The sequence below is a fragment of the Callospermophilus lateralis genome, chromosome 15, assembly GCF_048772815.1.
Source record: "Callospermophilus lateralis isolate mCalLat2 chromosome 15, mCalLat2.hap1, whole genome shotgun sequence".
In the NCBI taxonomy this organism is placed as follows: domain Eukaryota; kingdom Metazoa; phylum Chordata; class Mammalia; order Rodentia; family Sciuridae; genus Callospermophilus; species Callospermophilus lateralis.
The window spans coordinates 67,309,535-67,453,713 of record NC_135319.1 but is presented as its reverse complement, the minus strand read 5'-3'; the positions used below and the strand labels follow the sequence as shown (position 1 = coordinate 67,453,713).

At 41.1% G+C, this 144,179-nt stretch overlaps 4 protein-coding genes and 1 pseudogene across 10 annotated transcripts; 3 read left to right on the top strand and 2 right to left on the bottom strand.

The window, feature by feature from the left end:
* Positions 1-24,117: 24,117 nt before the first annotated feature.
* On the bottom strand, positions 24,118-39,817 carry Hif1an (hypoxia inducible factor 1 subunit alpha inhibitor). Of its 2 annotated transcripts, XR_013088813.1 has the most exons (9): positions 39,619-39,817; positions 39,106-39,356; positions 36,407-36,555; positions 34,310-34,455; positions 33,383-33,489; positions 32,918-32,981; positions 32,562-32,672; positions 31,402-31,581; positions 24,118-25,858 (listed from the first exon to the last, which is right to left on the bottom strand). XR_013088813.1 is itself a non-coding variant. In XM_076835014.1 (8 exons), the coding sequence occupies exons 1-8, from the start codon at positions 39,793-39,795 to the stop codon at positions 31,537-31,539; spliced, it is 1,050 nt and encodes a 349-aa protein (XP_076691129.1). In that variant the 5' UTR covers positions 39,796-39,817; the 3' UTR covers positions 24,118-31,536. The 2 variants fall into 2 exon arrangements, 1 of the variants encoding a protein (XP_076691129.1); XM_076835014.1 differs by having other exon boundaries at positions 24,118-31,581.
* A 31-nt stretch (positions 39,818-39,848) lies between these two features.
* Positions 39,849-49,506, top strand: Ndufb8 (NADH:ubiquinone oxidoreductase subunit B8). Its single transcript, XM_076835015.1, has 6 exons — positions 39,849-39,946; positions 44,804-45,028; positions 45,260-45,386; positions 46,587-46,686; positions 47,098-47,253; positions 49,318-49,506. Exons 2-6 carry the CDS (start codon positions 44,944-44,946, stop codon positions 49,408-49,410), a joined length of 561 nt encoding a protein of 186 aa, XP_076691130.1. The 5' UTR covers positions 39,849-39,946; positions 44,804-44,943; the 3' UTR covers positions 49,411-49,506.
* A 3,002-nt stretch (positions 49,507-52,508) lies between these two features.
* On the top strand, positions 52,509-84,980 carry Sec31b (SEC31 homolog B, COPII component). Of its 6 annotated transcripts, none has more exons than XM_076834991.1 (26): positions 52,509-52,593; positions 54,971-55,094; positions 55,407-55,530; positions 62,722-62,917; positions 63,126-63,221; positions 64,203-64,343; positions 64,706-64,848; positions 66,050-66,149; positions 66,278-66,439; positions 67,014-67,148; positions 70,297-70,527; positions 71,495-71,569; positions 71,825-71,923; positions 72,380-72,479; positions 72,975-73,153; positions 73,381-73,507; positions 73,898-74,043; positions 74,842-75,015; positions 75,525-75,686; positions 80,821-80,989; positions 81,609-81,923; positions 82,181-82,239; positions 82,533-82,679; positions 82,950-83,069; positions 83,500-83,571; positions 83,802-84,980. In XM_076834991.1, exons 2-26 carry the CDS (start codon positions 55,016-55,018, stop codon positions 83,979-83,981), a joined length of 3,531 nt encoding a protein of 1,176 aa, XP_076691106.1. In that variant the 5' UTR covers positions 52,509-52,593; positions 54,971-55,015; the 3' UTR covers positions 83,982-84,980. The 6 variants fall into 6 exon arrangements, with proteins under 6 accessions (XP_076691106.1, XP_076691107.1, XP_076691104.1 ...); XM_076834992.1 differs by having other exon boundaries at positions 64,200-64,343; positions 67,059-67,148; XM_076834989.1 differs by having other exon boundaries at positions 64,200-64,343.
* A 2,753-nt stretch (positions 84,981-87,733) lies between these two features.
* Positions 87,734-140,118, bottom strand: Wnt8b (Wnt family member 8B). The gene is made up of 6 exons (XM_076834878.1): positions 140,029-140,118; positions 92,883-92,916; positions 91,840-91,978; positions 90,376-90,501; positions 89,431-89,573; positions 87,734-89,270 (listed from the first exon to the last, which is right to left on the bottom strand). Exons 1-6 carry the CDS (start codon positions 140,097-140,099, stop codon positions 88,725-88,727), a joined length of 1,059 nt encoding a protein of 352 aa, XP_076690993.1. The 5' UTR covers positions 140,100-140,118; the 3' UTR covers positions 87,734-88,724.
* LOC143381497 (cordon-bleu protein-like 1 pseudogene) lies at positions 136,702-137,288 on the top strand (annotated as a pseudogene).
* Positions 140,119-144,179: the final 4,061 nt, after the last annotated feature.

The following is a 144,179-nucleotide window of genomic DNA, read 5'->3' as shown; positions in this document are numbered from 1 at the left end:
CATTTTTGTCAATGGATCACAAAGTATGGTCCCCAGACAAACAGCATAAACATCACCTGGGAATCTTGTTAAAAATACAAATTCTTCGACAATAATCTAGTCTTACTGAGTCAGAATCGAAATTGATACATTTCTATAAAATATATATGGAAATGCTAAAGTCTTGGAATAGCCAAAACAACTTTGGAAAGAAACAAAGTTGAAAGGTTTACAACTATCTGATATCAATACTTATAAAGAAATAGTAATACAGTATAATATTGGCATAAACACAGATAAACAAATCAATGGAACAGAATAGAGTTCAGAAATAGACCTTGCATAGTCAATTGACTCTTGACAAAAGTATCATGACAATTAAATGAGGAAAGGATTATCTTTTTCAACAAATGATGCTGGAACAATTGGATAGCCACATGCCAATAACAATAAAACTCCAAATCCTAACCCTTACCTTACACCATATTGAAAATTAACTTCAAAATCACAGGTCTAGGGCTGGGGTTGTTGCTTAGTGGTAGAGTGCTTGCCTAGCATGTGTGAGGCACTGGTTCAATTCTAAGCACTGCAAATAAATAAATAAATAAATGTCCATTGATAACTAAAATATGTATTTAAAAAAGATCACAGTCTAATATGAGAGCAAAAACCATAAAACTTCTGTAAGAAACCACTGGAGAAAATCTTAGTGACTTGGGTTTAGCAAAGATTTCTTAAATAAAGCAAAAAGAGCACAGACTATTTTTTAAAAATCAGCAAACTGGATTTAATCAAATTAAAAATGTTTGCTCTTCAAGGGATATTGTTTTTAAAAATGAAAAGGCAATCCATATACAAGGAGAAACTTTTTGTAAAACATATGTCCAAAGAAGTTCTAGAATATAAAAAGAATGCAATGGAATAGTTAAGAAGACAGCATCCAATTTTTAAAATATGAAAAAGATTTGACAGGCAATCTAAGATAAATTGATGGCAAATAACAACAGAAAAACCTTCTCAACATGGTCAGACATTTAAAAAATGAGAAGTTCATGGACACTACCATGCAAGTGAAATAAGCCAGTTCCAAAAAACCAAAGGCCAAATGTTCTCTCTGATATGTGAATGCTAACACACAATGTGTGTGTGTGTGGTGGGGGGAGGATCAGGAAAAATGTAAGTACTTGAATTAGACAAAGGGGAATGAAGGGGGAATGGGAATAGGAAAGACAGTAGAATGAATCAGACATAACTTTCCTATGTTTATATATGAATACATAACCACAAGAATGGGAAGTTATACTCCATGTATAATATGTCAAAATACACTCTACTGTCATGTATAACTAAAAAGAACAAATAAAAAATGATAAGTTCAAAATATGTTATATATATACATATGTATATATACACACACACATATATATATATACATATTGCAAAAATAAAATCCATTTGTCTGCATAATTAAAATGCACTAATAAGAAAGGAAAAGAAAACACAAAGTAAAATCACAATGATATACCACTACACTCCCACTGCAATAGCTAAAATTAAAAAGACTGACCATACTAGATGTTGGCAAAAAACATTTAGAATTTCATACATTGATGGTAAGTGTATAAAATGGATCAATTTGGAAAACAGTCTGGCAGTTTTCTATAAAGTTAAATATACACTTACTAGTGGTTTAGCTATTCCACTCCCAAGAGAAAGAAAAACACAGATTTTAACAGCTTTATTTGTGATAGCCCCAAACTGGAAATAATCCAAATGTCCATCGACAAGTGAATGGAGAAGCAAATCGTTGTATATTCATACAACGGACTACTACTCAGTAATAAAAAGGAATGAGCCATTGACCCATGCAACATGTGGATGAATCTCAAAATAATTATGCTGAGTGAAATAAGCCAGAAACAATAAATAGTACATATCATATGATTCCATTCACACAAAATTCTAGAAAATGCAAACTAATCTATTGTGCCAGAAACAAATTCATGGTTGCCTAGGGATGGGGCTGGATGTTGAGGGGAGGGAAAAAGGGATCATAAATAAGGAAAAGGAGACATGGAGGGTGGGAATGGAAATGTTCATTATCTTGATTGTTGTGTTGGTTTCATAGATGTGCTCACATCTCAAAACTTATCAAATTGCTTACTTTAAATATTTGTGGTTTGTTGTATGTCAGTTATATCTTTCTTTCTTTTTTTTTGAGGGGTGTAGTTACCAAGGATTGAACTCAGGGGCACTTGATCATTGAGCCACATCCCAAGCTCTATATTGTATTTTATTTAGAGGAAGGGTCTCACTGAGTTGCTTAGTGCCTTGCTATGTTGCTGAGGCTGGCTTTGAACTTGTGATCCTTCTGTCTCAGCCTCCCAAGCCACCGGGATTATAGGCATGTGCCACCAGGCCCAGTGTCAGTTATACCTTAATAATGTTATAAAAAATTCCTCAGCTCCACCCCAGGGCTACTGGCCTAAATCAGAAATTTGGACTCCAAAATCTGTTTGACAAATGCTCCAGGTGATTCTGATGCACAATAAAGTCTGAAAGCCATGGATTTCAGTGATTAAACTCCCAGAAAGTTGTTGAAACAAGACTCTGGACTAGTATACAGATTTGAGAGTCATCTGTTTGGAGGTCAGAGGTTAAAATTGCAGGAAGTTGAAGTTGTAGGAAGAGGGAATTTAGAGAGCAAAGGACAAAAAGAGGTGGAAGCTTAAAGAAAACCTACTCTCAGGAGATGTGAAGAAACAGGAAGAGGTGCCAGAAATAAGGAAGCAGCAGCCTGAAGTTGGGAAGAAAAATATAACAGATGCCAAAAAAAGGATTTCAAGATACAAAGTGATCAATAATGATGACACCAATGTGGTACCTTCTGTTTGTATAAGTGCTTTCCAGTTTCCAACCAGTTTTCATGTCCATCAGTGCACGACCATGCCAGGGTGGGCAGGCAGACATGAACATTGTTATATACCTGGTAAGCACGCAGTCTACTCAGGACAGAGCCCAGGCTGTGGGTGGAGCTTGCTCCTTCATTTCTTTCCCCTTCCCTCTCTCCCTCCCTCCCTTCCATTTGCTTTGTAGTACTGGGGGTTGAACCCAGGCCTTTTAGGCACTCTACCACTAAGCAACATCCCCAGCCTCTTATTATTATTATTATTTTTTAAATTTTAAGACAGGGTCTCTATAAGTTGCCCATGTTGGCTATGAACTTGTGGTCCTCCTGCCTCAGCCTCCAGAGTTGCTGGGATTACAGATGTGTGTCACCATACCTGCCTGGTCAAGTTTGTTGAACTAAGTCTCCTTTTCCCTATTTTCAAAATGAGGATAAATCCTACCTACTAACAGGGTAGAATCTTTTTTTTTTTGTATTTTTACAAATATTGATTTGTTTATCAGTTGTAGTTGTTAATAACTTTATTTTATTTGTTTATTCTTATTTAGTGCTAAGGATTGAACCCAGGGCCTCCTATGTGCTAGGTGAGCACTCTACCACTGAGCCACGACCCTTGCCCCTAACAAAGTAGAATCTTTATGGTACATAAAATACCTGCACAGATGAGTTGCAAGGTTGTTAGTTTCCTTATGCTTTCCATCTCTACCTTGTGACTCCTCATGTTACAGATAAATACATTGAGACCCCAGCGATAAGTGATGTACAATAATTTCACAGGACTGGTAAATACTCCACATTTGGAAGCACATTCTTGACTCAGAATCTATGGACCACTTGGCAGGTCTGTGGATGCGCCTCAGGGTTTCTGGGAAACTCCTGAAATCATTTGCTGACTAGATAAAAATGTGTTTTTCTTTCCTGGAGCAAGTATCCATTATATACTTTGGCATCTCCAAGGGGTAAGGTATTCTCAGCCATCCCTCTTCCCATCACACATCTTCTAGAACATAGTTTCGCGACTCCTGTTGCTGACTGGCCAGTCTGCACAGCAGGAAATTTTATGGTCTCACCCTGGATCATTAATTCACTCTATCAGCAAATGCTAATCACCTCAGATCCAGTCAGTACCACACTTGGCATGGGGATGAACCCAAATGTGGATGCAGATCCTTTCTTGAAGGAGCTTTCAGTCTGGTAGAGGAGGTAGGGTAGGAACACAGAGATAACATTGGTAGATACAAGGCCAACTGTGGCTGGAAACACAAGAGAAGGAACACAAGCAAAGACCATTTGGAAAGACTGCATTTGGACTGGTCCCAGCATTGCCCCTGTGAATCTCTTGGTCTACATTATGCACTCAGAAACGGGCAACCTTCAGCTTCATCTACTTTCTCCAAACCATCACAACCTGCCTTCCACTAACCGCTTTGATAAAGGTGCTCTCCTCAAGCTCAACCCCCAGGAACCTTTTGCCCTCTTCAGCAGACTCTGCTACCTTTCTCTTTCTTGCTGTCTGTGGTCCTGAGCTATGCTGGCTGGTACCTTACTGGGTCTCCTTTTTCTTTTGGCATTCATGACAGCAGCTTCTTTTTGTGTCCTCTTATAGCTCCCTTACATGATCTCCATAACGACAGTGTTTATCAGAGTTCCGCCTGCAGCCCACAACTCTCCCTTCTCCACATGCTGGCCCTGATGATCGCATCCAGGCCCATGGCTCCCCTTCCCACTTTCACACAAATAATCCCTATACTTCGTTTTTCATTCAGACCTCTTTCAGAGCTCAGCAGCTAACAACTGACCAGCATCCCCCACTGGAAGTCCCTCAGGAGTCTCATTTCAGCTCACAATGAACTTATCACCTCACCTGACCCCAAATCTGTCAGTGTATTCCTTGAAGTAGTCAAGGAATCAGAAACCTGGGGTCACTGAATGCCCTCTATTTCATTCCCTCCTTCACCCAAGCAATCACTAAGTCCTGTGAGTTTGCCACTTAAAAGCTTTTAAACTGACTTCTACTGTTTCTGCCCTATCATTCTTCACTACCTGCAGTAGCCAGTCATTTCCTCCTACCCCATCCCAGCCTGTGACAGCTAATCATAATAGCTAATCTTCACAGAGGACTCCCATGTGCCAGCCTGCCCTATATTATCTTACACTAATCTTACGATGCAGGTGCTATTATCATCATCTTCATTTTACCTATAAGGATACTGAGGTATAGAGCAGTTGAGTGACTTATTGGCGACACAGCTAGAAAGAAAGTGGCAGCTTTAGGATTATTCCAAAATGCATCTTTCAATTATGTCCTCCATTGTCCTAAAATCCTTTACAAGGATCCCCATCCCCTTAATTAAAAACTCAACTCATTAGCATGACAGAGCAGAATAGACCTTCAGATCTGGTCCTGTCCCTTTTCAGGGTCATCATTTTGCCCTACTGCTGACTTGTTTGAGTTTCTCTAAACTCAGTCCAGGCATTGTCTCATGCCTGTATTCTTTGCCTTGACCTCCTTGTTTGGAAAGATGCCCATGGTGGACATTATAATGGGCTGCTCCGATCCCCTCTAATGAGGGATGTATCCTAGTTGCTCAGGATCACAGTCCTCAGCTGTCAGCTCCCTAGGAGAATGGCTTCAGCTAAGACAGCTTATCTTATCCAAGGTTACACCCACTTCCTAGGGCTACTGTGTACTGTGACCACCTGTGTGGGGGTATAAAACTAAGCCCTCTGTCCCCAATTCTGGAGACAACTGAGTAGTCTCTCCAGCTCCATTGTGCCTTGGCCTGATTCCTTCTGCTCCCTCCCACAGATTTTTATTCTAAGAGCTCCCTGTACATTAATCTCCATCTCAGAATCTGCTCCCTGGGGAAGCCCCAGAGCTTATGTCACCCCAGCTAGGCTCTGAGCTCCTGAAGACTTAGCAATCCAGAACTGGGACACTATTGAGAAAGGTAGCCATTCCTCATGAGCCCCAGCCCCAGGAGTGCAATGTGGGTGATAAACCACAAAACCCTCGGTCTCCATTGATCCACCTGGTCATGGTTTCTTAACCAGATAATTCATCTCCAGGTGGCCCTGGACTTCCTGGTCCCAGGTGACTCATTAATTTGGTGACTGTTGTTGTCCTCCAGTACTCACCTGACCCCACTCCCAGTCCACACACCCCATCATCAGACTGAGGCCAGAGCACTGATTTGAGAAGGTAGGAGATCGGGATATAAGGAAGTGAGATTTTAACATCTGTCACATGCTTTAATGACTAGGAAAAAAAGTTACTATACTCAAACTGCTTTCAGTCAAAATAATGCAGACACCTAAAGCACTAGCACTCAGTCTTACCTCCTTGAATTACAAACTCTGAATCCCTGTACCCTGATTATCAAATCAGAGAAATAGCACTATGTCTTAGAAAAGGCAAAGTTTGAATCAAAGGAGTCTAAATTAAATCCCTGAATCTTCCACCTATTGGCCATAAGAACTTGAGCAAGTCTAAAACCACCAGAAGCCCTCACTTTATCTTCCATGGAAGAGAAGTGACTAGAGCCCCTTCTCTCAGGTTTGGTTTGGTTTCAATGATACACCACAGATAAGATACTCAGTCTTTTTCCCTCTAAACTTGAGAATCCTGAATGCCAGATCCAGGAGAATAGAATAGTAACTCTTACTTTCATAGTATGAACTATTTCCCAGGGATTATTCTAAGCACACTTCTATACCAACTCAATTTTCTCAACAGTCTTGTGAGATCTTTCACTTATTAACCTCATCTTGCAGAGGAGGAAATGAGACACAGAGAAATTAACTAGTTTTCCTAAGGTCACACAGCTGGGAAGAGGTAGAGGCGAAATTAAAACTCAGGTAGCCTGGTTCCTGAGTCTGTTCTAGGTGTGGGAGGAGCATACCCTGCACACAATAGGTTCTCATGGAAACTGGTTGATGTTGAGGAGGAGGAAGAGGAAAGGCAGGGAAGGAGAGGAAGGAAGGTAATGAGGAAGGTCGAGGGAACAGACCAGGGCCAATGACACACCAGGGTTTCAAATGAGAGCACAGAACCCAGAATATAAGAGTCTGGGGTGAGCCTCCCATAAGCCTGGTGACTTGAAGGCTCAAGACATGGCTTTGGAACTTCTTGCCGCTCAGGGAAGATAGCCAGTCACGAAGGTTTGTCGGGGATGGGAGTGGGGAGTTGGGATGACACAGGGCAGACCTCTGGATGCCTCACTGGGTCATCTTTGTCAGTGGGGTGTGGCTCAGAGTAATGCTTCATGAAGAGTAATCAGGTAGCATGAGATGAGGGGCAAAGGTGAGGCAGGAGGCTCCCACAGCCTGCAGGGATGTTGTGGGGTTCACCTGCCTGCATCTGTGTGAAATCTTCTCATTCTTTCCCCTGGTCTGGGGCAAATTGGTTATCCTGGGCAAAAGGAGAAGGGGAGTGCCAGAGAGTCATCATCCCTGGTGGGACGGTGCTTGGAAAGGGCCTGATTTTGCTGCATGGTGAATGGGAGCTGGAGGCTGCCGGTGCAGGGAGGGGTGGAGTGATAGAAGGCAGAGCTGGACAAAGGAGGGGAGACCACACACATGGCAGACAGTGGACACTGCAAGCATATTCCTTGACTAGTGGACTAAATAAAGAGATACCCAAAGAGAGATCCACTAAAGGGAAGAAGTAAAAGGAGAAACCCCAAGAAGGGGGATTGTCTTACTTGCCATTTGTTTCCTGTAGCACAAGGCAATACCTGGCATACGGAGAGCTCAAAAGTTATTTGCTGAATTGAGAGACTCAAAAGAGATTGGCCAAGTGACCAAGAACTGAGATGGACACAAAATGGAGAGGAGTAGGTTTTTGACGGGGAATTTGGTGGCCTCGTTCCCTGGTGCCATCTATATCTGCTTCCACTTCCATGCCCTGTTAGAACAAAAGCCAGTGTCTGATTTATGCCCTGGAAGGTGAACAGATCTGAGAATGATTTACTTCCAAGTCTAGTCCCATGTTCTTGGAATCTTGACAGGAAGAAAACAAGGAGGGGTGGTCAGGAGAAGAATCCCAGGACGGGATTTAGTTGTTGAATTTTGGGGAAAGATGGCCTGGAGTCACCCAAAGTAGAGGTGGACAGAAGTTCTCTGTCTTTTGGTTCCCAGGCTTCTCTCCATTTCAAATGCAGGCCCTGCTCAGGCAGTCCCTGTCACACAAATAACACACCTTATCATGGAGACACAGTGTGAGTCATGAGTATGGGAACACTTAAGAGACAGAAGCAGGTAAGGAGCACTGAGGAGGAGGCAATGGGGAAAAGGAGAGAGGGAGATAGTTTTTCCAAGACAAGAAGTAACACTAAGAAAATTACATAGTCCATGAAAATAAGATCTAACATGTGATAAACATAAACATCGGAATCTCTTAGTTAGCTTTCCAACTCTCATCTCCCTAGTTCATCTGTTTATCTCTCTGCCCATCAATGTATCCATCCATTCATGTACCCATTTCTCCCTTTTGCTTTTTAAATTGGTCTAACTAGCCATATATGTACAATACTAGGTTTGACTACATGTCTGTCTTTGTCTACCTGCCCATTTATTTTTTGTCCTGTTTTTGATCTAACCATCTGGCTGGCCATCCATTTCTCCTCCATCCATCCATAATTCACTGGCCTGCCCATTAGTAATCTATTCATCCTTATGCATTCTCATTCTCTCCCCCTTCCCCATCCCCTCCTCCTCCCCCTTCTCCCCCCACGCTCTCCCACACATGCACAGAGTTTGTTTATCTGCACACTGATCATTCTGTTTCTCTGTTCGTTTGTCTGAAATAAGCATGCTGCTGCACACATGGACCTGCTATCAATCTGTCTCCCTGTTGGCCTGTCAAACTATTTGCCAAATTATCTGTCCATTTATTTATCTGTATAATGTTTTGTTCACCTTCTTATTATTTGTCCCTCCCGCCTCCCTTCCTTCCTTCTGTCCCTTCCTCCTTCCATCTTCATCCATTCATTCAAAATATAAATTATTATTGAGCATTTTCTGTTGAGTTCAGTTCTGTGCTGGTCTGGGGATATTAAAAGTTGGGAAGATGGAATTTCTGTCTTCAAGGAACTTGTGAACTGGGAATTATCATGAATAAGAGTGACAAGGAAGTCAATTTTCACCACCCCATGGATTAGAGCTGAGATAGTGTTATGTACAGGCAGTCATGAGAACACTGAGAAGGGGAGTCCCCATCAGGCTGACCGTTTCCTGGAGATAGTGTCAGTGCCTGTGTGTCTACCTGTGTCTTCATCTGTCAGTCCTTCCATTTGTGCTTCCATGTTCCAATCCATATTTCTGTTTGTCTAATTCACCTTAGCCAATCTGTCTGCTTATCTACTATCTACCATACTGTCCTATCAGTTAAATAATTGGTTTATTATTGTTATTGTCAATCTATTAGTCTATTATTGGTCATTTTTCTATCTGAATATTTCTATCTGAATATCTATTTGTTTGTCCCTCCATTTGTCCATCTCTCCATTTTTGCATTATTTGTCAGATTGTCAATTGATCTGTATAGGAATAAAATGCTTTTGGCCACAAGCAACAGATGATCCTACCAATAGGGGCTCAGATGATAAAATGTTCTCTAATACAACAAGATATCTGAGGACAGGAAGATTCCCCAATTGATTAATGTGGCCAAGTGGCATCAGCAGCACCTAGATTCTTTTCATATCTCTTCTCTGCTGCCCTTGGCACAGCTTTTGAACACAGGCTGAACCTCAAGATGTCAAAAAGTCTGCAGCTGCTAAATATATTACACCTTAACATAGCAAAGTATAAAATCCAAAAGATGAGGGGTACACATTTTCCATGTGACCCCCCCACTTTTTTGGTACTGGGGATTGAACTCAGGGGCACTTGACCACTGAGTCACATCCCCAGCCCTATTCTGTATTTCATTTAGAGGCAGAGTCTCATTGAGTGGCTTAGTGCCTCACTTTTGCTGAGGCTGACTTTGAACTCACGATCCTCTTGCCTCAGCCTCCAGAGCCACTGGAATTACAGGTGTGTACCACTGCACCCACTCTCCAAATGACCCTTTTTAGATTAAGGTAAATTTTCTCAAAAGACTCCTTCATAGACCACTTCCCACATTTCAACAGTTAGGATTTTATTTCATGTCCATTACTGAATTGATGCCAAGCAAGGAAATTGGCATTAACTATGGTTTTTGGAGAATATTATAACTCACCTCTGGGGTAATGGAGGGGTTCAACCTTTCCTATAGCACTTGGACTCCAAATACCAAACTAAAGTGGGTTCCATTGGCAAGGAGAAGGGTGGAATGTGGGATATGGCTATTGGGTAAGCCACTCACAGAGTCTTTTGTATTCTATATACCAAACTATACATCCATCTTTTCTGTGCAATCAGCTGTCCATCTATCTATCTGTCTATTGATTGGTCTGCCTATCTGTTGGTCTATCTGTCAGTCACTCCTTGGGTTTGTCTACCTGCCTGCCTATTCATGTCAGTCTGTGTCTATCTGTACATCTATTTATCTGCATCTCTATTTGTCTTTTAGTCTGTCTAAAAATAAATCTACTCGTCAGTTTGTGTGTTTAGTCAGTATGTCTATCCATCTTGAGTTTCTGTGCACTATTGCCCTTTTCTCACTTTCCTGTCACAAGTGTAACAAATGGATAGCTCTTGTTTGAAATAACTCATGAAACTCATTATTACCCTAGACAATGTACACACTACAGGGCCCACAACAAAAAGGATGGCAGTGTAGATTGCCAGAGCTGCCACCCTGCCCCATGGTGCGTCTCCCTGCTTCGCAGATCTTGTCCAGAAGCTAGACTGCTCATGGTCTCTGCAGTGGTAGTCAGGCTCTCCCAAGTAGAGCTCCCATAGCTGAGTCCCCAGAATGATTCTGCTCATTTACTCATTCTTGAACAAGTATTTATTGGGTATACACTATGTACCAAGCCCTTTGTTAGGTGATAGGGAATAAGACAGGCCTCTATGGGCCTTATAGTCTATGCATAGACATGTCTACACATGACCACACTCATACAGCCTTTTATACTATGATGTATGTTCCCATGTGTGTGCACACAGATCCTCAAATACACATTTACAGATATACCGTCTTCCAGCCTTTGCAAACATTTGTTGGAACTAATACATAGATGTTGCTTAAGCCAGTGCTGATCTCTCTCTCTCTCTCTCTCTCTCTCTCTCATGCATGCACACACACACGCACACACACACACATGCACGCACACACACAGTTTATTGGCCTGGGGCCCTAATAGCAGGGCACAGGGAAGTGACATAGGATTCTTTATTTCTGTTTTTACCTCTAACCTTGACTTTTTGTATGACCTTGAGTAACCACTTCCTGACTACGTGTAGGGTTTCCTGATACAAAATGGGGCAATACCTGGCCCCAGGAAGATCAGACATCCTCTCATTCTCTTGAACTACTCTATTCATATTCCTTTATGGTATAAAAGTTACTTCCAGTCTGTCTCTTTCTGAGACCATATCTCTTTCCTTCCTCCTACCTCTGGTTGTATGACTTCTTTGTGTTTCCAGAAGATCTCCCCTCACTGGTCCTGTTTTGTTTCACTTGAGTGTAACTGTGTCTCTGGGAATGGGTCTCTGTCACTGAATGGTGTTTTAGTATTGGGAAACAATGTTTGAGGTCAAATCTGAGTATATATTCGAGCTGCTGTGTTTGCATGTCTGTCTGCTGTGGGTCTCTGTGTGTTTTTTATCCAAGTGTGTGTGAGAGCATGCACACACGCGCGCCTGGCTCCCCTAATATGCTGAACGGGCCATTACGCTTCTTGCATGTGGGGCTGGGGGTGGGTGGGTGGGGGGGGGACAGAGGAGGCAGCAGGATTCTGTAAGAACATTAAATCCCAAATAAAGTAGAAAATATTTTTTAAAATTACTGACTTCCCGTTTTCTCCGAAATGGAGTGAAACGAGGCTGGTCCCAAGGCGGGGGCTCCGCAGGGCCAGCCACTGGAAAGGGGCAGCGCTTTATTTTTTATTTTTGTAATAAGAGGAACTGAATTAGAAAAAACGGGGAAGGAAGAGCAGAGTCAGATTGTTAAAGGATTCAATGAGCTGTGGCCAATGTATTCGAAAGGTGCTTAAGGCAGCAGAGCCGCTCACCAAACACACACTCGCACACACGCACACACACTGTCACACACACACAGTCACACGCAGCCACACCAAGGCATTACACCCCGCCATCACACACGACCGAGACAAAGGCACATTCAGTCAGGCTCACATTGGGACATATAGCCAGATATCCACACTGGACACAAAGATACACCAATCCTGTCCCTACACATCCCCACATGGCCAGCATTCATTCCGGGATACACACATCCATCTAGGGCTCCACCGCAACTCATATGTGCCCCAAGAGACACAAAAGAACCTAGTGCAAGCAGACACACACAGTAACAAGGACGTGCACACTCAGTCACAGGCCATCCCTCAGCACCCTCCACCCCACACATGTGTTCATATACCTCAGCATGATGCCCACATGTCCATCTTCCCAGTTCACACCAGACTCATTGCAAAGAGAGCTCATACTTATGAACATCTGGTTCTCTTGGCCAGACACCCACTGTGACTCATTCATAAAGACCCTCAGGCCCCCAGACATCCCTACTCCATCACCCACAGTCACCCAACACAACTCACATGCAATTATTAACAACAAAACTGCATACCTATAGGGTGACTTGCAGTGGGACATTTCCATTTGTTTAAGCCTCATGACCATCCTGTGAAACAGGATACCCTCTTCTCTGCCTTAGAGATGAAGCAACACAGCTGAAGGAGGTTGAATGACCTGCCCAAAGCCAAGGCCAAGTCAGGACCAAAGTCCCTGTTTTAAAATTTAAATTCCCACACAGAGAGCTGAACCCAAACACCCACATGGTCTCACTGACACAGTTCCATGAACTCAGCCTCAAATGCATTTATTTACTCAGGTTCAAATGCAAACCCCCAGATAGTAACCTGCATGCATATGTGTGCATGTGTGCACACCCACACCCCACAGAGCCATCTTTTCCCGCCTCCCTTTCTGATTTCCCAGTGCTTCCCTACCCCGCCTCCTCTAGACAGACTGAGCGAGGGCAATGTGGAGGTGGGGAGGGGACAGGGGCAGGAGCCAGGCTCTTCCTTTCAGTTCCAGGAGGAGCTGCATTCCTCCCACCCAACCCGGGCTGCCCCAGCCCCCTCCTTTGGGGCCTGGGAAAGGTGAGCTCCAGCTTCCCTCGCCCCACTCCTCCCACACATTCTAACCAGGGGACATTAAAAAGTGCTGACAGGGCAGGGGAGAGGCCACCTGCCTGCCCACCACTTTCATCTCAGCCGCCTCCTGCCACAGCCCCGCCTGCCCTGGCCTTCCCTCCCACAGGTCCTTTTTTATTAATCTGGCCCCATCTGGCTGTCCTGGCCCCAACCAATCGCCCCCATTTCCCCTTTCCCCCCAGCATCCATGGAGGAGGCTCCCACTGCCCAACATCCCAGAGCTGCCAGGCAGAGGCTCCACTCTCTGCATTAATCACCCCAGGGGCCCTGGAGAAGGCCTCCAACAGTCCCAGGAAGCTCATTCTCCTCTGGATTTATGACATCCAGGCGACAGGGTCTTCCACACCACCCGCAGACACATGGACACATCACACCAACCAAGGTCAGTGTTTCACCAAGTGGGGGTACAAGTGCACACCGAGGGTCCTGCTTTCACACTGCACAATAACAAACTCAACTACCACCTCAGCCATACCTGATGTTGTCATGTGGAGTTACACAGAATACCCACAATGACAGCCACACATCATGACACCTAGAGGAGACTTATACCAACAAACATACAGCTACCCACAGGGGCAGTCACTTAGAGCATCCTGTCAACACATGTACATGCATAATAACACAAAGCACCAACTCACACAGGACACATATCACTAGTGATATTGGTTGACTATAATGATAATGGAACAGTACCTGTCTTGGTAGCACTTAATAACTTAATATTTATTGAATAAATGATACAGTGGCAATATAAGCGCACACAATGATGCACACAGGCACACCTTGGGTCAAAATATATATATACCACAAAAAGTGGAAACTACTCCAGCTGAGAACACCCTAAGTAGCATGTAACTGAAGTCAGAAAAGCCCACACAAGGTGGAAATGGAATGAAAGGAACCTAACTCAGGCAGGGTTGGGGACAGGACATTTAGCTACCCTTTGCAATAATAGATATTGTTTTGAAACACAAATCTAAATCTACAGTAAAGTCCCAGCAGTCCTTAACAGCCAGCACAGCCCTGTCTAGTAGGTGGCCCTGTCTGCCCATCAAGCCATGGCTCCCCAGGCTCCAGCCACACTGGCCTTTTCTTACTCCCTTACCCTGTCCCATGCCTTCCTGTCACAAGGACTTGGCATATGCTTCTTCTGCCACCAATATCATTCTGCTTTCCTCTATTCTCCTAGTTTACCTTTAGCTCTCAGCTCCAGGTCACTCTCTAACTAGGTTAAATCATCCCCTGACAAGCCATCTTAGTATACCACTGATCTTTCCTTGATAACATGTCTCACATGTAGTTTTACTGCCCACTACGCCTGAACAGAAAGCCCCTATGAAGGCAGGTGTGTCTGCTTTTGCTGCCCATTGACTCCTAGGACTGGCACCCTAGGAATCCCAAGGGCTTACTGTATACCTAGAAGATAGTGTGTGACAAATGTTACATGAATAAATGACAAACACAAAGTCCTAGAATGCTGGAATTGAGAGGAATATGGGAGAATCCTGAGTTTTAACTCAGGATTACTTGCGGTGTGACCTTCAGCAAGTTCCTTCTTCTCTCTGGGCTTCAGTTTTCTTGTCTGTCAATAAAAGACATAGACTTTCAGTGTGTGCTCTGTGAAGCTCTAGGGATTCTCAGGGTTGCTATGTAAGGACGGGGGTGAGGATGAACAAGTACTTATGTTCTTTTCTGTGTATCTGTGTTTATGCACTTGGAATCAAATAAAAGATTCTAAGGTAAAAATATCCTTTGAAACTCCTAGACTAGGTGATCTCTATAGTTTCCTTCTGGAATATTACAATACAATAGAAGCAAGAATAGTTCCCACACCATTCAGTCGGATGCCAGAGCACTTGTTGCTTTTTATCAACAAAGTTATCTAAGTGGACCCCTGTCTGCAGACTACACGGAGTAAAAAAGCAATAAGAACTGAATGAGCCCAGTTGGAGAAGGACTCCTCAGAGAGGAGCTTTCAATATCCCATACTTTGGTAATGGCCTCAAACAGGCCAGGACCTGAGCAGAGAGGGCACCACTTCCCAGAAGGGACAGTGATCAAAGCCATAACCAAAAGTGGACCTTGAACAGGAGCAGCAGAAGCCCCTAGGCGGGGGGGATGGGGAGGTGAGCTATTTGAAAATCCCACACACACTGAGGATGGCAGACAGGAAAACACTCATGTCGACTTAGGAAGCTGAACTTCATCCTGGGAAAGAGAGGGCTGAGGGCTGAGAAGTCAGGGAATTGAGTCTGGAGGCCAGGTAGGAAAGTCAGACAGATGAAAGACACAAGACACAGGCTATTTTTATTGGTGTTCCTTGAGGTGTGTGTGGTGGTGGGGGTGTCAGAGAAGAGAGGTGGGAGAAACCCACAACTTTGTACCTTAGCTTAGGGAAGAATCCCCTCTCCTGCTCCCTGCCCTTCCCTCAGCCTCAGCATCTGCCTCTGTCATAGACAATCCATCTTCGACCTGCCTTTGAGGCACAGCTCCATCCTTGCCTTGAACTCCCAAACTTCTCCAGCCCACAGCCATCTTCCCCCACTGCCCACCTCTCTCCTCGGCCCTGGCTCTTCTTTCCTTCCTCCACCCGCCACTCTCCCAAGTTACTTGCTCTGGAACAGCCAGTTCCTAGGCTCTTTCCCTGCAGAAACTGGTGTTGTCCACCCCTGGAGCTCCTGCCTTCTCCTAGGCCTCCAGCCTCTCTGATGAGCTCCCTGGGCAGCTCTTCTCCATCCTCTACATGCAGACGGGTGAGTGGCAGTCAGAAGGTACCCAGAACTTCCCCTTCCACACTCTCTCCCTTGACGAACTATCTAAAGCAAGACTTCAAATTTAACTAGCAACCCCATAGGAATGACCCTCAAAGGGGCCCTATTTTATGTATTGTGCATGGGGGTATTCAATGAATTTTGGATTGATGACTCCCAAATGAGTTCTTCAGTTCTGGTTTCCAACTGGCAGCGCCAGCTCCTCACTGGGCATCTCCTCCCAGAGTCCTCATCATCACCTTAAATTCACTGTGATCACCTTGAGTGCCAAACCAGCCTGCCTTTCTCTGAAGCACCCCTACCCCAGGTCATGCACCTGCTAGACCCAGCCCAGCCTACTCTATTCATTCACTTGTCCTCACACTGGGCATCTTCCTCAAAATACCCATCATTGTCTCTATTTGCCCATGCACCAAACCCCAGACCAGCCCATGCAACTTTATGGCCAGAGTTTGTTCTGACTGGCCCCTGGTGGGTTCCCAATTCACCCCCTCCCACCCCATCTTTTTCCTGGCTGTGTGAGTGATCTTCCATCACATCCCTTATCCAGAATTCAGGGCTCGCCACTTCTGTGCAGTGGCCCCAAATTGTGTTCACAGCTTTATCTTTCCTCCTCTCCAGGAAGCCTGACCTTCTACAGGGTACAATTCTCTCCAGCCCCTCACAGACCCCCAAATTTCATTTTGATGCCAATACCTGTACAAGCTGCTCCAATCACAAAAAGACTGATTGATACTCTTCCATGGAGTTAATGTCTCAACACCCTTTCCAGCTGTTTTTCCTGCACATTTCAACTGAGGTATGGATGACCACTATTAACACTCTTGTATTCCACCCCAAAAAACTCCTCTAGGTCATTCCGACAATAAAAGTATCCCTGGTTGGGAACCACTGCTGGGTGCTATTCTTTTACCTTTCCCCTCCCCAACAATGCCAACATTCCTTGAATAGTGGTTCCTCCATACTAGATACTGTTTTAAGTCCTCTACATATATTAATCCATTTAATCCTCATAACAACCCTATAATATTAGTATTATCCTTGCTTTTCAAATGAGGAAATTGGGGGAGAAATTAAATAACTTGCTCAAAGTTATCTACCTAGTAAGTTGTTGACTAAAAACACAAAGCAGAAAGCAGATTGGAGAATTGAGGAAAAAAGCTTTCAAATACCAACTCTGATTTTGACTCTGAACCTCAATTTCCTCATTTGTAAAATGGTGATAACAAAGTAGCACCTAGTTCTTCAGGGGGTTTATGAAAATTAGTTAACAAGGAATACTCTGAGCACAAAACAGGTGCTCCGTTTCTATGCTTCCTCATGTTCTTCCCACCTAGAGCCTGCCTCAGATATTTGAAGATAGTAAGATAGTGTTCACGAGTTCACATTTAAACTCAGGCTTTAACTCTAGGGTCCAGGCCATACTGCATGGCCAGCCATAGACTCCTCTTTTCTCCTAGTGAGGCTCCTCACTATAACTCAGGCTGCCACTCAGCTCGTTGTGATCAGGTCAGACCATGTTTGCTTCATGGTGCTCTCAGCTGCAGAGGGTCAGCCTAGCCCCAGGTATATCCCAGCCTGGCTCCACTGCACCCCAACCCTCCTGGACATCAAATAGATGTTTAGATCACTCCTCTGACTCTCAAATTTCCCACAATAGGAATTCCACACCTTCCTCAGTGTCCCTCCATTCCAGTCACACTGGTCACCTGACTAGAAGTAGTTGACCAACTTTGATTCCTTTTAAGAAATCAGAACTTGGACACCATGACTTTGCCTCTTTCTTACGATCTTTGAGGCTTTAGTCTCTTCCAGGGCCTGGCTTTCTATCTCTCCTTCCCTTTCTAGAACTTGGTTCCTCTAAGCAAAGATTGCCTCTCTTCCTCTCGTATGGCTTCTCCTTCTCTCCCTATGGCTGATAAAGATTGGCTGCACATCATTCCCAAAATACCAACCCACCTCCAGCTCTCTATGCACTTTCCAAAGGATAACCTTCAGCTGTTATACTTGCTATCTCCATTTCCCTCCCTAACCCCTTTCATTCTGCTGACTTTACTCACCAACTCCAGTGACCTTCCTGGGTGCTCAGCATATCTCTTGCACCCTAATTCCTCTTCAGAGTTGAACTGGGTGACCAGATCACCTATCTCCTTCCTCCCTCCACCTCAGTGACCTCCACACTTGTAGTTCCACTTCTACTTACTGGAAAATGTTCTCTGGCGTGTTCGCACCTACCCCTGAAGCCCCCTCCTTTTCTCCTTGGGTGCTCTTACCTGCCAAATCCTTTTTGTCCCTACTAAGTTGAGGCCAACTCTAAGTTTCTTTTCTTGGGCCTCAGAACCATAGTTCTTACTGCAGCCAGACCCCTAGGCTCTTCTCTCAATCTGCCCCAACAGTGGTCCCTGCCTTCTAACCAACCTTCACTATCCTCCAAGCCTCAGATAAATTGAGGCTATTGTAGTTTAGTTCCCTTGTAGATCAACATGTCACATTCTTCCGTATCAGTGATGTTTTCTTCATTTTTCATAAAATCATAAGCAGAAAAAAACACTAAAAAATAAGTCTTTCCCATTTTAAGGTGCATGTTTAGCTGCCCTTCTCTAGGAAGCTTCTTTTTTAGGGTCTGATTGACCTCTGGCCTCCTAGATGTTTGCCAGCAGAACTTCATGTCTAACTCTACTTGACTATGGTGTCTCCTCTCTCACACCAGACTTGGGATCCTCAGACCTTAGAAAACTGAGTGTTCACACAGGTTATCTACTTCCCTAGGACAGAGCTGGGGGATATTGGTATCACATGATGTGCAAGTTCTCTTCTAGCTCTAGTTCTCTAATCTAGTTCAAGGATTTAGAATTTGAGGATTCCTTCCAGAATGGTCCTCTGGGAAGATCTTCAGTTGGAGGTGTCTTCATATACTGCAGACAACAATGTGTTCATAAGCTGCTTAGAGGGACACCCCACTTCTGGGGAGTTGAGACCCAGCAGAAACCTATGATATTTGTAGAGTCAAATGATATTTTGTGTGTGGAGGTAGAGTCGAGGGTGGTGTCCTGGAGACTGACTCCCTCTCCTCAAGTTCATCAGGACATCCAGGACCGATTTTTGAAAATCTCCTCACATAAGGTAACCTTCCTGTATATACACACATTAGCTCCACTTATGGTTGAACTATGAAAGTTCCCCTAGAAGCTTTTAAGAAGCATCTCTCTCTCCTCTTAATCTAAAATAGAATAGTCAGTATCCTGGGCTCTGTTTCTCACCACAAATCACAAGGCATGGCTGCCCCCACGGGGCTTCATTGAGCATCGCAGTCTCCATTTCCTGCCCTCTTGTCCCTATCAGGATATAGCAAACCTCCATCTTCAACCCTCCAAAACACTCCAATGTTCTTCCTGTCTCCGACCAGCTGTTTCCCCTTCCCTCTATCCACCTGTTACACTCTAAGCCCATTCCAACAACTCATTATATTCAACACTAATATTCTGACACCTCCCACTATCCGATGACACCTGAACCCCTTTATGACTTTCTGTATGTTCCATTCCCCAGGGCTCAAGCATCCATTGGGAGATTATTGTATCCTCATCTCCAGATGACCCCTCTCCACCACCCTGGCTAGTCATCTGGAGTGCAAACCTGTGTACTCTTGTCAGGCCAGATCCATGATGGTCACACTGTCTAAGCATGGGCTCTGAGGTAGAAAACTAATGTATGCTGGGTAGCCTTCTACTTTCTAGATTAGTTTCTCAAAATATGATCAGAGAGCTGTGGACAACAGAATCATCAGGGGAAACTGGTTAAAAATATCCTGGGTCCCACCCAGAACTACTAAATGAATTTCATGATGGGACTAGAAGTTTGCATTTCCAACTGACTTCTCTGGTGATTCCTACACTTCAGAATCATTGCCCTAAATGTCTGATCTTTCTAACAACTCTGTGAACTTGACAGTGTTCTTTCACTTCAGTTAAGAAACAAAACAGAAAGATCTTAGGTGAATTGGTGACAGCCACACAGTCAGTGGCAGAGACCAGTATTCTGGCTCTTTCATGACCCCACAGCAATGGAGCTCTTGGTGGTGGTGTCCCTTCTGTCACAAAAGTGGTCCATTGCACCAATAGGTCAGCATCAGGGCAGAGAGGACACGTGCAAAGTAGCTCAGAAGGGGATGTGTAGACTCAACAGGAGCCACATCTGGATTCTACGAGTGTTTGGACTGCGGGAGAGCTTCTCCATATCTCTGGTCTTGCTACACTAGTTCCTGGCCTACACTACCTGTGCAGCGTGGGCCCGCGGGCTCCCCGCGGTGGGGACTGTGGGAAATGTAGCTGCTGGCGGCCCGCCCACTCCGTTCCCGTGATTGGCTCAGGATCGCTGCGTGGAGCATGTGCGCCACATTGTGGCCGCTTCAGGAGAGGCATATCCCAGGGGAGCAGGTGGAAAGATGGGCTTGAGATCCAAATATTCAGTTTTACCTCCCACGGTACTGCCCCGTTTTCTTCTCACCCCTATTCTCTAAGCTCCATACTAGACTTTAATTTCTAATCCAACTCAGGACCGCCAGGGACAGGATCTGCAGGCCAGTGCTATGGTCACCCACAGCAAGTGAGGTAATGTAGACCCCCATATTTCACCTAAATCCCAGAAAAGTGCTTCTTATACAATCACTCTTGCCTGGGGTCAGATTATAGACTTACATCTTTCATTCCAGAAATCTCAACAATCTCTGGCAAATGCCTCACAGTGTTCACACCTACTGCCATGCTGACTATCAAACATTCTCTTTTAATTAAAAAACAAAAAACCTCGAATTGGACCCAGTACTCTAAGGTGGCCTGACCATCTCAGAAAGCAGTTAGGGTAAACACCTCCCTTGATCCTGCTGCTCTGTTTTGGTTAATGCAATACATGACTGTATTAGGGTTTTAGCAGTCACATCACACAGTTGACTCATATTGAGCTTGCAGTCAACTAAACCCCCCAGGTCTTTCCTCCATGAACTGCTGTCAAGCTGGGCCCAGCACCCCCACCCGGTACTTATGTCATTGATTTTGTTTTAACCTAAGTGCAGGACTCTACATTTATCCCTGTTAAATTTAATCTTGTTGGTTCCAGCCCAGTGTTCCAGCCTGTTGAAATCATTTTGAATCCTGACTCTTTCATGCAAAGTATTAACTGCCCCTCCTAGCTCTATCACCTGCAAACTTGATGAGCCTGCTGCCTCGGTCAGTTGTCAATAAAAATGTCAGACAGAACACAGGCCCAGACTGAGCCCTAAGGCATACTGCTGGAGACTTCCCTCTAGTCTAGGCTGACATGGATCCATTAATCAGCCCTCACTGGGTCTGGCTCTTCACCAAGCTTCATAGCCATTTGGTTCAGATGTTTCTGCCTTGTCTACAGATAACATGAGAGGCTATGTCAGCTGCTTTGCTGAAAATTTCTCTTGCACCCAGCTGTGGCACAGGGTCACACCTAGCCTTTCTCTGTCCTCAAACATCCAGCATCTTTTTTTTTTTTAACAATAGCTTTAGAAGACTATAGGTTTCCAATAGTATCCCCTCCTGCATGACTAGAGGTAATGTTTCTTAGCCTCCCTGGGTATATCTCTGCTGTTTCAAATTCTATCACACAGTGGCTTCTCTGAGATGTTATTCTCTCTTTAAAATCTCTCTTCTTTAGGCTTCTCTGCCTACAGTTGTATAGTGGCCTTCCTTGCCTAAAAAGCTTCAGTAGCCAAGTTAAACTGTAGTTGGCTTCTGCCTCCATCCTTCTCTTTTAATCCCCAAACTTCCAAACTCACTTCCTACTTTATTTAAACCTTCAGCAATCTGGCTTCCATTCCTCGACTCAATAACCACATTGACCAGGCAATGGATAGTGATGGTGGGGATGGATGCAGAAGATTCACAGCCAAGCCAGAAAGATCAGATGTGGGAGCTTTATAAATTGAGTTTAGAACCCCTTAGAGACCAAAGTCAGGCAGTCATCAAACTAAGCAAGTGATCAAACTCACAAGAACTGATCAGGAAGTTCACAGGGCTTAGGTAAAGTGTCTCGTAAGATAAGAGCAACAAACATTAAGTCCAGCCTGGGAACTTTCATTTTTCCTATAGGGTCAGGAATCAGTCCTCAAGGCAGGTCAGTTGGGAAGGCAGCCCAGCTGGAGTGGAGATGCTAAGAGCATAGAGGAGGGCAGGGTCTGCCCTTTTCTTGGGTACTTATCCTAGGTTACACAGCATCAGCTGTTAGGAACCCCTAAGAACCTTGAAGTGAAGAGGTTACATGCTCAAACATCTTTGTGGGCCAGACAGGCATAAGGTTCAATAATGAGTGGAGACTGTGACTAACTGGAAGGAACATGAACAGAGGGACAGTTGCTACTCAGCTCCAACCAATTATTGTCATATGGGAAATGTGATTCATTATTGCCAGAGAAGTCAGAAATCTCTTCAGATAAAAGTTTTTGACCTTTAGTACTGTTAATTAATTTTAAAAAATCTTCAGAAACATCTACTGGCCAAACAAAAACATGTTTGTGGCTGATTCGGCCAGTGTAGGGAATCCTTTAGCTACTGCTATTGTCTAGTTCTTGAAAAGGCTAAGTGACTTCAGTGGAATCACCCATGAGGATGACATTTATGTTCTATAGAAACAATTACTCATCAATTACTTTGGGTTTAAAAACATACTCAATTTTGCAAAGTTACAAACCCCAAATCCTAGTTCTTAAGTTTTTAAATTTAGCTTCCAAGTCATATTTTTATTTAATATTTGGTCAAAGGTAAACTCTTATAATCACTTAGATGCTATTTTAAGTTTTCATTTATTTGATCAAAACAAACCTTCCCAAATACTTGAATATTTCTATCCCCAATAAATTGTTTATAAATAAGTAAATCTTAAGTTACTTATTTGCATGTGTGTGTGTTCTGCCACTAAGCCAAATCCCAGTCTTCTGAAACATTTTGAGACAGGCTGGCCTCACACTTGCCCCAGCCTTCCAAGTAGTTGGAATTAATAGGCTTGCACTGACTAGCCCCGCCTTAAGTTATTTTAAAACTCTATTAATAAACTTGGCAAAATTTTAACTTAAGATTCAAGTATAAATACTAAACAATTTTTAGTTGGCATTACAAGGCAAACCTGTTAGTTTTTTTTCATTTATTTAAAAAATTTATTTCTTTTTGTTATATAGTAGACTGCGAACTGTAATTCTAACAAATTCTCTTCCATGTGAAGGACTCAGAATAGTAATTGCATAAATTCCTTAAAGCAGAGTAATGATGTGGGTCTGACAAGCATACCTATTCTTTGTTCTAAGACCTCCATCATTAAAAGATGCCACCAAGGAAAGAATCGATGCCACACCATCTATTTTTGGGTTACCTTCTCAGATGGCTTAAGCTGCAAAACAACCAGAAACACTGTTTGGGCCACCGACAAGATCCAAGAATATCTGTTTATAACCCCATAAAGCCCTATGACAGGGCTTCCATTATGTATCAAGGTAGTGGGTCAGCTCATGTTCTGGTTTGATGCTTTTCAGCACCTATCTGTGCTTTCTCACAGACACTTAGAACCTCTTGACTGTCACATACCTTGACTAGGTAGTACATTCCTTTGGCTCTGAAAAATAATTAAAATGTCTTATCATTGTGATGATCTCTGCTTTTTTTTTTTTTTCCTTTCTACGTGGTCCATTATCCTTAGAGGTTTTAAGATGATACCTGGCTGAACACAGCATTTCTCACAGCTTTGAACCGTGGTTACAGTTCCTAAGGTTCTGTTGACAGAACTCTGGTCTCCTCACCCTTACCTTGGTGTCCTGTCCCTGTCTGGCTTTTCCCTCAGGCACTCATAATTCACCTTCTCTCTTAAGACTTCACCTCTCAGAATCATCATCTGCACTCCACTCCCATGTTGACTAGATGACCACTCTATGCCCACTACTGTGGAGTCCACCTGACTCCCCACCTACACACTTCCCTAGGGCCATTTATCTCACCCTAAAAAAGTGGGGAAGCCTGGTATGTTTCACATTAAGACATGGACAACTGAGTCCTCCCTTTTATGCTGGGTAAAGGAATGCTTCCTAAGGAGAAAAGAACAGAAGAAAGGAAAATAACATTTATTGAGCACTTTAATGGGCACTAGGCACTGAGTTAACTGTTTTACTTGAGTTGTCTCATTCATTCCCAACAATCACATGAGGAGACCTGTTAAGAAATCCAAGCTCAGAGACATTAAGTAAATTTGACAGTCTCACTGTTAGGAATAGGCAAAACCAAAATTCAAACCTAGTTCATGTAGCTTCAAAACTCACTCTCTTGCTCACACTACTGCTTTTCCTTCTTAAATCAAAACCTTACTAGTCAAATACCAGCAGAGTGATAGTGTTTTACCAAGACCATGAGAGGCTTTAATCTGGAAACTGGTAGAAGTTTCCTAACCTCTCTGTAAAAGCTCTACCAAACCCCCACTCCCAATAACAATCCAACAACTGACATTTATATAGTGCTTAGTTTACATAGCATTTTCACATATATAGCCCCACAAAGTCTGGGAGGAAGGTAGTATTATTAACTTTTAAAGATGAGGGGACTGAGGCATAGTGAGACCAACACACCTGAAGTCACCCAGCCTGTGCAAAGTACATCTATGTTCCACACTGAGGTTCACTGCACCCAAACCTTATGTTCTTTCCACCCAGCAGTTGTGAACTGCACAGGCACCCTCCCACTCTGTTCCTTTTGTTCTTCTGGGACAAGATGGCATTCCAGAGCCTAGATCTCCCTTCATTCCTGTTCAAGATCCTACACTAGCAGAACTGTTCCCAGCCCTGTCCTTCATGGACTTCCAGTCCCTTCCATGTCTTTTTATCTTTTCTGTTTTGCTTCCCCCACCCCAAGTCACTCTTCTGTGATTCTACTTTTAACATTGTATCCTGAGGGTTAGAAAGGCCCTGCTTCTAGCAGTTTCTACTTTTGCACTAACAAAACCTTTTCAGTCTTCATGATAAACCTGTTTCCCAAATGCCTACCCTGATCCAAGGGTTTAAAAACATTCTCACAAACCCTCATAACAATGTTGCAAACTACATGCAACCACCTATCCCTCACAGGAAAGGTGGTGAGACTCAGTGATGTTAACTTAACCTGAAGTGACAGAATTAGGGAGTGTCAAGTGGGGGGGATTCAAAGCCAGGAGTCATCTCCAAACTTAGTTCTTGTTAGTGAATCACAAATCCTTGTGAGAACAATGGCCATGCCAACTATAACGTGGCTGGGGTTTTGCTCAAATAACATGGTCAGAAGTGAAAATTCAAAACTTTGCAAAGGTAACATTCCCAAACCTTTGGTCCTCTGCTTCTAGACTAGTATGGACACCTATGCCAATCCCATCTCCTGCATCTCACACGGTGCATGCTGTATACATCCCAGGGTCTCCTTCCTGCCCTCTACCTGCCACTGCCACCTCACACAAATGTTCAGTGCCTCTTTAGGGAACTATTTCCTTACTCTCTCTGATGTCTTTTGTTTTCATTAAATGTGTTTCAGATATTTTTAATATTGTTGAAAAGAAGTTTTATTAGATCATTCCCCAAACAGCAGTGGTGACAGTGTCCTTGCAAGTCATCAGTCAACAGAGGGTAGGAACTGGTACCATGTGCAGGCAGGAGTGATGCTCAGGAGCTGATCAGTGTCTCATGGTGTGAAGAGGCATCAGCTTCTCCAGGTGGAAGGGGGGAGTTGCTCAGTTGCCTGCTGCAGCCTGACACTCAGAAGAGCTCAGACCCAACTGCTCCACGCCCAGGGTCCAGGATGCTGTGTACAGCAGTCTGAGTCTGAGTCTGGCTGAGCAGGCTGAAAGGCAACTGACACTTATTTAGGATGGGTTTAGGTACCGAGACTCTCTTGTCTCTAACTCAATGCATGCTTCTCAGGCACATTTCTCCCTATTCTTCCTATGCTTATTTCAAAAGGGAAGGAATCACTGGAAATTTGTTTAAATATCACCAAAACCAAGTCTCACAGTAAGTCACATAATAAATGTAACAACCACCACCACCACCACCACCACCACCACAGCTGTTTATTAAGTGCTTGCCAGGCACTGTGCTAAAGCTTTACAGACATTGTTTCGGTTAATCCAACAACCCTGAGGTAGATATTTTCAGTGGCTCCCTACCCCCACCCCCATATATCATTAAAGTTGAGGAAACTGAGGCTCAGAGAGGTTAAGTAAATCAACTGAGGTCAAATTCAGCTAGTAAGTAGCAAAGCTAGTAATCTGAACACATCTGACTCCAAAACCCATGCTTTTAAACACTATGCTAGATTTTTCCCATTGAAAGGAAAAGGGCACATGCTCCTTCTCAAAATATTAGAGCAGATATTTGGTGGGGAATGGGGAGTGTTTTTAACTCTCTAAATCAGCTCTTGTACTCAATTCTTGGAGGAATGGAGAATAGTCTGGGGATAAGCTAACCACTGGGCCCCTTTCTCCTGTTTCCCACCCTCTAGGGCTGTTCTCATCTGACACCTCCCCATTCTTGACGCCAGACTACTCAATATGCTATTTTCCTTCCAGCAACCACTAAAATACCAAGGTCAGCCAAACTTGGTGACACTGGGCCAAAGACCTGAGAGAATTTAGGAAACATTCACAAAATGTCCCTCATCCCTGAACTGCTAGACCCTAAGGCACACAGATGCATTTAGATGGAAACACAAATTTCCTTTTTTTCCCAGCTTTCCAAGCCCAGCGCTATTCTGGGAATCTCCTGACCAATCTCTCCCACCCTTTAGGTCCATCCCCTAACCCATCCTGGAGGCCTCACTGATCATAAACTGATAAGCTTATGGCTGACAATTTCTGAGAGAAATGTCCCCCAAAGTGCTCTGCAGGGATCCTATGACCTACAAGGATTAGGCTGAGCTGGCCAAAGGACAAGAAGAAAGAACTTCAAGTGTGAGACAAAATAAAGGTAAACCAGGATATACAAAAGGAACATCAAGAGGACAGAGCGACAGAACAAAGAGGGACTAACCATGGGTAAATCAACAGAGCTACCTGAGGTCAGAAACAGAAGACGGACCCAAGAGGAACAGGAATGACCCCAGAGAGAGGGATCCTAGAGACGATCTATTCAAACACAAAACCAGTGGAGTTTCTGAGGGAAGGACAATTGGGAAAAACGCTTTGGTAAAGGGGCCACTGGAGAGCCTGGGCAGAAAGAAGCTGAGTAGAAACTAGGGGAAAGCTCTGGAAAAGGAAGCTGGAACATTCCTTTAGAACATGCAATCTGAGAAGACACAAAAGGTAAGTGAGCAGGGACAGAGGACAAACAGCTGGAGGTCTCAAAGAAGGGGGACATGAATTGAAAGGCAAGAACTTCTCAAACTCCCTCAGTTACAACCAGGCACACCCCACTATCCACCCCATTTATTTACAACTGGTAACTGAGGGTCATTGACAGCAGCCCTTGTTAAATTCTGCACCAGATGTTAAAGAGTAGAAGAGCCACAGGTAAGGAACTTATGGAGGAGATACAGCCTAATTGTTGGCAACTTCACTTTCTGAGACCCACTGCCTTCACTTGAGGGAGCCTCTGATCTAAGGAACTTTCTGAGGAACAAATACCACTTGGTGCCAATTAATAATGTCCTTGAAGTTTGAAGGGACAGAGAAGAGAGGTGAGATGAGGTGACATGAAAGGATCTTGTTAGGATTCTCCATACCCTAAAACTGAGCAGTTAACTTCACCACTAGGTCACAGGTTTGAGCCAAGGACTTCAGTGCTCTTCACACAGCCACAGCTGTGTGTGTGTGTTAGGGGGGATCAATGTTGATGGGAGAGGTCTGGGATGAAGTCCCTACCTGGAGAGTCCAGAGCTTCAAGGAACCTAGAAAGCTGTTCTCTCTACCCATCTTCCTCCTCTCTCCACATTGGTGTACAACACATATGGATGAGAACCTTTGCTTCTCTCATGTGGTTTCCTCTCCAACTAAGCAGAAATTCCTGGAGTTTCATAAAGAGCAGGTTTTATTCACACACCCTGACGTGCTGGAATGTGACAAATACTTATCACAGGTGGGGGATCAAGAGTATTGACTACTATAGAAATATCTCCCACAAACAAAAAACTCATTGTTATTCTTTACCCTAAGGCTTCTATGGGACACCCATCTATCTCTATCTCTGTTGGCTCAAACCCAAAGATGTCTTTTACTGTATCCATCTCAGGCTGAGAAATAGGCCCCTAGTCTGTTAAGAAATACAATCTCTGCCCACTTGTGGTAACACTGAAAGGGTATTTGGCTCAGAAATCTCTGGGGGACAAAGGGAGTGTCTCCCCACACTGGGCTGGCCTACTGGTAAGGATCCTTCCCCTCTCTGTCTTCTAACAGATTCAGATTAATGATCGCACATTCCTAATTGTCAAATTTCTTTTCCTTCATCCTGTGTCTAATCACCAGTGACAGAAACCATTACGCAAATGAGAGCAGACGACTTCCCCCAACTGTTCACGTTGGTAAAAACCTTGTAATTTAGAGCTCTGATTTGTAGGGGAAGCTGGTCTCCCCCAGGCATCCTGGGCATCTGCTCAACTGATGCCCAGAACAGCCTTTCCTCCACCCCCAAACTCCAACCCCCCAACAAATATTTGACTTTGCAAAACAGTATTCCCTCTCTACCTATTGGTGTAAAAATGAGAGCTTGCTGCATGGCTGACCTCTAGAGAGGCCCCAGTCCCCACTTTTCCTTGGTATGTGGCTTCCTGTGCTACTGGCTGGGATGGGGGCAACAATGTAGCAGTAATGTTTCATCTGCTAACAAAACTTGAATCTAAATAGTCCTACTCTACCTGAATAAAAGGAAGAGCCCCCATGTCTTTCCCATGGGTAGGGGAGCAGCAGAATATGAATCAAAACTATGGATCATCTAGAATTAGAGCTTCAATTCTATGATGCAGAAGCACACTGGGAAGGGCTATGGAACCTATTCAAGTGCATACCGTAACACAATAGAAAATAGAGCTCATTCCCCCATAGTTGCTCCTAGCATTCCTAACCTGTAATATGGCTTCCCAAGCAGTTTTCCCATGTCTTTAGCTATAGTCTATATAGGATTTCACCCCAAGCTGGATCTTCACCCCCTTGGACTGCACCTGCAAGCAGCCACTAGAAGGTAAGGCCTAGGGGCAGGGCTGTGGCACAAGGGAATAAAGGAAGGTGGAAGAATCAACAATTTGGTGGAAAGGAAGGAGCAAGGGTTTGCAGCCAAACAGACTAGGTTTCAATCTTGATTGCTACTAATAACTTAATCTCTTTGAGCCCATTTCTTCATCTGTAAAGTGAGAATACCTACCTTGCAGGATAGTGAGGAACAAAGATCAAAGCACTAGGCACATATTAGGTGTCTAAAAATCAGGGTGGCTATTATAGTTTCTCAAGGATCAGGAACAATCCTGCAAAGGTTCTCTCCCTCTTAACCACCTTAGGTCAGACCTGTGTTAGAACAGCACCCTGCGAGGACCAACCAGGTGGTACCTGATGCCCTGCTGCATATCATCCACCTCTTTTAGGGATGAGCCAGGAATGCAGCAAACCTGTTGAGGAGAATGAAAATAATCTGCTCTTTCCAAGTGTGATTATGGCCAAGTTTATCCTCTGCCTTTCTCTTGCTGCACTCCTCTTTCCCCAGAGAGATGGAGGCATGGAGTTCACTGCAATCATATTTCCCAGAATTGGCTGTATTTGAAAGGGCTATACTTGAGAAGGTACCATGTCTGCACAACCATACTGTATCAGAAAACCCCAGAATGGGGTACTAAAATGAACACCCTCCTCAAAATACACACACAGGTGCGCAATGCACACATATATCTTCTCAGTCCATCAGGGCACTGTAAACTGAGTTTCAGGAGTGAGAGCCACAGCTCAGACACTGGAAGTAAAACCTTTGGCCGAAAAAAATAAAAATAAAAATGGTGGGAGGGAATAAAATCAGTCTTCCAATTTCGTCTTCCCTTCCAGAAAGAAAAGGATGTCAAAGATGGAACTGGAAGTAAGTAGACTCTTACTACCACTCTGCCCAATTCCAAGGGCCCCACTCCCACTGAATAGATGTGAATGATGGCCCTTTGACTTGTGTAATATTCTGCTGCCCTGCTGTAAATGCAGCCCTGAGAGGGGTTCCCATGAGTAGCTACCAATAGAAAATGAAATTCTACTTCCATGCTCTACCAATTACCCTACTGAGGGTATCAGGGAACATTACAGTGGGGTCTGGCAGAGGCGCTGGCTTAAACAGGCAAGGCTACATTTTTTGCCCTTGCCCTGAGGTGAATGACAGGTAGTGAGTTAGCTGCCTAAGCTTGACCCCATTTCATCTACTCAGCCAGGAAGCTCAGCAGTAGAGAATATGGCCTGGATAGGGAGGGACATAGGACCCAGAGGCTTTAGCCAGTCAGCCTCAGGTAGGTTGTAGTGAGACCGAACCAACATATGATGGCTAAAATCCAAGTTAAAAAGCTGCAGGCTGTCAGGTAGTACTTCTGGGGGCTCACACTGTATTGTCACACTGGAAAAGGTAAGCTGTAGAGAACCTTAGTAAACAGGGAGGCTGGCCAGTGTGTACACATGCATACCAGTGTGTAAAGAAGTATATGCGTATGTGTGCACACATAGGTGCACACACATACACACAAGCTTGTACCCCTAGAGCCTAGAGAAGCCACAGCTAGAACCCCCGCTGATACCTAGCAGAGGGGCAAGAGCTGGTGCTGAAAGAGAAAAATTGTGTTTATAATTTGGAACGTATACACAATGTTAGGTTCTTATGTTCCAAGGTTCCTTTCTATGTATGGCTTAAGCTTGGTGGTCCCAGCTGGAACCCTATCTAATCCTCTCCCACTGGAAGGCTATTTATATTTAGGCTCTCAAAGGCAAGCCTCCCTTTCAATCTCCCCCTTAGAGTACCAGTAGCCATTCCTACCCAACCTAGAGCCTGACTGCAAAAACTGGCAGGAGACAGATTGGCCTAAGAGTTGGACTCTGTCCCTACAACCCAGATGCAGTGGAGGTCCAAGAGCATCTCCTCTCTCAGGCTGAGGCACTGAGGTTACAGGAGATAGGGCTGAGAGCCAGACCCAGAAGAAGAGAACGAGGAACAGAAACATTATGTGTGTGCATGCACACATACACACACACACATACACCCTGAAGTTGACAGACTAACAAACACAGACGTGATGACAACCAGAAGCTGGGACTCCACACACTGAATGCAGAACTTTAGGGGGTCAGAGAGGAAGAGTGATGGGGCACAAGAGGCAAGGGTGAGAAGTTCCTCCAAATGGGAGTGGAGTGCCAACCACCCTGCCTTGCCCCAAACACCTGCCTCCAGGGCCATGGCAAGAGTCCAGTCCATTAAGTGCAGCGTGCAATACTAGTGCTTGGAGTCTCCTGTCCTCATCAACGAAGCGGTGTGGACGGGATAGCAGTAACCTGGCAGGAGGCCTGGACCCCTGGCAGGCTAATTGTATCGGCCCTTGATCATTGTGTTCAATAAAGGTCCCACCTGTAAAAAGATAGGAGGAGCCAATCAGAATTGTCTGTCCTCTAGTCCTAGAAATTGAATTAGGAATTTCTAGAGATATTAAGTGTTCAGCCAAGGAAAGGGACAAAGTTTTCATTCAATCCTGTGAACCCTCTAAACAACCTTCCTAAAGGTCAACCCAATATTGTAGACATGACCCATCTTGGAGAGCCATCTTGCATTACCTTCCCTATCAAAACATCCTGTATCTGTAAGTAGCACCAATAGATAAGAGAAGGTCAAAAGAACTAATAATCTCCAAACACCCAAGAGCAATTCTGCGTATTTCTCCAATGTGCCTAAAGGATGCTGAATGTAGCCAGGCCTGTGACACACACCTGTAATCCCAGCAACTCAAGAGGCTGAGGCAGGGGGATTACAAGTTCAAGGCCAGCCTTAGCAACTTGGTGAGATCCTGTCTCAAAATAAAAATAAAAAGAACAGGGAATATATTTCAGTAATAAAGTGACCCAGGATTCAATGCCCAGTACAAAGAAAACAGCTAAATGCTTCTGTATCTTCAACAAAAGGCCATGTAATTGGGTCTGGTGCCATCTCCCTACTCCACAGGCATCTGTGGATGCCAAGGTTATTCACAGGAAGGAGGTGAGAGCATTACAAATACAAACCTCCCCCATTTACCCAATAGGTCAGTGGTGTACCTGCGTGGGAAGCAGGTTTCAACACTACCTAGAGCAGCCTTGGCCAGCTGGAAGAGCACACGGAGATGCTTTTCTGCACGCTTTCCGTTCCAGAAGAATCCCCTCAGGGGTCCCCAGCTGGCACACAATCCCCATGGGGAACATTACTACTAGCATGGAACAGATTATAATTGATCCGCCAGTCAAGCCCAGCCCTTACCAGAAAACAGGATTTTTAAACACACCCATAACCTCTATGGAGAGAGAGGACATCAGATACTGAGCGGAGTTATGGAGAATGTCACACCAACTCTGACTTACCTCTTGTGGGTTCCCCAAAGCCTCTCCAAGCATCTTTTCAATGTTTCTCATTATGGCAACTTTCTGATGAGCTTTGAGAGGATATTCAATTCTCTTAGGGGTAGGTGCCCCCTACAAAGAAAGCAGCAGCTCAGGAAATGCCTTTAGCAATAGGTACCAGTGTCACCCACTCCTTACCATTCTCCCTTCCAAGAAAGTAATTCAATCCTATTCCTCTTCATCTTCCCCAAAGACCTGGAGAATCACCTCCAGGAACAGCCAACAACTCCACAGAAGTTCCCAAACCATTTATTACACCTACCTCACCCCAGCCTCAGTTTCATCTGGGGGGAAAAAAAGAAACCAACCATATTCACCTTATACCAGAAGTTCACAGTGATGGTAATTCCTCCATTAAGTAATGACTCTATGTGATGCCACCTGCAAGAAAACAAACAAGCTCCTGTTTACTTTTCAGATGAAGGATAGAAAATTAGATACAAGACCAGTTAAAGGAAACAGCAAAGATGCAATCTTTATGCTCATCCTATAAAACACATGGGCTACAGGCAGTAGTGTTCAGTTTCTAAACACCAAAAAGGCAAGAACAGTTTCTTCAGCCAAAAGACCTGGGATCTCTTTAGATTTGAGGAATGGTCCTCTTTTCCTGGAGATAGGATTGTCATTTTCCCCATGATCAGTATGCTCACATTTGGATATGCCAAAGGTTCTCTAGACCACATAAGAACAATTCTGCCACAACTTAATAGACATAAATAAATAAAGCTTTCTAGGGAATGAGGAAGTTCCCAAGAAGCACCCATCCCTAGCCACCTCCTCACCAGTACATTGGGATGTAAAGAACATCACCAGGGCCAACCACTGTTTCATAACCAACCACATTTTGGAAATTGGGGAACCTCTCGTAGTCAGGATTGTCAAAGTCCACCTAAGAGGTTCAAAACAAAAGAAAAAAGAGCAGTCAGTCAACAGTTTCTACAAGTAATCACTATGTACTAGTTACTTTGGTACTTAAAAAAAAAAGTAAAAGATGCCTTTAAAAATGTTTTTAGAATTTATATCTAGCAAAAGATACAATGCACATTAAACTCTCTTTCAGAGAACAACATAAGGCAGCCCATCCTTGAATATTAAATGATAAAAAATTCTAAGCTTCAGTGCTTCTGAGATCCAAAGACCTGTAAAGAATTAGGACTCATCTATCAACAACCCTTCAGAAACTTTTCCCCAAAGAACAAATTCTAATCAGCAGACTTCATGAAGTAGCAAGGCAATTTCTCCTCAAAAAGGAGAGGATGTCTGTAGCTGGCCACAAAGGCAAACACAAGCCTCACTTAGGTCCAGGAAACATAGTGATATAGCTCAATTCTAGTTATCCTTCTCTGTATCAAAAAGAAATAGCATATGTGACAAAAACAACAATTAAATCCAATGGAGGTATATGCATTTTATTCCATGAACTTGTAAGCCCATCACAGTAACCTGAGCCCACCAGCGTCACTGATGGGGTCTGCCTCTGAGAACTAGCTCCGTGGGCTGTTTTTACTTATAAACATCTGAGGACCAGCATAGAAGCCTGAATTATGTGAGCTGTACTATGAAATTATCCTCAGGGCTTATCGGTAAGAAATGATCAACCTGTAAACCAAACCTGGCACTGGGAAGGAGAAAGACATTCCCACCATTTAATTTCAAAGGCATTCCTAGAATCTAGAGTACTACACCCTTCTCAAACCACACCAGCTCACCTGGCTCTGTCTGTCACATGGGTGATGAACAGGATATGGATAGAGGCACTCAAACTGATCCGGAGGGAATAAGATGCATCGCTTATGGCCTTTTATCTGGGCAAAGAAGTTCTGTTGCTCATCATAGTGAGCAGGTGTCACATTTCCTGCAGGACGAAGGACATTTTCTTACCTAGAGTACTGGTTCTAGTGAACAGGCTAAACAGAAAGCTCAGTGCTGGAGAGAAACTCAGTCTACCCTCCTAGTTAAGGGTCCCAATCAAATTTTAGACAGAATCAGGGAAATTACAATGCCAATCTTAGCAAATTAGATGTTACATTTTTATAGATAGTAAATCTAGAAAACATCACAGGTAAGGGTCCACCATCAGCTAGCAAAGTAGATATTTCTAAATGATGGTTGCTGTCTATACTGTAAGCTAGATCAAAATGTTACAGTCTGGCAGGGTAAGATACTATGTATACTTGTACCTTCTTTTTTTTTTTTTTTTGTACCTTCTTGATTATGTCAAGAATTCAAGGGAAATAAAACAGAAATGACTGGTCAACAATGCATGCATTATCTACTCTGAGGAGTTAACCTGTCATTTTATTTTGTATGAATAGGTTTTTGCTTTGGATAGCTCTTTTGGGGCTTAGAGATTCTAAACCTTTGCTCCCACTTCACCATACATATGGGATGCAACACTTCTCAATGCAACACTGGGGTTTACTGGGGCGGCTGACTCTCACTAGAAAGAAGCTTATCAGATCAGTGAAGAGGCTATTGTATAATTTAAATTAACACATTACTTAAAATGCATAAATTAGTTCTCCCCTAGTGTTCTATGTCCCACCTACTCATGTATAACTGGATCACATTTGTATCCTTTGCACAGTCCCTGAGTGGAACACACACATCTGCACAGAGTTTAGAAAACACTCCCAGCCCAGCCTGGGTATGCCAAACAGCTGCCTTCTTAACTAATGAGAGTTCACATGCATCCTCAAAGGAAAGGTGCTCTCTCATCTCTACCTGAGGAATTCACTTCCCTGCACCCTACCGTAGGTAAGGAAAGCAACAGAAAGGTCAGAATCAAGGAAACCAGAAATGGTTCATTCCTGGCAGACCAATTAAGAGCTGGTTTCACAAACTGTACTGCTGGAAACTTTTTATGCCTACTGTAGCAAAGGATTCAAATCTGAATAAAGGTCAATGAAGGGAGAAGAGACTTCAGAGCTCAGTAGTGACTGATGAGTAATGACTCTGCTTCCTTGTTCAACAAAATTTATTTACCATTTGTTAAGTATGGGCACGACACTGAGCTAGTATGGAAATAATTATGAGACAATGATCCTGCCCTATAAATAGTGTTCTTTCTCCTGAATGGAATCTAAATGTTTCCCTTTTTATTCAAAATTAAACAAAACAAACATACACCAGAAGAATACACTCATGTATTTGCTTGTATGTGTATATAATTTTCTGGCAAGAAACACAAGTGACTAATAACATGCAGTGCCTCCAAGGAGGGAAACTGGGGCAGCTGAGAGACAAAGGTGGAAGACAGACTTATGGCTATATTCCTATTTATGTAGGTATAAATATCTACCTAAATGGTTGAATTTATATTAGAAAAATAAATTTTCCCAACTTTTGACTGGAATAAAAATCTTTTGAATATAGACAGGTCCAAAAGAGAGTAGCAGCCTTTCAGAGAGGTCCCTAATGTCTCAATGTATGTACTTACACACATGAGGAAGGGCAAAGGGAATTTTTTGTTTGTTTTTAGAATGCATGAATCTAGCTTAAAATTTATTCTCATTTCATTTTTGTAGCTATAAGATAGTATCATATTCCTTTTGGGGGATGAGGAAGCTGAGGCTTAAAAAAGTTCAGTGACTTATTCAGAGTCATGGAAGCTGGGGCTGAGCGACAGCACACTTGCCTGGCATGTGTGAGGCACTGGGTTCAATTCTCAGCACCATACATAAATAAATACAACAAAGGCCAACTAAAAAAATTAAAAATAATAATAATAAAAAAAGAGTGGAGACAGGATTATAAAACAGGTTTGTGTAATTTTAAGCCATGATGCTTTCTGAAAGATTTCTTACCTTCCATGCCAATGAGCAGCAGGTTAGAGGTCAACTGCCCCCAGCCACGTTTTCCCTGTTGCTTATTAATCCAGTTCCAGTTAAAACCCAAGAAGTCCATGACAATCTTCCTGCCCACAGTGTCATTGAGTGTTTGCTGCAGATACAACCTAGATTCCCCAAGAAGAATATTCCATCAGTGCATGCACACACACACACACACACCTGGCATGACTTCCCCATATCTGGAAATACAAACCCAAATCCACACCACACTAGCATCTCCCACAGAAAACAACTATAATCATGTAATTTTAACCAACATGAGCTGGGTACAGTGGTGCATGCACACAATCTCAGTTACCTAAGAAGCCAAGGCAGGAGGATCACAAGTTCAAGGCCAATCTGAGCAATTTAAGGAGAACTTGTCTCAAAATAAAAAGGGTTGGGGATGTAGCTAGTGGTAGAATACCCCTCGGTTTTGGTTTGATCCCCAGTACCAGAAAACAAACAAAGTCTCATTACGTTGCCCAGAACAGTCTTGAACTTGTGGGCTTAATTAATCCTCTTGCTTCAGCCTCCCAAGTATCTGAGACTAGAGGTGTATGCTATCTCAGAAGTGAATTCTAATTTAACTTCTCTGAGCTCTGTTCAACATCAACTTTTTATAAAAATTCTTAATCTTCTGTGTCACAGCATAAATCCTTTAAAAAATCCTAGGTTCTCCACAATGATGTAATCACACACAGAATTTTCACACAATTTCAATTGCCTGGAAGTATTTCCACAAAGGCTAGAATGATGAATCTGTTTTGCTCCAGAGACTCACTCTCAAGGCCTGAAACATCTCCTTTGGCCTGTGATAGCTATGTGGTAAACTATCACTGTTCATCAAAAGCTGGTCCCACCCTGTGGAGAAGTTATTCTTCCATACCTGCTCAAAGCCAGGCATGCTTTGGCCAGTGACACATCCAGAGAAGGGACTTATGTTGCTTCCAACCAGAATTTTAAAAAACAGTCTACACTACTCCACATGTGTTTCTGTCACAGCAACTACAAAGTTCCAGGTAGTAGCTACTGGGGCTATTTGGGTCCCAGAGTGAATAAGATAATGTAAGAACAAAATGATGTGATCCATGATGAACATAGTAGGAGTAAGAAACTGTTGTTGCATTTCCCTGAGATCTGGCTTGAAACTAGTCTATCTTAACTGATCCAACAGTTATCTGTAACAGCATTCAACAATTGAAGTATAGAGGACACCTCACTGGGTGCATGCCCCAGGTTCCTAACATACCTGAGGAAAGTCACAAATTACTTAAGGGATATAAAAATGTATGCACATTTGATCAAGTTCCATAAGAAACATTAATAAGAAAGAAAATTTGAAGGAGAGAGAGAAGCAGCTCTGTCCTGGTCCTAAGAATGGCAAGCCCCTCAAGGGCTCAAAGACCTCTCACTGCCTAATATTATAATAGTTAAGGCAATATTAATTAGAAATCTTAGTAAGTTGGAAACACTAGCTACATGGAACCATCAAGACTCAAACACAACCTCAGGGTTCTCCTTAAAGATTATCACATACATATTTACACAAAAAAAATTTACAAGTAACACTGTGAGTCAGGGACACTCCCCAAACATAAACCTAAACAATATTCCTATTATACTTAAACAACCTGAATGGTTAGGTAGTGAAGTTAGTTGGTGTTAAACTCAACTGATAAGGCAAAACCTTATGGTCATTCACCATGAAGTCTCAATGACTGTAACTGCCCAGAGGCAACGTTACAGAGTGTGAATGAAGGCCATCTGGGACCTATAGAAGATGCTATCCTTTTAAACTGGAATAAAGGCAGAAGAAAAGAATCATTCTCCTGAATGTTTCTTGTGTTTGCTATCTATCTCCGATAACTGTGGAACATCAAGTCTCCCTTCCACTCTGATTTTCTGTAAATGAAGTTTCCCAATACCCATTTAAACCAGAATCACAACAAACTATAAAACTTTTCATCATGAACTGTCCCCAGTCAGCACAATACTTTAGGACAAAGGCTGCAAACTGGCTATTTCAGAGCTAAATCCAATGATAGACATTTCTGTTTGGCCCCTGCAGCTTTTGGTTAAAAAAAAAAAAAAAAAAAAAGTGAGACTACTGCCTACATTTAAAAGTCAAAAAACTTTAAGCAAATAAAAAATCCTCATTTTGAACCTCTTCGGAAAAATCAGAATATCTAGTAATCTGCAACTGCCCTCCCAAATGGAAACAAGCAAAGTAATAATTTCTCACTTGAACAGAGTGTGTGTGTGTATGTATATATACATATATATATATATATACATACATACACACACACACATATATGATGACTTCAGCTTTATTAGTTTCCATCCAGACAACTTCACTCATTTCATTCAGCTGCCTGACTCTTCTAGACAACTGTGGCTCTCCGCTGTATGAAGAAGATGAGAAACTATTATAAAGATTCACAGCTTAAGTCTAATCATTTTTTTCAACCTTCAAGCTAAAAAACCAGCTGGTTGTAGTTCCAAGAACTAAACCCCCCACAGGACAGAACAGTCAAATATTCTCTTGTCAGATATACAGATATGGAAGATACCAATCTCCATTCCCCCAACTCTACCACATCTTCAAACAAGTTCAGAAAGGAAAAACGGATGCCTCAAATCCAGTGAAAAACCAAGATCTGGGAACTTACCTCTCGTCCCCACCTTGCTGCTGTATATCCTGCAGTTTCTCAACAAATTCATGAAATTTCATTTCCTCCCTGTTGGACCTCGGTTTAAAGTTCTGGAAATTAGCCATCTTCTTCTCATCATAGTACAAGAACTTGTGGGTGCTGGCACTGTACACGGAAAAGTCCCCGTTGCCAATATTCTCTTGTAGGTACTCAAGATCCCATTTCAGAGCAGGATACACAAGATTTGTGTCAGTCAGCACTACAGGTTCCTAAGTGAAAACATTGGATGAAAAGAAAGTAAAGAAATCCCAAGGTGCTAGAGAGCTCTTCTCCCATGATTCCAACTACTTCCCAGCTTCATAACAATCTCTCCGGTTAAGGAGTACGGACTCCTTAAATCCATTTTTCCTCTCCATCTCCCTTTAAATCCTAATCCACGGACCGTCCCACCTCTCTCACCATTCGCCCCTGACCTCTCCTCCCAACTTGGTCTCTTCCCCCTCCCACTTTAGACGCGGCCCCGCCCCCCACCTCATTTTCGATGAGCTCCTCCGCCCGGGGGTCGCTCTGACTCAGACGCGGGATGGGCCGGGTCGGGAAGCTATAAGTGCGCAACTGCGATTCATCCCAGGCAGGGCCCAGGGCTTCAGCCTCTTCCTGGGGCTCTCCAGAGCCCGAAGCTGCAGCCCCAGCTGCTGTTGCCGCCATCTCTACCGCTAGGGACGGCCCCGCCGGAACCGGAAGCCCCGCCTATTCCGGACAAAAACCACAACGGAAACCATAGAGACGAACTGCAAGAGAGAGCTGTCCAAATACATTCAGGAGGCGGCGCGGAGGCCTGGGGGAGCTCCTCCTAAAGGTAACCTATAGATCTGCATCCTAGCTCCACTCCTGGAAAACTAGGGCTAGGCCTCAGTCCCGCTGAATAGGGGTGGTCACCCAGTAAACTAATCCACAAAATATTGTTACCTCTGTGTTCCCAGACCTACATAAGAGACAAAGAAAGAGGAAAGTTTAAGCTTTAAACTTTACACGCTTAGATGGGGAGAGAAGCACACTTGACCCATCTAAAGATGTCAGAAGGAAGAGCAAATTGCTATGTTGATAGATGTTAAGCAAAGGCTGCTTGAAGGTTGAGGCAAAGGATATCTGGCAAGTTGAATTCCTTTAAAATCAAGGGAAGAGCTGGGTGTGGTGGTGTGCTCCTGTAGTCCAGCTACTCCAGAGGTTGATACAGAATCTCTTGAGCCCAGGGCAAGCCTGGGCAACATAGTGAGATCCAATCTTTTTAAAAAAATAAATAAAATAAAACCAAGGTATCATTAGATTTTCCTGTCTATGCCACCATCTCTCCTGCTTGAATATATTCTTGCCATGGGAACAGTGTTACTATTAGTGGCCAACCATGGGCCTCTCCCATTTCCAAACAATCTATATTGGTTATAAAAGTTCTTATCAATTACTCTTGCTGACAGTGGAAGGCCAGATTCTAAGAGAGATCCCAAGATTTACACCCCGTGTTATACATACCATGTATAAATCTCTCCCCTTAAAGGAAAGCAGGACTTGGGAATATGATAGGGTAATACTCTAATAATTAGATAACATTATATGGCAAAGATGTAATTAAAGTCCCTAATTGGTTAATTTCTGAGCTAATCAAATGGGAAATTTAGCCTGGGTAGGCCTGAATTTATCACTCAAGCCCTTTAAATCTGGGCCTAGGGCTGAGGATGTAACTCGGGGGTACAGCACTTGCCTAGTATGTGCAAGGCCCGAGTTCGATCCCCAACATCACCCCCCCCAAAAGAAATCTGTGTCTAGAGGTCAGAGACAGAAGAAGGTCACAGAGATTTGACACCATGTATATCCTCTCTATTTACTTTAAAGGAGCAAACCGTTATATGGCAGAGAATGCTAGCTGGTCTCTGGGAGCTGATACTCTTTTTTGGTTGACAGCCAGCAAGTAAATGGAGAACTTAATCCTACAAATGCAAATAACTAAATTCTGCCATTAAATACTGCCATTAAATACAAAGCCTCAAACGACCCAGCCAACATCTTAATTTCAACCTGGTGGGACCCTGAGCTAAGGACCTAGCTAACCAGTACCTGACTTAAAAAAAAAAAAAAAAAAAAAAAAGGAAAAGAAAAGAAAGAAAGAATAAACTGATATTGTTTCAGCTACTAACTTTACAGTTTCTTTTAAGCACCTAAAATAAATTTTAATTTTTTATGAAGCAAGAGAAACTAACACACTAGCTTAAAACTATGTAATTATGCTATATACTAACTATAATATACCCAGCTGGAGTTATCTCCAGTTTGGGACTGGGGATGGAAATCAGGCTTTAATTTTATCTGCAATGGTTGCATTTTCACAAGAATATATTAATTTATAACATTGGGAATTAAAAATAAACCACTGCTATGGAAATCAGTATAGAGGCTCCTCAAAAGACTAGGCATGGACCACCATATGAACCAGCTATACCACTTCTTCATATTTACTCTAAAGAATTAAAGGCATCTTACTACAGTGACACATGCATACACACTGAGAATTGTGCAGCACAATTCACAACAGCCAAACTATGGAACCAGCCTAGGTGTCCATTGACATATGAAAGAATTAAGAAAATGTGGTATATATATACACAATGGAGTTTTATTCGAGCATAAAGAAAAAATGAAATGATGGCATTTGCAGGAAAATGGATGGAACTAGAGACCATCATGTTAAGTGAAATAAGTCAAAATCAAAAGGCTAAGGGTACTATGTTTTCTCTCATATATGGAAGCTGGAGAAGAAAAAGGAAAATAAAGGTGGGGTGAATATCCTAAACATTAAAAGGAGACCAGTAAAGGAAAGGGATCAAGAGGTGAAAGCCAGGGAGGCAGGAGGAAAATGCTGGGAAGTGATATTGGCCAAGTTATATTGTTATATGCATGTACAAATATGTAACAACAAAACCCATCAATATGTACAATTATAATGCACCAATAAAAATGAGGAAATAAAATAAATAAATGAAACCTAGAAGATTCAAATTACTAATATCAGGAATGAAAGAAGCGATATTACCAACTTTACAAAAATAAAAAGGCATATAAAAGGAAATAGTAGGAACAACTGTGTACCAAAAAATTAAAGAACCTAGATGAAATAGAAAAATTCCCAGAAAATTACAAACTACCACAACTGACTCAAGAAAAAAAAATAGAAGAATTTGAATAGACCTATAATGAGATTGAATTAGAAATCAAAACATATCCCACAAAAAAAAGCCCAGGCCCAGATTGATCATTGATGAATTGTATCAAACATTTAAAAAAGAATTAATATCAGTGCTTCACAAAGTCTTCCAATTCATTCTCTGAGGCCAGCATTGCCTGGATATAAAAATGAGACAAAAACTTTCCAAGAAAATAATAGACTTTATAAATATATTCTTTATAAACATATACAAAAATCTTCAACAATATACTAACAACTAAATCTAGCACCATATATAAAGTGCTACATACCATGACCAAGAGAATTTATTTCAGGAATACAAGGTTGATTCAACATCTGAAAGTCAATCAAATGTAATATATTAATAGGAGAAAACTACCACATGATCATCTCAATATACACAGAAGTAGCTTTTGACAAACTTCAATACCCTTTCATGATACAAATAGGGTTCCAAAGGATACCATTGAGAGAGTAAAAAGAAGCCAAATGACTTCGGAGCCTGGGGCAGGAGGATTGCAAGTTCAAGGCCAACCTCAGCAACTTAGTGAGACCTAAGCAACTTAGTGAGACCTTGTCTCAAAATTAAAAAAAGGGCTGGGGAAGCTTGGCATGGTGGTACACCACCTGTAATCCCAGCGGCTTGGGAGGCTAAGGCAGGAGGATCAAAGCCAGCCTCAGCAAAAGTGAGGCACTAAGCAACTCAATGAGACCCTGTATCTAAATAAAATACAAAATAGGAGTGGGGATGTAGTGTAGTAGTTGGGTGCTCCTGAGTTCAATCCCCAGTACCTCCCCCACAAAAAAAAAAAAGGAAAAAGAGGGGGGCTGGGGATGTGGCTCAGTGATAAAGTACCCCTGGGTCCAATCCCCAGTACCAAAAGAAAGAAAGAATGAAAAAAAGAAAAAAGATAATTCACAGAATGGGAGAAAATATATTTATAAATCACATACATGATGAGGGCTGGGATGTGACTCAGAGGTAAATCATCCCTCTGGGTTCAATTCCCAGTACCCCCAACCCCTGCAAAGAGAGAGAGAGAGAGAGAGAGAGAGAGAGAGAGAGAGAGACAGACAGACAGACAGACACAGACACAGACACAATCTGGGAGTTTTTTAAAAGATTAAATATAAAGTCACCCTATGACCCAGCAATTTTCGTAGGTATATATTCAGAATTGAAAGCATATGTCCACACATGCACGTGCTGTACAAAAATATTGTACAAAAATGTCTCTAGCAGCACTGTTCATAATAGCCAAAAAGTGGGAACAACCCAAATGATGTGTTAACTGATAAGTGTATAAATAAAATGTTGTAGATCCATATAACAGTATATCAGTCATCCATAAAAAGGAATGGAAGTACTGAAATGTACTATAACATGGACAAACTTTGAAAACATTTTGCTAAGTGAAAGAAGAAACAAAAAAACCCCACATATCACATGATTACATTTATATAAAATATCCAGTTAGACAAATCCACAGAGACAGAAAGTAGATTGGTGATTGCAAGTGAGTAGAAAAGGGGTAATGTGCTAATAAGAGTTGTGAGGTTTCTTTTTGGGGTGATGAAAATAGTTTGTTTAGAATTAGTAGTGATAGTTGTAGAACTTTGTAAGTATACTAAAAATCACTTTATTGTACACTTAGGAAATTATATGATATGTAAATAATATCTTAATAAAAATAAGTAGATCAACTCTGTTTCTCAATCCAAATAAAATCAGGTCGTGCTAATGGATAAAAACATATGTTATCCAATTCTGATGTTGCCTAACTAGTGCTGCTCATTTACAGGAGGGCAAGTTGCTGTACTGTAGTCCTTACCAATAACTATATACTGAAAAGTACATCTGTTATTATTGCTTTTATATATATTTGAGAGTGACTACAATAATGAATTCTGCTCCAAAACAGTGATCACCTTAAAACTGCTGAAAATAGAGGCATATTTATAAGATGTAAATTATTCAAATACCACATGTGTAAATAAGATGAAAACATAGTCATATGCAAACACGTCTCCCAATCTTATTGAGTTAAGAGCTTGTAAATTGTGGTCCAGTTTGAAATCTATTTATTCGGGTCCTAACAAATTGGAGGCTTTGCACCATCTCCAGAGAGCTGACTCTGATGACTGGTTTAGTTTTACATTTGTTGGACTGGAGGGTGACTGGGACATTCAGGTGTAAACATTGATTGAAACTGAGGATCCAATAAAACGCTGATTTGTTAAATAAATAAAGCATCTAAAGGAAGTCGATCGACCAATTAGAACAAAACAAGAGCAAACAAAACTAAGAGCTGAATTTGAAGAATGGTCACTTTGGGTATGAAAAGAAAAAGTACCAGTGAAGGAGAGGAAAAAGGCAAGCAGCCTGAGAAGAGAAAGGTTCATTTTACTAAGTGACCTGCCTTTTTCTTCCTCCCATTACCGTTGCTGACCTCAATACAACCTCTCACCTTCCTACAGGACTCCCAGTTCCAAGTTTAAGCTACGCCCCATTCAGCCCAGAAGATTTGCCTTCACTCCAGGATTTCCGAGTCGCCTTTGGACGGACTCTGCCGCCGTACCTTTGCGCATGTGCGGGGAGAAGTGCGCGGAAGGTGAAGATGGCGGCGGCCAGAGCTGGGGCCCTGGGAGTTCGATGGCTGAGAAGGGCTGTCGGGAACGTGGTGCCGCTGGGGGCACGGACAGGTCCGCGAGAACTGGCGAGGCCTCAGTGTGGGAAGGGGATGCCAGAAGATTGGTGTGAGGGAAGGGAGGTAGTGGATATCGCGCGGCGTCTGTGCCCTAGCAGGGGTTGGAGGTGATGGAGGGTCGCGCTGATCCCGTGAAGTCCCAGCCAGGCTTCGGCCTCTGCAGCTTTGAGCCTTCCGGGCTGCTGGCGAATGGGGTTGCTCTGACCTGTGCTCTTCTGTGCTTCAGCCTCCCACATTACCAAGGACATGCTTCCGGGGCCCTATCCTAAGACCCCAGAAGAACGGGCAGCCGCCGCCAAGAAGTACAACATGCGTGTGGAAGACTACGAGCCTTACCCGGATGATGGCATGGGGTGAGGTAGAGACGGTCAGCTCGTACCTGGGTAGTAATGGGAGAAGACATGATGGGTGGTTCTACTCTGACCCTTTCTCCCGAACCCTCTTGTGTCATTGATGTGGGTGCTTTTCTTCGTGTTGAGAGTGGGTGGGTGAGCAGCTGTAGCCTAGAGGACCTCAATTTTCTCCTTGGCTCGGGCTCTTTCCTCAAATGAGGAAACTGAGGTTTTAATGGCTCCCTGGAGGACTCCCGAATAACAGGAACCTTCCTTGGCTCCTTCCACAGCCCTGAGTTTCATTTAGATTGAGCTTCTGCTGGGCTCAGGTGCTGTCATCCAGGCACGTGACCAGGCTGGAACTGGACTCCTGTCATGAGAACCTTATTTGTAGATGGAGTACTCTATATTTGTGTGTACGTCTCTCTTTAGGGCTGTGGAAATGGCCAACCTCCTTTCTCCAGTTGATGTTACCTCTCCATACCCCTATTTCCACATACCATCCTTGTGGTTAATTACCTTTAGTGATTACCCTCATCTTCACTTTCTTCCTAGCATCATTCTTTCAATCTTGATTTCAGCATCTCCTGTCCTTAATTTCAGTTATTATCTGTGACACACGTCTAGTTTTCATCATTTCCCGTGTTTTAATTGTATTTTAGACAGAAACAGCTTTGGTAGCAATCTTTATAAGGTGAACCTGCATTTGTTGGGGGGGGGGGGCAGCTAAGCAAGGTGTCCCATGAGGTGTTTGAGGCATGGAGAGGTATACTAACTTGTGGTTGAGAAATAGGGCCTATGAAAAGAATGCTTTTCCAATCTTTTTAAATTTTTTCCAGTTGGCTGGGTGACTCTGGGTTCGGACCATAAAATTTAGATTCATTTTTTTAATCTGATAAGGGAATCAGATAATCAATAAAATTGGTAGATAAGTTCCCTTTTAGCTGTAACATTGTGTGACCTTTCTTTTTGAAAGAATTTAAGGAAAGTTTATATGTTACAATGTTTAGAGTTTGATGTGACCATCTAATTACAGTCTATAGTCTTATTTGGTTGGTTCTGTGCTTGTGACTGGAATTTGAAATCTTGATTTGGGAGGCAGTTCATCTTTCCTTAGGTGAAGAAGTTCTATCTGTCACTTGGTTTTTCATCTCAAAGATGGGAGACTGAATTGTCTGAGACTGCTCATAGCCCCTTCCATAATTTCTTGCTGTCTTTTAGGTATGGTGACTACCCGAAGCTCCCTGATCGCTCACAGCATGAGAGGGATCCATGGTATGAATGGGACCACACAGACCTAAGGTTGAACTGGGGTGAACCGGTGAGAAAATTATAGCCCATTTAACTTTTTTCTTCTCCCTGTATCTTCTTGGGGATTCTCCCTTTAGCTCAAGTGGCACTTCTCTGTCGAGTTAATACTAAGCTTTTCTGCTCAAAGAAATAAGGTTCAGTGATCTGAGACCTGAGGTTCCACATGTGTTAGGCACATGGAGCAGGACTTCTGGAAACAATTAAAGCCCTGTACTGTGAAAGTTGTGCATGATTGAGCTGTCTCTGGTGAGCAGAACCTAGACTGGGGCCAGCATCTACTCTTGTGGGCCTTTGTGTCTCAGAATATTGTCCCATGGCAGTAGAATGCTTCTGTCAAGCTTTGTATGAGGCTGTGTTCACTCTGGACTGCCTGCCTTTGCAGGAAGAGTAATTTATGATGGTTATTGCCTTTCTGCCTTAGATACACTGGGACCTAGACATGTATATCAGGAACCGTGTGGATACATCCCCCACACCTGTTTCTTGGAATACCATGTGTAAACATCTTTTCGGCTTCGTGGCCTTCATGATTTTCATGTTCTGGGTGGGGGAGAAATATCCCACCTACCAGCCTGTGGTGAGTATTCCCCCGCCCCTCCCCATGATATTTGAGAAGTGCTTCCCTTGGCATACCTGCTTAGCCCCCTTTCCTGAGGGAGTGAAGTCTGGAGTAGGGAACCAGCCATTACCAAGCTTAGCTTCCTGGAGTCTTACCCATTGGTCTGGCACCAGAGCATTGCTTTACCCAAACTTCTTAGTCCAGTCCAAGTTAGAAGACTCATGTTAGGAGTAGGGAAGAATGATAATGTTGAAGTCAGCTAGTTTTCAGAGTTGCTACTTGAGGATTAAACCAATTATATTTTAGTGAGTGATCTTTTAAGGTAGAGTCAAGGAATCTAGAACTGAAATCTTATGCTTTGTTAGACATGTGAAAGGTACTTCCTTTACAGTATTGGAAGCAAATAAGGGTCCACTGCAAGCATATACAGTTATATTTTGGTCAATGTAAAGGACATAGAAAATCAACTTTCTAGTTTTAAGGAAGTTTAAGGAAATTTAGTTAAATGACTTGAACAATTTTGAAGAGATGTGGGAGTTTGGCATTGTGTACATATTTATGTGTATAGTGAATGTGTGCAAAGTGGAATGACCTGCTGTGAGAATGTATGGTTAACTTTATTTTTCATCCTAATCAGTTTTACATGACAGCAGAATGCTCTTTGATTCATTATACACAAATGGGGCACAAGTTTTCACTTCTCTGGTTGTACACAAAGTAGAGTCACATATGGTTAACTTTAAATGCCAAAGGCGGGGCAAAGATGGGGGGGACTTGGGTGGTGGGAGAAGTTGGAGAAAACATTTGGGGCAAGAGAAGACAAAGAGGGAGAAGGAGTGTGAGAGCCAAAGTAGAATAGGTATAGGCCATATAAAATAGTTCCTAGATAATTAGCTGCATTGATTTCCTAGAGAGCTGCTAAAAATTCAGATTTCTGGGTCCCACTTCTTAGAGATTCTAATTCAGTAGCTCCACAGTAGGGTTCTCGGATCAATATTTCCAACAATCTCCAGATAATTCTGATGAAAATCTAGATTTTTCCATCTCTGGGATGTCGTGAGGTAAGATGATTGGTTAGGTTGGCAGTTTTTATTGTGTGGCTAAAGGATCTGGACTTCATGAAGTAGGGATGTATTAATCCATTAAATATTTGGGCAGCCCCTACTATGTATGACCATGCTGGGGATTGGGGTTGCAGTAATGACTTGGTCTGCCTTGAGTAGCAGGGAGCCATTTTTGGTTTTTGAATAGAAAACTGCATGATGAAGGCTGGATTCTTAGGAAGATTAATCTGGGAATAGTCTCTAGCATGGATTGGAAGGAGAGGGACTGAAGGCAGGAGGCTGTTTTGTTTGCAGTTGGCTGCCCAGTGCTACCTTTGCAGAAATAATCAATGTCCTGAAGGTAGCTGCTGTATCTGTGCGCACTGACACGAGCCTTTCTGCCAAGCCCCAGGGGCTCCTTGCTGGAGAGTGCACATAGGGCTGGGGTGAGCACTAACTTCACTTCAGGAGAGCAAGAAACAGTGTGGCTCTTCCATTTTTCAGTTCTGTAAGCACATCACCCTTTTCTCCTCCCCTTGAGCTGTGTTCTCTGACAGCTGTTTGTTGGTAAAGCCAGCAGCCCCTAAAGCACGTCCCAGCCATGTCTCCTCTGTGCTTTCCCCCACTGCTGATTCTGCACGCCTCATTTGCTAGGCCACTTTAGTGGTGGAACCATTAGAGGCTGAGTGACTTAAAGGAGATTGAGTCTGTCTCGACCCCGAGAGAGAGTGGGATGGATGGATGCATTGTCTCGTTTAGAAAGCTTTGACTCTGACTCTTTCTCGCTCCCTCCCTTCCCCATCCTGCTCCCTTTCTTCCCCTCTCTCTCACAGTGTAGGCATCACTTCTCTTAAAATTTAGGCTTTCTCTCTGCCTTGGGCTGAGCAGGGAAGAGGAGTGCTGCTCTCCTACCATTCCCAGTCCAGCTGGGTCTGAACAGAGGCTAATGTGTATCCATTTACCATGCGTATTTGTTAACTCGGAGTAGGGATAGCCAGGTATGTATGTATATTGTTGCTTACCTGTGTTTTTTCCTTAGGGGCCGAAGCAATATCCTTATAATAATCTGTACCTGGAACGAGGAGGTGATCCCACCAAAGAACCTGAGCCAGTGGTTCACTATGAGATCTGAGCAGGCACCATGGGCTTTTGTGCTCTCTAACCAGAACTCCCCATTTCTAGAGATTTAACCTTAATGAAATCCCTAATAAAACTCAGTGCTGTGGTATCTGTGCCTCATTTCCCCTGGAATAGTCACTGCAGTGAAGAACTTCATCCTTTTCTTTTTTAATTTTTTTCCCCTGCTTACTCTCTGCTTTTCCTGCTCTGGAATTGGAAGGCTGGGAGTATAGAATGGGGCAGCTAAACATAAGAAGATGTTTATTTGTTAATTCCACTGGAACTGTGCAGGTGGGCAAGAATTTTAATTGCTCCTTTTCCATTTATAGGGCCAAAGAAGAAGGAGTGTGTGTTCCTGACTTTGCAAGTTGTAACAAGATTTATTTTTCATGAAAAATCTTAATAATAGTGGTTAGTTTAAAAAAAAAAAAGTTGTTCTCTAACATGTTTCAAGTACATTATAGAGTAGATACATATTTGTGATCATCTCTGATCTTAATTTGTTAAAAGAATATGCATTCTTTGTTTCAAAGCAACTTCTAAAACAGTTGCTTAAGAAGTTGACCTTACTTAAATTTATGAATTAGAGGACAGTTGAGTGAATTACTATCAAACCTTTTTATAGCTTTCATTACCCTAATGATTAATACAGATTCCTGTAATAGTCTTAGAAAGAGGAAAAGTGTGTTTTTAAGAGTCTTAACACATCTGTTTTTAAGTGAACCACCCCATCTTCTGTGTGTCTCTTTGGTTCCTTTTTAAAAATTACAATCATACTGCCTGAAAACTGACCCATAAAAAAGCATGTCTTTAGCAGGGCACACTCGGGAGACTGAAGCAGGAAGATCGCAATTTCAAAGACAGCTTCAGCAATTTAGTGAGGCCCTAAACACTTGGTGAGATCCTGTTTCAAAAAATAAAAAGGGCTGAGGATGTAACTCAGTGGTTAAGCACCCCTGGGTTCAATCCCCAGTACCAAAAAAGAAACAAAAACATAAGTTCAAAGTAACCCATAGAAGTAAGCCTATTCAAGTTAGTACAGGGTCTTTTAGTGGTTGTCCAGGCAGTGAAAGAGACCTTTGTAAAAGTGGATGGTTCTACTGAAATGCCACTCTTTGAAGGACCCCACTGACTTTTTTGTTTTCATTCTCTGTTCTCTATAGCATTTAGTAATAATTTATATTTAGCAAATAATCTGTGTCAAATATGTATCAGAACACTGATAGGCCTTGGGGACATAAAATGGAACAATTGCCTTCCAGTAGTTACCTAGATGAGAAGTGTGGGAGACCAACCTCACACATGACTGAGTTAACTCCCCTGCTGGGTGATGTGGCTTCAGGCACCCATGCTGCTAAACTGCCCCACTCTTTTCTAGAGTTCTAGTGACTGTCTTTGTGTCTGGGCGTGTCTTCCTACAGCCCCATGGGTGGAGCTATGCTCACCTGCTCCTTTGTTATATTACCCCTTATCCTGTTTAGGGGCTCTCTCTCTCTCTCTCTCTCTCTCTCTCTCTCTCTCTCTCTCTCTCTCTCTCCCCCTCTCTCTCCCTCCCTCCCTCCCTCCCTCCCTCCCTGCGGACCCTTAAGGTCACAGCGACCCCAAAGAAAAAGGTATTTGTGCAGCCCAGTTATCCCAGTTTACCTGGAGTGATCCCTGAGCCTTTTAGTTCTGAGAACAGAAACCCGGCAGAGAAGACTGACAGTTATAATACGAAGTGAAAAGAATTAGAGATGTAAGTTGAGAAAGGTGCACTTTTTTGTTTAATCATTGTCTTTTGAAAATGACCTTATGTCTGGTTCAAATTTCTTTTGAATAACTCCCATCAGTGACACTTCCCACTTATTCCCAAATTCTGGGTATTGCCTGAGGTTTGATTTTTTCCTAGGTCTCATCCGCTGTTGTGCTTAAAAAATTCAAGAAATACTTGCTGAGTGCTTAGGTAGAAAGAATGGTCTAAATACAGATAATGCCACAAATTGTCTCTTGTCTGACCCCCAAACTCCCAAGTCCACATGAAAAGGAACCCCAGAGTTGGATCTCATCATCAGATAACCATTACCCCAACTTGGTAGATAATTAAGCTAGAATACAACAGGCTTCATGCATTAAATAGTACTTTTGAAATCAAATTAGTTCCAAGAACTTCAGCTACAGAATATTTTCTTAAAAATTGAAAATGCCACAATTCCCACAACAAAATAAAATACAAAACAATCTCTTTACATACCCTCTTGGAATTCTCTGCTAATGGCATCACTATTTATTTCTAGTCTCCCCTGCTCTAGAGCCATAATAGCTTGAACTCCTTACCTTAATCAGTCACAAGAGCCTTGAAGCTCTTCACAATCACTGCTCTCTTCAGGTTTTCAATACCTGGTTCCTGGATTGTTCTATTGGTCTCCTAATTTGAGTTCCTTCCTTTACCTCTTCTCTAAGGGGTTCCATATTTCTAGACGCTGCATCCAAATTCATAATTTTCACTAACTCCTTGTTATCAGCAGAACTGTATTTGTAAATCACAGTTTGTATCTGGACCTTCTCCTGCCCCAGTCTCTGTTTCATTCACATATGGGAAATGCCTGGGCACCTATGAGCTGGCTTGGCCCCTTCATCCTTGTTGAAATATCACCTATTTTACAGGTAGGAGAGGTAACAGCCCCAGTCTGCTGTAGTCTTGCCCTCCACATACCTGTAGCCTTTAATTCAACCAGCAGTTTGGGTGCCAGTTATTACTGGACTGCACTGCATCATTGGCTGTCATTTACTTCGAGGCTGGATAGCTTTTTACCTTTTCAATTAAGTGGATGCACTGATAGCCCCTGGAGCTAGGGACTAGGGAGGGGTTTTCTCCCGCTTTGATGACTAGATAATGAATCAAATTAGTATTTTCACACTGTCCTGGGAGACTGGTTCCACTTGAATGGAACTTACTGGTCTGGGATTTGAACCAGTGCACCACACCTGTGATCACGGGCAGGTGAGGGAGGCTAGATTAAAGCTACGGTCCTATTTGGTACATTCTCTGGGTCTGCTCACCTCACGCTCAGCGGAGCGTCTGGGTAGCGGTTCCGTACCGGACCAGGCTACTCTTGACCCTCTGCAGCCGCCGTCCACAGAGCCAGCTGAGCCCCAAAGGCCTTAGCGAGCACTGGCTCCGGCGAAGGCTGACCCCTGACCTGGGCTCTCCGCGCAGGTGGGTTTTCCCCGCGGAAACCCAGAGACCTTGCCAGGGGCGCTATTCGTTCTCTGGAGAGCTTCTCAGGGAGCTCGCTAGCTGCTGAGACTTCAGCATGCACTAGCCCCGCCGGCTGGTCGAGTTCGCCCTCGGGACTCCGGCCAGGGCTCCTCTCAGAGACCCTTTTAAAGCGACCATCAGATTGCACCCGGGCCCACTCTTCCAGCTGCCCCGGGGTTGCCCAGCCGAGTCTCTGAAGCGCTTCCACGGCACCTTTCCATCCAACTTGGGCCCAGACCTGGGGTGGTCAGGAACCCGCACCTGTTCTCTGCGTCCTGGCGGGAAGGCCTGTCCCGACTGACCCTGGTGCGCCGTGTGTGGCCGACGGCAGGAGAGTAGCTGTGCTGACTCTCCTCCTTAGGGACTGGACTGCCAAGGGTAGCTGGCGCCCTCCTTCGCTGCAGATTGACAGGTCATAGCGCCCCGCCCCATCTCACCCCCACTAGGTCCGTAGCCAGTCTAACCCCCGTGGAGGCCTCTTTTTGCGAACAGGTGCCTCTGAACCAAGCGGATTAAAAGCCTGTTTTCCCAGTTTCTAGACTGCCAGCGATTTAAACCCTTTATGGAGTTTAGATTACTAAAAGGCTAAAAGTACGGGCTCTTGAGGCTGACTGGCGATCTTGGCCTAGCCAGTTGTCTCTGTAAAATGGAAATAACGATAGTATTTATTTAATAGAGCCACTGGGAGAAAAAAATGAGATATTCATGTCAAATGCACAGTTGCCAATTGCAGCTCCTTCTTTTGGTATTAGGGGATCATTCCCCCCAAATGTGACAATGGCTGTGACCAGCAGGTGGCACCGTGACTGAACAATGTAATCAGAGGATGCTTGATAGAGCCTCAGGTGTTTAGAGGTCTCTTGGAAATCTCAGTCTGATTGGCAGCCTTAAACTTTCTTCAAGGTGGAAAGTTCATTAAAGATTAAGTAATATTACCTTCTGTTTTTGTAGGTCAGCAGATCACAGTCCTAGGTTTCCTTCCTCAAGTTCAGTGTCTTTATTTTTATTTTTTTAGTTGTTGATAGACCTTTATTTTATTTATTTATATGTGGTGCTGAGAATCGAACCCAGTGCCTCACACTTGCCAGGCAAGTGTGCTACCACTGAGTTTCAACCCCGTACCCAGTGTCTTTATTTTTTTAAAAAAACATTCTGCTCCCTTGCTGTCTTGTTGGGATGGGATTTTAAATATGCATTAGAATTAGATTGAAAACCATACAGTTAATATGGAAATATGCATTCACTGAACAAATATTTATCAAGCACTATGTGCCAGTCATTGATACAGGTACTAGTTATAACATGGTGAAACAAAGTAGAAACAGTGCTAGCTTTTATAAAGCTTATATATTAGTAAAAAGAACAGCAATGCAAAAATAAATAATTACAAATTTCTATGAAGAAAAAAAATTGAGGCTGATTTTGATTAGGTGGGTCACCTCTCTGAAGAGGTTAGACTGAGTCCAGAAAGATATGATAAAAGAGTTAGTCATGCAGAGGGTGAAGGGAAGAGCATTAGAGTATAGGGAACAGCATTTGCAAGTCTCTCATGTAGGAAAAACTCAGGAAATAATAAAAGGCTACTTTGGCTTTAATATAATATGTAAGAAGAAAAGTAAGAGATGAAGTGGTAGACTGGAGCTTGAATTTTATTCTGAGTGTGATAGAGCATTGAAAGATTTTATGCATGGACCTCCAGAATCCTAATTTTTGTTTTAGAAGTTCATTCCTGCTGTGATGTAGAGAATGAATTGGATGATGGATGTAGCAAGGAGATAACCAGCTGGAGATTATTGCAGTAATCTGGCTGAGAGATGATGGTGAGGGAAGATATAGACCAGAGAATCCCATTTTATAAGACTAACTTCAGTATCTTTGCTATGTCTAAGGAGAAATATTTGATTAGTAATTGTATATAAGAACTTGGCACTAAAAGGAGAGATTTGTGTTGATGATATTAATTTGGGAGTCAAACACATATGATGATATTTGAAGCCAAGGAAATGAACAGAATCACTGAGAAATTATGTGGTTTGATAATTTCTGGTTGCTCAAGGCCCAATGGTTTAATTAGCAGAATATCACCATTGGGCCTTGGGCAACCAGTGTGGTTAAATGTCTGTTGGGCTTTAAGGAATTAGATTTCAATAAAAGAGCTGTCCTTAGTATTAGGGGATCATTCCCCCCAAATGTGACAATGGTTTGACTCAAGAGCCCTCTTGTATTTGTCAATCTGTGTTGCCCTGAAACAAAATCTTAGTGGAGAGAAACAAAATCAAATGTCTATTGATGCTCCCTGGATCTGGACCTTAAACTTGCTGGTTTCTATTTTCAGTGGGCCAAGAGGCATGTCAGTTTTCTGCCACCTACAGGACAGACAATGAAGCTGAAGGAACTTGAGCGACCAGCTGTCCAAGTGTGGAGCCCAGCCAGTCAGTATCCTGTGTATCTGGCCACAGGTATGGTGATATTATGGAGCCACTGAAAGTACATTCATTGAGGAAAAATTTAGCACCTAAAATTCATTATTGAGTATCAGAAAAAGTTTAAGATCATAGAAAGGTGGGGATGACTCACTGCATAAGCAATGGGATAGAGATTTTTTGGGTACCTGGGATTAGTCTTGGACTATTGTTCAAGGATAGGCCCCTTATGCTTTCTTTGGAGCCCTCTCCTGTCCTTCCTTTCCACTCCCTAACCCATTTATACTTTAAATCCATGTGTGTATTGTTGCTCATATGCTGCCTCTTTTTGACTTTTCTTGTGCCTAGGAACACCTGCCCAACAGCTAGATGCCTCCTTTAGCACAAATGGCACATTGGAAATCTTTGAGGTTGATTTCAGGGATCCTTCTATGGACTTGAAACAAAAAGGAGTCCTTTCTGCCTCGAGCAGGTACTCTATTTGGACTATTGATGGATATACGGGGCAAACCCTCATGATGATACTCATGAAGAACTTCTGGGAGTAGTGTATACATCTCAGGGATCATGAGGAGTCAAGTGAGGGGAGAAGGAGTTTTGCCAAGCAGGAGAGAAGTTAATTCTGGGCTTATTTTGCAATAATATTTTAAAAAACAACCAGCTTCATCTCTCTGGTCAGCAGCAGCAGCAGCAACAACAACAACAGACAGCACATATTACAGAGACATCTCACCAGAGCCTGGACCACATGGACCTCATCTCTCTTTGAACCTAGAGATGTTGGCTCTTTCCTCTCTTGGCTCTTGTGAAGCTCACAATGTTATACAATATCATCCTTTTCTGCCAATAGGGAAGAGAGTGAATGATCCTTCTCATTGCTGTTTGGCATTGATTAAGTACTCCTGGATTTCATGGCTCTGGAAGACAAGGTACTCATGGATTTCATGGGTGATATTGTGAAACCGCAATTAGGAGAGGTTCATTCATTCTCTTCCTAGTTGGCAGGTTAGGCTAGAGGAGGCCTTGTAGGCCTTGATAAGTTAGGTATTATTGTTCATTGAGCACATACGCGTGTGCCAGACACTGCTAGGGGCTTTATACTTTATTCATTACTCAAAATAAGCTCAAATGTTAATTACCATTATTTCCATTTTACATGGGCAGGAACAAAAACTCTGAGAAGCTAGGATTTAAGTCTAGGCATATATGAGTCCAATGCCTACCTTCTTTCCTTCTTTCCATTATTCCGCTGCCTTTTAAAAAAAATGTTCCCTTTTCTCTCTCCTTTCCGCTGCATGCTCAAACCTCCTTTTTTTTTTAAGAGAGAGAGAGAGAACTTTTTTTTTTTAATATTTATTTTTTAGTTTTTGGCCGACACAACAACATCTTTGTTTGTATGTAGTGCTGAGGATCGAACCCGGGCCGCACGCATGCCCGGCGAGCGCGCTACCGCTTGAGCCACATCCCAAGCCCTCCGCAGCCTTTTTAAAAAGTATTTATTTATTAGTTGTAGTTGGGCACAATACCTTTATTTTATTTATTTTTATGTGGTTCTGAGGATTGAATCCAGGGCCTCGCACGTGCTAGGTGAGCATTTTACTGCTGAGCCACAACCACAGCCCTATTCCACTGCCTTTTTAAAGGTTTTGTAAAGGTGGGACTTAACAGTCTGAATCAATGTTCTGTAAGTTTTTATCTGATCAGAAAAATGTGAATATTCATTGTACTCAAGTTATATATTCAATATAAATAATGTATGTTTTACTGTACTATTAATAAAGTGTATTTTCTATCATTTTATAGGTTGAATGTATAAATCTTCTTACAGCCTAGTGAGTAATCTTGCTCACCCTACTTTGGTGATTATTTTTCTAAGCAGGATATGGTAGCACATGCCTGTAATCTCAGTGACTTGGGAGACTGAGGCAGGAAGATTGCAGTTCAAGCCCAACCTCAGCAACTTACCAAGGCCCTAAGCAACTTAGTGAGACCCTCTCTCAAAATAAAAAAATAAAAAGGGCTGGGAATTGGCTCAGTGGTTAAAATGCCTCTGGGTTCAATTTCCAGTACCAAAATAAATAAATTAAAAGGACTCGGGATATAGCTTAGTGATAGAGTGACCCTGGGTTCAATCCCAAGTACCAAAAAAAAAAAAAAAATTCTTTTTTTCTAGAAGGCAATCTTATATCTGATGGTTGGTGAACCCCTGTGCATTTCTTAGTCTCTCTCAGAGATTAAATATTTAGGCAGAAATACTCTCTTCTTTCTTTTCACAGTTTAACCTAATAACTCTTTTCCCTTTCTTTTTTTATGGTAGTCTCCTTTTACTTTTTTTTTTTTTTAAAAAAAGCTTCTTCCTGTGACTCTTCAATATTAACTAGACATACACTTTTCAAAATCTTCCCCTTTCCTCTGCTTGCCCTTTTCACCAAATATATGCCTCAGCCAAATTTAGGTTATGAAGATTTCCTTATTCTCAATCCATGAAGTAGCTGAGAAATATTATCTATCAAAAATATCTGACTGCGGGCTGGGGATGTGGCTCAAGCGGTAGCGCGCTCACCTGGCATGCGTGCGGCCCGGGTTCGATCCTCAGCACCACATACAAAAACAAAGATGTTGTGTCCGCCAAAAAAAACTAAAAAATAAATATTAAAAATTCTCTCTCTCTCTCTCTCTCTCTCTCTTTAAAAAAAAAAAAATCTGACTGAAAGAAATGTTATGAACCACTGGGTGGGTATTGATAAAGGGCAGCCTGAAGCATGAATAAATGAAGAGAATGAATGGATAAGTGCTTCTGGATGCAAGCAGAATCGATGCAGATTAGCATGTGCACTGAAGCAAGTGATGTTTGGCTTGTTAGATGAAGTTCACTCAAGAAGAAATGTTTCTGAGCAAATTATAGTATTATGTCATTGATTGCAGATATAGTGGCTTTGGCTAAATGAAGTCAGAGTCCAGTGTGTGATCTGCTATACTATGCTCTGTCTACACTGAGGTTCTAGGTCTCTGAGTAGCCTCTGTAGGACATATCCTCTAAATAACATGGAGAGAGTAGGTGATCTGTTTTCTATTGTTCTACCTTTATCTTAATTCTAGGTAGCCAGAATGCTGTGATATCTTTTTGGATGCTTATGTAAGAGATAGTACTCAGAAGAAAAAGAAATCAGTTTTTCTGTTCTCAAGACTTGCATTTTTGCTAGAGGCATCAAGTTCATAGAGTGGAGAGAACATGGGCTTTGTTATTGGATAGACCTAAGTTCAAATCCTGGCTCTTCCACTTACTGTCCTTTTGGACACAGTATTCAACTTTTCTGGCTCTGCTATAAACATTTCTTCACTAGCAATTAGAGAAATGCAATTAAAACTATGGCGAGGTTCAGAATACATAGTAGGTATTCAGGAAAGCAGTTTGTCTCTCCAATAGCCGTTGCTCCATTCCATTGCCTTCATTCTCCAGCTTGGAGCACTGCCTCCACCATTCTGATGTTTAAGGAAACTTAGATTTCCCCAACGATTTTAGCCTGGATGTGAACAAACTCTTTTTTACTTTAGTTTGCTTACATGAGGTTGGGATTTTTCAAAATAAACCTTACTAAGCAAATGAAAGAAAAATCCAAAGTGAAGTTTCACGGAAACAAGAACTTTTACACTGCAGATATTTCTTCCTTTTTTTTTTTTTTTTTTTTTTTTTAGGGAGAGAGAGAGAGAGAGAAGTTTAATATTTATTTTTTAGTTATTGGTGGACACAACATCTTTGTTTGTATGTGGTGCTGAGGATCGAACCCGGGCCGCACGCATGCCAGGTGAGCGCGCTACCGCTTGAGCCACATCCCCAGCCCCCTTCCTTTTTTTTTTTAGAAAAAAAATCTTATTTGTTCTTTTTAGTTATACATGACAGTAGAATGAATTTTTACATATTATACATACATGGAGTATAATTTTTCATTTTTTCGGTTGTACGTAATGTGGAGTTACACTGATTGTGTATTCATTTATGAACATAGGAAAGTAATGTTTGATTCATTCTACTGTCTTTCCTATTCCCACCTCCTTCCCTCCTCTTCATTCTCATTTGTCTAATCCAAAGTACGTATATTCTTCCCTTCCTACTCCCTTATTGTGTGTTAGCCATTCACATATCAGAGACAACATTCAGCCTTTGGGTTTTTTGGGGATTAGCTTATTTTACTTAGCATGATAATCTCCAGTTCCATTCATTTACCAACAAATGCCATAATTTCATTCCTTTTTATGACTGAGTAATATTCCGTTGCATGTTTTCTTTACCCATTCATCAGTTGAAGGGCACCTAGGTGGATTCAATAGCTTAGCTATAATGAATTGAGCTGCTATAAACATTGATGTGGCTGTGTCACTATAGTATGCTGATTTTAAGTCCTTTGTGTATAGAAGGAGGAGTGGGACAACTGGGTCAAATGGTGGTTCCATTCCAAGTTTTCTAAGGAATCTCCATACTGCTTTCCAGAGTGGTTACACCAATTTGAGGTCCCACCAGCAATGTATGAGTGTACCTTTTCCCCCACATCCTCACCAACATTTATTATTACTTGTATTTTGATAATTGCCATTCTGACTGGAGTGAGATGAAATCTCAGCATAGTTTTAATTTGCATTTCTCTAATTTCTAGAGATGTTGAACATATATTTGTTCAACCTAATTTCTACAGATGTTTTCATATATTTGTTGACCAATTCTTTTTTTTTTCTTCTATGAAGTGGTAGTTCCTTCACTGAAGATATTTCTAATCATAAGGTGCTAAATCTTAGTTGAAGATGAGCTTTAATTGGTATAGCATCCTGATCTCATAGGCCTCAGTTTTTTCTTTTTATTCTTGTCTCTTTCATCTTGCCAAAAGCTTCACCATGAGCTGGATGCTAGGGTTGCTTCTAATTTTATGAAATTCAGTGTCTTCCCCTTTTGTTTTAAGCTGTATCTAGTACAGTGGTTCTCAGCCATGGATGATTATTGGAATCACTTGTGTGTGCTCATGTTAAAAATGTAGTTCTGTGATCTTCGCCCCCAGAACTCCAGCAGTAAGGAGTTCCCAAAATTAGAGGGGGGAATGAAGCCAGATTTAAAGTTGGGTAGTCAGTGTAGTTAGGTAAATCGGGTCTAATATCGAGTAAGATCCAAAATGGAGGCCATGAATTCCAGGAAAAGCAGAACTACTCTTGGAATGTTAATGAAGTCCAGGAAAAGCCCAAGGCCAGAGCCCATCCCAAAGAAATGTTAATGAAGATTACTTCTTTGCCCCACCTGTGCCCCACACTTCAGGCCTTCCCACCCACATTCCATCACTGAAAGAACTATAAAAAGGGGAAACAACTGTACTTCCATGGATTCCATCTCTTGGGTCCCCTGCTTCCTCTGGGAGAAGTCTTTTCTGCTGTCCTTTAATAAAGCCTGTACTTTCTACTCTGAAAAAAAAAAAAAAAAAAAGTAGTTCTGATGTCTTATCTCTGGACATTCTATTAATGAGGTCAGGTAGGAATCAATGAACCTATATTTTCTTTAGGAACCACCCATCATTCTGTAATACCATACGGTCTCCATTATTGTCATAATTTATTCACATTATCTTGGGAATCCCTTTTGCAGAGAAACTCTCATGTTTAAAGGTTCCCATCTTTTTATAGAAACTCTTTTTCTATACCTTCTTCTTAAACCTCTCAGTTCCTTTTTCAGGATAAATTTCATCTTTTTTTTTAACTTTATTTTTTAAAATATTCAAACTTATAGGAAAATTATAGAAGAGTATGATGAACAATCATGCTTTTCACCCAGAGCCATCAGTTATTAACATTTTGTCATATTTGGCCCCCCTCTCCCTTCGCTGCTGCCCCTCCTCCCCATGGTTATCTCTGGTTCTTGTTCATTTTCAGAACAGGTGTTGACACTACTTGAGCCCACTGAGTGATCAAATCCCCTACCTTGCTTAACTTCACCCAGGTGTTCTCTATCATGATCTCTCCAGATGCCAGCTTCACCCTCACTAGTGAAGGATTGAACAACAAAAATGTACTTTCTGCCTGCATACAGAAAGAAAACCATTTTGTTATACTCTGTGTACTGCAACTCAGTCCCTTTGATGGCTTTTTCTCTGCTCCTGATGAACTCCAGTCCTTAGATGATATGGAAGCCTCTTAAGCCAGTATGGACACATTCTTCTGTAAAGATCAGTACAGCCTTAGAAATCTGCTTTCTGCTACCACCAATTTGCCTTTCTGGTGGTAGCAGATCTATCATTGTGTTAGCTCCACTGTTCTGCCTCAGATGCCAGCTGATCTGAACTGGCGCTCAGTTGTGCACTCCTGATAGGTTGACTCTGCTTGAATGCCTAGCAAATAAATTCCTGCCCTTTGCTGTTCCCAGGATGTGAGAATATTTCATGGTAGCTATGGATCTCATGATATTTGGTGTGAAATCTTACTTTTCTAAAGGGCTGTGGAAATGTCCTTGGTTAGCAACTGTGTGGGTACTTCATATCCTTCCCTGTAGGTTTTACATGGGACCAAATTTGTCTGCAGAGGATCCAGGGTCTATTTCTTTTGTGCAAGAAACTGGCACTGTCTTGTATCCTCAAAAGCATCCTCAGAAAGCAAGAAAAAGTGTTTCCCATCTGGAGCATTTAATGTTTCATGCGCCCATATCTCTATTGCTGGCCCATTGCAGCCATGTGGCGGTTCCAATGGGCTAGCCATGTGGGAAAGGCATGGAGTGGAGAGGTTCTTGTGTCTTTTTCTCACTTACAATTTGAGAGAAGAGGGAATAGCAGTTGTGGATCTAAGCAGTTAAGGAGAGTTGGGTCTTCCTCTCAGTGGGAGGCAGTACTTTGTGATATTAAGAGCTCAGGCTCTGGAATAAGATGGGCTGACTTTGAACCTTGATTCTGCCACTTCCTAATTAAAAAATGAGGGTGAAATTACTAGCATTATCTATAGAGGACTTACAACTTCTTTGAGCCTCAGTTTCCTTAGTTGAAAATGTAGATATTATTAATACCTTATAGATGACTTAGTAATACTGAGTCATCTAATATATGTAAAGCATTTAAAACAGTGCCTGGTACATAATAAGTATTCAATAAATATCAGTTGCTATGATTATTATCTGGCTATTTGAGTTATGAGGATTAAATAAAGTCATCTATTTGAAGTAGTAATCACAGGGCCTGTATAACCCCAACATTAACTTTAAAAAAAAATACTCCCGGGACTGGGGATGTGGCTCAAGTGGTAGTGCGCTCGCCTGGCATGCGTGCGGCCCGGGTTCGATTCTCAGCACCACATACAAACAAAGATGTTGTGTCCGCCGATAACTAAAAAATAAATATCAAAAAATTCTCTCTCTCTCTCTCTCTCTCTCTCTCTCTCTCCTCTCTCACTCTCTCTTTAAAAAAAAAAAAATACTCCCATACAGAACAGAGGCAATGACTTTCCTAATTTCTAGTATAATATAGGTGGAATATTTTTTTCAGAGAAAGGGTAGGACAAATTAGAGGAGAGTTTCATTCTCTGTTTGAGAAATAAAGGAGGTGGGCAGTTCTCAGCCTGGGGTGCTGATGTCTTGATAAAAGGCAAAGGCTGCTTACTGAGATGGACCTAAGTTGGTGCTGATGCTGGTTCTTCTTCTTTATAGGTTTCACAAGCTGATCTGGGGAAGCTTTGACAATGGGCTTCTGGAAAGCTCCGGGGTTATTGCAGGTGGTGGAGACAATGGCATGCTTACTCTGTACAATGTGACCCACATCCTGTCTTCTGGAAAGGAGCCTGTGATTGCCCAGAGACAGAAGCACACAGGAGCTGTCAGAGCCCTTGACTTTAATCCTTTCCAGGTACTATAATTCAGTGATCAAACATGGCCAAGCCATGGAGCAACAGGTTTGAATGGAAGCATTCACTTGTAGCCTCTGGGATGTAACTCAGAACCCTTTCCAGGCTGCAGTGGAGGCTTTGGATATCCTAACTGTGGTCCATTTCCCTCTTTCCTGCTCTCATCTGTTTCTCAGATAGTTTATCTCCACATGCATTTTATTCACACAGGGCAACCTGCTGGCCTCAGGGGCAAGTAATTCTGAAATATTCATTTGGGATTTGAATAACCTGAGCGTTCCAATGACCCCAGGATGTAAGTCACAGGTGAGGGGGGGGCTCTCTTTGCCTTGGGGCTATTAGGGTGTACAGCTGATCTTTCCAGGTAAAGTCTTGAATTCTGTAGTCAACTGGAGAACAGTAGATTTCAGACTTTACCACTGGAGGGCAATAAACTCCACAGACTAACATGCTATTGACCAGATAAGAGTTGGGATGAAGAGTGGTGCAGGGGCTGTGTGTGGAATGGTTGGTTTGTGGTTATTAGCTGTTTTAAAAGTTTTTGGAATGAAGATGAAGGACAGGTGTAGCAAAAGACACTGAGAAAAGGAATGGAAGTGCTACTTGTTATAGTGTAGGTTTGGCGGGGTTGGGTAGGGCTGTGGGCTCAGCAGAAAGGGAGCAAAAGTAGGACCCTGGACACACCATTGTCCTTTTTTTGTGGTGAGGGTCAGCATTGTCTCTGTATGTATCAGGATGCAGTCAGGATCTGGTATGTCTTCTGTCTCTGAGTGTGCCTCTCTGTCAGTCTGTAACTTTGGGCCCATCTTTTTGCTTCCTGGTTTTTCTGTCTTACGCTTATAGTATCATGAGGTAAGTTAAGTATGAACTTGATGGCACCTTGTATCCTGCAAGTAGCATTGGATTTTCTTTCTGCCTCACTGTCTACGGGGGTCTTGGGTATCTATGTGTCCTTCCCTCTTCACCTTCCTATTTCTCTCCCTTCTGTTGTAGTAGATAAGAAGACTGTTTTTAAATCTTGCCTCTACCCTCTCAGGAGAAATTTGGGATAGGAGTAAAAACCAAGCATGTCTGTCACCCCCCAACCCCTACCTCATCCACTTCTATATCAGTACCCCAATGCATCTTCCTGGGAAAATTCAATTTCCAGTTCTCTGAGACTATCTTAGTTTGGGGAGCCCCGTGTCTATTCTTGGGCTTGTGGGTGTTTGGAAGAAGTGGAATAGCAGATAATACTTGGTCCAGGGAATAACAATACCCCCACCTCCCCACACCCTGCCTCAGCAGCCCTTAGAAGACGTCAAGGCACTCTCTTGGAACCGGCAAGTCCAGCACATTCTATCTTCTGCTCATCCCAGTGGCAAGGCAGTTGTATGGGATCTCAGGAAGAATGAACCTATCATTAAAGTCAGTGATCATAGCAGCAGGGTGAGTAGTAGAGGCCAGAACATAGGCCTGGCTCTGGCTTCTCTTTTGCACCAAGCACTTGGAGCTGTTCTGCCCTAGGTCAGGGTTCTGCTTCAACTTTTAGACATGTGGATTCAGCCCCTTTGTTGGTTTCCTATTAGGAATGAATGCTTGGGGAAGGTAAATAGAACTAATTTGGAAGCTTCTGCCCTTCCTTATTTATTCATGATTATCACTTATCTCCTGATGACTGTGGTGTTCCCAGTCACATAAAAGAGACATAAGACCTACCCTGAGAATGGTCCCATCCCTATTGGGCAGAAAAGAGTTTATAACAATAAGAGTTAGATTATGTCACCCATTGAGATCTGATTTGTTCACAGATGCATTGCTCGGGCCTGGCCTGGCACCCAGACATTGCTACCCAGTTAGTGCTGTGCTCAGAAGATGACCGTCTCCCAGTGATTCAGTTGTGGGACTTACGTTTTGCCTCCTCACCCCTGAAGGTGCTAGAGAGCCACAGCAGGTAGCATCCCAAAACCTATCCACATCTTCTGTGGGTTTGGAGGGGGCATAACTGACCTGGGTAGGAAGCAATGAATTGCCTCACGTTAGCTACCAAACATCCTTCCTGGCCTCAAAGCCATTGCAGTGAACACATAGCTAGCACTAGCTCGAGTCATAACCAAGAGAAGTTCTTTAGATCCTGAGGTTATGGAGAAGAACCTGTGATTCCATCTAATTTATAGGGAGGGGGCAGGGATGGCATTATGAGAAATATTTGAGTTGATGTTTAGTCCCTGTGTTTTCTATCACTATAACAAATACCTGAGATTATCAACTTATAAAAAGAAAAGTTAATTTTTACTCATAGTTTTGGAGATTTCAGTTCATGATCAATTAGCCCATTATTTTCAGACCTATGGTGAGGCCGTGAATCCATGGCAGGAGTGTCTGGTAAAGTAAAACCAGTCACCTAATGACTAGGGAGCAAAAAAGAATAAAGAAGAGGCCAGAGTCCCATAATTCCATTTAGGGCACACCCTCATGACCCAAGGACTTCTCAGTAGTCCCACGTCTTAAAGGTTTCACTATGTTGCAGTAGCACCTCTCTGGAGACCAAGACTTTAGCCCATGGACCGTTGGGGCATACTTAAGATCCAAAGTATAGCAGCCCCCTTGGGAGAGTTCCTAGGCTCTGATCTAAAGGTAACATTCATTTTTCTACATGCTGAGGTAACCTCCTCCAAGATTTCTCCTTAATAAAAACTATTTGGCTCCTGTCTATCTTGTGAAAGGTCTGGCCCTGAAGCAGTTCCACAATCTATTCTTTCTAGCTAAAGGGACCTCTTGCCTTTATACCTCTTCCGGGACTTCTGAGGATTAGGTCTTCACTACCCTCTTTGGCTGAAAGCACTATAGAGATGAGTGTACATGTGATTCATACTGATTTTTGATCCTACTCTGGAGAAAAGAAGGCCATTTAGCAGTGACCTAGGGGAAGAAGGATTGTGTACCACGTAGGGTTCAGGCTCTGGAGTTTGACTTCGTTCTGGCTGTACAGCTATCTGAAGGCTACTTAATTTTTCAAAGTCTTGTTTTCCTTACTTGTAAAGTGAAATTAGACCACCCATGTTATAGGGCTGAAATTTATCTAAGATATATAAGGCACCTTGCCCATTGTAGGTATTCCACAAATGCTAATTCATCTTTCTTTTCCTTTTTAGAGGAATTTTGTCAGTGTCATGGAGCCAAGCTGATGCTGAGCTGCTGCTCAGTAGTTCCAAGGACAACCAGATCTTGTGCTGGAACCTTGGGAACAGTGAGGTAGGTTGGTTCTCCTATGGGTGTGCTGGGATAGAGACAAGATGGTTAGAGGAATCCCAACTATGAGCTTATGTGCTTTGGGTTTCCTGGACTATATGGTCCCTAATGGTTGTGTTCCCTTCTGTTAGGTGGTGTATAAGCTACCCACACAGAGCAGCTGGTGCTTAGATGTTCAATGGTGCCCTCGGAACCCTCCAGTGTTCTCTGCTGCCTCCTTTGATGGCTGGATCAGTTTGTACTCTGTCATGGGTAGGAGCTGGGAAGTCCAACACATGGTACAGGCTGACAAGGTTTGAAGGGCTTGGTGGAGAGTGATGAAGGGAAGGGGCTATCTTTATATCTTTTGCGGGAGAAAGAAGGACACATGGCCTGGAAAGAAATCTCTAATCTAAGCCTGGGGGCTATTAGAGATGGGCAGACCAGAGTTCTGGATTTGGGAGGGCAGCCCCTTGCTTCAGTGCCCATCTTCCTGGGATGGTATGTTTCTGCTACAATATAAAGGAGACTTTCACCTTAATTCTTGTTTTTGGATGTTCCCTTGAATATTTTAGGTATATTAAACCACAGTGCTGGGACCATTATCTCAGGCGTATGGACTGTTTTATACTTCCCTCTCTCCTACAGATCCATTTTTTCACACTCCATTATAGACTTTGAACATAGTAGGCTTTCTAATAGCCTACTGTGTGGGAGTCTCACCCTCACTTCCAGTTCCATCCCCATTCTCATCCCTTGGAACATGAGAGTCTGACTTTTTTAGGTTAAATTGGGTGTCTCAAAGTTCCTCCCAAAATGGAGTTTGTAGATGGAGTTCCTGGCTAAACTGCCACTTCAAGCAGATGATGCAGATGTCTTTCCCCCTAGATCTCCTCTTCCTTCAGCAAAGGCCAGCCTCTTCCACCATTGCAGGTACCAGAGCATGTGGCCCAAGCATCATTGATACCTCCCTTGAAAAAGCCCCCCAAATGGATTAGAAGGCCAGCAGGTGTTTCATTTGCTGTAAGTGTCATGGGTATATGGTGTGGTTGTATATGTGGAGCCTTGCATGTGCCCAGCAAGGAGTGAAGTTCATTAGGAGGTTTAGTCCCATTGCCCCTGTCTCAGTTATTCTAGTTTCTCTTTCTACTCGTCAACCATTCCGAACCCTGCTTTCTGTGTCTAAAAACAATTGATTGTTTTAGACCTCTTGGTTATAGAGAATGGCTTAAAATTCCACCTGAGATTTCCCTAACACTTACATATTTGAACTGATGAAAAGGAGTACAAAGAAGGAAAGAACATAGGTTCCAGTTACATGTGACTCCTTTCTGTTCCATTAATAACTCCTCAGCTCCCTTGCCTCTGCTGGTACCTTACCCTACTGAGCCCATTGAATCCTCCTGCGGCCTTTCCAGGCCACCCACTTACATACCATCTTTTCCATGATGCCTGATTTTTTTTTTTTTTTGGTATCAGGGATTGAATTCGGGGTCACTTAGCCACTGAGCCACTTTCCCAGCCCCCAACTTTATTTTTTATATTTTATTTTGAAATACGGTCTTTTTAAGTTGTTCATTGCCTCACTTAGTTGCTGAGGCTGGTTTTGAACCTGTGACAAGATGCCTGACTTTAACCCTAGTGAAACTTGACCTCCCTTCTGTATTCCCGACTTATGTTCTAACTGTACTAAAGTTATTCGTATACTTTTCTTAAGGCCTTCTAAGTAATTGAGTCCATAAGGGTAGGGACCATGTCTTGTTCATTTTTATATTCCAAAAGCAGTGCTCCTCAAATTTTCATGTATATAAAAATCATGCGAGGATCTTATTAAAATTCAAATTGTGGCTTATTTGGTCTTGGGTAGAGCCCAAGATTCTGATTTTCTAACAGATTCTTAGGTGATATCCTTGCTGCTGGTCTAAGGATCAACTCTTTGAGTAGCAAGGCCCTGAAGCATCCAGCACAATGCTTTAAATAAAATATCAGAATTGAGTTGAAAACATATATATAAAAATAAAGGTTCAGGGGCAGGGGTTATTGCTCAATGTAGAGTGCTTACCTAGTCCATGTGAGGCACTGGCTTTGATCCTCAGCACCACATAAAAATAATTAAAGGTATTGTGTCCATCTACAACTAATACTTTTTTTTTATTTTAATATTTATTTTTTACTTTTTGGCGGACACAACATCTTTGTGTTTGTATGTGGTGTTGAGGATCGAACCTGGGCCGCACGCATGCCAGGCGAGCGCACTACCGCTTGAGCCACATCCCCAGCCCCTACAACTAATACTTTTTTAAAAATAGAGGTTCATGTTTTTAGAGCCAACAACTTAATTAGGAAGGTAAGATGAAGACACTGAAGCAGCAGTGAGCTAAAAATAAAAAAAAAAGGAGGTAGGTAGTGATATGAAGAATTCTGGGGTCAGGAAGCCTGAATTCTTACCACAGCTCCATCATTTATTAGCTGGGTATCTTTGAATAAGTCACTTAACCTTTCAGGACTATAGTGTTTTGTTTTGTTTTGCTACTGGGATTGAACCCAGTGGTTCTGTACCACTGAGCTGTATCCTTAGCCCTTTTAATTTTATTTTGAGAGAAGGTCTCACTAAGTTTCCCAAGCTGATCTCAAACTTGAGATCCTCCTGCCTCAGCCTCCCAAGTTGCTGAGATTGTAAGTGTGTACCACTGCACCCAGAAGATGTCAGTGTTTGTTATCTATAAAACAGGGATAGTACCTGCCAAGCTTAAGTTAGTGACTTGTCATGAACCTCAGATGAAAACCATGTAAGCACCTTATGAAATTGTCAAGTACTATGAAAATTGAAATGGTCTGATGTAATGGTTTTGTTGAGTTCTAAGCTGTGGTGCAGAATTTGTGCTATAGGAATCCACAGAGAAAATAATTCTGACTGGAAAATTCACTGAGGGTGTGAGTCTTTGGAAAGGAAATAATGAATAGGGAGTAAAGCTGTAGTTGTCAACCTTGGCTACACATTGAAATAACCTGAAGCTTTAAAAAATACTGCTGCTTGCCCCTTCCTTCACACACCAAGTTTCTGATATTATTGTCTGGGTTAGAGTCTGGCGACACTGGATAGCTCTCCAAGGTGGTTTTAATATGCAATCAAGGTTGAGAACTCCTGAAGCAAGGGAGTTGCCTACACTCCTATTTTGTGCCAGGTGTTTTATGTCAAGTATCAAATTTGGCAAGATGGATGCTGCAGGTAGAGGTGGTACTGTGTGTCAAGGCACAGAAGTAGGGATCAACTGGGCATTTTGGTGATGTGGAGTGATCATATAAATGAACAGAGAGAAAGTAATGCTGGGAAAGGCAAGTTCAGCCCTGACTTTTTGAGATTTTGATCACATTAGAAAGAGCAATGTAAGTGTTTTCTTGAGGCCTGTGAAGCCATTACCATCTCCTAAGTAGCAAAGGTGATACATGAAGGCAAGGGATGGCAATCAGATTAGGAAAGAGAGTGGAATGAATTGGACATAACTTTTCTTTGTTCATATATGAATACATGACCAGTGAAGCTCCACATCATGTACCACCACAAGAATAGGATCCTAATTAGAATAATTTTATACTTTATGTACATATAATATGTCAAAATACACTCTACTGTCATATATATCTAAGAAGAACAAATACTTAAAAAAGAAAGAGGAATGAAGAAAAAATATAAAATCAATATGTTAAAGAGGAAAACAAACAAAACAGGTGGTACAGCAATAGGGGAGGATCTGAGATTTGGGTTGGAGGAGGAAAAAACCAAAACTAAGGGCTAGCAAACTCCTCCGGTAATCTAAGTGTGTCAGTACTGGGAGTAGGACCTGGTGGGGGAGCTTGGCTGCAGTGGGTATGAAGACTGTGAAATGCCAAGGTATTTAGGCCAGGTGCCTGAGAGAGTGGTGGTGCCAGGATGGGGGAGGATGAACACCAAATAGTGACGTTTTAAACAAGTGGAACCAAAAATGCAAGAAGTGGTTTTGGTATGAGATACGTTTAATACTCAATTCCTGATCCTATTCCACTCCCAGGGGCTCTCTTTTTATTATTTTCCTGCCCTAGGGTAAATCAATAGCCTTCCCTGTGATCCTGACATGGTGTTAGTTTTTGGCATGAAGGTATAACCTTTGACTTTCTTACTTTTTCTCACCAGTTTGGGGGGAAGCTGGTGACTTTTGGCCTTTCCAGTACCCCTGCCCAGGAGTTGCCACAGCCTTGTCCCCGCCTTGTCTTCATCAGTCAAGTCATTACAGAATCTGAATTCCTGATGAGGTCACTTGAGCTTCAGGAGGCTTTGGGATCAGGAAATCTCATGAAATATTGTCAGAACAAGAGCCAGCAGGCTTTGCTGCCATGTGAAAAGATGCTCTGGCAGTTCCTGAAGGTAGGAAACTTGAAGGCTGGCCGCTCATCAGTTCCCTGGAACTCTAGCTTCTATCAACTCCAGGAGATGCACTACCACACTGTGGCCCAGATTGCAGAGGCTAATCCCCTCGGTTTTTCCTGTGTCCTCTAGACACAGAATCTTCACCCTGTATGAGAGGCTTAGAGGCCACTTGTGAAGATGGGGAGTGTAAGAGATGTCTTCCTTGATTGCTGCTATTGCTGATGCTCAGGATACTTTATCAGAGCCAAGGAAAGTTTTCACAGTATCATGCCAAATGCAGAGGAGTTGATGGGAAGGATGGAGAAAAAGAAGGAAGGGAAGAAGTTTAGCTGGAAGGATGCATCATCATAAGTAGGCTTTGAGTTTGTTTCAGATAACCCAAGGGGAGTCCTTTTGGTGGGCCTCGGGGTGCAGGTGCCACCCTGGAGGCATGGATTCAGTTCTAGTTCTCATTTAAAGTCAAGTTGCTTATGGCACCCAGGAAGAGTACTACATCTGTCAAAAGAAATGAGCAATTAAGAAGTCTGAAGGAAGAAAGGGAAGTAGCTGGCTGACTTAGAATCTTTAGGATTCTAAGAGGATGAAAAAAAAAATAGAACAGGGTTGTCCAGGGGGTCTGTGAGAAATTTGGGGTCTATGCATCAGACATACTAGAGCTTTATGAAAGTATACATCCGGATCTAGGAGAGAGGAAAGAATTTGAGAAAGATGTAGGAAGAAAGAGTAAGAAATGATGTAGGATACAAGCTCTAGGAATGGCAGAATGGGAAAGAGAACAGAAGTAATCAGGAAGTCAGTCTTTGTACTGCTGAGCAAGAAGAAGAAAAAGAAAGGTGGCTTTTCTGAGGGCACTATGATAGAACTATATTTGAGGGCACACTGGCTCAGCTGTTTAGCTTGGTGCAGGAGGAGGGTCATTCACATTCATTTGGTGAAGACTTTTCTGTTATTCTCTGTTCCTTAGGTGACTTTAGAGCAAGACTCAAGAATGAAATTCCTAAAGCTTTTAGGATACAATAAAGATGAGCTTCTAGAGAAGGTAAGCTACTCTTTACATCTGAAACATGGACTTAATGCAGAGAACAAGAGAATTCTGCCAGAGAAAGCCATCTCAGAATACTACTTTATGGGCTTAAGTAATACATAAATGAGAATTTTACTTCTTGAATTTAGGCTTTTTCCCTGGAAGGTAGTTGAAGGATCTTAGTTCAGTTGATGGGCATGGAGGTGGGAAGAGAACTTCAGCCTTGTTTGAACTAGAAAGTGTAGTATTAAATTAGATCTCTCTCTGCAGGTGACCACATGGTTGAAGAGGGACTTGGGGCCAGCAGAGAGCCCTCAGCCCAAGAAAGATATCTTTAACAGTAACAGACAACAAGTCTTCTGCAGCCAGGTATGATAAAATCCCAGCCAACCTTACCTGGTCTAGTATAGGGCACCAGTCTCTAGAGTATCTTCTATACTGGCACTTTGCTGTGCTCTCAATAAGGTGCTTAATTTCTGTAAAAATCTTCAAACTCCCAACTCTTTTGGAACCAGAATAAGACACATAAGCTTTGGGGTTGGAAATGGAGCTGTGTCTGAATAAGCTCTTCTCAAATCTTACTGGTTAATTTTTTAGTTTTTAGTATTATCTTACCCAAATAGTAGCCATACGTAGTGATACAGGCCTGTAATTCCAGCTACTCAGGAAACTGAGGCAGGAAGATTGCAAGTTCAAGTCCAACCTGGGCAACTTAGTGAGACCCTGTCTCAAAATAGAACATTAAAAAGATTGAGGATATAGCTCAGTGGTAAAGAACCTCTGGGTTTATTTCCTATGTAATCACCTCTATCCTTCCTTACACAGGCCTCCAAACATACCACAGAGGATGCCTCTGCATCCTCAGCCTTCTTTGATGAGCTGGTTCCTCAGAATATGACCCCATGGGAGATCCCCATCACAGAAGGTACCCTTGCCTTAAAGAAGAGAAAATCTCTGCTTGGGAGCAGGTGGGCTCAGAGTTCTTGGACTTGAGATAGTCCTTTTTTGTCTCCTGCTTCTTTCCCACCATCTTAAATATTGGCAAGTATCTTACTAGTTAGAGCTCTCTCTGGTTATATTTTTATGGATGATTTCCTGTAGAAAATTTTCTACTAAGATATTTTTTACTATTCTTATATCATTTTTTGAAAAGGCCTTGGAACTTTCCATGCTGAGCAAGCACACATGATAACCCATGATCTTGCCTCATAAGTCCCCTGTCTTGTCTTGAATCTTGTCTTTAGAGACCTGTCACCCCTGGACACCTCACTACATATTATTGCTAAGGAATGAAACTTGAGGGTTTTCTTGGGAGCAAGGAAAGCTGAATGGGATAGAGACAAGAGAGGGTGTGCTGTAGACCCTGCAGTGGACAGGAAGTGAGGGGAGGCTAATGTGGAGGGGATGCCTCTATCTACAGACACTGATGGACTCCTGAGCCAGGCCCTGTTGCTTGGGGAACTGAGTTCTGCTGTGGAGCTGTGTCTGAAGGAAGAGCGTTTTGCTGATGCTATCATCTTGGCTCAGGCTGGGGGCACAGATCTGTTGAAACGGACACAGGAGCGCTATTTGGCCAAGAGGCAAACCAAAATTTCCTCGGTAATTGTTTATCATGCAGAGAAGAAGGAGAGAGATTACCGGACCTTGTCAGATGGAGGCTTACACCTTGGGACTGGTGTTTAGAGTACTCTAATTACCCTTACCCTACTCAATTGTCTAACAAGAGGCCTGCTCATGAGTGTCTCTCTTAGTACATCTTTGTGTGTGAGACTGCTGCCCATGTGGATGGATGGCTGAGGGCCTCCTTTCTTCTCATCCTATTATAGCTTCTATCCTGTGTTGTGCAGAAGAACTGGAAGGATCTGGTGTGTGCCTGTAGCCTGAAGAACTGGAGAGAGGCACTGGCCTTACTGTTAACATACTCAGGGCCAGAGAAATTCCCTGAGCTCTGTGGTAGGTGTGGTCCTAGCTTTGGGATAAGCACTATGGCTTCAGCATGGAGTTAATGGACATAAGTAAGGAGGAGGCAAAGAAGCAGCCTGAACTCTGGGAGGCCAGGCTGTACTGTTAGAGCCAGGGTCTGGCTCAGCCAAAAAGCATGGATAGCAGTTCATGTCCCTATTTCCAGTAGGGATCATTTATTTTTCTGTTTTACTTTTGTGTGTCACATCTTAATGTGACAGCTTTGCCTTTCACCAGAGGGCAAGGTTAGCCTTAGTGTAATCTTAAAACCAGGTAGCTACTTATTTCCATAGCTCATGATCCTCTACTTATTTCCAAACAGAGAAGAGAGGAGCAGCATGGGGAAACTGTGTCATTAATGAAATTTGTATCTCTCTGCAGACATGCTGGGGACTCGCATGGAGCAGGAGGGTGGCAGGGCATTAACCTCTGAAGCTACACTCTGTTATGTATGCTCAGGGAATGTGGAGCGGCTAGTAGAGTGCTGGGCAAAAGGCCACCAGGCCTCATCCCCCATGGCTCTGCAGGTACCTTTTCTCTTTAGGATTCTGGCCACTCCATATCAGGCCCTCTGGAGAGGCTAGTGGTGGGGATGTGCAGAGATAACAGAGGTGGGTCTTCTGGGTACAGACTAGAGCCAAGGTGTTGGGGAGGAGCAAAAGTCCCTCAGTGTCTGGGATCTTCTCCTAAGGTGAAATGTCACTTCTTTCCCTCAGAGAAGAATAAGCAGCAGCTGCATGGGCATTAACCGTCATAAACTTTTCCCATTTCAGGTTTGGTTATACAAGTGGTTTCAATATTTGAGTAGTTAGTTGTAAGCCTGGATTTTCCATTAGCTTCTGTGAAAATTTCTGTGAATCTAAATTGTATCAGATGCTCATTGAATGACCAGAGAAGATAGGGGTCACAGATTCACAGAAAGACAAAAGTCACACATGAAACAATTACAATAACAGAGTCTATGGTTGATGGTGCACTAGTAGAAAGGGTAAAAAAAGCAAAAAGAGGAGGCAGAGATTAGTAAGAATCCAAGACCCAGATAAGTCCAGTTGAACCCAATCCCAAACAGCTTGGGAAATTAGGCCAAGTGGTCCTTTACTGTCATGTCTCAAATATATTAGCTTCTGCCTTTAACTGGGTATGGATCAGATATTAGTAACTTCTAGTGCCAAAACAGAGGCTTATACTAAGCACTGTGGGACTTTAGGGAAGGGGCTGATTTTTGTCTGGGGAAGTCATAGTGAGACATTCCTGGGTGAACTGCCTGGATTTAGAGAACAATGTGCTTTGAACAGGTCTGACCACCCTCATCCTTGTCCCTATAGGACCTGATAGAGAAGGTAATGGTCCTTAACAGGAGCTTGGAACCTCAGCAGGCTCCTAATGTGATGAGCCCAGGCCCTACCACAACCTACAGGATCACCCACTATGCCAACCTCCTGGCAGCTCAAGGCAGCCTTGCCACTGCCATGAGCTTTTTACCCAATGACTGTGCTCAGGTGAGTGGGGCCATGTGAGAGAGCAAACCATTTCATTCTGTCATCTAACACTGGCTGAGCATTTCCACATTTCAGGAACTATGCTAATGCTGAATCTCCTAGGATAAATAAGAACTCATCCCTTAATTCACAATATGTTAGGGGAGATCAGATATTAGCAACTTCTAGTGCTATAACAGAGGCTTATGCTAAGCACTGTGGGACTTAGGAAAGGGGCTGGTTTTATCTGGAGAAGTCAAGGAAGTCTTCCCAGTGGTTAAAACAGTTGAGCTGGACCTTTAAAAGTGAAGTAGCTTACCATCAGATGTAGGGTTTTCTAGGAAGAAAGACTAGCCAAGAGGGAGTATGCAAGTGTTTGTCAAGGACTAGGGAACTTTGAGTTATTTATGGTGTCTAGAGTATAGAGGATCATTGGAAGCTTGAGTGATAAAAGGGCCAGTCTTCTAAGAGAAGATGTTTGCTTGTTTTCATTTTGTTAACATGGCTCTTCCTTATTACAACTCTTGTAGCCATCAGTTCAGCAGCTAAGAGATCGGCTTTTTCATGCCCAAGGTTCTGCTGTCCTGGGTCAACAGTCCCCCACTTTTCCCTTTCCCCGGGTTGTTGTGGGAGCTACCACCCGCTTCAAAGAGACATCATCTTACAGATTGGGATCCCAGCCTTCTCACCAGGTAAGACTTTATTTGTTAATTCATTTGTTCACTCATTCAAAAATACTTAAATTCCAGACATGGTTCTAGGCACTTGGAATATGTTAGTGAAAATTCCTGATTTCCTAGAATTCTGTTACCTTTCTAATAATTATTTATTGAACAACTACTAGCCTTTTAGAACACAAAGGTACACAAACTATGATCCATACCCTCAAGTAACTCATAGTCTAGTGAAAAAATAGATATGTAAAAAATAACTACAGTAAAATTCATAAATGTCATGATTGGGCTATGGGATCACACAGAAGAAAGCAGTTTATTCTGTGTGTGAGCTGGCAAAGTTACAGTTCAGGGAATGCTTTAGAATAAGTATGATGCTTGATCTGAGTCATGAAGGTTAAAAGTTATTTAGAAGAGAAAATGGATAGGTGAAGGCTGATTTAGGCACAGGGAATATAAGCAGAGGCTTTTTGAGGAAAGACTGATTATTTTAATGGAATTTCAAAATAGGTGTATGTGGTCATGGAGTGTGAGGTTAATGAAGGTGGAGCAATGAGTAGGAGATCATTAATGATCCGACATTCTGTGCTGAAGCATTTAGACTTGTCCCTTAGAGCACAGAGAAGTTACTGAACACTTTTGTCTAGGGAAATGGCACGATTATCTATGTGTTTAGGAAGGACAAGGCTCAGGGCAGTTAGGAAACCATAGCAAGAGATGATGAGAGGCTGTGGCTGTGGCTGTGGCCTGGTGGTAGAGCGCTTGCCTAGCATGTATGAGGCACTGGGTTTGATCCTTAGCACCACATAAAAATAAAAAATAAAATAAATAAATAAAGGTATTATGTCCATCTACAACTAAAAATATTTAAAATAAAAGATGATAAGGATATGAAAAACCAATAACTGGATAGGGAGGTTATATTTAAGATATTTAGTAGATAGAATTCACAGAAATTGGTGATAGTTTAGAGGCTTGCATGTGGTAGGAAGATTGAGAAAGGAAGGAGTTGGAAATCCTTCCCAGGTTCTATCCAAAGTGTCCAGGCAGATTGGGTACAGTTAACATGTGAGACCAGGAGCTTATTAAAGGTATTGGGGAATAAAATCCAAAGAGATTTGAGGATAGAAGTATCTTCCATTTGCATCTTAATTTCATTTCTTTTTCTCTCCTCTTTTCCTCCCTTCCTTTCTCTCTTCCTCTCTTTTTTCTACTATAATTACAGATTCACAGGAGGTTACAAGGAATATTTGGGAATATTTCCCCAAATACTCTGTACTAACATTGCACATAACCACAGTGTAATATCAAAATGAAAAAGTGAACATTGATACAACCCATACATTCATATTTTATCAATTTTTCATGTATTAATTTTGTGTGTGTTTGTGTGTGTGTAACTGCAGTTTTGTCACATGCATAGCCTTATGTTACCAACACCTCAATCAAGATATTCAGTTGTACCATTGTAAAAATAAAAGATTTCAATACTGTCTGATTACCTTTTCATAGCCACACCTAACCTCATTTTTCTGTTGGCATCGCTAATATGTTATTCAGCTTTTTAATTATGTTATTTCACTATTGTCACATAAATAGAAACATGAATACATACCCTTTGAGACTATCTTTTCTCAGCATTATGTAACTCAGGTTCATCCATGTTGCATCATTCATTTTTTTAAAAAAAATCTTTATTTTATTTATTTATATTCATGTGGTGTTGAGGATTGAGTCCAGTGCCTCGCATATGCTAGACAAGTGCTGTACCATTGAGCTGCCACAGGTTTTTAAAATTTATTTTAAATTTTTTTAGTTATTTACCCTTTGAAGGACATTTGGGTAGTTCTCAGTTTGGGGCTATTATGAATAAAGCTGTTGAATGAAAATAAGTCTTAATTTCACTGGGATAAATGCCTCAGAATATAAGAACACAATTGCTGAATTCTATTATAAGTTCATTTTTTGTTTTGAAAGTAATAGCCAAACAATTTACCAGAATGGTCATAACCATTTTACATTCTCACCAGCAATGGAAGAATGATCCGGTTTCTCTGTATCTCCACTAGCCTTTGGTATCATCATTGTTTTTCAACAGCCATTTTGATTTATGGGTGATGATAGTTCATTTTGGTTTTAATTTGAATTTCTCTAATGGCTAATGTTTTTTATATTTTCAGATATTTACCATCTATATATCCTCAGTGAAATGTCTATATGTCACATGTCTATTTGGATTGTTTTGTTTTTTAATGTTGAGGTTTAAGAGTTCTACATATATTCTAGATATGAGTCATTGATTAGTTGGATATGTCATTTGCAAATATTTTATCTCAATCTATAATTTGTCTTTTCACCTTTTTAAGAACCTTTCACAGAGCAAGTTTTTAATTTTATGAAGTCCAGCCTATAAAGTTTTCCACCTATGGATCATGCTTTTGGTGTCAAGTTTAAGAATTCTTTACTTAGTCTTAGGTCCCCCAAGTTTTCTCATATATTCTTTCTATAAGTTTTGTCATTTTGTTTTATATTTACATTCTTGTTTAATTTTTTTAGTTGATTTTTTGGTAGAACATATGAAATTTAGATCAAGATTCTTTTTTTTGGCTAATGGATATTCAGTTGCACTAGAGTATTTACCGTAAAGGCTGACCCTTCTCCATTGAATTGATTTTGCTCCTTTGTCAAAAACTAAGTAGGCATATTTGTGTGGATTTATTTCTCAGTTTTGTTCCCTTGATCTTTGTGTCTGTCCCTCTGTCAATACTATTCTATCTTGATTACTACCATTATATAATAAGTCTTGGTGTGGGGAAAAGTAATTCCTCCCACTTTATTTTTCTTTTTAAAAATTGTTTTGGGTATTTTAGAACCTTTCCCTTTTCCCATAAATGTTGGAATAAGTTTGTCTCTATCTACAAAGAATTGTGTTAAGATGTTCATCTTAATTCCTGGTCATAGGAATTGCATTAAAACTATAGATTAATTTAGGGAGAATCAGCGTCTTACTATGAGTTTTCCAGTTCATGAACATGCTTTTTCATCAGTATTTTACAACTTTCATCATTCTTATTCTTTGTTTAATTCACACTTAACTATTTAATATTCTCTTGAGCTTGAAATCAAATTTTCATTTTGATTTCCACTCATTCATTGTCAGTGTATAGAAATGAAATTTATTTTTGTGTTTTGGTGGTGTATCTTTTTACTTTCCTGAATTTACTTAGTTGTTCTAGAAGTTGGTTGGTTGTGTGTGTGTGTGTGTATCCCTTGTGATTTTGTATATACACAGTCATGTTTACATAGAGGGACAAATAGGGACAGTTTTCTTTCTTTCCAGTCAGAATGTCTTTAATTTATTTGTTACCTTATTGAAGTGATTGTGACTTCCAGTACTATGCTAAATAAGAGTAGTGAAAGTGAATATCCTTGCCTTGTTTCCAGTCTTAGAGGGGCAAACATTCAACATTTCACCATTAAATATGATACTAGATGTAAGTTTTTTGAAAATTCTCTTTCTGAAGTCAGGGAATTTTGCCTCAATTCCTTGTGTTTTAGCCTATTTTGTGCTACTAAAACAGAATACCAGAGGTTGGGCAATATATAAAGAACAGAAATTCATTTCTCATAGTTTTGGAGGCTGGGAAGTCCAGGATCAAGGCACCAGCAGGTTTGGTCTCAGGTTCCAAGATGGCACCTTGTTGCATCCTCCAGAGTAGAGGAAAGTGGTCCTAACATGACAGAGGCAGGATAGCAATTGAGAGTGCACCTACTTCTGAACTCAATTTTATAGTGGCATAAACACTTCCAAAATGTCCCACTTCCAAACAATGTTGCATGAATTTCCAACACATGGATTTTGGGGGATACATTTAGACCGCCATTTATGTACTAGATCATGAATGAATTTTGTCAGATGTTTTTTCTGCATCATTTTATATGACATATAAAATATTTTTATTCAGTTTGATGATATGGTAGATTACATTGATTGATTTTTAAATATGTTAGACCAGGCTTGCATGAACTGGAATAAATCTGTCTTGGTTGTGGAATGTTATTTTTATACACATTGTTGGATTTGACTTGCTAAAATTTTGTTAAGGGGGCTGGGGATACGGCTCAAGTGTTAGCGTGCTCGCCTGGCCATGCGTGCCGCCCTAGTTCAATCCTCAGTACCACATACAAACAAAGATGTTGTGTCCGCCGAAAACTAAAAAATAAATATTAAAATTCTCTCTCTAAAAAAAAAAAAAGAATGTGGTCCTCGTTAATTATATAATGTATTTCAATTTCTTAAAAAAAAAAAGATAAAATTTTGTTAAGGATTTTTGTATCTAAGTTCGTGAGTAATATTGGTCTGTAGTTTTATTTTGTGCTGTCTTTGTCTAGTTTTGGTATAGAATAATGCTGGTTTTATAAAATGAATTAGTGGGGCTAGGGATATAGCTCAGTTGGTAGAGTGCTTATCTTGCATGCACAAAACCATGGGTTCAATCCCCAGCACCACAAAAAAAAAAAAAAAAATAGGACTGTTCTTTCTATTTTCTTGGAAGAGTTTATGTAAACTATATGTTAATTTGAACCCTTGGTCAAATTCTCCAATGAAAACATTTGGGCCTTGAATACTTTGTGGGGGATTGAACTTTTAAATTATAAATTCAATTTCTTTCTTTTTTTTTTTTTGTGTGTGTGTGTGGTGCAAGGGATTGAACCCAGGGCCTTGTGCATACTAGGCTAGCATTCTACCAACTGAGCTATATCTCCAGCCCTTATAAATCCAATTTCTTTAATAATTATGTGACTGTTTATTTTTATCTTTTGTTTTGGCTATTTTCGTTGCATGTAGTTCTTGAGGAATTGGTCTATTTCTTTTAAGTTATTGAATTTATGAATTTAAAGTTACTTGCATATTCCTTTATTATTTTTTTAGTAGCTTCAGGGTCTGCTATAATGCTCCTTATTTCATCTCTGGTATTGATGAATAATATCTTCTCTCTTTATCTTATCAGTCTTTATAGAGATGTATAAATTTTATTAATATTTTTCGAATAATTAATTTTCATTTCATTAGTTTTCTGTATTGTTTTTCTGATTTCAATTACTCATATCTCTTTTCTTTTCAAGAGCTGACTCTTTTTTCTCTTCACAGGTTCAAAGTCCATCTTCAAGGCCTACGGACACATTTCAGCCATCATTAGTAATGCCCTTGACACCCTCCCATCCTATCCCCTGTTCCAGGACAAAGACTATAAGTGACTACAGGACACCTGAACCCCAGGCAATCCAGCCTTTGCCTTTGGGCCCTGGGGTCAGGCCTGGTGAGTAAGTGGGGATTTGTTTGGGCACAGAACGGAGGTCTCAGGAAAGACAGACATATTCTCTCCCAAATTCATGTTGGTCCGGTTTAGAGAGGATCTTGTTTTGTTTTGTTTGTTTTAGTTTAAAAATTTAAAAAAAAATTTTTTTGAGAGAAGAGCTTCAGAGTTGCAATCAAAATTCCTATCCCTTTTTAACATTCTCTCTTATCTTAAAGACTTTGTATATTTTGGTAATATACCAAACTTATTATACTGGTGATTTCAATCCTTTAAGATTATTTTGAGGGTCAAATAAGGAGAATAGTTAAAGTACTTTATAAATTATAAGATCTCTTTACACTTGGATTAATCATTTATTATTATTGTCAGTTGTGGTGTTTTGGTTTTTGTTCTATTTTGAAATTTTTGAGACAGGATTTTGTTGTGTTGCCTAGGCTAGCCTCTAACTCCTGGGCTCAAGTGATCCTCATGCCTCAGCCTTCTGAGTAACTGGAACCACAAACATGTGTCACCATACCTGGCTTGTTTTGTTTTGTTGCTGACCTATTCCTGTCTGATATACTGAATCTCTCCCAAATTGAAGTTTGGTGACAAATTACCTATTTCTGTTCTACTTCAGCTTTATCTCAGCTGCAACTATTAGGAGGACAAAGGGCTCCACCCTCAAACCCTGTGAGATTCCCTGGAACATGGCCTGTTTCTGGTCTTCCTCCACCCATGGCAGCCCCAGACATCATGGTGCCTGGCTCTACTTCTCTGTCTGAGACTCCTAGACTATTCCCTCTGCCTTCTGTGAGACCACCAGGTCCCAGCCATCTGAGCTCCCAGCTCCTGGCCCCTCCTGCCTACTCTCCTGTAACTTACCCTCTCGGAGGGCCAGGTGCTCCATGCTCTAGCTCTTTCTCAAGTGCTAGCATCTTGACCCCTCATCAAGGTCAGTTTTCCTTCCATGGCTTCCCCCTTGTGGGCTATTGCTTCCTTTTCATCCCCTCCTACCACTGTCTCAGAGTCTTTTCCCTCAAGCCAACGAACTGGGGCCCTTTGGTTTGGAGGTTGTTAGCTGGGAGTGTGGCTGGTCTGCAAAGGGAGGTGTGACAGATTCCAATTAAAATAATTTTTCTAGTCTTCAGACTAAAACTTTCTAATGTTCCTGACCATGCCCCTAAAAACTCCTATCTTTTTATTCTACAGGACCTCAAAATTTGTGGAAAAATGTTCCTGCCCCTCAAGGAAATCTCCAGAGGAAAAAGGTCAATGTATTGTTCCTTATCCACCCCCTCATATATTCAGCAGTGACCCACTTTCTAGTTCTTTATAGAATTCAACCCCTTTCTTCCCATTCTTGGGCTGCCTCTGCCCTTTTTCCAGTCTTCCCCCTCAACACCACCTTCTTTCCCTCCTATATACATTCACCAGTCTCCCTTTTTCCACTTTCTCGCTCACTATCTTGTTTCCTTAACTCACTATATGTCTACCATTCCCCAAAACTAAGGCCTATAGGGTTTCTTAGCTTAGATTCATGTGCCTTTCTTTCTCTCTTTAGCTCCCGGAGGTATTTATGCCTCTAGCACCAATTACTGCTCCAGTTAGGAGTCTTATCCCTGAGCCACAACGGGTCCTTCCATCACAGACCCCCATTTCCAGTGTGAATCATGCTCCCCCTGGAGCTCCAGGAGAACTCAGCCTACAGGTGACAGGGACAACTGTTCCCCTGCTCTGGGAAGCCTTCCAGCCCTCCTTGGGAGTAAAAGTGGGGAGCATATAGCTGGGCATCATTTTTCAAGGTAGAGGCAAACCTATTCTCTGTTCTTACTATAGAGAATGGAGGGCTCTCTCCTCAGCTCTGTTGTACTCTAATGGGAGCAGTATGCCTGACCCTGAGTCACTGAGGATGAGACCTTAGGAAAACAATGAGAAAGGTAATTTTCTTGCCTGTCCCTTCTCCTCACTCCTTCATTAGCAACGTCAACAACCACCTCCTAAGATGATAGAAAGAAAGGCACTGCCCCCAGAGCATCAGTACTTGAAGACCAGCTTTGAGGCACTTCTCCAGCGCTGCTCCCTTTCTGCAACTGACTTAGTAAGTCTGAACCTTCTTGTGATGCCCTCTTCATACTCTCAGCTGGTTTCAGGATGTCTCTGGAGACTAGTTCCTTCACTATCCCTGTATATGCTGACCATATTTCAGACTTTTTAGAAGTCCATGCAGAGTAGGGGAGGGACTTGGAGTCTGGTCCAAAGTTTAGCTCCATGGTAGCAGGACCCAACAGCATGGAGACTTATAGGCAATGGGGTGTACAGAAGAAGGGGGAAGCCAGCAGGAAGAACAAGTGCTGTTCATTTCCTAGCTATATCAGCTTAAACAAGTCATTACTATCTTTGGGTTTTTATTTCCTCCTCTGTGAAATGAAGGAAGTAGTACTAAGTCATTCTAGCTTTAATATAATGGATTCTTTATAGCCCTGTGTTAGGCTTATGGGCTGGGTCAAAATCCATTTGCCTCCCTACAGAAGACAAAAAGGAAGCTGGATGAGGCTGCCCAACGTCTGGAAGGTCTATATGAGAAACTCTGTGAGGGGACGGTGAGTATCTACCTGTATTCCCTCTGCCTCATGCCCTCCCACTACCTTCCATGAGCAAAGGAAGCCCAGAGTCTTTTTTCCATAGGAAAGACTGCTCCCCCACCTCAAATACCCACATATTTCTTGAATGGGAAGAGATGGGGCTCTGGAACTTGAGGCTGTCTTATCTCTTTCAGGCTGCCAGGGTGGGGCTGGTAGAAATAATTAACCTAAGGGCAATCCCTCCACAGCTCTCACCTCATGTCCTGGCTGGGCTACATGAAGTCGCCCGATGTGTGGATGCAGGAAGCTTTGAGCAGGGCCTCGCAGTGCACGCCCAGGTGGTGGGCTATAGCAGCTTCAGCGAGGTGTCCAGCTTCATGCCTATCCTGAAGGCTGTCCTCACCATTGCACACAAGCTGCAGGGCTAAGTCAGTCAGCCTCTCTTGCCAAGAGGCCACTTCTGTATTACTTAACTACTCCCTGAAGAAAAGGAAAATTGTGCAGCAGATTCTGTTTGTTTTTCCTCACTTTCTTCCCTTGCTGCCAGGTATATGATGCTGTGGACTTGGCTCCAGACCAGCTGAGTTCCTGCTTTTTTTTTTTTTTTTTTTTAACCCCTTTATGCCTGACCACCTCCTGTCTATCCAAAACACTCAGCGCTGGAGGCAGGACATAGATAGAGCCAGGTCTTACTTTCCCTAATACAGTTTTCTGACAGGACCTAGGCCATGAGGTCTTTTCCCCCAGGGATATTCTGTTCAAGTGGCTTCTGATAGGGTGAACAGGGTCATTACTTCCAATTCTACCTCTATTGTGACCTATCTTGGGAATCTTTTGTTTTTCCCTTCTGAGGTTTGTGAGCCTCTTACCTTACCTTCTCCTTGCCGCTGACTTTATATTTCCAGATCCACATTCCCTTGTAGCCCCAGCAGCTAGGAACAAGTTGGGTGCTGTTTACCATTCAAACAAGTCATAGACATGAGGGTTTGCAGTTGAACAGAACCAAGAGAGGAAGTTCTAGTCCTTTAAAAATGGAACCTGTCATGTGCCAGCATTTTTTAAGGGTAAGCAAAGTTAAGGAGCAGGCAGAAGGGGTGAACTGCCTTTTGCTGGGAGCTATCTTAGGCTATGAGATAGGAGCAGAGGGACAACAGCCTACAAAGGAATGGTCTTCGACTCCACATTTGAGCCTGGCCCAAGGACTTAAGCTATTCATTCTGTGATTATAAGCCCTATTCTGGAATAGGAACCATATTAACAAAAGATGTCTTCTAGCTCTGCTCCTCAAGGGTTAGGGTTCTTCTTCCCCTCAGCCACCATATATCTCAGGGCTTCCTTCTCTGGCTAAATTTTCATGGTAGGAATTCTGCATTTGATGTATGATATATTTAATAATGCAATAAAGCTTCTTTGATTTGGTTTGCTCAGTGATCTCCCAATTATTGTCTCCTCTGGGTCCTATTTTGCCATTACCTCTCTTTTGAGTCCTTTCTCTTCTTGCTCCCTATATCCTAATAATCAAGTGAAAGTCTTGGAGAGAAATATGAAGTCGAGAGTTGAAGAAAGGATCTTGATTTCAAGTCCAGTCCCATGGACTTGCCGGCCAAACTGCCGTGATGTGTGTGTGTGTGTCTCCATCCGTGCCTGACATTCAGCTCCAGGGTTTTCCCCACACCACTTGAGGGCTGAGCTCAGCTGCACAAAAGGACTGGGTGTGAAGCCAGGGGGTACTAGCTCTAATCCTGTTGTCGATCCCATCATGTCTGCAGGCTAGATGTGTGTGTTTGGGAGGGAGGGATTGTTAGGCAGTATTTGTTTGTAAAGCCACTTGCTCTTCAGATAATACTTGCACTAACTTCTATTGATGAAGCAGTGTGAGCCCCAGCAAAGTCCTTTCCCAAAGTGTCTTTGAAGCCAAGAGCCCATTGAAGGGAAGAAAGGCTGGGAGAGGGGATTAGTTTGTTCAGCAGCTGTGAATTTCAGTGGGAGGTTGATGAACTCTGAAGTCTTTGTTTAAATTAAAGGGGGGGAGAAAAAAGCCGCTGTTGGAGCGAGAGCCCCACTTGGGGCCCTGAACTAACACAAGGAGAAGTCTGAGCTGCAGGGAGCTGTGTACTGACTGCGAAGACTTTTCCCAAACACTTTCGGAAAAGGTGTTGTGAGAAGAGAAGGGGGCGGAGTAGCGGATTAACATGTGAAATGAAGTTTTCATTGACTCTGGTGGGGGTAGAAGGCTATTTTAATGGCATTTTGTTCCCCTATTTTCTCTTCTGGAGCTCTTTAGAGATATTGTTTTGCTAAGACAGGCTTTCTTTCCCCTTCTTTCCAGTCTAAGGATTGCCTCTATGGGAGCCAACATAAATATTTCTCCTCCAGGAATGCGGGTTAATTAAAAGGAAATGAATGAGTGGAAGCATCCAATCCAGACCCACAATAGGCAAGTGCCCTGGACTGCCCTCCCCTCCCACCACCACCAGCACCACCAGCACACTGAGTATGACCCTGTCTGTCTTTGCCCTGACCTGCTGCTAAGGCCAGTTGAGGCTGGGATTCTTTTCAAGAAAAGAAAGCTCTGCCTGTGTGTAGGCTTACAGGCCAGGGACAGGAAAGAGACAGTGTTTTGCCCACCCTACCCAGTGAGTGTTCTTGTCACTTCTTAGGACCTCCCTCTGCTTCTGTCCTCAAGCTGAGACAGATGGGCTCCTAAAGAGCCCACAAGAGGAAGGAAGGGGCCTGGGTTCCAGTACTCACCCTACAGTGACTTACAAGCCAGTCATCTTTCTCAGCATCAGTCTAAGTCTGTAAAACAAAAGGTTTAGCTGACCTCAGAGGTGTCTTCCTAAGCAACAGTTCTGGAATTGCCTGTGTTTGTTAAGGGGAACACAGCCCTGGCAATTAGTGTAAGACAGGAACCCATGAGTGCACCAGTGTTGACTGAGTAAATGAATGAATTAATAATAAAAAAGGGGTTAAAAAAAAGCAATGCAGATCTAAGGTAGCTCAACAATGTTTTCTTTATAAAACTCAAATCATTCTGGTCTCAATCATATCTATTTGGGGATACAAAACAATAACCTATGAAAGAACTTTCTGGCAGCATAACATGTTTGGAGTGCTGACCTGTTGTCACCAATTTGAAGCACAATAGTTCTCTTATGTTGGGAGACCTCTGGGAGAGTACAGCTTTACTTTACAATATTTACTTTTATATTTTCTAGTCACCTTGCCAGATTTTCTTCCTATCAAGTAACTCTGCCAAATGAGACAACTAGGTTAGTATATGCTGCTGCTTGATTAGAAAAGAGTGGCTTGGGAGACTCAGGAGGCCCAAGAGCTGAGAAAACAAGCAAAGGGCCTTTTGCTGATAAAGCTGGAAATTAAGCATTAAGAAACCCTGAAGGGAAGTGTATCCCCCTGGTAAGGAGGAAAGGGAACCTCTCTTCCAGTAAGTATTAGTCAGACCAGAAGATGTAGGGGTGAGACTAGGGCCTGGGTCTGATTTGGCCACTGTCTCAGTTTGGAGTATAAGAGCCCTTCTATTTTTCCAGAGCCTTGGATTTTGTGACCTCTGCACTTTTTCCTACTTTGGAAGAAAAGGGATAAGGTCTAGCATATGACCTACTCTGGAAGAGCTGCCTGGTGTTCAGACCCAGGACTGGCTCAGGGCAAGGAAGCAGGCTGGGAAGCTCTTGGGGCTGCAGAAGGTCTGTAAGGAATTGGCTCTTCATTCCCAAGAGCTCTGTTTCATAAACAAGTTCATGCAGAATGCTTCTTTCTGAAAATGGAACCCAAAAGACTCAAGTACCACAAGCAGCAAGCTTTTGGCTATGGAGTGACTGTATTAGTGGAAGGTTTATGTGGATGATTTACTAATCCTCAAAAGATTAGCCTCAATCAAGTCAGGCTAGCTACTTAGGCTATCAAGGAAGCAAGTTTCTAGGGAAAACAGTATCCTGCCACCATGGGAAGAAAATAAGAGTCTCAAAGTTATATCTTCTACCCCACCCTACCCCAGTATCCCCAAGAAGAAGCTCAGTACCCAGGAAATGAGGCACATATCATAATGATTGCAATAAATTAAAGTTCAAGGTGCTGAACTTCCTATTAGCAACAGTTTCATTGCAGGAAGTTTACTTATTGAAGGAAAGTATCCAATGCCCTGAACTCTGCCTGTTGGAGAACCAGGTGAGTGAAAGGAAGGGGCTCTGCTTCTTCCTATGGCCTGCCTTTAGAGGTGCAGACAGGGTCCGAGTGGGAAATTGCCTTTATTTACCTCAGTTTTGGCTCAGAGGAACAAAGCTTTGGAAAGGAAAAAAGGTGAAGTTGTTTTCTGGGAAAATATAGGTTAGCAGCAGGGAGAAGATAACTTTGAAGGGAAGGAAATAACAGTAATTCGTGTTTACATAGTTTCTTGACCTCTTGGGTATAATTCTGGAGTATCTTGGGTGATCATCTAGGAAGATAGTTACCTCATTGGTAAAGTCCATTGGTGACATGGTGTCACAAGAAGTACCACCCTGGTGTTTAGCAAGTCAAGTTCCCTTTTACACCATATTCTACTTCTTCCTCTAGGGACCAATCCCTAAGGTACATTTATTCCCAGGTCAGTTTTTTTTTTTTTTTCCCTTTTCTTTTCAGAGGAATGGGGAAAGGGGAAGGAAAGAGAAAGTGTTAGAGATTCCTGGGAGTATGTGGGTCAATAGCAGGAAGTTGCAAGATCGGGATGGGCTCTGCAGGAAGGGAATGCCCCTGCCATCAGGCTTGGTAGCAGACAATGGGCAAGATAAAAAGACATGGCTTTACCTGAGCCCTCCATGTCTGAGAAGGGTCCTTCTAGTTCCCAAGTCTTAGTCAGGCTTAGGCCAGTTGGGAGGTGGGGTCGGGGAGGAGCGCCTATTTTCACCCTAGTCCAAGGAAGACCAATAGCGCAGTCTTAGAACAGGTCTCACACCAAAGTGTGGGCTGTGAGGAGACGCAGAACCAATTCTAGGAGAGCACAGAGAAATTGGGGAAACGTTAGGGAAGTGGCAAGCTCCAGAAAGATTGCATTCTCTCCCTCTCAGGATCTCTGGACTTGGGAGTGCGGGGTCCCCAATTCCTTGGTTCCTCTATTACTGGGGTCGCTAAACAAGCCAAGGACAAATTGGGAAAGGAGGCAGGGGAGGAGACCCTTAGGGTTTTCTCCCGGGTTTGTGTGCAGCGCCTCCCCGTGGCCGCTCTGCGCGGCTACAGAAGTACTTGGTGACCCGCCGGCGGCACTGCTCACAGCGGACAGCACAGCACCAATGGAACTTGCAGTTACAGCTGGACACGGTTTCCGCGCGGCGCTCCTCCACCGCCAGCCCACAATCCCCGCACAGACGGCGGCAGCTGCGGCGCTCCCAGCGGCCCAGAGCCCGCCCGCGCCGCAGGCATTCCCGGCCTTCAGTGCCCAGCAACCCTAGCGTCTTGTTCTCCAAGCAGTAGTCTGGGGAGTCCTCCAGGTGCACCAGCTCCCTGGTGGAGATGGAGCGGAAGGTGTCCGCGATGGCGCCGCGGCCGGCAGCGCTGTTGCCAGCACCCTGCAGTAGGTCCACCTTGAGAGCGGCGTGGTACTTCTCCTTCAGATGCGCGCCCACCTCGCGGAACTCAGGCAGCTGCAGCCAGCAGGTCTGTGTGGTGCAGCTGCCAGACACGCCGTGGCACTTACACGTGCGTTTCATGGTGCCCTTCACCGCCTAGGGAGAGAGTGGAGTAAAAGCCCTGCCCCCGAGGGATTGCGAGGCGCCCAGCTAGTCTGCTCATCCTGCCCGTTAGTATTTGAATGAAGAATTGTCCATACCAAGGACTGGTAGTGGTTAGTACTAGCTGCTTAGTCCCAGGGTCTGTGACACTCACCTTACGGCCGGCCTCGTTATTATGAAGATTCATGGCTGCCCGGGCATCCTGTCCTGTTTCCAGGGCATCCACAAACTGCTTGGAGATTGCCTCTCCGAAGCCCACGTTGTCGCTGCAGCCTCCCCACAGCCAGCCTTGACCCCCTGGAAAAGTGCAGGGGGGAAAGGTCATTGAGCAGGCCAACGCAGAGTTTCCAGGGCTGCTGTTTCTAATTGGACTTGGGGGGAGGGGGTTGCAGGGGTCACTGTCTGGGATAGGAAAAGATTAAGGTTGGGCTAGTGCCCTGTGTCGGGATTAGTTTCAGTCTAGAAGGTTTGTTTTTGCCACCTTTGCAGTCCCACTTCCAGCCTCAGCCAATTCCCTGCTCAGGGCTCCATGACGTTTGTGGCTGTCTAGTGGACTGATTGTCTGCCTGGGAGCTTCTCTGCCTCTACTCAGTAGGCAGAGTGAGCACCATGTCTGTCAGTGATTGAGGTCCTCAAGGGGTAAAATTGTGTGCGAAGGTGAGGAGAGCTAAAGGCTGAGGGAGGAAAAGAGGTGCAATTGAAATAATATGGAAAAACGAAGTTGGAAATTGATTGGGTGGACACAGAGGATTAGCAGCTGCAGTGGAGGCAGAGTGGAGAGTAGAGCAGGATAGGCAAAATAAAAGAAAGTCCTCCTGTATTCAAGAAGAGGAACAGTGATTTGAGCCTATAGAGCAAGCTGTTCCATCATCATCACCACCATCATCATCTGTTTAAATTAAGGAAATCAATCAGTGGGAGAAGAGGGTCCCAAGCAACATTTAACTGTGTTTGTCACTGTAGGGTTTGTGCTCAAACTGGGTCACCCGTCGTCAGCATGATTTTCTTTGTATTAGAAAAATGTAACTTTATCCCACCAACCTTTTCATTCTTTAAGTGAACTTCCCTGGCCTGTGCTACATATCTCATTGATACTCACCCAGTTGCCCATTGCGGGAGTCATCACATCCACAGTTGTCAAAATCTCCAAGGCTGCAGTTTCTGGTCAGAGTGTACATGACTCCAGCAGAACTGATGGCATGTACAAATGCTGTCTCCCGATTAGCTGGCAGAATTAAAAAAAATCTAGAGAGTTAGAGGCAGAGGTTGCAGTTAAAAGAAACACTGGTTATGTTACTTTCCTTTAATACCACCGACATACATGCCTTTCCCAGCTTGGTCCTATACCCACTTCATGATGTACCTTACTCACTTCCAGGGTCTGCTCCATTCCTGGCCTCAGCCCTACTCTTCTCCCCTTCCATCTTTTTTACGAGAAGGTGACTAGATTGTTGTCAATATACATGATTATAAAGGATTTAGGTGGGGAAGACCCTGAGGAAGAAATGGGGAAGGAAATGAATTTGAAGGCCAAGTTGTAAAGAACCCTTCCCTACCTCCTTCTTGAACATTGGAGTCCAAGAGCAGAATATCTGATTGGCAGCTCTTTCTTTTTTCAAACAATATTTTAATATTTATTAAAAAATTAGTGTTCATGCCGGGCACAGTGGTGTACTCCTATAATCCCAGTGGCTCAGGAGGCTGAGGCAGGAGAATTGCAAATTCAAAGTCAGTCTCAGCAAAAGCCGAGGCACTAAGCAACTCAGTGAGACCCTGTCTCTAAATAAAATACAAAATAGGGCTGGGGATGTGGTTCAGTGGTCAAATGCCCCTAAGTGCAATCCCTGGTACCAAAAAAAGAAAAGGGAAAAAATTGGTGTTCATTAATGACTTGCTCAAAAAGGATCGAAAGGAAGTGTCAATAACAACACTGAAAATATGCAGGACAATCTGCTTTAACAGGTCATGAGGCCACATATTTCCTAGAAAAACTACAAATGCCATAATTTCATTCTTCTTTAAGGCTGAGTAATATTCCATTGTGTATATGTACCACATTTTCTTTATCCATTCATTTGTTGAAGGACATCTAAGTTGGTTCCACAGTTTGGCTGTTGTGAATTGAGATGGCAGCTCTTTCATTTACCGGCACGACCACTATTTATCTTCTTTCTGAGAATCTAGTCTTCAAGTTTCCACTTGCTCAATATCTCTCTGCTGAGTCTACCGAAGGAAGGGGCTAAGGGATATGAGGAATTATGACCCTGACCTGCCTTCTGATGCTGATGCTGCTTATGTTGTGAAGAAAACTTTAGCAATCAAGGATGTATAGGATTGGAGGTGAGGCAATGTCCGTTAATTGAACAGTGAGCATGTTGGGGAAGAAAGGAGAAAGCTCCATAGATAGAAAAGAGAGATGGAGAAAGAAAAGAGAATATCTCACAAGAGAGAAATGTCCTAAGAGACCAGGTGAAGAATATGGTATAGAGGAGAAAGGGGGCCATCCGTGAGGCTTTACCCTGGAACTAGAGGCCTGGGGAGCCATGCCCAAGGCTTTCCTTACCACTTCGAAGTCCACCATGGCTGGAAAGTTGCAAGGCTCTCTCAGGGCAGTTCCAGCGGTCCCAGGCAAACTGGTATTTGCATTCTTCAATACCACTCTGAGCACCTGCTGCCACACTGCTGGAGTAGATCAGGTAAGCCTACAGGAATATGGGGCGGTCAAAGTTCAGTCTGAATCCAGGAGGCATTTGCCCCAAACTTGCCAAGCACCTCTCTTCATGCCCATTCCCCCATCCCTCCAAAACAGTGGCAAAGCAAGTACTTTAAATATATCATCTCATTTAACATTACCAGTAGTCTTGTGAAAAAGGTGTCATTTTATAACTCAGGAAACTGAGGTTCAGAGAGGGGAGGTAATTTTCCCAAGGTCCCACAAGTAGCAAACGGCAGAAAGTAATGAAACACGGTTTTATCAGATTCTAATTCCATTTTATTCATTATACTAAATTGCCTCTCCAAAATGAGTCCCAATCACATAATTCCTGAAATTTCAGCTGTTCTCATCCCATTATTATCTTAGAAAATAACATTTTGGACCTGGCAATGTTCTTCCATGTAGAGATCACATAGTACAATTTCGGGTTTTTTTGTTTGACTCTATGAGAAACTTTAAAGTACTTCTCTAATTTTGTGTTACTGAGGATTGAATCTAGGGCTTCATGCTTGGTAGACAAGCACTCTACCACCGAGCTACACCTCAGCCCTTATATTTATTTATTTTTTTAATTTTTAGACAGAGTCTCACTAAGTTGTCCAGGCTGACCTCAAACTTGAGCTCTTCCTGCTTCACTTCTGAGTAGCTGGGATTACAGATGTACGTCACCACACCCAGCAGTACTCCTGTTTCTGCCTGGGCTCTGATATTAATTTGTGGTGGTTTGGGGTATGTCCCAACCCTCTCTGAGTCTCAGTTTTTCTATCTTTAATATATACTACTGCATAATAAAAGGCATGCATATAATGAAAAGAAAGCCACATGTATCATCTTCTGTCAACCAATTAAGATTAGCGATGTCCTTATTAATCAAAGGAATTTCTTCTTACTTTTGGACCAGTCATCAGGAAATTGTTTACTGACCTAGAAGAAAGAAAAAGAACATAGGATATAATGGAGAGACACCAACTTATTTCTGCTTCCAAGACTTATAAGGATTACTCCAGTAAATATATTTGGTAGGAATAAAGAGAAACTAGTTTACCAAGGAAACATGCATAATAAAACTACTAAAGGTAACTTACTTAGTAAAATATAATGTGAATAAAAGTAATATGGTTTCTTTGGATTTTAAGGTCACTCATATCTACCAATATTATAAAAACTGGAAGTAATGTTTGATTATTTTGCTATGAATGGGGAAAGAGCTAATATAAACTCACAACTGCATACCAAACACTTCACTCTCAGGGATTTACAGCTGATTTTGTTCAGTCCTTACTGTTGGAGGGCATTATTGTCTGTATTTTACCAATAGGGAATCTGAGACTAAAAAAAATGTTCAAGCTCACTCAGATAATAAATGAATGAGGCAGGACTTGAATCTAGGTTCATTTGACTCCATGGGACACTTTAGAAGGATACTTCTCTCACTGGGAAAAGGTAAACTGTGAAAGATCTCTCTAGAGTTTGAGTCATAATTAAATTCTAAAACTAAAAATAATTTACATTACAATATGATTTGGTCTTCCTTTTTTCTGCAGTACAGAGTAGTGTTCACATGCTAGCTGAACACTCTACCACTGTTCCACACCCTGAGACCTGTGGGTTCCTTTTAAAACTAATGGATTTTCTATAGGACTCAGCAGCTGCTGTCTTAGGTGTGTATCCCAGAGAAATGAAGAATTATTTTTACTCATGCATTTGTCCTCTTATGTTCATGGCTGCTTTTTTCATAATAGCCCCAAATTGGAAACTACCTAAATGTCTGTTCAAGTGTGAATGATATGTAAAGAACCATGGCACAGCCATACCATGGAATGCTTTTCAGCAATAAGAAGGAATGAACTATTAACAAACACAACAACTTCGATGGATCTCAAGGAAATTAGACTGAACCATTAAAGTCAATCTCAAAAGGATACATACTGCATGATTTTATTTATGTAACAATAGTGAAATAATGTAATTATAGAGCTGAGTACAGACTAGTGGTTTCTAGGGATTTAGAAGAGGGGAATGGATATGGCTATTAAGAATAAAATGAGAGAATCTTGGAATGATAGTAGGTTTAAGTGTCTTGTCTGAAGTAGTGGTTACACACGATTACAAATGTGACAAAATTGCATCAAGCTGCATGTGCGCGCGCACACACACACACACACACACCCCTACAAGGGAAGAAACTCTAAAGGTATTGTACCATATTTGTAAGATGTTAATACTGGGGGAAGTTGTGAAAGGGTGTATGGATAGAACTTCCCTGTATATTTCTTTGCAATTTTTGCAAATCCCTAAATATACAAAAATAAAATATATACTTAGATGTACACAAACATACATGATCTGCAGTAATAGAGATTTGGAAAATGACTTCAGAATTGGCATTTGAAAATTAATCAAAATGTATTACCTATTATCTTTCTTTTTCCATTGTAATATAAGGAAGTAATCTGGGAATCATTATGTATTGTTTCATGAAAGTTGGTGTACCCTTAATTCTGAGATACACCTAAATGCAATAGGATACACCTAAATTATCTGATAAGATACACCTAAATGCAAGATACACCTAAATGTATCTGATAAGATACATCTAAAATGCAAAACAATATTAACAATTTGGGAGGTTGCCAGTAGAGAAAATAAAAATATTTTGAAAGGCAAAAGCCATAGAAAATAATAGAAGACTACAGAATCTCAAAAAAAAAAAAAAAACCAAAGCAGTTTTTAAGATGCTTTATTTGTTCTTTTTAGTTATACATGACAGTAGAATGTATTTTGACATATCATACATACATAGAGCATAACTTCCCATTTTTATGGTTGTACATGATGTGGAGTTACACTGGTCATGTATTCCTATATAAATACAGGAAAGTTAATTCCTATTCATTCTACTATCTTTCCCATTCCCATCTCCCCTCCCTTCTCCCCACTCCCTGCTGTCCAATCTGCTGAACCTCCACTACCTGCTGCCCCTATCTATTGTGAGTCAGCATCTGTGTATCAGAGAGAATATTTGGTCTTTCGTTTTTTTGAGATTGGCTTATTTCACTTAACACGATAGTCTCCAGTTCCATCCATTTACCAACAAATGCCATAATTTCATTCTTCTTTATGGCTGAGTAATAGTCCATTGTGTGTATGTACTGCATTTTCTTTACCCATTTATCTGTTGAAGGGCACCTAGGTTTGTTCCATAGCTTAACTATTGTAAATTGAGCTGCTATAAACATTAATGTGGCTTGTCACTATATATGCTGATTTTAAGTCAACATACTATAGACCAAGGAGTGGGATAACTAGGTCAAATGGTGGTTCCATTCCAAGTTTTCTAAGGAAACTCCATCATCATGCTACCCAGATTGGGTGCCATTCAAAGGGTTTATGCCATCCTTTATTCTTGACATCTCTGCTTCACTATTTAATAAAGATCTCAAACATAACATGGTCAAAACGGAACTCCTGCTCGTTGCTGCCACCTTCACATTCTTCTTCTGTAGTCCATCTAAGTAAAGGACTGTTCCTCCTAGTGGCTCAGACAAAAATCTTGGAGTGTCATCTTTGACTCCTTTCTTTCTCTCATATCCTGTATTCAATGCCCTCAAATCTGGCCAGTTCTAGCTGAAAATATATCCAGAATATAAACAGTTCTCAGCATCTTCACTGCTATCATCCTAGTTCAAATTGTCATCATCTCATGTCTGGATTATTATTATAAAGTCAACTAATTGATTTCCTTCCTTTTATCCTTGTTCTTCCACATTTTATTCTGAAAATGATTGCTCCCCTTAAAGATTAATGCCTTTAAAATACAAATAAAATTTTTGCCACTTTCTATTACAAATCCTCTAATAGATATCTTTTTTAATATATTTATTTTTCAGTTGTACACAATACCTTTATTTTGTTTATTTATTTTTATGTGGTGCTGAGGATCGAACCCAGGGTCTCGCACATGCTAGGTAGGCGCTCTATCGCCGAGCCCCAGCCCCAGTCCCGGCCCCCTCTAATAGATTTCTATTGTGTGTAGAGTAGAAGTCAAATTCTTATCAAGGTTCATAAGATCCTAACCCAGGCCTCAGACTGAGCTCCTCCTACCCAACTATGTCCACCTGGTCTCCTTTGTTTCTCAGATTCATCAGGCACCTTCCAGCCTCCAGGTGGCTGCACCTGCATTGTCTCTTCCTGGAAAACTTTTTACTCAGCTATCTACATAGCTTGTCCCTTCACCCATAGCAGCCTTTTACTCAAATGTGTCATCCTCCTTAGGACTTTCCTTCACCTATTTAGAATCACAACTCCTTCCCTCCTCTTTCTCTGCTTTATTTATTTTTTAAAAATATGGGCACTTTTTTTTAAATCCTTGGAATTCCTTACATTATACATATGCATTTGTTTACATGTTTCTTCCTCCCATTAAACCTTAAGTTCTAATAAGGCAGATCTTGGGGAGAGGAGTTCCGTATTGTTCACCAAATATTACCATTGCCTTGAACGTTACCTGGGGATAATAAGCTTTCAATAAATATTTTTTGAATGAAAGAATAAAGGAACTCACATTTTCTGGTGGGAGTAGGAATAAACATTGTCTGGGGAAACTAGGTAAATAGTTTGTGTCTACGGTTTTCACTACCATGATTATACAATGTCTCATAAATCTTTACCTTCAACCCTGACTACTATATTGAAATCTAGAGTTGCATTTCCAAATGAATGCTAGATTTCTCTACTAGAGATGTTTCAAATTGTTAAAACTGTATGTCTAAAAGCTAACTCATCTTCTCTGTCAAACTAGCCACTGCTCTTGGCTTGACTGATTTTTGGTAATGGGACCAACATTTTAAAAAAATCAATCAGTTATCGAGACCTGTAGGTATTGTACTTCCATTTTCTTTTTTACATATCCATTCCTTCTTTTCTACTCCCACTATCACAGCCTTGTAGCCATGGTAGGAGCTCCACTGACTTCTACTTCTAGTCTTTAACTCATTCCCATCAAGTATATAGTCTGTAGTTAGATCAATCTTCTGAAAACCCAATTCTGATGTTATCCTTCTGCTCAAGAATCTTCCATAATTCTCCAACTTTTGCAACTCAAGATTCTCCATAATCCGACCCTACGTATCTTTCCAGCTTCTTTCATCATGAAATATCCCTATGTGCCCAATTCTATAGTCAGGATGAACCAGTCACTATTCCTGGCATTCATGCATTCATGCCTCTGTGTCTTAGCTCTTGTTGTTCTATTAAATTTTACCTTTTAGGATTTTCAACCAGTGATGCTGGGACAACTGTATATCCACATGCAAAGAACGAAGTTGGATTCTTACCTCACTAACCACATAAAAGTTAACTCAGACTAAAGCAAAGACCTAAATGTAAGAGCTGAAACTATGAAAATCCTAGAATAAAGCATAGGTTTAAATTTTTGTGACCTAGGCAATGATTTTATAGATAAGATACTCAAAGTTCAGTAACAAAAGAAGGCATTTGATATTGGACTTCAACAAAATTAAAAATTTTTGCCTCTCAAAAGACACCATCAAGAAATTGAAAAGATAATATACAAAATAGGTGGAAATATACTCAAATACTTGATAAGGAAATTAATATCTGGCATATAGAGAGAACTCCTTAAACCCAATAGTAATAACAAGACAAACAACTCAATTTTAAAAATATGGGCAAAGGACTTGATTAGACATTTCTTCAAAGAGAATATACAAATGGCCAATAAGTACATGAAAGGATGCTCAGTATAGTCATCAGTGAGACAAAATAAAAACCACAACCAGAATTTATACCCACTTATTATGCATCTGTATGAACATGCAACAAAATTCCACTATTATGTATAATTATAATGTACCAATTAAAAGTTTCTAAAATAAATTCATACCCATTAAGATAGCTAAAATAAAAAGACAGACAACAGTGAGCATTAAAAGAGAATGTAGAGAAATCAGAATCCTCAGACAGGGGCTGGGGTTGTGGCTCAGCAGTAGAGCACTCACCTAGCAATGTGCAAGGCACTGGGTTTGATCCTCAGCACCACATAAAAATAAAGGTACTGTGTCCAACTACAATTAAAAAAAAAAAAAAAAGAGAATCCTCAGACATTGCTGGTGGGATTGCTGATGGGGGTTCACTTTTGAATTAGTCCACCAATTTCTCAAAAGGTTAAATATGGAGTTCCCATCTGACCTGGCAATTTCCCTCATATATATATATATATATATATATATATATATATATATATATATATATATATATATATATATATATTCAAGAGAATTGAAAACATAATCCAACAAAACTTGTACATTAGTGTTTTCATAGAAGAATTATTTATAATAGCCAAAAGGCAAAACAACTCAAAAGTCTCAATTGATTCAGGAATAAATAAAATATGATATAACCATATGGACTAGTATTTGACCATGAAAATAAATGAAGTGCTGATACATGCTACAACATGAATGAACTTTGGAAACATTACTGTAAGTGAAAGAAGCCAGATACATAAAACCAACCATAAATTGTATGATTCTATTTACATGAAATGTCCAGAATAGACAATTCCATAGAAATAGAAAGTGGATTAGCAGTTGTCGGGGACTGCAGGGAGGGGAGAAGGGGAGGGACTGATGATGGATAAAGGATTTCTTTTGATGAAAATGGTTCAAAATTGATTGTGATGGGGATTTCACAAGTCTGTGAATTTACTAAAAACTATTGATTTATATACTTTAAGAGATTAATTTCATGGTATGTGGATTATCTCTCAATCTAGCCATTTAAAAAATCCTACTTATTCTTGAATAAGTATCTACTTCAAAAAACACAATTGGAACTTCTTTTTTTTCCTACCCTACTAACTTGAACATAGGAAGTTCTCTATACAAATGGATTGAATTAAAGGGTTTTTTGGGGGGGAGGGAGAAAGGAATGGGAGAACCATTACATACAACAGAGAATTAGAGAGGAAATATAGTTGTAAAAAGATTTGGGGGGATGTGAGAAGAAAGTTTGGGGCAAGCAGGGTTGCTGCTAATTTGTCAGTAGAGTGAGCAGATGACTGCACTCTGTTAGCAGATGATCATACTGCAAGGGTGACAGATAATGAACACTGAGCATATGCACACAAAAGTTAGCACCATAATAAAACCTTTAGCAAAGTCAATCTGACCTGCTTAATGCTATGTATAATAGTCATTGTGCGTCACAGTAATTAGGCATGCATAGTGAGCAGCTTCACTTTTACACTGCCAAGTAAATATTTTATCATTGTTTCTTCTCCTTATCTTACACACATACATAATATTAAATATTATATAGTAAATATTTATGTACTTACTATATATATATATATATATATATATATATATATATAGCCAAGTAAATATTTTATCATTGTTTCTTCTCTTTATGTTACACATACATAATATTAAATATTATATAGTAAATATTTATGTACTTACTATATTATATATATATATATATCATATATATATATATATGACTCATATCACATAAATGTAATTCATGTTACATAATAACAGCCAATATTATCAAGTATGTCAGGGACTTTGTAGTGCTTTACCTGTACCATGTCTTAAAGTTTTCATAATGACCTGATGTGGTAAGTACTATGCTTTTTACTATTTGTTCTGTGCACACCAAATATATCTTAAGTGTTTCACATGTTTAAAGTTCATGTGATTATCATAACAACTACATGAAGTAGAAATGGTCCATCTTCCATTTCAGGGCTACAGAAACTGTCACATGGAGAAGTTAGCCAGCATCACACAGCTAGCTAAGTGGTGAATCCAGGACTGAGACCTAGGCAGTCAGATTCTGGAACATGTGCTTCTTAGCAGCTATGCTCTTCAACAACCCATATCTCCCTTGCTGACCCAGGATTTATGATCCTTGAAAAAGATATGATGAATGATGAGTACTTCTGGGAGGTTTCAGTGAGGTTCTGCAATGTTCCAAAGGAGGTTCAGGTAATGATCACATCGTTTCCCTTATGCTTTAATTTGTTCACTGCCCCCTTCTACTTCCATGTCCACAGGACCTGCCAGGCCTGGGCTCTGCTCTATCTGGGAACCACCATATAACCTGAAATGTTTTCTAGGGATTGGTGCTGCTCATACTGTCTTCTATGCATACAAAGTAGAGACAAATAATTGGGGAGACTATGTCCAGGTGTTGTGGAGGGGATATATGGGAATTCTCTGTACTTTCTTAACTCTCTGTACTGCTTAACTTTTTTTCTTCTTCCTTTTTTGGTACCAGAGATTGGACTCAGGGGCACTTAACCATTCAGGGTCTTGCTAAATTGCTTAGGGGCCTTACTAATTTGATGAAGCTGGCTTTGAACTTTTGATCCTCCTGCCTCAGTCTCCCCAGTCCAGGGGATTAGGGGTGCAAGCCACTGAGCTACTGTGCCCACCTTTGCTCAACCTTTTTATAAACCTAAAATTGCTTTAAAAATAAGTCTATAAATTTTTTAAATAAAGGACACAGAAAAACCCCTAGACTTTTATTTTCCACGTGGGTAGCAAAACTCATTTGTGGCTGGGCACAGTGACGCAGGCCTCTAATCCCAGCAGCTCTGGAGGCTGAAGCAGGAGGATCGCAAGTTCAAAGCTAGCTTCAGCAATGGCAAGGTGCTAAGCAACTCAGTGAGACCCTGTGTCTAAATAAAATATAAAATAGAGCTTGGGATGTGGCTCAGTGGTTGAGTGCCCCTGAGTTCAATCCCTGGTACCCTCCCCGCCACCAGGAAAAAAAAACCCTCATTTGTGCACAAGGGTCTTATGGTGATATGTAGGCATATCACCATTGTGGACATTCTCTTCCTTTGCAGCTGATTCAGCAGCTCTCCCAGATCTCACTGGCCATGCACTGAAGGGCTGGTCTCTGACTGCACTGAGCAGCCAAATCTGGATCCCTCTCCTTCTCTGCAATTGTCCTTAGTAGAAAAGAGTGTTTTCCTAGCAATCACTGGTGACTTGTTTATTCCCTTCTTCCACCTGTTAAAATATATTTTAACAGGTGGAGTGTGCCAGCAAGGATTCTGAGTTTGTCCAGGAGCCATCTGTCCTCTAACTCCTTCACTCACAGAAGTCTTTAATGCAGCAACTATTCATCCCTACAACATCTCTGCACTCTCATCATCAATTTAAAATTTTTTTTTTAGTTGTAGATGGACACAATGCCTTTATTTATTTATTTTTATTTGGTGCTGAGGATCAAACCCAGTGTCTCACACATGCTAGGCAAGTGCTTTATCACTGAGCCACAACCCCAGCCTTCCTGTCATCAATTTGAAGTAAGTCTTAAGCACACTTTTTGGGATTTTTTTGTGGTCTATAAGCTAATTTACAATTAATAAATTAATATACAATCAGAAAGAACTGTGGAGAGAAACCAGATCTCTCTCTCTTCCCCTGCTGCTACCTTGGTTTCTGCTGAACTCTAACAATAACATTCCACTGTAAGTAGCTGTAAGCAGCTCTGCTGTCACTTGTTCCCATCCAGGCTGCTAACTGGCTAATCTCCATTCTCTTGTCCTTGTCCTCACCACCTTCAGGCCACAGTACCTCTACTTCAGCACTTGCAAAGAAACTCTTTCCCTTCTTTCTAAAGTGCATCTCAATCCTTGCTATGTTCACCATTACTAAATGTCTTTCCAATTGTTAAAGGACCATCGGAGGACCCAGCTACATTTCCAGTCTGAGGTTGTAGTTGGTTCCCACAGCACAGCCTTGTGGACATACTTTTCATTGCTTCTCCACTCCAGGGAAATTTTTGCCTGACAACACTCAAGGGCCCATAACCTAGCCAAAGTCCAGCCCTGATTTATGAGGCTTTTATCTGGGGTACCTGAGTTCCTCAAACATCCATGCGTCTTCTCTCCTGTGCTGTGTTGCTTCTAAGAGTCCCTACAATCAGCCTGATCACCAGTAAAAGGACTTCTCAAGCTCCAGCTGGGACAGGGAGGGAGGGATTTTGTATCAATCAAGTACAAATGCTACTGTTTCTCTTTCAGCTCTTGCAATGTCTGTAATTGCCTTTTATTTGTGTATGTATTTTGATTACTTTATTTTTTCCCTCATATTCATTACCCAGAGACATACACTTGCTAATAGTCCAGGCCCCTCTTCATCTGATGCCAATGAAGAAGTTCACATTATTTTACCACATTAGTAAATTCACAGAGAACTGCAAGTTCTGTTCCATATATCTAATTGTGGACAGGGGTTTAAGTCACTATCCAATTACTTTCAATCATTTCTCCCTATTTTGGGTTGATTCTCCAAACAAGCAAAGCCCACATCACTTTGTGGTCAGCAGGTTGGAAGCTGTGGCAAGAACTCAAGCCTGGTTCTCCATAGCCTGTGATTCAGATGGGCACTGGACCAGGAGCGCCAAGCACCATGCTCTGTTCACACTTGTCCCTTTACACAACAAGGACATTGTTACTGAGCCAAGTTTGAATGCTGGGCTCCCTCTCCTCTTGCTGTGCATGCTCCTTCCCAGAAGGCTACTTGGTTTCATGTGGTATGCTCCTTGGGGACCAGTCTCCTGTCTTGGCCAGGTGTGGGAAGATATGTTTGAATTCAATCATTGACACAGCTTAGATTTGACTTAGAATCCCCTTTTCCCACTACTACTTTTACAAAGCAAAAGTTCTGAGTATGAATATCCAGAATTTGATGTTTCCTTTTCAACATCTAGGACTTTCATCCTACTGCCCTCTGCTCCATTTCAGTTCAGCCTCTCTGACTTTCCCCACAAGTCTTTGAGTGACATTCCCGCCTTCTCCCTAATCATTAAACACATCACACAACTTCTATAAAAAGATTCAACATCTACAAAAAGTTGAGTCTTTTTGTGCTGGACCTCCAATGGGCCTCCCTCAGGAGCCACCATGGGGTTGCTATAATTGGGAAGCAATCCAGGGGAGAGGAAAGTATTGGGGAGTGGATATGGGTTGCAGGTCTTACCTGGAGACCAGCACAGAGAGACTTGAGGGAAAAAGGGACAGAAAGATCCAGAACTAGGAAGCTGCCTGGGGCTCCAGTTAGAAGGCTCCCCCAGGAAACTTTCACTTAGAATGAATCTCTGGCAGCAGCTTTTCACGTCATAGAATCCACACTGTGCCTGGGGCTGGGGAGATCTCAAGTCAGCTCCTCTGAACAAGGAACTTGTGACTCTCTCATTCACTACACCCACGAACATGCATGCTGAGCCACATAAATATGTGCACATGCACACAATGACACAGGCTGCAGTTCTCACTAATAACTGTGAAATCGGATTCCAAGGTCCAAACATTTCTTCACTACCCCTCTCTCTAATGCAAAAGGGTATTTAAACCAGGAACAACCCACTGTACAATGAGGGGGAGTTAAGTTTAAAAGGCAAACTTTTTTTTCAAGGATGAGCAGAGTGACAGGTTCTTAGCCACTGTAAAGTATATATTGAAACTGACCCTGTTATAGATGCAAGCAGAGAGTAGGAAGTAAGGCACAGACCCCTGATGTCTTGCAGGGAAGAAAAGTATTAAGCATTTCAAAGACGGATTTCCTCCTATGTATCAGGACAGACAAAGCCAGTATCAGCAGAGACCTCCTTCAGGAGGCCAGGAGGGAAGCCAGATTTCAGAGTGGAGGGTCCTGAAGTGAAAGCAGCTAGTGTGGCCCTTGGAGGGCTGTGTCCTTGGAAAGGAAGAGAGGAAGGAGAAAGGGTTTCAATGGAGACTGGGGCCAAGGGAAGGGTTTCCAAGATGAGCACAAAGGGAAAACTCAGGAAGGGGCAGCTTTGGGTCATGTTCCCATATCTATTTCACTGATTTAAATTTTCCCTCTTTCTTTCTATAAATAATTCTAAAAATATACCTATAAAGGTGAATTTTATGTGATAATGAAGCCCACCAATATATGAACAAAAATATGTTGTAAACCAGTTAGCTTAAGAAAGTTAAATAGGTATTTCCATTTTACTTATAGTTCTTATACTGAATGTGTTTTAAAATCCTACATTATCTCAAGTATAGATTTTGCCAAATAATTATTGGCTAAGGCCAAGGAATAGTTCCTGGCACAAATCTGAACCATGAACATCTGCAAAGCAATCTCAGGCAGATTCCTTCCCAAGCAAATTGCAAGTTTTTTTTCCCTGAAAGGGACTTGTCATCTATATTCTAGGATATTTTATAGAGCCACAGGCTGTCTTTCCTTCTCCTCATTTCCTTTCTTTATGTATTGTAGCAAGCTCTGCTGAGAAAGGCTGAGCTACAGAAAAGCACTTCAGCACTTAGCATTTAAATGAGGACTCTAACAGGGAGTAGGCGGGCTCACCCCCTCTCCTTGGTCTCTAAGTGAAAGCTGCTAAGGAAATGACCCAGCCACTGTTCCCAGAAGTCTGGCATCGCAAGAACTTCTCCCATAGATCACTATGGAAGCGGAGAATTTTGTTTTGTTTCTTGATCTAGTTACCTTGGTCCCTGTAGTCTAGATTTTTTAAAATATTCATGTTTTTCATTGCATTGATGAATGCAATACCAGTTCGTTTTCATATCAAGGAGAGGTGGGTATGTAGTAACCCTAAGAATTATCCTTTAAAACAACCAGGTTCAAGGTAGCCAAATCAACAATTTTGGCACTTAATTTCCATTTTTACTACCAAAGAGAACTAAATTCAAGTGGATAATAAAAAATTTATCTGCCCCTACTCCAACCTTTTTTATTTTTAAAAACATTTTTAATTTTTTGCTAATTAGCCGCTGCTCAAACAGAAATAAACTCAAACTTGTATTTGAATGACTTATCTCTTTTTGTTAATTTGGATTGCATTTTGGATTTTTCCTCCAAGGGTGGTTCTATCTGTGAAATTTTCCCCAAGATTCATTCTAATCACTGGCTTTAGATCTCTCAGACATATGATAGGAAATTCCTTTCCCTTTCCCTCTTCTTCCTATTTTGAACCATGTTAGTGTTTGGAAGGCTTAGACTCAGAGAAACATATACAATTGGAAATGCTGCAGAAAGTATGGGTGGAACATTATTGATCAGGGATTGATAATGGGTGAAGTTCAGTTAAGGGGGTCCATTATATATCTGTTTACTTCTGTAAAGAAATTAAAATTTCCTTAATATAATATTTCAAATAAAACAATGAAGCAATAACCTATGGAATCTGGGCTCCTCAGACATCTTAGATGAAGGTGAAGAAATGTCAGATAGGATCATGTGGACAATCCATTGGTTCACTATGTATCATCCTAGCGTTTGATATGGTATGGAGCCTTAAGAGTCTAAGTACAGGAAAAAGACTGGGTCGTGGCACCAAAAGGTAATCACAGTTCTGAATGAAGGAGAAATTATTCTTTATGCAGCATGCATAAAGAATGGCCTGGAGATGATAAGAATTTTATCTACATGGAGTTGGATAGGAAGATTGAACTCTCAGCCCTCTTATGGGGTCTTAGTGAAACACTGGAAAATCACCTTATAATGTGCTAGAACCAAAGGATGCTGAAGTTGGGATCACAACCTCTTCAAAAGTGAATTTGAACTGGTTAGATAACGGTGAATTTTTAAGACTCAGGTATGGGCATTTAAATTCACTTTAAATGATTTTCTCTTGACCCAGAGAAAACTTTAACCTAATAAGCATACAGAGAATGATGTGATCAATAACCAGAGCTTCTAATAAAAATGGAAAAAAAAACAAGCATAAAAGTTTGGTTGGTAGCTGGACTGCAGAGTCCATTCACAGTGAATGGTCATTTCTTTCAAGAGGCCCTCAGAGTCTAGGCATATTTCACATGAGAGGCAATGGGGAATATTATTGATGTGAACCAAGCTCAGGTATCCCCCAACTGTTAACCTGGCCGGATCCTTCCTTTAGTAAGAAAAATCTGCTTTCCAAAAAATAAAGATTTATCCTAAGAAAAATTGTCTTGACCTCATTCTCTAAGCCATATGAATTCTCCTTCTCCCTTTCTGATGGAAATAGAAGAGAGTCCTTGAAGCTCAGGAAAAAAGAATGTTATTAATAATCCAAAGAGAGAATGGCATTACCCAATATAGAGCAGCATTAAACTAATTGTCCATCTGGAGAAAAGGAAAAGGCAATCTCTTTCCATGGAAGAGAGAGGGTTTGGATTAAAACTCCTTTCCTTCCAGACTTTTAGAATGCCCTCTTTATCTCTATGAAATATCCCCAAACAGAGATTTTTCTTTATGTCATATTAACACACACACACACACACACACACACACACACACACACACAATGAAGATGGACCTTAGAGCATCCTCCTTATCATCATACAATCTGGTTTCATAAGAAAAGCTGTAATGAAATGTTTCTTCCCAGGCCCTCATCCGCTTTGTTGTTAATAGTAATAGGCATTATTGTCTTTCATGACAGAAGAAATAAAGCCTATAAAAGAGAAATACAGGCTCCAGTTGGTGAGGAAACTGATGATAAACTGGGACTGGAGCTTCTTTAATGCATCCTGCATTGCAGTTCCTCATCTCATCCACCTCAGAGCTGCCCTACCATTCCCAAGCTTTTTTTGTCAACCATGCACTTTGTTTATAGACCAAGGAAGCTACTAGGTGAGTACATCTTTTACATCAGCATATTATTTTTCAGATATTCCAAAGCAGTTTCTCAAAACCTTCTTTTAATTTCTTTAACATAAAGATCTCTAATTTCTTTGAGGGGAATCCATTTCTAGTGAGGCACTCACTTGATTGAACTAGTTCTTTTTGTGTCTCTAAGTGGGAAAAACTTCAAAAGACAAAAACTTAATATAACAAAAACTATCATTAATTCAATAATTTTTAGATGAATTTGTATTTTATTGTTATAAAATACATTTGAAAACTGTAGCAGATATATATGGAGAACAGTAATTTTAGCTATATACAATGCTTGGTGAGAATATGAATATAAAGATCCTTCTACAACAATAGATTCCTGGGCTGGGGATGTAGTTCAGTGGTAGATTCCTTGCCTAGCATGCATAAAAAGAATGATTTCTTCACTAATCAGAGCTGTGGAATGTTATGAAATGTTATTATCAGATGAAATTTCAATATCCATAGAAAGGTTACTCTAAAAACTTGAATGTTGAGAACTAAGGGATGATGTTTTTCAAACTCTTGCCCTACTGCAGAAGAGAAAACTAACCTATTTAAATCTTGACTATTGACCTTTGGAGTGAAATTGATGAATAAGAACCACAGATTGCCTCTGCATCCCAATGCATCTCTGATTTGATGGGGGGAGGGAGAGAGAGAGAGAGGTTTGTGTGGGGGGGTGTGTGTGGGTGTGGACAAAGCTGGGAAAGACACATTATCACTATAGGAGATCATTTGGAATAAAATGGGGTCAACAGCTAAGGAAAAACATTTTTTAGTCCTGTTTATTCCAGATGAGTAAGTGCATTGGGATGAAAAATCACACTGGTCTATCTCTGGCCACCATTATAACCATTGCCATCTGCATGGCAGTTTCATGCATTCCCATTCTTTTTTGGATCTATAAGTATTAAGAATTTTTTTTCTCAAGTTACTAAGTGATAATTCTCCTCAGAAGTGTTCACCTCTAGGAAACTGTGGCAAATTATTTTTTTAAAATATCTCCAATTGATTTACCCAGTTAAACTACATATTGAGGTGACTGTCATCATTGTTCACTCCTTTTCGAACCCAGGAATTTCTGTTGATGAACCCTTTTAGACAGTAATTTCAGGCTACAACTGAACAGCCAAGCAGAAATTGTGGTTCCCTATTTGTTAAATGCGTTTGAGGTCCTTACATAAAAGGTTGATAATGAAGTATTAAGAGAAACATCTCAAAGGCTGTGGTGGTCAAATTTTTCTGCCTAGCACAAAGGGGATGATGACCTTATGCAAAACCCTGATCATTTCATTATAAGAATAATCAAGATTTAATGGTAAAATTAAAAGTCACTTTTCAATGCTACCAAAACCCAGAATCATGGCAAGTATAAATTTTTAATTCAAATTGAGGCTTATAGGAAAAAGCAATTAAAATCTAATTGCATTACACAGGAGATTTGTACATTTTCTTCTACAAGTCAGGCAAGGCAAGAAGGGGTTCTTAAATCCTGTTTTTAAATTAGAACTTTCTTTCACATCTCTTTTTTCTTTTTTCTTTTTGAATCCAGACACTTGAATTTGGACAGACAAGCAACCCAGCCACCTTTCAGTGTGGCTGTGTCAGTATTGGAATGAAATGAACATGACCCCCTCCAGCAGGGAAGGGAACACACAGTAAAGGTATTTTTTTATAGAACAATTCTTCACACTGCCCTGGTGACTAGGGAAAGGAATCTCGTGTTTCTCTTTTGCTGATACTGAATCAGCTGAAGAATACCATGAACATCAGTAGAAATGCTCTGAAATAGTCTCCTCTCACTTTTGTTTTTTTGTTCTCATGAGGAGAAGAGAAGAGAGCTAGGTTTTTTTTTTTTCTTTTTTTGAATGTTGAAATAGTCAATTAAAGTGCCAATTAAAAATTGACCAATTCTTTGGTGGTTCAGTTTATAATCAGACATGTTGTAAATTGTTATATTTACTTGCAAATAGTTGCACTAAGTTGGCATACTTTGAAATCAACACTGCAATAAAGATGGCTCAGCTTGTTTATGGTAAGAATACACTCTCAATTAGCACAGGAAGCTTACTTCAGCAAAGAAATTTCTATTCTAGTTGCCTGGAAAGTTTGTGGAGCAACTGGATTTGTGTCTTGGTTAAGTAGAAGATCAAAAAGAAAACTAATGAAGAGAAAGGGACAGAGAGACCGAGCTTATATCCGAATTGGGGGAAAACACCAAACATTCTAGCAACAAGCATTTCCTAAGTTGTGCTTCTGTGTGTTATTGTGTATTTGCTTATTGACGATTTCATGTATGGATACTTTATATGGTTTCCAAGAGCTAAATGAGAATGAGGATAATGCTATACCATTTGTGCAGTGTGTTATAGTTTACAAAGCACTTTTACATATATTATCTTATTTTCTGAGCAATTTAGTTATTTTTGTAAATTAAACAAATTAAACATTTTTGTAGAGAAATCTAGATTTCTGAAATATTTGATTTCAAACATGTTTGTTAACCCAATATCAACTGAGTAGTTCAAATAAATTATTCATATTTAGGAAATGACTATATGAGCAGTCACTTAGAATATTCTGAAGAAATTGAAGGTAAGCTAGAAAGTACAAATATAGATCCTGTTGAATTTTGCCTCCAGTCTTCACCTCAAGATCAGATTGAACACATAGCAGAACCTGCTTTGAAGCACTTCTTCTTGTGCATAGTGCTGACATCAGGATTGGTACACAGGGTTACTATCTATTTCTCCCAACATTGCTTGAATATTTGTAGCATAGTAATTTATAAAAATAGGACTTCCATTTTTAAATTCATTTCTTTATTGGTAGGGGTCCTAAAGATTTACTGAAATCAGCCATACATTTAGGAGAAACCCTACTCTGTAGAATGTTTTTTTTTTTTTTTTTTTTTTTTTCCCAGAAGAGATCTCAAGGCCTTCTACATTTCTGGAAATGAAAATGAGCTTTCTTCAATATATTACATACACTGACCTATTCACAGTTCTAGGTAGGAGTCCAAGTTACTTACCAGGTGTGGCTGAGTTGGAAGACACAGGTGAAAAGGAAGATGCACACAGAAGGCTTCATGAGAAACATAATCCTCTGAGTAAAGAGAAAGAAAATTCGGAAAAATTGGGAGACAGGGTAGTAAGTTGAGGAAGTATTCTCCTCAGTGGTAGTGGGATGGAATCCTCAAAGCCCAACTTCCTTGGTGTGTAAGCGATCCCAAACAGAGTTAAGGGGAGGTGAAATGGAGCTGCCAAACGTCCAAAGAAGAGATTATCTACTTAATTAAAGTTTTTTTCCCCCTAAGTCCTTCAGCCAATCAGAACTCAAGTGCCAGAGAAAGATTGAGTCGATCAAAAGAACACTCCAGGATCCTCTCAGACAAATGCAGAAGGGGACGAGGATAAAGAGGACAAAGAAGTGGGGGTTGTGGGGGGAAGAGACATAGCAAATCCCCTCTCTTTCCTCCCTCTTGCTTTTCTCCGCCCACCATACAACTGTCCCCCTGCCCACGCACACATACACACAGACGCATCCACAAAGAGAGAGCCAGGTCCTCAAAAGGGATTTAGAAGGGACTGTGCTTTCCTGGTTGTTTTTCTAACACTTCGAGACTGAATTTGCATTCAGGATAGCTTTCCTCAGGGGAAAAAATTTTATATATATATATATATATATATATATATATATATATATATACACACACACACACACACACACACACACACACACACACCATGTTCCAGTGTACCTCAGGCCCTTTGATTTGAGAATGTGGAATGTTATCTCTGTAAGTTGGAAAGGTTAGGAGACTTTAGGAAGTCTGATGGTTTCTTCCTCTCAATTTTCCCATCAAAAAAATTACTTATCAAGTGCCTGTTATGTTCTCAACCCCACATTAGGCATTGTGGAAATTTTTAAAGACCAAAACATGATTTCTGCCCAAAAGAAATTTGCAGTTCAGCAAGGTGATTATAAGAAGATGTAATTTAATAAAGTATTATATTGCTACAAATCACTTATAAATCATATTGACTTATTTAGGGAAAGTTTTCTGAAAAAGGTAGAATTAGGGTTTCAAAGAAGAGGTGAGATTTCAAGGAGCAAACAAAAGTGATCTCAAAATCTTTGCCCTCTTAAATGGTGGATGGAGCTAGGAGATCGCTCAAAGTCCTTGCTCATACTTCTCTGAGTGGCCATCTCTTTTTCCCTAGGGAGCAGGTATTGCCTCATGGTGCAAATGCTCCTCCAAGGGCACCAAACTTACTTTTATATGTTCATATCTTCTATTATAGCATTCATATCATCTTTCTTAATGCTCCCCCACCCTTGAGAAAATGGTCTTTGTTCTCTTCCTTTATTCTTCCTCCTCTTGGAACCTCCTCTTCAGAACCCTCTCTGGCCAGATCTCCTTGGCAAGCTAAACTAAAAAAACAAAGAATTAATAAACAAATTCATTATCTAGATAATCCAGGCCAGATGATTTAAGGATCAATATTTTGATTGGGTAAATTCGTTGTGTTTGAGATTATTTGGGATTCTAAACCTCATTGTGAGATGAGCTCAGTCAGTTTTGACCCTCACACTAACAATTTTGGGTACTTCTTTTTCTCTTCATCCACAAAGGTAATAGCAGATCTACTTTAGACCAAGAGTCAAGTCCTCAGAAGGTATCAAACAGCAGTTCCTGCATTTCCAGTCTTGTCTTCTCCCTTGACCTCCTCAGGTGGGAAGTCCTTGCCATTTATTTGATCAGAGAATTCCTCCAGGGTAGAAAAACTTTTAGGAGGTATAGCAGACTGGGGTGGTTTTTGTGTGAAAACAGAGCTAATTTAAAACAAGTTCCGGGGCTGGGGATGAGGCTCAAGTGGTAGCGCGCCCGTCTGGCATGCCTGCGGCCCAGGTTCGAACCTCAGCACCACATACAAACAAAGATGTTGTGTCTGCCAAAAACTAAGAAATAAAATATTAAAATTCTCTCTCTCTCTCTCTCTCTCTCTCTCTCTCTCTCCCTCCTCACTCTCTCTTTAAAAAAATAAAAAAATAAAATAAAATAAAACAAGTTCTTTGAGGCTCTGTCACATCCCCTTAGAATTTCTTCCACAAAGGAAAAAAATAATATTTATTGTTTTGCACAAAATTAAGCACAAATTGTCAAGTGTGAAGGAATTTTATTTTACTGAATATTTAGGTTGTTTTCAGTTTAATAAAGAGATTGGCAATCTTTAAATTTATTTCATTTTGACTTAAGTATTGCTATTTCAATCACTTTGATGCTAGAGAAATATAGAGAATTATGAGATAGAGTGTCTGTAGCAATGGCTTAGGTACAATGAATTAGAGATGAAATCATGAGTTCCACTATACTTTGTTTTAAATTTTATAACACTTTTAATCTCTTCTCACTATTTCCAAGCCCTAGTTTTGGAATTTCCTCACATTTGCATTATTCCTCTAAAATTGAGCTACATGACATTGTTTAATAACTTTTACTATTATAGATGTTTGAAAACAAGATATTCTCAGGCATCCTGGGATTTCATATCAGCAACTGATATATGGAAACATTTTGCAACCAGATTTCTTAATTTCTTCAATCCTAGTTTACCTTCTAAAGGTGTTTTCTTGATAATATTAGTTTGGACTTAAAAGTGTGGAAATTAAGGCAGAGGAAAGAAAAGCAATATACTTAATATGACTGTGATAGTGCTGTTTTAAATTATTATTAATATCCTGACATTGTTATATCATTTAACCTCTATTTATAACTTTAGTTATAAACTAAACATAAAACACTTGTTTTATTGTACTTTTTCCTGATAAAACATGGAAATATCAATTTGTCTATATATTTAGTTGGTGAACGTTTAATGACTTGTGATGTATCAGACCTTGTAGAAGATGCTGAATTATAGTGACAGAGAAGGCTGTCAGCACATTTATAATCTCCCTGAAGAATAGACAGGTAAACACTCAAAAGTGCCACAGGAGAGAGAGATGTGGAGAACTGTGGGAATGCAGAGACACTGTACCAAAAGAAACAGGGAGAGAGGAAGAAAGGTGAAAAGATTTAGTTGAATCTTAAAATAAATTGAATATGAGCTCATTAATAATGACAGAGAGGAAGGGAGGTCCTTAGAGAGGGAATAGAAAAACTTATTACAAATCTGTAAAGCAACAATACATTTTTGGAGAACTATAATCTGTCTACTCTGGCTGTAGTTTGTGTAGCACAGAGACAAAAAAAGGCCATGGAAATTAAGCAGGATACAGACATGAAAGGCCTTGTGCTAAGGAGTTTTGATATTACCATCTTTAAGACAACAGGACACTAGGGTCTAAAGATGTGCAATATAAAATTTGTTATCTGGGGCTTATATTTTGGCAGTGATAAAAGATGAGGCCAAGACCAGAGGCAATTTATTCCAGTTGCAGATATCAGGGTGAGAAAAGACAAATACTGAATTATAGTAGTGAATAGAAGAGGATGAAGTTAGATAATTGTTCACTATAGTGGAGGCTGTTATGATTGAATATTAGCTTGCCACTTCATAACTTTCTAAGTAGTTAAGACTCATTTGCTAATATTTAATCTATTGCTCTTCAAAGTACTTAATTTCTTACTAAAGTCAATCTGGAGACAATATTTAAGAAAAGAGCATCATTTTTTTTTTTTTGAGCCCAGGCTCTCACTATGTTGCCTAGGCTGGCCTCAAACTTGAGTCCCTACTGTCTCAGCCTTCTGAGTAGCTGGAATTACAGATATATGCCACATCACCTTCTGAAAAGCATCATTTTGAGATTAACCAGGCATTAGAAAAAAAATATTTTGTAAACAAAGGAAGATATGTAGAAGTAGGAGTATTTTTAACATATATATTTTAAAATAAATATCTTTAATATATAAAGAGCTATTACAACCACTAAGATGAAGAAAAAAGTCCAATTTTAAAACTGCTAATTCTGCTGAGGCAGTGGCATTTGATTCTGTAGTCTCAGCTATTTGAGAGGCATAGGCCAGAGGATTGCTTGAGCCCAGATGTTCCAGTCTATCCTGGATAACATAGAGAGATCCTGTCTCAAAATAAAATTTAGAAAAAGACTAGGGGCGTATAGCTTAATAGTAGAATACTTGCATAGCATACATGAGGTCCTGGGTTAAATTCCTAGTAGTACAAAAAAAAAAAATCCTAATTCCTATGAATGGGCTCTTCAAAAAATGCAGAAGTAAAAGTATCAATGAAATAGAAGAAAATGTTCAGTTTTATTAATTATAAGAAAAAAGATAATAATGAGACATTGAGACATTGTCACTTATCACCTGGCAAAGGTTTGAAAAAATAAGACACAATACTGACACAGGCATTGTGCTTTGTTAAATGGTCATTTTATGTACAGCTTATGGAAGTGTGAATTAATCTAGTACTTCTGAGGTAAACTGAAGATGTTAGCTTAAAACTTCAAGCATTAGCATCCTTTGTCCCACTAATTTTGATAAACACTAAGAATGTTTATCAAGATGTAATATACAAGGTTATTTGCTGAATTATTCTAAATAATAGCTTAAATCTACCCAGCTCATAAAGATTCTCTTCAGTGTTACCTTACTGCTATTGGGATGGGGATGGCTCCAGCAGCAATTTTGTACCATCTGACAGCCTTCCCTGACCAGACACAGTCACAAAATGTTATAACAAAATGGGTACTCGCTGCAGCTGAACCAATCAGGTGTCTTTCCTTCCCTGGAAATTTGGATGAGAGAGAATGGCAGAAAGGATAATAGTTGTAGATGGACACAATACCTTTTATTTTATTTATATGTGGTGCTGAGGATCAAAGCCAGTACCTTACACGTGCTTAGTACCTCACATGTGCTAGGCAAACTCTCTACTGCAGAGCTACGACCCCAGCCCCACTCTATGTATTTTTTTCCCAAAGGAGAAGGCGGCTGAGAGTACATCTTAATCAGCCCTTCTATTGTGTCTGGCGTTTCCCACTTAAAAACTTCTTCTGGGTTCTATAGGACTGACTAGTGCTCTTTGATGTGTCACTTCTACACAGACTTTAGGTGGTAGTTTTCTCTTCCTGGCTTCATTAATTATGTTTTCCTTATTCATACTCTAAAGTCAATTGAAATTTTCATTTGTGGATGGGCCCCCCTCATTATTTTCACCACTGTTAAGTTTTATTTATTTGTATATTGTTTGTCACTCTTTTAATAATGCAGGCTCCCTGCAGCAGGAGTGAAAACTGCATGTGCTTAGTAGGTCATCTAAAACTTGTGAACATACACACACACACACACACACACACATACACACGCACATATATACATACATACATTTTATACTAGCATAGAACCCAGGGTCTTGCACATGTTAGGCAAGTGCTGTACTACTGAGCTACATCCTTGACCCCCTCTTTTCCTCCATTTTGAGACAGGGTCTCACTAAGTTGCTCTCAGCCTCCAAAGTAGCTGGGATTACAGGCATGCGTCTCTGCATCTGGCCCAAATTGTCGTTTATTTTTAGTACTTATATTTTTTTAATTTTTTCCCTCTTTTGTTGCATTGGCTAAACTTGAATATAATGTTAATAATTGTGGTAAGTTTCCTGGTTTTATCTTATTTTAATGGAAATATTTCTAATATTTCAGCATCTACTGGGACGTTTGATATGAATGAATATCTTTTGTAAGGCTGTTAAAGTTTTTAAGTATTTCTCCTGAGTTTTAATTTTTTTCTGTGCTTTTAATCATATTAAATATTTTGGGGTTTCTATGAAGATGATAATAGGTCTTTGTCCTTTAATATATTAATTTAGTGAATTATATTAATATAGATTCTAATTTAAAACCATTCATGGATTTCTGGGATGAATCTTTTGTGATCACTATTATTATTAGTATTTCACTACATTTATGGATTATTTTCTAACATGTTGTTTCAGATATTTCATTGATGAGCACAGATAAAACTGTCCTGCCCTTTTTTTAAAATAAAAAGGTGCTGATCTTGTTTTGCATTGGTAGCAGTATTTGCTAGGTCTTTTGGAATGAGCTAGAGGACTTTCATTGTTTTCTAAACCCTAGGAAACATTATATAACTTGAAAACTGTCATCTCCTTCAAGATTTATAAGTACTCACATTTTAAAAAAATGGATTTAGTTTTCATTGTTTTGAGGGTAGGATTTTGACTACTTCTTCATTATTTCTATAGATATTAGTTTTCCCGGGTTTTCTACATATTCTTAAGTAAATTAAGAGCATTATAAAATATAAAATATTTATATCATTCAGAACTAAGACATAACAAATATCTGTATCCATTATCCAGCTCCATAAAAAAAATAAATAAATAAAACATTCCAGATATACTTGAAGTCCTTAGCATTCTCCATTCTAATTCTATTCTGTCATTCTCTCCCCAGACATATCACTATCCTGAATTTGGAGTTTATAATTTCCATGCATGTTTTTGTGATATATATGTATTACCATTATTCAGCATTATCTTGAATGTTTTCAAAATTTATGCAAAATTCAATCATATGCCATGTATAGTTTTGCATTTTACTTTTTTCTTGTTTATATATTTATTCATGTAGACACATGAAACTTAGTTTCTTTACTTTAACTACTGTTCAGCACTCCTTTTATGAATGCCATGTATTTATTCTATTTAGGTTTTCTTTTATCCAGATAGTCTTGTCTCCTGGAACTCATGTATCAGAGTTTCTATAAAACACATAATTAGAAATGAAATTGTTTTTCCAAAAATAGGCTCTTTAACTTTACCAGATTTAGCCAAAAATTTTCTCCAAAGTGTTCGTGTCATCATAGTCTTATATGCAGTATGAAAGTTCTTGTTTTTGAATATACTTACTCACACTTAATTTTTTCAACTAATGAGTGTGAAATCACCCATTTAAGAGAGAGGCAGAGGTTTAACTGTAGAATCAGAGGGAAAAAGGAGATGTGATAATGGAAGCTAAGAGAAATTTGAAGATGCTGGTTTTGAAAATGGAGTATAGGTCCATGAACCAGGAACACAGCACCAGATGCTGGAAAAGACAGGAAATAGTCTTCCCTAGAGCATCCAGAGGGAACTATCCCTGCTGACACTTTAATTTTGTCCCATTGAAACCAATCTCAGACTTCTAACCTCCAGAATTGTAAGAGAATGAATGTGTGTTGTTTAAGGGGATCATGCTTGTGATAATCTGTTATAGCAGCCATAGGAAACCAACATAGCATCTATTGTAATTGATGGACTTTACAATCTCCATCTGTCTGGTAATAAGTCATGATGAAACTGTTATTACCTGCACATAAAGTTGTTACTCCTGATTTTATTACTGAACAACTTCAACCCCTTGACATTTCAAATGACAAACTATTTAAAGACTCTAAAGGACTATAAAGTCTTGGTTATTGTCATAAAATATTCTGTTTACACTTTTCTGTAAGAACAAGAAAATGTTAACATCTAAGACCTTAATGAATTGATCTTCTTTATATCTAATAATGCTTTTAAAGTTAAAAATTTTAACTCCAATGATCTGACTCCCAATTTTTATGGTTTTATTTCCAGGTACTTTTGTTCTATCTTGTCTTATTTAAACTACACAGCACTATCATTAGTTCCAGCTAGTCATTGCTTCTTTAGGTTCACCTACATATTTACTACTTTCTTTGCTGATAATTGTATCTTTTGTCTCAAAACATAAATTACTTTCATTCTACCTTAAGTATCCTTTAGAATTTGTGTAGCAAACTTCAGTTGGTGACAAACATTCTCAGTTTTTGTTTGAAATGTCTTCATTTTATTCTTGCTTTTGAAAGATAGTTTTAATTTACAATTCTAGGCTTATAGTTATTTTATTTTTTTAATATTTATTTTTTAGGTGTAGATGGACACAACACAATGCCTTTATTTTTATGTGGTGCTGAGGATCGAACCTGGGTCCACCTGTGCTAGGTGAATGCTCTACTGCTGAGCCACAATCCCAGCCCCTAGGCTTATAATTATTTTATTTGATCATGTTAAAATATCATTATACTGTTTTCTGAATTTCATCATTCTGGTTAAAATGTCAGCTGTAAATCTAATACTCTTTCCTTTGAAAGTCACTAGTGATTTTCTCAGACTGCTTTTAAGATGTTCTGTTTGCCTTGAGTGTTCTATAATTCCACTATAGTGTTTTTAAAGATGGGTTTATTGCTGGGTGTAGTGGTGCATGCCTGTAATCCCAGCAGCTTGGGAGGATAAGTCAGGAGGATTGCAATTCAAAAGCCAGCCTCAGCAATTTAACAAGGTCCTAAAGCTACTCAGCAATAATCTGTCTCTAAATAAATAAAGGGCTGGGGTTGTGGCTTACTGGTTAAGCACTCCTGGGTTCAATCCTTGATTCAAAAAAGATGATGGATTTATTTTTACTTAAACTTATGGTGATTTGTTAGCTATCCTGAATCTGTGGCTTTGTGTTTTCCAGTAGTTTTAGAAAATTCTCAGTCATTTTAAAAAATAAATACTGCATTTACTTCATTATTTCTCTCCATTTTGGGATTGTAATTGAATCTATGTTAACATTTTTTCACTCTATCCTTCCTTTTTTTCTTTCTCATCTTTTGCATATCTTGTCTGTGTTGCATTTTGGGTAATTTCTTCACATCCATCTTCCAGTTTCTTTATGTCTGCTTTCCACATTTGTCTTGGTTTCTAATCTGCTATTAAACATATCCATTGAGTTTTAAATTTCAATTATTATATATTTTGCTTCAATATATTTTATACTTTTATTTAAAATCTTTGCTGTAATTTTATAGGTTTTTGAGCTTTACTTGAATTTGTGATTTCTTCTATTTTTAAAAATATATTAAAATATTTATTTTCAATTTTATGCCAGATTATTCAAGTATCTAAACTCTTTGTAAACCTATTTCTCTCTCTCTCTCTCTCTCTCTCTCTCTCTCTCTCTCTCTCTCTCTAGCTTTCACTCATGCTGACTTCTTATGTGTTTGTGAGTTTTTAATGTGAGTTTATATTTCCCAGAAGTCTATTTTGGGCATTTCTTTGGGTTTTGATTAAAATAAGTCCTCCATAAAATGATTTTTTTTGGTCAGGTATCTGGGAGTAATTTTAACTTAGAGACATTTTAAAATAAATAAAAATTTGAATTCAGGTTCATCAGACTACCTGAATGGTGTAAATTCAGGGGCTGGAGATGTGGCTCAAGTGGTAACGCGCTCGCCTGGCATGCGTGCGGCCCAGGTTCTATCCTCAGCACCACATATAAACAAAGATGTTGTATCCGCCAAAAAAACCTAAAAAAATAAATATTAAAAAAAAATTCTCTCTCTGAATGGTGTAAATTCAGACTACAAATCCATGGCACTCTCAGAAAAAAATGTTTCCATTTTTATGGTTTGGGCAGAAATTTTTCTTTAAGTGTGAAAAATGGTATTAATTTTTATTTATTGTTTGCTTTTATATTGGGGGTTTAATCCTTTGATAGTCCCAGATTTCTGAAGGAAAGAGAGTTTTCTCAGGTTTTTCTTTTTTATCCCAGGAAGGATCTTTCTTTTGTATCCTTTCTTACCAAATATCCATTAAATCCTGTAGAACAAAATTTGGCTATGTCCAAGTTTAGCAGATGGCTTTGGGGTAAAATATGGCTTTATACTCAACATATCTTTTTCAGATTACTGCGTTTATTTATTATTTATTTGAACTCAAACTGTTTCTTATGACCTTGTTAGCTTATTGAATTCATTCAAAAAGATGTTGGCAAATCCTTTTCTTGAATGGTTACTCTTAAATTATAAACTGTATATTCAACATATCTTTTTACTGATATCTAAGGTTAATCAACATCTGTATTAAGAACCTTGGAGAGCTTTTATTTCCTTCCCACCTCAACTATCTCCAAGTGACTATCCTTATTGCTTTTTTTTTTTTTTTTTTTGTACTGGGGATTTAACCCAGAGGCACTTAACCACTGTTTATATCTCCAGCCTTTTTATTTATTTATTTTGAGATAGAGATCACTAAGTTTCTTAGGGCCTCTCTAAGTTGATGAGGTTGGCCTCAAACTTGCAATCCTCCTGCCTCAGCCTATTGAGTCACTGGGTTTATAGGTGTTCACTACCATGTGGGGTCTTGACTGCTTTTTATTTTTTCCAATTCCCTTAACTCCTTTTGTGATCTTGTTTTCTCATGCTGATAAGGGTTTATTTCCCCTTCCAACCTCCCATCACTTATTTTGTAAGTGTTAGTTTTAATTCTTGAAGAATAAGTTGAGACTCAGCATGCAACTTTAGGTAAGTACTGTCATCTCTCAATAATGGAGTTGTGTCTTGTCTTCTGTCTTGCTCTTACCTACCAGGCTAGGACTTTCACCTTCTGTCTTCCTCTTATTTCCCAGGAGGATTGTTGTTTACCTTTAGACTCTGAGGAAATTGTTCTATACATGCCAGGAGAGCATGTCTTATTTTTGCTCATGACTTGTGCTCACCACACACCATGTTCTGTATCTGTAGCTGATATTTACATACAAACTTGTCTATTTCCACAGGGGGATGTATGAGCACCAGTTGTGCTGACACTTCTGGTTGCCTCTTTCCCAACCCTAAGTTTCCATGGTCCCAGTGGACTATATAAGCATGGTGGCTGCTTCCATCATCTCATCTAGTGCCTCCGTATGCTCTGAAGGCCCTTACTATCTCCCTTTACTATGGAAATCTCTTTTCTTCATTTAGTTCCGCTAAGACAAGGTCCTTCAACAGTAAAACAAAATAAAACAAACAATACTCCCTACCCCCTCCAAAAAAAACCCCTACTTTAATTTCTAGCAAGTTGGAGGAATTAAAGTATAAAACTTGGAAATGCAGAATGAATACAGAATGAATTTAGAGCACACAAAATCCATAGCAGTCACTAAAATGCATTAAGCAATACCTATAAATGTAACATAAAGGAAATATTTGAATTTTCACAAGTCTTCAAGGGATGCAGTGTCATTTATGTGTGAAGTAACTGAAGTTTAGAAAGACAAGGTAAATGGCAATATTTACATAGAGGGTAAGTGGCAGAGCCAGGATTTGAATCTAGGTGTGCCCAACTTCAGATCTTGTTATTCTAAAGAATGTCTGATGCAACTGGCTAGTGCAGTTTGTCACTTTGATAAGGAACAGAAGAGAACAACAGTGTTACAGTTCCTGAGAGGCAGAACTCGTTTCTAGAAGGCCTAATAACGAAATAGGATCCTCAGATCTATTTACTTTTTTCCTTCTCAACTTTGAGGAGATTTATCTCCAAAGCTCACATTTATTCTGAACAATTTCTCACTAATGTGTGCTTTAATTATTATTTGTTCAACTTTCCTGTGGGACATTGGAATTTCAGACCTTGTCCCTGTAACCTGCTTTGGGTGGAGTGGCTTAAACAGGTAGGTAAGAAGTGTCAAGAACTTTTTAGAATCTACATCCTTTAACCATTTTGAACCTTCCAGTTTTAGTCAGCCTTCTTGCTGCTGTGACTGAAAGACCCAATACAATAATTGTAGAGGAGAAAATGTTTATTTGAGGGCTCATGGTTTCAGAAATCTCAGTCCACTGACAGCCAGCTCCATTCCTCTGGGCTCAAGGTGAGGCTGAACATCATGGCAGAAGAGTATGACGGAGAGAGGCAGCTCACATGATGATCAGAAAGAAGAGAGAGACTCCACTGGCTAGATACAAAATATGTATTCCTCAAAGTCATTCCCCCAATGCCCACCTCCTCCAACCCACACCTGACCTTTCAGTTAATCTCTATCGGGGGATTAATTCACTGACTGGGTTAAGACCCTCACAACCCAATTATTTCTCCTCTAGACCTTTTTGCATTGTCTCCCACGTGAGCTTTTGGGGGGCACTTCACATCCAAACCATAATCCTTCCCATTTGAATTTGCAGATTCTTGACAAAGTCCAAATGTTTTCACAAAAGGTAAAACATGTGGAACCCATAGAAAAAGAGATAGGAAATAGATAGGGTGATGGAAAAGCTGCTCATTTTAAGGAAGATACTCATAAGTGGAGTCTGTTTTACTTGGCCATTATTTCAAGCAAGGCTATTTGTATGAATATGGAGCTTCACAAGTGAAACTTGATACATAGAACTTGGATAAGGAACAGAAGAGAACAACAGTGTTACAGTTCCTGAAAGAACTGGTGTCTAGAAGGCCTAACAACAGCAACAACAAAAATTTTGTGTGTTGGTACTAAGGATAGAAGTCAGTGGTGCTTATCCACTTACTACAACCCCAATCCTTTTTTTTTTTTTTTTTTTTTTAATGGAATCTTGTTAAGTTGCTCAGGGCATCACTAAAGTTGCTGAGGCTGGCTTTGAATTTATGAGCCTCCTGCCTCAGCCTCCCGAACTGCTGGGATTACAGGTGTGCGCCATTGCACCTGGCCCTAATTACAAATTTATCACCTCCTATAAAAAGGAAATTGAATGATTCCATTAACGACCAGCCAACAAGAGGAGACATCAATTGCTTCAGGAAGGATTTATGTGGGATATCAGGTGGACCTTTCTGAAAAATGAAAGTTATTTGATGTTGGTCTTCATTGTCAGAAAAATGGTGGAATCTTCTCTAAATATATTTAAAAAGAGACTCACAACCCAATCATTTCTCCTCCAGACTGCTCGAATCTAATTCATTCATTCATTCAACATATATTTCATGAGTGCCTACAGAGAGCTAGCCACTATTGTGTACTAGGGCTAGAGCTGTGGAGAAAGAAATTTGTTTTCTTGGAGCTTTGGTGGTGGTAGGAGAGAGATAATGAACAAATGGCAGGTATTTTCAGATAAACATGCTATGATACAAGATGATTAACAGGGACCCACTAAAGAATTACTGTGGGTGTGGTCCAAGAAGTAATTTTGGAAGAGGTGATACATGAGGAGAGACCTGAAAGACAGGAAGGAGCCACCTGGGGTTGATTTAGGGGAGAGCATCCCAAGTGAGAGGGACAGCAAATGTATAGTTCTATGGGTAGGGAGGTAGAAAGAATTAGGCAGGTCACAGAGCTGAAGGATCTGTATGGCTGAAGCATAGTAAGCAGAGAACAGAGAGTTGAGGAAATGAGGGCAATCAGGAAGAGCCTTCAAGATGTTTGGATTTTACTCTAACAGTTTGAAAGCCATAGAAGGGCTTTAAGCAAGGGTTGCCATGATGTGGTTATCTTTTAGAAACATGTCTTCCTGTTGCAGTGTGAAGAATGGGTTAGAAGGCGATGGAATAGAAGCAGGGAGGACCATGTAGGAAACTCCAAATGAAGCTGTCTGAATGAGGAATTATGGTGGTTTGGCCAAGGATGGAAACAGTGGACATACAGAGGAGTGGACAGATGGATTTTTTTTCTCAGTGCTTTGTATCCATCATTTCCAAAAGGAATCCTATTTCTATTATTTTTAAAATAAAAATAATGTAGGCATAAGAGCACAGACATCTCATTTTCAGTGCCATGATTTTACAACAGTGTGCATACTTCTATTGATTTGGGTGGAGAAGAGGCATTCTTTGAAATGGGAATACTAACTGAAGCAGTGTAATACTAGTATTATGGCACAATCTTGCTGGAAATGCATTCTCTGCTTTATAAATGGCTCTTTTATTCTTCTCAGTTCCCTGAAGGCCACCATGCTTATAGGATTTCAGGTAAGATAGAGAAGTTGGGCAGATCATGGATAACCTTGTATGTTAGGCTGAGTCACTGTGTTTTATTTTGTAGGGGGAGTTGTTGAATAAAGGAATAACATGATCAAAAACATTTACTAAAAAAAGTTAATTAGGATGTGTGAGGCCCTGGAATCCATTCCCAGAACCCTTCCCCCAACACACACACTCAAAAGTTAATTAGGTGAAGAATGGATCAAAGGGGAGAGATTCGGAGACAGGAAAATCACTTATGAAACTCTTACAATTGTCCAGGTAAGAAATAATGAGAATTTAAACTAGAATGGCAATAAAGGGATTAGAAAGGAACTGATGAGATGAAAACATTTTGGAGGCTGATTCAATCCACAGAATTTATGGTGGAACTGATGGAAATTAGCAAGGGGGATAGAAATAATCTAGGGCTGATTCTGAAATTTTGAATCTGGATAACTAGGATGCCATTAAGAGAAAGTGGGATATTGAAAAACATGATTTGGGGCTAAAATAAATAGTTCTGTTTCTCACATTTGAATATACTGAACACTATAGAACAACACTTAAAAATGGTTAAGGCTGTACATTTTCTTTATTAGTGCATTGTAATTTTACATAGTAGTGAAATCCTTCATGCCATATCTGTACATGCAGAAAACAAATTGATTAATCACATTCCCCAGGACATTCCCTTTCCCTTCTCTCCTCCCTCCCCCAATCTGCTTGTTCTACTCCATTGATTTCCCTTCTATTGTTATTATTAACATTTTATTGGTGCATTATAATTATACATAACCTGGGGTTCTCTGTGTTATAATTGTACATGGACATGGGATAATTTGGTAGCTTTCATTCCTTGGTACTTCCTCATGTCCCTGCTCCCTCCCCCCCCAGTCTTTTTATTCTATTCTCTTGGCTTCTCCTCAATTCTCATGAAAGGTTGTAAATTTTATGTTATGTGTTTTTTACCACAGTTAAAAAGAAGAAATAGGATCAATAAAAGATTAATTAAAGTAAGCGATTGTGTGTCAGCAACAGCAATCAGCTAAAGGACAGAAGAATTCCTTAGTTGTGAATTGTTGGCCGAGTAAAGGAGACAAATGGCCATCATTCAGCTTAGTCCTGTGGAAATGAAACATGATTTCTGGTGACCACATGAGCCTGTCCAAAAGTTAGCTCTTGCCCTCTGATTTGGGTGGAGAAGAGGCATTCTTTGAAATGGGAATATTAGACCCCCAAAGACAGATGAAATATATAGATACGGATATATATATATTATATTATATTATATTTTAAGTGGATACCATATGACACACACAGTTGTCCTACCCCTCTACTACTCGTACCTCTGTTGCTATGCTTGAGGAAGAATTGTGACATTACACTTCATCTATAGGCATCCATGGCGTCTTGCCTGACCATTGTTTATATTATTGAGCAGCCCAGGGTCCCCTGAGCACCGGTCTAAATGGTTCCTCATGACAGTGTTTCATGGATATGTTTCCTGACAATCATGGTTATTCCTTCTTCATCCATCACTCCCAGGTCTCTCATATGAGAGAAAATTGCAAACCATGAATAGAGAGCTGAAAATTAGGAAACTTCTGTTTCCATCAATTTTGTCATGCAAAACACCTGTTTATTGTGCACAAGCTACAAAGTAAATGTTCATTGTTTCATATGCAGCAGCTTTGTAAAGTGATGATGTTGATTCCTTTCTAATATGTAATAATCTAAAACTATTAGACTACATGAATGCCCATTAAGCAAGGTATTGACCATATATATGCAATTTGGATTTTTACACTTTACTTTTATTTTTTTTTCATTTAATATAATTTTATTTTTTTATTATTATTATTGTTCAAAACATTACAATGCTCTTGACATATCATATTTCATACATTTGATTCAAGTGGGCTATGAAGTCCCATTTTTACCACGTGTACAGATTGCAGAATCACATTGGTTACACATCCACATTTATACATACTGCCATACTAGTGTCTGTTGTATTTTGCTGCCTTTCCTATCCCCTACTATCCCCCCTCCCCTCCCTTTCCCTCCCCTCCCCTCCCTTCTTCTCTCTCTACACCATCTACTGTAATTCATTTCTCTCTCTTGGTTTTTTTTTTTCCCCTTTCCCCTCACCTCCTCTTATATGTAATTTTGTATACCAATGCAGGTCTCCTTCCATTTCCATACAATTCCCCTTCTCTCTCCCTTTCCCTCCCATCTCTTGTCCTTGTTTAATGGTAATCTTCTTCTCATGCTTTTCCTCCCTGCTCTGTTTTGAGTTGCCCTCCTTATATCAAAGAAGACATTTGGCATTTGTTTTTAAGGGATTGGCTAGCTTCACTTCGCATAATCTGCTCTAATGCCATCCATTTCCCTGCAAATGCCATGATTTTGTTATTTTTTAGTGCTGAGTAATATTCTACACTTTACTTTTAAAAAATTTAACAGCTTTATCTAGGCATAGTGGGATATACAGTAAACTGTAAATCTTTAAGGGCTAAAATTTAGCAAGTTTTGACATTAGTATGTACATGTGAATGCATCACCATAATTAAAACAATGAACACACCCTCAACTCTCAGTTTCCTCCTGCCTCTTTGCCTTTCTTCCCTTCCTTCTATCCCTCCCCAACCTCCCATATTATCTTCCAAAAAACTGTTGAGTTGATTTTTGTCACTATGGACTAGTTTGCACTTTGTATAACTTTACATAAATGGAATCACACACTATATAATCTTTTCATCTAGGTGTTTTCACTCAGTATACCATTTTAAGATTCTTCCATGAGGTTCATTTATCAATAGTTAAATTATTTTTATTGGCGAGTAATATTCCATTGTAAAACTATACCACATTTTGTGTACTCATGCACTTTTTGATGGTCATTGGAGGGTACTGATTATGAAATCTGGTATGAATGGACATTGTGTTAATCAGCATTCTGTTACTATAACAATACCTGAGATAATCAGCTTATAATGAGAAAAGGTTTATTTTGGCTCATGGTTTCAGAAAATCCAGCTCATGATTGGTTGGCCTTGTTACTTTTAAGCCTGTGGCAAGGCAGTACATCATGGCAGGAGTTATGGATAGAGCAAAATTGCTCACCTTATGGCCAGGAAGAGGAGGAGAAAGTTGCGGATTCCATAATTCCCTTTAGTGGCACTCTCCTTAATAACCTAAAATCCTTCCACTAGGCCCTACCTCTTAAAGGTTCTATCACCTCCTAGTAACTATACTCTGGGGACCAATCTTTTAACATATGGACCTTTGGGGACATTCAAGATCCATACCATAGCAGTAGACCTCTGCTCTTATAGACATTACCTTTAACCATTTCAGATAAATAGAAATGTAATGACTGAGTCATTTGGTAGATACATGCTTAACATTTTAAGAAACTATCAAAATTTCTGAGGTTGTGCCTCAATGGTAGAGTGCTTGACTAGCACATGAGAGGCACTGGGTTTGATCCTCAACATCACATAAAAATAAATAAATAAATAAATAAAGGAATTGTGTCCATCTACAACTAAACATATTTTTTAAAAACTGCCAAAATTTTCCAAAGTGGTTGTAACATTTTACATTTCTACTAGCAGCATGTGGAAATTGGAGGTACCTGAAGATTCCATTACATTCTATAAATAGTTTTCAATCATATTGAGCACCTAAAATCCTTCCACTAGGCCCTACCTACTACATGCTAAATAACTGTTAGGTTCTGACGAGACAGCAGTCAACAGGATATAGTTCTTATCCTTAAGCAAATCAGATGAGTAAATAGGCAGTTTCCTTTGCAGGGGGAGCACCAAGGTAGTGAGGGGTGCTGGTAAGGGGTGAAACTGGAAATTGAGCAGTGAGAAAGATGAAGAAATCTGGAGATGAAGCTGGGAAGATTGCTGTGAAAGGCGTTTTCATGATTGCAAACCCTTTGGTTGTCTTCATTATTGTGAAACTATCTTTACACCTGCTACAGTTCTTCCAGCTTTATACAGTATGCACTTTGACATAATGTCATGTCCCTGAGATTTTTGACAATTGTGGTCATGACTTAAGTGCACAATTATGCATCTGTTATGGGAGAAGGGCCCGGTGAAACTCTGTGAGGAATTAAAAAGCCAGAGGACAGCCCATCCTGGTATGAGATGTAGACGTGGACAGAGGTGGATTTGCAATAAGGCTATATTAGGGCTCCTTGAACTACAATTTGCTTTTGTAAAGTTTATAAGAACAAGATATTTTTGTATTCTTTTTCTTAAAAAAGGTTCCCAACCCGGTATATAAGCTTCAGATCCATGAAATCTGGATCAGCCCAAGATAGAGAGAATGCTGATTTACATTATTCCTCTTCTTGTGCGATTGTTTTGTGGTTATTGTTTCTGTTTTATAACTAGTTAGGAGATGGCTTTCTAAGGAAGAATATTTGAGTTCTAAACATTTGAACAACCTAAAGCCCACTGAGTGAATTTTTAATTTTTTGCTTTAAAGTTAAAGTAAAAAAGTAAGATGATTAAATGTTTATTCTTACAATATAAGTTGGGATCTCTTCCAACAAGAGCGAACATCTCACTATCTATGTATTGTGTATTTTAATTTTATCTACAATATTTGTCACTTTCTCTGACTTTTTGCATTCCGTTTTGGTATTAATTTTCCCTGTTTTTTTTTTTTTAACCTTCTATTTCTCCCGAGGTATTATCTGTTGTGTTGATTTTACTCTGGTATTTCTGGTAGTTTAATTTTTATTTCTAAACATTTTTTTCTTTTCTTTCCAATTCTTTAATTATTCTGTTCTTTTACCTGTGAGTTTTTCTGATTTGTTATTTTTTTCATGTTCTAAATAAAAATATTTTCCCATTTGGTTTGAAGAAAAGTGTAACAGTTTTAATTTGTTTCTGATAGGCTTTCATTGTCTGTAGAAATATTATTCTGCTTCTTAATTTCCTTTTCCTTATAATAACTTTTTAGCAGAAATTGTCCGTAATACTTTTTGTAGCTTATTCCTATGTGATATCAGCTTCCCTGAAATTTTGGGGAAGTTATGGGTATAGCTTAAAAATAGGATAACTTAGGCTACATGGTGCATACCTGTAATCCCAGCTACTTGGGAAATTGAGACAGGAGGCCACAGGTTGAGGCCACTGTTGGCAACTTAGCAAGACCCAGTCTAAATGAATAAGTGCTAGGAGCATAACTCAGAGGTAAAGCACCCCTGGGTTGTAAACCCCCCCCCTCAAAAAAAAAGGTGAACTTTTTTCCCCTTGGCTCTATGATCCTAATTCTGCTGAATTTTGATTCTACTCCAAGAAGTTACTCCTCTGTATGTGGCCATGTTCTGAAATGCAGCTCGTAAGTTTTTAGGGGCCAGATTGCTCTAGGCAGATTTTACAGTGGGCTGCACACACTCCCCCATCCCAATAGGATTAGGCCAGAGTCCTCCAGTTTAGCCACTTGTTATTGAACCACTTCATTTTACTGTGGGTATACTGGGTTTTTCAGTTTGGAGTTTGTCAGTTGTCTTGTGGCTTCCTCTGCTTTCCCCCATCCAGAGAATGGGGGGAAAACTGGGTTGCAGTGGTACAGAACTTGTGACTATTGATTTGCTCTCACTTGCTGGTATATGGGGTTCACAGCGTTCTGCAGAATGTGACCCATGGATCTGGAGTTTGTCATGCAGTTGCTCTCCCAGTGTTCCATGGGGATTTGGGGAGGTTAAGTAACAGTGACATCATCATTGCTGTCCATCAAATATCTCTATTCTATTTTTGGGGAAAAAAAGTGCAAAAATGATACAATCTATTTCTTTTTTTAAATTTTTTTAAGACATTGATGGACGTTTATTTTGTTCATTTATTTATATGCAGTGCTGAGAATTGAACCCAGTGCCTCACACATGTTAGGCAAGTGCTCTACCACTGAGCCACAACTCTAGCTCCTATATTCTATTTCTTAAAAAAAATAATAAAGTCCAGAGGTCTGTATGATAAATTGGAATCCTCTCCACTCCATAGTCCTATTCCCCAGAGGTACTTACTATTAGTGTGAGTTCCATATCTCTCCAAGCATTGTCTATCCTTTTACTATGTATGTATTTTCCTATCACTTTACTGTCTACATTTTTACTGCAATTTTGTCTCTCCACTTCAAAACATATTGGGGATATCTTTAAGTACTAATATAATCTGATAATTCTTATTATTGATCACAGTTACTAAGTGGATATTTCTCTCAGGAAGGATACAAAGTGCTTCTAGTTGCTTTGAAATAAATATTTACCTAGTGTGCAGGTTCTTCACAGGTACTTGAAGGTGTTGGCTTCAGTCTCAGAGAATTTGGCCCCAGGGCCATGGTGCAAAAACCTTGGCAGGAAACTTCAGATTGTTTTGCTTTAAGAAATTTTGTTTGGGAAGTAGTTGAGGTAAAGAACCCTCTGGCCTGGGATGCTTCAATGATGCTTTTCCTTTTCTCCAGCTGGGTATGGGGTTTAGTCTTGGGTCCATGAAGGAGGTTATTGGGCTCCATCAAGAGGCTGAAACAGGGAAGGACAACCAGGGAGTCTCAGCGGGAGACTCTGGGCTCTGCTCCAACACAGTGAATCACACTGAACAAGTCCCTTTCCCTCTCTGGCTCAGATACAAATTTTACTTGCCTAGAAAATTGTTTCAAAATGCATTTAAATTTCATTTCAAGCAGGTAAAGAAGATACACAAGTATGCACTTGCAAGCTCTATTTGGAAAGCCCAGCTCCCTTTTGTCCCTTCACATCTGTGCATTGTCTGCTTGGGCCCTAGAAGCCTTGGAATGCATACCCTGGGACTAGGCAATTTTACAGGCTGTGTTTCTGCTAGGTCACCTAAGGAGTTGTTAGATTGGGGATGCCTGGGCTCCACACCAGCTGAACTTAGACTCTCCCAGGGTCACGCAGGAAGCAGCACTTTCATCTCTACCACTTTTAAAATATGTTCTGTTGCTCACCAATGTGTGACAGCTCCTGCTGAGGTCCAATCCAGGATATCTTTCTGACAGAGGGGATGGTGGGAAGGAGAAGGAAGGATGGGAAAAGATGTTTATGTTCTGCACCTGCCTTGATTCTGGAGAGGAAGGACACTTTGTTTTCTTTCCTTTCTATATAGGTTATTGGAGGCAAGGCCAAGCAGTTGTCCTGAAAGCAGGGCATTGGGACCTGGAAGGAACATGTGCAGAGGGTCAGATCATCAAGACCAGGAGGGAAGATGTAGAGACTAAGGCAGCAGAAAGAGTGATAAGGCCATCCCCACTATTATTATGAACTGGCCCTTGTTGACCACCAGGTGCCAATCGGGGCGCTCAAGATGCCACCAGATCTCATTTGGTCTTACAACAGCCTTCAGAGGCAGTTGTACTTGTTCATAAAAAATTAGAAAATTTTTATTGTCCCAGGTGAATGAGTGTTTGATTTAGGACTCAAACCCAGGTGTGAATGATGCTGAAGACAGACAGATCCCCTGTTCCCTCAATGGGATGCATGGCATACAGAAGGGAGCCAGCGGGTCCCGATCCAAGGAACATCAATCTGCTGGGTCATAATCTGCACAAAATTGTTTGCAAGAAACACTGAACAGAGTCCATTCAGCAGGCAGGCTCCTAAAGGAGACAGATCAGCTTACTAAATAAACCGTGCACCTATTTCCTAGAGAACTCACTGACACCTAGCCAATTCCCAGTATGCTATTTTTATTTGAGAAATCCAAACTATGTTCACAGAATCTTGCAAGGACCATTCCCCTTAAAATAGGTTCTTACCTTATATAAATGATACACCAATAGTCTTCCTGAGATTTTTTTTTAAATTTTAATATTTATTTATTTCTTTTTTTAGTTTTTGGTGGACACAACATCATTGTTTGTATGTGGTGCTGAGGATCGAACCCAGGCCGCACGCATGCTAGGCAAGCGCGCTACCGCTTGAGCCACATCCCCAGCCCCCTTCCTGAGATTTTTAAAAGAAAGATATTTGGGGCTTCTCCCCAAATTTATGAATCAGAGATTCTTGTGATAAAACTTGGGAATATTATCTTTAAAAATTTCCCCTGGTCTGTGGCTCAGGAGGCTGAGGCAGGAGGATTACAAGTTCAAAGCCAGCCTCTGCAACTTAGCAAGGCCCTAAGCAACTTAGAAAACCCTGTCTCAAAATAAAAAAATAGAAATTTAAAAAATGGGGAGGCTAGTGATGTGGCTCAATCCTTGGTACAAAAAAAAAAAAAAAAAAAAAAAGCTTTCCTGGTGATTCTACCTTTCAGCCAGGATTGGGAACTATTGGCTCAAACCATAATGAATCACTGGGAGTAGGCGATAACTTTCCTAATTGAAATGGATCAGATGGGGGTTACCCAGGAAGCCCCAGATGGCAGATAGCCTGCTAATTTCTTCCTTAACCTTTCATTCTTCCTACTTTCCCGGCGCCCTCCCCCATCCCTTCTCATTCTTCTTGTTTCAAAATTTGTCCTACTCTAAGCTGGCTAGCCAACAGCACTTGGAACAGTAGCACCGCATGGTGGAGAGAAACTCTACAGCACTATGGAAAAGCACACACAGTCCATGGTCTTGAGAAATGGTAGGGGCCATAGGAATCAGCTTAAAATTTAACAGTGTAATTAGTCATTTAAGGTCCTTTGTATACACAGGTGTATTTGGACTGAGAGTCTTGATTTCAGTATATAGAATAAGAAGATGGAATTTATCTACAGAGGACACCCATGTATAATAACCTTAATATTCCAGAAAATGTTTCAGGTCTCCAGAATCCTTTGTGTTTTGTTTTTTTTTTTTTAATAACCCAGAAGTTCTTTGAAGTCAAGAATCAATCTAATTCACATCCATATCTGCTGTGCTTGGTGCAATATTACAAAAAAATTTTAAAAGGAACATAATAGGTATTTGTTGAATAAATGAATTTCAGGGTCAGACTTAAGGGGCTCTCTACTAGATTGCATTGATAGATGGAAATATTCACAGAAGGAGTTTCTTACTTAGAAAAACTTTCCTGGGTAGAATACATGGGTAAAGATGAAGAGAAATGAAGACATTTCTATTTAGAGCTCCAATCCTAGGTATATTTGAGCTTATCTCTAAATCCCTTAATCCTTTTTATCACAAATATCCACACTGGGAGGCGAGCTTTGTGAGAAACAGGCATGCAAAAACATGTTTGCAGTTATGAAAGCATGTGGAAAGGATAGTTTTTCTATTGTTTCTTTTCTCCTTGATTTGGCCTGATTTCTGAACCAACACACCTATCACTTAGAGACTGGTGATGCTGCTTTCTGGATAGAAACTTTTTTTTTTTTTTTTTTTTTTTTTTGAGAGAGAGAGAGAGAGAGAGAGAGAGAGAGAGAATTTTATTATTTATTTTTTAGTTATCGGCGGACACAACATCTTTGTTTGTATGTGGTGCTGAGGATCGAACCCGGGCTGCACGCATGCCAGGCGAGAGCGCTACCGCTTGAGCCACATCCCCAGCCCATGGATAGAAATTTTTAACATAAATAATTGTTTTGAACACTACCAAGGAAAACGTTAGCATCATTCTAGACTCTTCTTCCCTCTCTGCACTCTTGAGCTCAGATTTCCACTCAAATCAACTTTAACCTTTCCTGAGCCAGCAGTTCTACAGCAAGGTTGATTACAAGGTGCTGAAAATGGTGTAATAGAGAGCATGCAGGGAAGGGAGAACTCTTCCTGTCCCCTTAAATTAGACAGGTGCAACCTGTAAGAAACAAGGAACTGAGAACTGGCTAACAGCAGGGAAAGTAGTAGATTGTGCAGGTTCCATACTGCAGGGATGTCAGGATCCAAGGTCACTAGGAGGTCAGTTTGAGAATTCAGATGTCTGGATGATTTGAAGGTCTCTTTTTTCTGTCCTAAAGAGATTAGATAGGCATTTTTTTTGTGTGTGTGTGACAACTTTTTCTGATCATGTAATTTTAGAAATGTTGAGATCAGGAAGAGAATATGTACTTTATCATTCCATGAAGGGTCTCCTCAGCAATGGGCTAAATGAATAACCCTGCAGTGGTATATAGCCCTGTGCGTTAATGTTTAACATATAAACCCTTAGGAAGTTCACCCTGTGTTTTTATCATTGAGGTTAAGATTTTAAGCGCTTTACACAAATGGTTTATTAATTCTTCCACCATTCCTGTAACTACATAAGGGGCCAGAATGAGAAAACACAGCAATCACATCTCTGAGCCAAAAAGAGCTGCGCTAATCATTTCTATTTCTCAACTGACAGAGGTTTTGTTGTTTTTAATATGCTTCACTGTCCCCACTAGATAGCTTCTTTGTCAAGGAGAGATTGCCAAGCTTAAGAAATGTGCTAAAATTTTTCAAGATGGCTTTATCTTCTTGCTGTTTGTGTAAAGACCTTACCAGATCTGACTGTGAAAGGTGGCATTTCTTGGTTGACTAGGTTCTGAGAGTAAGTCCTTTGAACTTCTTTGAAGGTGAAGTGCTGGGAGCCATCAGCCAAGTAGGTATGACAAATTCCTTGCCAGCTTACTCCCATGCTGTCTAGTGGAAGGACATCTGAAAGGTGACCTTGCTCAAGGACCAGGGCAGGATCCGTGTTTAGGGTGTTCCCCCTTTAGAATAGGGCGGTTTAGCATAATAGGAGATTAGGGTGTTCCCCCTTTAGAATAGGGCGTATCCTGCTGCTGAGTTCCTCTTGAGTGCTTAGGGTCAGACAGTATATTTTGGGAGACAGAAGCCCATGCGGAGTGGATTTGGGAGACAGTGGATTTGGGCAGAGAACGTGGATTCCCCCAGAGCGTGTTTGTAGACGGCCGGTGTGAGTTCGGGAATAAAGAATTGCTGTTTGAATCTACAAGCTGTGTGGAGACTCGTGATTTGTGCCCAGCCAGAGACTGCGGCAGTGAAGATTAGGCTGATCTGAGGCAAAATAATGTAATAGAGAGTTACCCCCATTCCCTCCTGGTTTGGGGCCCCTCCTGTCCCTGAGCCTACATGTTTTCTGCTCAAAGGTTAAACTAAGGTCAAGTTCAACCTTTCTCTCTCTCCCCCACCCCTCTTTTTTTAACCTTTATTTTTATTTATTTTTATGTGGTGCTGAGGATCGAACCCAGTGTCTCACACGTGCTAGGAAAGCACTCTACCACTGAGCTAGAACCCCAGCCCCTCAACCTTCTCTCTTTTTAAGAAACTCAAATTGTTCAATTTCTCCTCCCTGAATAAAGCCTTGAAAGGTGACATAGAGGGTTGAGAGCTCTTGCATAGCATGGGTGGGGCCCCCAGAGTCTGTCTTCAGAACTGCAGGGTGGGGGAGAAGAAGATTGGTTAATCTGATCAGCTAATGCTCATGTTTGCTAACTCCATTTCTTTCCTTCCACATTCACCTTATTTCGCTATGGCTTTTGTCCATTGCTGGTTATCCATACCCTCCAAAGCATTGGAATCCGTTGACTCCTCTTTCCTTCTTACACATTCTTCCCTTAAGTCTTAGGACTCCATTTACTCCTGGTTTTCCTCTAACATGGAACATTCTGGCCACCCCTTCTCAGTCTCCTGTATGGCTGCTTCTCCTCTGCACAGCTCTTAATTGTTCCTTCTTAGTGAGCTCTCTAAGGACCTCTTCCCATCACACTCTAGCCTGCATTCTCAATATGCTCCAGGGTTTGGATTGCCTTCTCTGTGCTCAGAATTCCCACATTTGCCCACCCATTCTGATTCCCTGAGGTTTAGACTTGCATTTCCAGGACATTTTTACGTTGATATCTCACAGGTGCTGCCACTCAGCAGGCAAAACTGAAATCACCCTTTAAAATTCTTCCTCCTTCATGTCCCTGATTCAGTGAACAATACCACCATAATTCCAGTTGCTTGTAACCAAAACTGAAACTTGGCCAATATTTCATTTTGAAACATTGTCATGTGCCACACTCTGCAAGAGCATGTATGTAAGGGGTAAGGAATTTCAGATAAGTCCCTGTCCTTGGGTTGCTTAAAATCGTGTGGGAGGAGCCCCCAACGTGATCCTGTTGGCTGCTGTCGGGTCCCAGCCGCCGCTGGCTGCCCGGCTTGGATCTCTTGCGGCCTGGCGCTCAGAATGAAATCATTGTCCTTACAACAAATACAGAAGATACTATGAAAAATAGAGTGAGGAGAACAGAAATCAATGTAGAAGGGGAAGCAAAAAATAAGGACGCAGTCATGGAAATTGACAGACAGTCAAGCTATCAAGCACATAAAATTGTTAATGTTATAACTTCCAAGGAAAATCATCTACCAGCACCATTAGTACCAGACCACAAACTGAATCAGCTTGGTGCAGAAAAGATGACAATGCAATTCAGACAATCCCTTCCAGCAACAGTTCTGGGAATCACTAAGATCATAATTTGCCTGCTTTCAAAGTTGATGAAAGTGTGCAAACTTCAAATAACAAACCAACTCAACACCTATCTTTAAATCTACAAAATTCTGTAACTACCTCAAGAGAATTGAGGATTCAGAGCACCCCAGTCATATATTCAGAAGACAGACTTGCCATAAAAGATTCAGCTTATGCACAAGGCAATGATGATCCTTTGTCTCCTATAGATGGAATTGATAAATATTCAGCTGCTTCTTACCTAAAGAATCTGCCACTTTACAGACAAGACTATAATCCCAAGCCAAAACCTTCAAATGAAATTGCAAGAGAATATATACCCAAAATTGGAATGACTACTTATAAAATAGTACCTCCCAAATCCCTGGATATACTGAAAAACTGGGAATCAGAAACCATATGGTATAAAGATGATCAAAAGATACATGCTTCAGGGAATGTGAAGGAGGTGGCCCCGCAAACACAAGACCTTGTTACTTCTGAAGGCCCAGGGGAGCTACCGCTAGATCCTAAACCAAAGCCTAACTTGAGAACAGAGCAACAGTTGCTCAAGGCTGTGAGCTCACCTGATGGTGCTGTGACTGATCCTCTGAAACCTCCCAGAATGACTAGAGACACTGGCACAGCTCCTTTTGTGCCAAATTTGGAAGAAATAAACAATATTTTGGAATTGAAATTTAAATCTTGGATTTCAAATCCCCAGGCCTAACCAAGATCTTTTTTCTTGCAGATGCAGAAGAGAGTATCAGGTCAGTATGTGACATCTGCAGCTGCCAAGAATGTCCATACTGTCCCTAATCATTCCCCTAAGGAACTAACCAAAAAAAAAAAAGAGATGGAAAGGGACACACTGCCTCCTTCAGAACAGACACTTTCTCCCTTAAGTAAAACTACTCAAATTAAAAAGATGGAAGATGACATCATCAACCAGAAACCTGCTGAAACCTCTCCTCCTCCTATAGCTCCCAAGGCTATGCTTCTTCCCGCTAGTCAGGTAGCAGCAGTAAACCTGGATATTTTGAAAACTTTTGGTGCCCCAAGACCATATTCAAGTTCTGCTCCTTCGCCATTTGCCCTTGCTGTTGTGAAGAGGTCACAGTCTTTCAGTAAGGCATGGCCCGAGTCACCCAGTGTGATTGCATCCACCCAACCTCCAGCTCACACAGAGGATGGGAAGACTTACTGTGTACACAGGTGTGCAGACATCCCACAAATTGATATGATGGATAAGCAAAATAACTCTGCACATAATGAACAAAATTCTCAACACCAACTCCAGCTGACTGCCCATCATTCACCCTTAAGAGACAAAGTTCTTTAACATTCCAAAGCCCTGACCCTGAACGGATCCGACACAGTTTACTGACTGCAATCCATTCTGGAGAGGCTGCTGCCAAATTGAAAAGGGTTACTGTTCCACCAAATACGATATCTGTGAATGGGAGGCCGGTACTCAGCCATTCCATGTCCTCTGATGCCCAGGAGGGCCATTAAGTGTGGCCCCACCACAGTGAACTTCATTGCTTCCACTTCACAGATCAGCTTCCTACCAACAGAGAACGTTGGCAAATGTATATTCAGATGTACACTAATATAATACCTATTAAAGTGTAAGAATTTGTGCTCTGGCTTTTCATGTCAAAAGAAGAATTATTAGAATTTATAATTTATAAAAAAAAAATCTTGTGGGAGGTTGGCATTAAATAAATAATTGCTCAAATTAGTACTCAGTCAACCAAGGAAAACGTTAGCGTCATTCTAGACTCTTCTTCCCTCCTGCATTGAATCATCATGTTCTAGCAATTCTCATGGTTAAGTTTTTCTACATTTGTTTTCTCCTCTGCATCCACTGCCATCAGAATCTGTCACTTAGATCATTGAAACCACTTCCTTGCTGGGTGACCCTTGACCCAGTTGTCCATTGACCATACTGCATCCATAGAGATCTTTGAAAAATGTAACTCTGCATGTTACTTCTCTTCTGAAAATACTTTTGGTTTCTACTGCCCTTGGGATGGAGTATCTTACCATGACATTGAGGGCCCTCTGGGACCCAGCCCCTCCCTGCTTAAGTCCTTACCTCCTCTATGGTCACCCTCCTCCTTGTTCTCTCTATTCCCACCATCCTCCACTGTCAGAAACTGAGAATATTCCTTTCCCTCTGCCTAGAGCACTCCCCACCCCTTCTCTCTCTAACCTTTCACTTAGCTAATTCCCATTTTCTTCAAGTGTCCAGAAGGTTTACCAGGCTAGCCCCATATCGGGCCCTCTCCCGTCCTGTGCTTTCATCATATTCATGCTAGGATGCTCCCTGAGGACAGGGCCATATCTGACTGCTTCACTGCCATCTCCCCAGCAGTACCTGGCCCAAGAGGGTTTTCAACAGGGATATGTTCATTGAACTTGTGGCATAAATCATCAACAGAGATGTTTAAAAGACCTCTGTCTTTCAGGCAACAGATGTACACTGGAATAAGGATTTTCTGGGGTGTTGTATTCCAGGAGTGTGTTTTGTCTGTGTACTTTGCAGAATGGATGACAAAGCCTAGGAATTTCAGAGTATGTAGAAGGGGAGAGTGTAGATGTGTCAGACCAATGGGAAATATTTTCGCCCAGCAGGTATTTGGAACTTTGCAATAACCCTGAAATCACACTGTGTAGGTGCTGGCTCTACCTATCATTTCTAAACCAGAGGCAGGAACTCACCAGAAAAAGGTAGTAGGGATAAGATGACCAAAGACTTGACCCTGAAAGTGTTTCATCCTAGGTCAGCAAACCTTTTGACACAGGACATAGAGAAATGCCTTTCTCAGTTTTTCCATATTAACAGAATATCTCAAAGTGAGCTTTTCTTGCCAATGAGGAAAAGGAAGGTGAATGTGAGCAGTTAGACCCTGTAATTTTCAGATTCAAAAGAAGTAATTTCTAATGTGGGAATTACCATTAATTTAGAGTATTCCCATATTCTCTATAATAAAGCAAACATTTAAAAATTGCTCTTTCTCTTCCCTTTCTCTACTTTTTTTATTTCCTTCTGTTCTTTACTTCCTTCCTTTCCCTTTCCTCCTCTTCCCACCTTTTTCCTTCTTTCCTTCATGGACAATTTCAATCCAAATGATATTAGACAAGCAGAGTAGATGATTTCTTGGAGGTTGCTTGTGGGGCAGAAATACCTAGAATGAGCTGCTATAATCTAAGTGGGAGGGGGAGCCTTATGCCAGGGGCTACCAGGCACTGGGTGCTGGAACCTGAGTGGAGTATGCACCCACATGGAGGGAGCAGCTCAGTGTGTTGTATCAGACCCCAAGGGAAATGGGGAAGGCATCCATTTGGTGAAGATGGAATACTTCAATAGTCTCAAAGAATCCTCCCTCTGGAAAGGGCTAGTTGTGGAGATCAGGGACCACCTCTGCCCACAATACTGCTCTAGGCTGTGTAATTCTGAGCAGTTTGAAACGTCTAAATTCAGTCCCAGTCTTCAAGGTTAGGAAGGCATACAAGGCAAGGTGAAAGGAAAGGCTACAACTTCATCGTATTTGTTTTCTTGCTTGCTTTATAAACCCATGCCTGAGGGCCCTCCTTTGTTCTCCTGTTGGAACCTCTCAAATGATAGGGAAGCCTGCTGAGAATCCTCCTGGTAAATTTGTTCTCCACTTTATTTTTCTAAAAGCAGAAATTAGGAAATCGGCATTTGAAAAGTCCTCTGGGCCAGTCTGTGCCTTTTGTCACAATATGATAAAAATTGCTGATAAATTTCATAACCCAAGTTGGCACAAGAGTAATTCAGTTACAAGAATAACCAGCATGTGAAAAGCAGTCACATCAGAGCCAAATGTCAGCACGTGGAGATGATCTGACCTGTGTAGAGCAGCCCCAAAGTCCCTTCCACATCTCAGGATGATCTTGTCACAGTCTCTGATCTCTGACCCACCCGGTTTTCAATGTACCTGATCTTCCAAGAGATTCGCCTTGCTCTACAAAAACCAAGATTCATGCTCCATTTACTCAAAGTTCAAATTTTCAAATTGGCCAAAGATTGTATTTTTGTGAAAAGTGAATTTGAAAACATTTTAAATCTCTCTATCTCCCTTGTTTCTTTTATTCTTTCCTTTTTTCTCTCCTTCCTTTTGACAGACAGGAACTTGTTCCCAGAAAAAGAAAGTTAAAGGAAATATCTGTCCTATAAATAAACAAACTTGTTAAAGAAGGAACAGAATTCAGGACTTGTGCTCACCATTCCATGGCTAAGAGGGTCCCCTTCTGTGCTTCAGCAAGTTCAGGAAGTTCTTCATGCCTCTTTCTCATTATCTCTAACCATTTACAGTGAATATTTCTCTGATTACACAAAAGAAGTGACTATCAGTATAAGCTGAATAGAGGAAAAGTACAAGACGTCATGTGACTATGTTTTATTCATGAGAAACAGCAGGAGAGCAGTGCAGGGTGAGGAAAGATCATAGCAGGTAATTTCCCCAGCCACACCCACAAACTCACAACAATCTCAGGCTGTTGGGTTACTAAGAGGCAACCCAAAACATTTTGCTGTACCCAGGACTTAGCTTCATATTAAAAGGGACATTTTTAAAGGTGGCAGGACTGAGGGACAGTCACATGGACAAAGGTCCCTTCCAGTTCAAAGATTCTAGATTCTAATATTTTGAGACTTTGGGAGGAGGGATGTTCAGCTGAACACAGGAAGCATTTAACCTGTCAGTGTTAAAATCTTGACATAGTCCAGTTTGGCTGAGGATGAATTAGATATTTTATTTGAATTTGGGCTTAAGCTCATTGTCACACAGATTTGAATATAGAATCTTAAAAAATAGTATTAGCTTGATTAGATGAATATAGCAGATTAGAAAGTATGACTTTCACTGATTAAATGAATCACATCTTTTTCTTTTATTGACTCATTCATTTAATTACCAGGGCAGGGGGAGAGAGAGAGGGAGAAAGAGAGAGAGAGAGAGAGAGAGAGAGAGAGAGAGAGAGAGAGAGAGAGAGAGAGAGAGAACGCAAAGATTCGGAACCCAAAATAAATGAATGCAAGTTCTTCAGGTTACAGCAAGTGCAGGACTGTGAGGGGCCTGGTGTCCACTTCTTCCCAGAGGTAATGTGGAGGGAGGCAAGTATGCAGAGACTGACAGCCCAAGTCTTACCAAGTGGAAAGAAGGAGCTACTGACAGCAGAGAGGCAGCTCCTATCTGTTCCTGCTCTAAGCTGTGCTTCTGCCTGCTGAGAAGCACCTGCTGACCCCCACTGAGTCTTAGGGCCTGCAGCTGGGGACACTCCCCATCCTCATTCCAGAAGTCATGAGGCCCTTCACCCTCTCTCCCAGTCCAGTGGCTCAGAAGGTGATCCTCATCTGGAGTGCAGGTCCTCACACCGGGAGCCAAGCAAGTCAGCTCCTGCATGTTTCCCTCCCAATCTCCTGGCAACTAACACTTTTAATTATGAACAGTGTTTTGTGGAATATTGAAAGAAACTTTTGAAAAATTGCAGCTGTTATGCTATTGTCTCCATGAAGAGAATCTCACAACTTGGCTCTAAGACTACATATCCACGTTCTTACTAGGATAGGCAGATCCTGGCCTCTTTTCTTTGTTAATAAAGTTCAGTCTTTGAAGGGGCTTCCCAAGTGGACCTGTTAGTGAACTTTGATCCCAAACCCAGCTTTCACAATATGTCCAGGTGACTACAGCGATGGGGACAACACACCCTCCAAGGGATGTTATCAGGGTCTGTTCTACCTTCTGCCAACCTTAAACCTGGGAAGATGCAGGCTAGTTTCTAACACAGGGGTTGTATAATTCATCATGGAGAGACTTTCTACCAAGTTTCTGTAGTTTCTGATTTCATCTTTGTAGAAAATATTATTAAGATATGTGCAGAAGGCCAAAGTTAATATGGAGAAAACCAAACCACATCAAAACCAAACTATTTTGTTGAGGCTAGTATACCCTTCTCACAAAATCCTTGAGAAGAATCAAACTCTGTTTCCATAAGGGGTGGAAGCTTAGTTTGAAAACATTGTCTGGCATGAAGTGGGCACCCAGTAACTGTCCCCTGAATAGTCAATGAATAGCCACTGCCCTGTTCAACTCAGCATCTGTGCTCCAACAGGATTCCCAAAGGCCAAGAATAAGCTGTAACACTTCTCCCATAAATTTGATTATTTGTAACTTGAGTTTACTTACCAAGACCTTAATAAACTTTTAACAAATTTATTGTATATGTTAAAAGGCTGAAAGCATTTGTACTCCCCATTATAGAGAGTGTGTAAGGCACCAACTCCCAAGGCCTGAGTTGCTTCCTACCTCCTTCCACTGCAGCAGTGGGCAGGTATGCAATGTGTTCTGTTCTGCTGGTGGATACGGTGGTTCTGCACTAACATTGGCTAGAGCTTTGATGATGAGAATATAGCATTTACAAAAGAAGCAGGAAGCAGCACACCAGTCCCATGGATTGACTGGATTTTAAAATGTTACAAAACATATTTACTGCCAACAAGGGACTAGGGGAGATGACTTTAAGAAGAGTTGTTGTTTTAAAGTTTTCTGCTGTTTGAGCAATAGAAAATAGCAATTCAATTTAGCAGCTGCTTAAAGTTTGAAGAGTCAAGCATCTGGGAGGATGGGAAGCAATGATGCAGCCCCTTTTGCTCTGCTTTAATCTTTCATTCAACAAGCACTGTGTGCCTCAGCCTATTCTAGGCTATGTAGGAGACACAAAGACCCTAAGTGGGCAGCACCTTCCATTAATGAGTTTAAAATTTAGTAGAGGAGATTTCACCCAGGCAAATATCTACAGTGAGAGGCAATGCAATAGGAGATAGGCCATAAGAAGAGTGTAAAGTATGTTCCTTCCTGGAGTGACTGGGACATTATCTGAAGAGCTGGCCTTTGAGCTGAGCAGGAACAGGACAAGATGAGAGGGAGGGATCTTCAGGCAGAGGAAACTGCAGGGGTGAGTGCTGAGTCTAACTTCCTCCTGTGTGAAGTCTCTCTCCCCTCCTGTCCTTCCTACTGTTCCAAAAGGAGGTGACTCTCCTGCTGCTTCTGCCTTCAGGCATTCTGTGGTTTGAACACACTATCATTGTGACTAGCTTTGTAAGTCTGACTCTCCAGGAAACTATAAACTCCTTTAGCACAGGTTCCATGAGTTAACAAATATTAAGGGCAGAAAACTCAATTATCTTTTATATGAAGATTATTTCATATAAAACTATTATTCTTATATGAAGATTAAAATACTTTAAAATCTAACTGTGTTATGTATCCGTTATGTATTAGTTAGCTTGTGAGTCTGCTCCTATGGAAGAGCCCCCAGCTCATCCCGTCACTGGAACATCCAACTGCCACAGAAAAAGCCCTGTGAGCAAAGACAGTCTGAGCCAGTCCAAAAGCTTATCTCCAAGACAATGGCAACACTTTATGATTGCCTGGGCCATACACTTCCACATGCATCACATACATACACTATACACACAGATATTACTGTGATTTTGTATATGTATAATCAAATATAATATATATTTCACATTTATAATTTTGTCAATACTAAAAACTGTTTGAGTAGGGAGGGAAACTATTGTCAACATTTTGCAGATGAGTAAAGTGAGACTTAGATTTCTAAGATATAAGCAGCTATATAGTGACAGTACTGAAACTTGAATGTAAATCTTCTCATTTTCCACTATTTTTTCAATGACAAAGACAAGCCCAACTTTCCACCCAAACCAGAGCAGTCTCCTTAAGGGAAGCACCTTGGCTACAAATTGAGAAAGGATCCTTACTGCTCTCATGGTTGTTTGACCCTATGATTTTCTTCTCCCTCCCCAAATTTTTAACCTAGACCCCTATTTCCTCCCCATTCTTTACTGTCCTGACTGCCCCCTTCTCTTTCTTCCCTCATCTAATCTGCCCATCAATCCCAAGGGCTGGGCTCTTCAGTCATGACTTGTATGACAGTGTCAACTTCACCCTTAGTACACCCCCACAGGACTCCTGGGGCAGAGATGCTTTCCCTGTGGGGACTGATTGCAGATAAGGGTCAGAGTGATTGGGATCTGTCTGTGGGAAGAGGTTCAGAGGCTACAGTCTTATCTGCTAGCCTGTCTCCTCTATGCCTGAGTGACACATACCAAGGTCCCCAGAGAATTTGCACTTGGGACGCAGGGAGATGCCCATCCTCTGCAATACCAACCCTAAGGCTCTTGAAGCCTTAGCAAAAGTGGTTCCCTTCCTTGAGATGGTGTCAGGCTCAGAGGGGCAGCCCTGTGGCCTTAGTGGGGTCTCACTCACGCTATGCCATTGGGGAGCCCAACGGGTAGTTGCTCTTTTTTTCTGGAGTCTAGACAATGTAGTAGTTCAAAATGTCCCCACA

Excerpts from the sequence above, each read along its gene's own strand:
- Ndufb8 (XM_076835015.1), top strand. The coding sequence starts at position 44,944 with ATGGCGGCGGCCAGAGCTGGGGCCCTGGGAGTTCGATGGCTGAGAAGG. Across the intron at positions 45,387-46,586 it reads TACCCGGATGATGGCATGGG|GTATGGTGACTACCCGAAGC; the intron begins GTGAGGTAGAGA and ends GCTGTCTTTTAG. Across the intron at positions 46,687-47,097 it reads GGTTGAACTGGGGTGAACCG|ATACACTGGGACCTAGACAT; the intron begins GTGAGAAAATTA and ends TTTCTGCCTTAG.
- Hif1an (XM_076835014.1), bottom strand. The coding sequence starts at position 39,795 with ATGGCGGCAACAGCAGCTGGGGCTGCAGCTTCGGGCTCTGGAGAGCCC. Across the intron at positions 34,456-36,406 it reads GCTGCTCATTGGCATGGAAG|GAAATGTGACACCTGCTCAC; the intron begins GTAAGAAATCTT and ends TTCGTCCTGCAG. Across the intron at positions 32,673-32,917 it reads CTGTGAACTTCTGGTATAAG|GGGGCACCTACCCCTAAGAG; the intron begins GTGAATATGGTT and ends CTTTCTTTGTAG.
- Sec31b (XM_076834989.1), top strand. The coding sequence starts at position 55,016 with ATGAAGCTGAAGGAACTTGAGCGACCAGCTGTCCAAGTGTGGAGCCCA. Across the intron at positions 70,528-71,494 it reads TGCTCTGGCAGTTCCTGAAG|GTGACTTTAGAGCAAGACTC; the intron begins GTAGGAAACTTG and ends TCTGTTCCTTAG. Across the intron at positions 83,070-83,499 it reads CCCTTTCTGCAACTGACTTA|AAGACAAAAAGGAAGCTGGA; the intron begins GTAAGTCTGAAC and ends GCCTCCCTACAG.
- Wnt8b (XM_076834878.1), bottom strand. The coding sequence starts at position 140,099 with ATGAGAAAGAGGCATGAAGAACTTCCTGAACTTGCTGAAGCACAGAAG. Across the intron at positions 91,979-92,882 it reads TCCTGATGACTGGTCCAAAA|GCTTACCTGATCTACTCCAG; the intron begins GTAAGAAGAAAT and ends ATATTCCTGTAG. Across the intron at positions 90,502-91,839 it reads CCATGGTGGACTTCGAAGTG|CTAATCGGGAGACAGCATTT; the intron begins GTAAGGAAAGCC and ends TAATTCTGCCAG.